General features: G+C 45.0%; 1 protein-coding gene across 1 annotated transcript; it reads left to right on the top strand.

Moving 5' to 3' along the window:
- Positions 1–35,606: 35,606 nt before the first annotated feature.
- LOC144755762 (twisted gastrulation protein homolog 1-like) lies at positions 35,607–94,074 on the top strand. Its single transcript, XM_078644979.1, has 5 exons — positions 35,607–35,979; positions 57,305–57,475; positions 58,712–58,811; positions 82,974–83,186; positions 90,875–94,074. The coding sequence occupies exons 2-5, from the start codon at positions 57,350–57,352 to the stop codon at positions 91,159–91,161; spliced, it is 726 nt and encodes a 241-aa protein (XP_078501105.1). The 5' UTR covers positions 35,607–35,979; positions 57,305–57,349; the 3' UTR covers positions 91,162–94,074.
- Positions 94,075–144,179: the final 50,105 nt, after the last annotated feature.

Below are 144,179 nucleotides of genomic sequence, written 5' to 3'. Positions count from 1 at the left end.
CAAAGCTATACCTCTCTGAAGAGCTCTAATTAGAGCGAAACACTGTGTCAGGGGTTGCTTTTACTCATTTCAGGTTGGCTTGAGTTGGTATTTCACTAATTCAAAGCTGTAATATTGTGCCTGGAGTGATAAATGGCTTTTGTAATTTTACAGCTGGGCAAGGACAGCACTGTACTAGTCATATGCTTAAAGACTTTGCTGTATAAATTGCAAAAGACTTTGTCATTTTCTATCTCGGCATGGATAGCACTGTGCTAATCCTATGCTTAAAAACTTTGATAGAAAAACAGACATTTGAGGTGAGCAGATCTAGAGTGTCGCTGGTGTTGAGAGTGCTGTAACAGGGGCTGCTTTCCACCTAAACTTGAGAACTACCCAGAGTTCTCTCCTTCTTTTTTGCATAATGTATGCGTCACTCTATGCCTGAAAGGGTTTTGTTTTGAGTTAATACTGGGTGCTCCCTTGTGTCTGGACAAAGCTATACCTCTCTGAAGAGCTCTAATTAGAGCGAAACACTGTGTCAGGGCTTGCTTTTACTCATTTCAGGTTGGTTTGAGTTGGTATTTCACTAATTCAAAGTTGTAATATTGTGCCTGGAGTGATAAATGGCTTTTGCAATTTTACAGCTCGGCAAGGACAGCACTGTACTAGTCCTATGCTTAAAGAATTTGCTGTATAAATTGCAAAAGACTTTGTCATTTTCTATCTCGGCGTGGATAGCACTGTGCTAATCCTATGCTTAAAAACTTTGATAGAAAAACAGACATTTGAGGTGAGCAGATCTAGAGTGTCGCTGGTGTTGAGGGTGCTTTAACAGGGGCTGCTTTCCACCTAAACTTGAGAACTACCCAGAGTTCTCTCCTTCTTTTTTGCATAATTTATGCGTCACTCTATGCCTGAAAGGGTTTTGTTTTGAGTTAATACTGGGTGCTCCCTTGTGTCTGGACAAAGCTATACCTCTCTGAAGAGCTCTAATTAGAGCGAAACACTGTGTCAGGGCTTGCTTTTACTCATTTCAGGTTGGTTTGAGTTGGTATTTCACTAATTCAAAGTTGTAATATTGTGCCTGGAGTGATAAATGGCTTTTGCAATTTTACAGCTCGGCAAGGACAGCACTGTACTAGTCCTATGCTTAAAGAATTTGCTGTATAAATTGCAAAAGACTTTGTCATTTTCTATCTCGGCGTGGATAGCACTGTGCTAATCCTATGCTTAAAAACTTTGATAGAAAAACAGACATTTGAGGTGAGCAGATCTAGAGTGTCGCTGGTGTTGAGAGTGCTCTAACAGGGGCTGCTTTCCACCTAAACTTGAGAACTACCCAGAGTTCTCTCCTTCTTTTTTGCATAATTTATGCGTCACTCTATGCCTGAAAGGTTTTTTTTTTGAGTTAATACTGGGTGCTCCCTTGTGTCTGGACAAAGCTATACCTCTCTGAAGAGCTCTAATTAGAGAGAAACACTGTGTCAGGGGTTGCTTTTACTCATTTCAGGTTGGCTTGAGTTGGTATTTCACTAATTCAAAGCTGTAATATTGTGCTTGGAGTGATAAATGGCTTTTGTAATTTTACAGCTCGGCAAGGACAGCACTATACTAGTCCTATGCTTAAAGACTTTGCTGTATAAATTGCAAGAGACTTTGTCATTTTCTATCTCGGCGTGGCTAGCACTGTGCTAATCCTATGCTTAAAAACTTTGATAGAAAAACAGACATTTGAGATGAGCAGATCTAGAGTGTCGCTGGTGTTGAGAGTGCTCTAACAGGGGCTGCTTTCCACCTAAACTTGAGAACTACCCAGAGTTCTCTCCTTCTTTTTTGAATCATTTATGCATCACCCTATGCCTGAAATGGTTTTGTTTTGAGATATATATATATATATATATATATATGTATATATATATATATATATATATACATATATATATATATATATATATATCCAAAGAAACTCCACAACACCTCCGGCAAGCTGTCCAGCAAAACCAGCGAGAGAGGAGACGGACCACAGGATCAGGTGCAAAGATTTTATTCAGCACAGCAAAAACAGCTACGCGTTTCAGGCTACACGAGCCCTTGTTCACGCTGTAAGTCATTAAAGTTTTTGTTGCTTTTTTATATGTGTGCATACAAGCGCTTGCCATAGATAGTGACATCATACATCACATGGTCATGGAAAGAGAAAACATACTGATGGCAGTATGTTTTCATATATATTTTTATCGTCAGTGATGATTGCAAAATTATAACAGCATAAATGCAAGATGCAATGCATGTACCTAAATTGACAATAGCACAATATTAATGGAGAAATCCAAATACACACTTATATATGATTCCAATATATTTGTATAGATGCAAGATGTTTCAACATAAATGCAGAGTCTAGTGCAAGTATTTGGATCGATGGTGACGTAATATTAATTATATATATATATATATATATATATATATATATATATATATATATATATATATATATATATATATATATATATATATATATATACTGATCTGTAAAGAAAAAAATTGTACCTTTTATTTAATAGAGGGGGAGATGTAGTGTCTTTCTAGTTTTTATGATGGATCACTTTTGGTTCCTACCAGACTCTGTGGAGCTCTGATGTAAGTGTTAGAGCGGAATGCAATGAACGCTTGGTTTAGAATGTTGAGTTTGCGGTTACACACAGAAGAATAAAGATGGGTACTACTAATCTATGTGTGTGGAGTAGTATTGGGCGGGTACCCAGGCTGGGGTGGATGCTACAAGGGTCAGGTAGGGCAATTTCAGGCACACTCCTTTGGCAATCTGCTCAGCCCCATAGCCAGGAGCATATGCTTGAAGGGGCATGACCCACAGTAATGAAACTCTATAAAAGATGATATCTGGATGTGGAATTTCCCCAGATATTTAGGCAGAAATTGTACAATACGATGAGGTATTAAAGCACGCTGACTACTAATGGTGTTAATCTACTCAAAGAATAAATAGAGCCTTTTTGATGCCTTCTAGAACACCACTTGTCTAGTAACTGTATGCCCAACACGATGATAACACGGGGGCTCACAGTTCGATCCCCAGCGGCAGGTTAGCCCAGCACCATGTGACTCTGGGCAATATCTCGCTTAACCTTTCCAACGGCCCCCAGCGCCTTGACACCCTTATGTTCACGCTTTACAAATACCGGATTATTAAGTTGAGTCTGGCCCTCAGAGCCCCTATCCCCCAAATAAGATACCATCCACTGTCTACAGTTCAGAAACCAGTTTGGGGTGGTTCCTTTTCATAACTTCATCTTCTTTCTGCAATGCCGACAATCCTTTGTGTAAAGTGATGGTTTGCACAGCAAGTAGTGATGATGATGGGTCCAAGCATGAGTTCCCATAACTTGAGCACAATAAGTGTGAAGCCCAGCACCTGGCTGTCATCAGCCTTCTTGGAAGTGTCACTCAAGGAAAGACAAAAGGCCCAGGTCCTGCTTAGAAACTTCCCTCCAGCAACTGAATCTGCTGACTCACACCCACACACCTACCATCACCCAAATAAAAGTGCTCAGGAAGAACTAATCAGCAATCCCCTGCTCAATAGGCCACATAGCATTTCGAAAGTGAGCCTTCTCCTTTACTTTCATGCTTCAGTGATTGGAGCTAAACCACTGCACACAGTACACTTCCACTGTCTGGGAAGGCTGTAGCAATACCTCCATCTAGTGTCATATCAACTTGGGGCAATTCAAAATCGATCTCACTAACTACTGCATACACAAACTCACAAACAACAGTTGGAGATGCAAGTGCAGGGTTTGATCATCAATTACATGGAAGCAGCATTTTACATGATCGGGCTAGTAGGAATATAGAAAAGGACTCCAACCCCTGTGAATCAAAAATGGAATGCTGCCACCACCTCTAATTGTGCATGTCCCAGGGACACACACCTCAGAAAGGTACTCTTTTTGCATTCCCCACTTGACTTCAAAGTCACAGGGGCATATTACCAACAACTAGCGATAATTATCGCTATGTTGGCTTAGCGGCAATATTATTATCGCCGAACTCCGCCGATTTTTATCGCAGATAAACCTTGCTATTATCAAGGTTTATCTCAAAAGCGATAAAAATCGGCCGAAATGCATGAATATCGCTGAAAAGTCAGCGATATTCATGCATTACCGAGCTAATGCTCTTAGCCATGTTATCCACCTACCATTGGGTAACATGGCTAAGAACTGCTCTGGGCAGGCGTCAGCTTTTGGCGATATTCGCGCTTAGCGCGAATATTTCCAAAAGTAGGTAATAGGAGATAGCGATGTTAGCGACTGTTTCCAGTCGCTAACATCTTGGCACGCCCACTTTGCATGTCATTAGCAATAAATATCGCTGACATGCAAAGCGGGACCCAAGATGATCGCTATCTCCTACTAGCTGTTGCTAACTGGTGTTTGCGACAGCTAGATAATAGGGCGATAAAATTATCGCCGCTTTAGCGGGAAAAATTCCCGCTAAAGCGGCGATATGGCCCTTGGTAATATGCCCCTCAATTCGTTCACCAAAAGGAGATCACAATTATGTGCAGCACATTTGGAATACAAAACGGATAAACATAGACTCCACCAGTCCACATATCCAACCCAGGTACACAACATACATCCGAGCATACTTCGTGGCATGTCAGACATGTTTGAGAGGAGAGTTACTAGATAGTCTCCCTAGAGGGGTACAGATAAAAAGGCTTGTGACCCTAGACTATAAACTTGATGCCTCCACTGAGAGTAACCCAATAACCTGGGTTTAGGAACAGTAGCTTCCTGGAACACCGCTTTTGATTATTATTATTTTTTTAAACTATAATCGGTATGAGGCACCTTCAGTAAATTTGCATGATTGTCAAGCTCATTGAGGAAAAATAAAAAGGTTTGCAGAAAATGTTCACGGGCAGGAAGCATAGTTTTTTCAAGTAATGTAGAAGAATTTCTTTCCAGCTGTAAGTGCTTGGCCAGATACTTCTCTTCACTTCCAGGAACACTTGAGTCAATAACTTGTTTTAGGTCGAACCTAGGCAGCACGCCTACGCTGTCTTCGACACACTGGACGGTATAATAGAAAGAAACAGTCCTTCTTAAAATGTGCCTGACAGTGAAGCAGTCAGATTTGCGCCATCCAAGCCAAGTGAGTCACAAGAAGTAAACCCGGATGCAGAAGACTGACCCAACCGGCAGATTTTGCTGGCTGAAGTGTGACTGACTGCAGGTAGGTATGACAGGGGACCTGGCAGTAATCAATCCCCCGAATGACTAACGTAGGTCGGCCTAAGTGTGCTGCATCGAATGTGGGGAGCAGGATTATCTGACTGAGTGTCACACACCGCTTGTGTGTGGCATAGAAAAACCAGAGTGACTCAGATGGGAGGCTGGTGATAGACCTTTGACTAATCACTGCCTGTGGGGAATGAAGGAGGGTGCGTGATGGGTGGGTAGGGAGGGGGCCTTCTTAATGCTGGTTAAGCCACAGCTTGCTCATGGAGCACTGAAGCAACAGGGAGAGAAGTGTGCAACCTGGGAAACCAGACCAGTGCCACCTTTTAGTGTAGCAACCCCTCACACCATCCACCCAGAGCAGGTATTACTGGAAATAAGCAGATGTTAGAAAATACATTAGTATTGCCAGCTCCATTCCAAACCACCAAATACCTTCTCCATAGGAGATCTACATAAAAAAGGTATGCTTACGAGAATTGGGTCAAGAAGATGGCTAAGTGAACTGAACGCTCACTGCCACCACATGCCTGGAATGACACCTGGTGGCCCCCCGCCCTCGGGAACCCAGTCCCACCCATGGACCACGCACGCTACCTCTGAATCATCCTGGACTCCGAACTCAAAATGGACCGCCAAATCAACGCCGTCACCTCATCGGGTTTCCACACCCTCCGTCTCCTACGAAAGACCTTCAACTGGATTCCCCTTGAACACAGGAAAAATGTCACCCATGCCCTTATCAGCAGCAGACTGGACTACGGCAACGCACTGTACGTCGGGTTCAACAAGAACCTCACTCTCAAACTCCAGAACATCCAGAACGCCTCTGCCAGACTAGTCCTCAACCTACTGCACCACTGACACATCTTCCAATACTTGCAGGCACTACACTGGCTCCCCATTGAGAAGAAAATCACCTACAAACTTCTTACCCACTCCCACAAAACTCTCCATAACACCGGCCCCACCTATATGAACCACCGCCTCTCATTCCACGCAGCCCAAAAATCCCTCCGCTCAGCCCAGCTCTCCCTTGCGACGGTGCAGCGAATCAAGAAGACCAGAACAGGAGGCTGCTCCTTCGCCTTCCTCGTGGCCAAGGTTTGGAATACCCTCCCTCTCCCCCTCCGCCAGACACCAACACTCTCCAAGTTCCTGAAGGACCTTAAGACCTGGCTCTTCGACGAACCACCTTGAATCATCCAGGAGCTGCGCCCCTCCAGCACCTTGAGACCCTTTCGGGTGAGTCGTTGCGCTCAACAAGCTCTTGATTGATTGATTGCAGTGTTTTGGAGCTCATGGATGCAAATCCCGACATGGTATATTCACCCCTTCTATGATTCGAAGGATAGTAAATTTAGAATCACAAATGAGGGAATAATATCAGTTACTAACAGTAAATGTGCGTTATTGTAGTACCTCATATAGTTAATTATAAATGCATCTACATATAATAAGCACTGATTAGATCACATCGATCTCTGTAATAGTCATGCATAGTTCATGCAGCTTCTCGCAACACTACTTGGTCTTCGTCCCCTACCATGTGCGATCACCAATGGGCCTCAAACTATCTGCGATAACTGTCGATCACTAAACACAAGATTTCTGACATTTTTTTCTGCTTCTGGAGATCTATCGTCTCCACAAATCATTGCTTTTCACCTTTTTGCCTCATTTGCCCCCTTACATTCCACCATCTTCACGCCAACCGCTGTATGCCAACTCCCTAGGTCACTCAGGCTGTACAAATGTGATAGCCTGAAATTCTTCAAACATCCTTCATCACTGGAGGAGTGAAATCTATTCCATCATTTTAGCGCTCATCAGTAACAGTACTGACAGACCAGAAACATTGACAGAAGCCTTTTCTCTGTTCAATGTACCTTAGTCCAACACAATACGTTAGGCTGTGCTATGGGGCGCTGCTATGGCTACACGTTTCCTACTTGAAGGGGCGGTGGAGTCTGGACCACGCAGCCCGAGAGATGTACATCTGCTGCCAGGAAGGCTGAGCTTCAGTGACTCATGTTATAGTAAAATCTGATTCTTACAAACCACCACGCTTCGAGATGGAAGTGTTTCCTAAAATTACATTGGTGTTAACAGTGACATTTACCCTCAAAACGTTTAATTGCTTGGTCAAATTACGGTGGTTTCCTCGATGCTTTGGTATTCCTCGCATGAACGCCTTTTTAAAAAAAAAAATTATTGGTATTTACCCAGCTTTGGGGCATATTACCAAGCAATAGCGATAATTATCGCTATTGCTTGGTTAAAGACAAAATGTTACCGCTGAGCTGCGGCGATTTTTATCGCACATAAACCTTAGTATTACCAAGGTTTATCGCAAATGCGATAAAAAACGGCCGTAATGCATGAATATCGCTGAAAAGTCCGCGATATTCATGCATTACCGAGCTAATGCTCTTAACCATGTTATCCACCTCCCATTGGATAACATGGTTAAGAACTGCTCAGGGCAGGTGTTAGCTTTTGGAGGTTGGTAATAGGAGATAGCGATGTTAGCGACTGTTTCCAGTCGCTAACATCTTGGCACGCCCACTTTGAATGTCATTAGTGATAAATATCACTGACATGCAAAGTGGGGCCCAAGATGGTCGCTATCTCCTACTAGCTGTCGCTAACTGGTGTTAGCGACAGCTAGGTAATAGGGAGATAATTTTATCTCCGCTTTCTTGGCTTTTAAAGCCAGAAAAGCGGAGATAAACCCCCTTGATAATATGCCCCTTTGTTTGTTAAAAAGGGTCGTTTTTTCAGCATGGTCTAAGGAGAAATTAAAAAAGTGGTCTGCATTTAATTGCTGTGTTTACAGTAGTTGCTCGTCTTATATTTATTGTATCTGCTGTAGATGTAGGAAACGACAAGAGGGTAACTTCTGCATTAAATGCAAATCAGGTGTTTTGAGGTTACTGTTTCATCTGCCCTCAGTCGCAATCTTTTAACAGATGAACGAACGGAGTGGGCTTTCTGCTGAAACCCTGATTGTATCATGTGAGAAATGCTTCTGTAGAAAGGTCAGGAATGAACACATCCATCGCACCTCTTGAGCCCCTGGTGCAGAACAGAGAAATTAATACACGTGTAGACTTTCACCACCTAATATACGGGCAGTTACCAGGGATCAGCTAAAAGTTATTTTCATGTTCTAGGCAGAGGTGAGCTAGATTGTTGTAAACCCGGGCAGATTTGAATTATGGCAATATTTCAGAATTATGCGTTTACAAGAAATGTGTGCGTTACTCTGAATTTTTATAGGACGATTTTTGCTGTGGGAGACTGGTCCACGCATACAAAGTCTCACCGATTCTTCGTGTGTTGTCATACGAGACACTTTAAACTATAAGGGTAGGATCTAGAGGTGAGCGAGTCAACAAATTAACTGTGAGTGCAAAAACAAAGCTGAACAAAGATCGGCTGTGGCTTTAAGACCCCATGCACGAGGCGAACCTTAAAAAAATATGCCATGTAAATCATGCAACAAAAATCATGCTAACAATATTATAAAGTAGCCTCAGAATTAAAAAAAGTGTATCCTTGGAAGCTTGCGAGTCAGTTGCTATGTGTACCTCACATGTGGCCTAAGGGCCTCAGTTACAACAAAATGACGCAGTGCTGCGCTGCAAGCCATTATGATGCGCTGAATTGGCTCACTTTAAAAGCACAGGATGCATCACATTTACAACACAACACATTTGTTTGCTTTCCCCAGCGCTGGCGTACAATTGGCTGCTGTGTGCCAGTGCAGGTTCCCTTGCACCATGGTATAAGGGTGCCTGCATTGCGGGGATGATTGTTATTGTGCAGGAAGGGAAATCTTCCTGCATAAAAACAATCAATAGAGTTGAAAGGGGACGAAACAAGGAGAAATTAAGGTATTTCTCCTCGTTGCACCACTCCTACAACTTCCCTGGGGAGGCATAGGAAACTGACGCATTACCAGGTTTATGAACCTTGTAAATCTGGGAATGCAGGAGACTCCATGGATGTTGCATGGGAACACCCACAGCACCACCCATGGAACGCCCCTTTCATGCAGATGTATGCGTGAAAGAGGAACATATTTCCATGGCCATGAAAAGCCAAGCATCGTGTCTTTGCGTGGCCTTGTAAATATGAGCCACCACTTTGCGCCGCTAGTGCATCAAAAAAAGTGACGCCCCGGCAGCTCAAGAGCATTGTAAATGTGTCCGACAGTAAACATCTTGAACTTTTCTATTTAAAGGTGCTCTCATATGTGATAATGCACAAAAGGAGGGTCAGTGAAATAAAGTAACCAAGGATCACACAGATTGGTCAAGCTTGGAAGCCGGGATTGATCCTGGTACAGCGGGACTCAAAAAAACATTTCTAATCAGCACTTACCATTTCCCTGAAATCTTTAAACACACAACCATTTGTCAGTGGGGCCCATAACACTGCACGTTTATTCTATTCACTTCCACTTGACTTCAGGGCTTTTGGTGAATCACACTGGAGAAATGCTGTAACATTTCGTGGAGTGTCTAAAAACCTATTTAAATCAGTTATTATTTACACCTACAGATTATTACACTTTACCATGGTTTTTTATTCAAACATTTAATTATTCAGACTCACCACCATAGCGGCAATGGATCTACTAGAAAGAAAATTAGGCGTAGGAAAATCACAAGACCAGCTTTTAAAATTCCATTTTCCCAATTTTATTAAAAGCAAAACTTTATTATGTCTGACACTTATGCATTGATTAATTCTTTATTCAGTAAAATCTTAAACTTTATTTCAAAATGATCATTTTATTTAGAGCTCAGGAGAAATCGCTTATTTTAGAAATCAGTTAAAGTTTAGCAAAGAACAGATAGTTCCAAATTCATTCTCTCCTAACATCCCTAACTAACACCCTCATCTTATCCTTCAGTCCTGTAAAGCAAACAAAATAAATTCAAAGAGTTCTTACATCCAGGAGTCAATCTTCAATCGGGCAGCACTACGAGTGGAAATCGAAAAAAGTGACACTTCTAAGTAAAATCAGGGGTTTTTATACACTAATTTCCTAACTTAATATATCTAAAAAGTTACTAACAATGCCAGCTCGGGTTCTGAGTGGACAAACTTGGGGTAGATGAGCGTCTCCTCATCATTACAGCATCGTATTCACAATGAATCAGCAGAAAAATAAAGGGCCTTTGTTTAAGGCAATCCATGGCCTAGTCACATCCCCAATTCGCAACGTGAAGACTTTTTCCCAGGATCATAACATTCGAGCGTCCATGTTTGGCACCCATCCTAGGTTCCGGGGCAAGGGACCCTTGAACCTCTTCGAGCACAGGCAGTTCACTCTCTCTTGCAGGCTTTGGGCGTGCATGCGCTGTCTAGCTCTTGCTCACAGTTTACTCAGGCAGCCATTTCTAAAGTAGGCCTCAGAGGCCTCTTTCGGAACTATCATAGAAACAAACACAAATTTATGTTAAATATAGAACTAAAGCCCTTCTGTTTACCTCCCACCATACTAATGTTTCCTTATTAGTTGTTACCTAGTAAATAAGCTACATAAATGCATTTTATACTAACATATCTGACCACTTTTCAGGCACAAAACGTGTACATTAAGCACATTTAACTGCGTTCGTTTATATTTAAGCTGTGCATTAATTCACAACACGATAACAATACATATTAGTTAATTTTATTGCAACATGCAGGCAAAATTAGTACTCCCGTGTGTAAAAAGTGAATGCATCTTATTCTATGGTTGATTAATTCACAATAACATTCCATTAGTAAATGTTAACGTTATGGAACATTGATTTTGAGCGGGGTACACAAAAATTTGTTTTTTTACCACCTCGCTCTATCAATTCCCTCATCTGGTGATTTTATCACCAACCATCTCTCAAAATTTTGGAAAATTTAGCAGAACATGTTTCGAATTCTTCCGTTTAATGTCATCTATACTTCTGTTTCTTTCTCCTTTGAGTCTTTGAAAATCTTTTCTCCTATTTTTTCCATTTCTATTTCATTCTTTTCTCTCATTCTTGCCTGCTGCTCTTCATTCCTTATTCTTATTGACTTTCTAAAATCTCTTCTACCTTTGTATATACAGCATAATCTTATTAGAAAAATTACTATCACTAAAATTGTTATCGGTATTAGTATTTTACCTATAATTGAACTACCTATTTCTTGGAACCAATGTTTAATTGCTGAGAAACTTCTACCCAGCCTTTCAAGGACACCTTCAACCTCCAGTGGTTCAATTTCTTTATGCAAATCTGTAATATTTATAATATACTTTTCAATATTCTGACTTTTATCAGGGATATAAGTACAAAAATGTTGCACTTTCACAATCACACAGACTCCTCCCTCTTTTGCTAAAATTATATCAAGGGCAAGTCGATTTTGCATAACCATAGCTCTCATAGCAACCATTTCAGTATTAACCATCAGGAATCCTGATGCTGTGTCTGTTGATAATCGATCAACTATTGTGGACAATTTTCTGATTCTATTTGCATTAAACGAAATTCCCACTGCTGGTATCAGTGCTCCAAATACATCACCTATTATTTCTAACACACTTTCTCTTCTTTTTCGACTTAGAACTTTACCCATCTCATGCTTTCCATTAGTGCTTCTGTCAACATGAAAATTTTTAGGAAAGACCAAACCCACATAACATGTCCCGTACCAATGGTCTGGTAACCTATAATAGGCTCTATTCCCACAAATAAAATAAATTCCAGGAAAAACAGTATCATCTCCTCCTTTAAATCCCCAACCCCCTATAATTCTATAGGTGTCTTGACATTGACTTGCACCCACAAAATAATTGTCATACATTTAATTGTCTCTTCTAATTCAAAATTTTCCTAACATTGGAGCATCTATATTATTAGCTACAATCACATTCTTATACTCAATATTCTCATCATCAAATGTAAAATATTTAGATTTTGCATGTTTCATTTTCTCATTTCGTTTGTAAGCAATTCTTCTTTCCTCAACCATGTTTAAAAATGCCTTCTCTTAAATTCTCATTTTACATGTCAAGTTTTATTAAAAGCATACTCATGTGTCAACTCATCTAATTCTAAGAAATATTCTCCCATTTCCTTAGCAGGTTTTCTTTTATTTAACATACCATCAATTCTTAATTTTGCAAAGATTTCATCTACATTGGAATAATGATATTCCAATTTCCATGTCTGATAAAACACACTTGCAATTACACTACAAGTTACTCCATATGTAAGAGGAAGGTGGTGGTAGGTCACCCCTTCTGACACTGATGCTGGCAATTTTACACAAACATAACAGTCATCAACATTCATAGTTTTAATGTACTCAAGTAACAACTTTGAAAAGGTGTTTTTAGTAAAATCACTGATTGACCTATCTTGATGCAACTCTGGTTTGTACACATGAGTCTCATGAACCTTTTCTTTCTCACTTGGCTTATTTAAACTCACATTCTGTTTTAATTTTGTTAAATTGCTTTGGAAAGGAATTACAATAGCTAAAATTACCCACAATACTATCAACAATCCCATACATATTTTCTAAAAATAGAACATTTCGTTTTATGGTTATTCATTGCCATTTTTCCCTAACACAGTTTCTTCGACCTCATGCCACTTACAAGTTGCACACCACTCAGTACACTAACAAGTTTTCTTCGACTTTGTGTCAATTCTATTCTAGATTATACTATAATTACATTTTTCTAACAAGTTTTCTTCGACCTTTTGTCAACTCTGACCTCTCCTATATTTACAATATCCGTCTCACAGGACTTCAGACTTTTTACTTTAATATCATATACTTTGAGCACCTATCTTTTATTTCTTAGTTGACTTCTTTACTCACTTTTTCCAATTGGCTTTGGGTTGTACAGATTTTCTTGACTGCTATTAACCTCAACAATTGGTGGTAGGACAATGTATGTCCACTCAGGTGATTTGTACCTCTGATTTGGACGTCTTACTCTTTTTGGCCTTTGAATAGTCTCTATTTTCGTTCCCAGTGTTTCTTTCTGGCTAGTGATCTCATTCACTTGCTCTTCTGGTTCTTTTGTTTTGTTCACTATTTTAAATCTCAATCCACCAGTTCCTTTAGGCCAATTGTCTCCTTTGCAGACTTTCTTAGTCTTTGCCTCTACTGTGTTATGCTCCACTCTCCAAGCTCTTTTTCTAGGGCTTTTTCTTAATGGAGTTTCGTCTGCACTGTCATCAGTTTCACTTTCAGTATCTTCAACTGTATCATTGATCATGATATTCACAATGTCTTTGTCTTCATCAGATTCAGCTTTCTCTTCTGTTACTCTGTTAGGAACACCTTCATAAGTGGTACTTGGAATCTCATCCTTATCGTGAGTTACTTCCTCTTCCCCAGTGTCAGGATTTCCGTTCCTGCTTTCTGAGTTTTCAGTTTGCTTTTCAGTTTTCTCTTTTTTAACAGCTTTCTCATCACTTTCTTTTGCGTCTTTACTGGTGTCTGTCTTTACAGATTCTCGATCTTCAGGTTGATCTTCTGAATCTGGTATTTCCACAATCTCCCTTCCACCTTCACCTTCAGACGCAGAACTGGCTTCTGATACTTCCAGATGTCGACGTTCCTGTCGATCTTCAGTATCTGGATTCTTTTCTGGTTCAGCTTCAGAATCAGAGTCAGTTGTACTTTCACAGTCGTATGGGTATTCAGGGTCAGGCACACGGATGGTGTGACTAGCATGAACCCACCTTTTCAGTCCAGCACACTTAACTGCAGTAGTACTGACCAAGATAACTTGACGTGGTCTTTGCCACCTTGGTACCAAACAATTCCTTCTGCAGTGGACTTTCACTCGTAACCAGTCCCCAGGGACTAGATCATGAGCTGGATTTTTCTCTTTGGAATTTGATTCAGTTCCCACCTGGTGGAGCACAGAAGTTACCACATCAGACAGATTTTTACAGTAATCCAGTATGATGCCATCATTAATTGTCAACAACTTATCAACTGGTACATAGGCCTGTCTTATCACTCTGCCCATTAAAATCTCATGTGGACTTAATCCAGTTTTCCTGTAAGGTATGCTTCTTAGTGTCATTAAGACAAGTGGCAAAGCATCAGGCCACTTTAGTCCTGTTGCTAAACACATCTTTGCAATTCTGTTCTTAATTGTTCCATTCACCTGTTCAACTACTCCTGAAGCCTCAGGTCTATAAGCATAATGCAGCTTCTGGCGAATGTCCAGAGCTTCACAGATCATCTGCATAAGTTCATTTTGAAAATGGGGGCCTCGGTCTGACTCAATCGTCACCGGAAACCCGAACTGTGGTATTATCTCACGCAAGAACAGTTTAGCAATCCACCGTTTCTTCGCGTGGGGAAAGCTTCCACCCATCGAGAGAACAAAACAGATTATCACAAGAACATATCTGAATCTGTTGCATTGAGGCAGCTCAACAAAATCCATCTGAACTCTTGTAAATGGACGACACTCCCGTCCTATGGTTCCCAAACTTACAACAGTTCTTCTGTTTGGATTAAATTGCTGGCAGACTAAGCATCTTTGATACAGGCTTTCAGCAATCATTCTGAATTTAGGATTATACCAAGTCTGTCTAAAGAGGCGAATCACAGCATCTCTACCAATGTGGGCCTGACCATGGTACATTCGGGCCATGTCTGAGATCATACTATCGGGCATTACTGGTCTTTCATCTTTGTAAACCCAAATTTCATCTTCCTCCCTTTGTCTACATCCTGATTATAGCCAGATATCATTTTCCTCTGCTTCTGCCTCTTCCTGCATCTGTTTCACTTCCTGCCAAGTCTCAACTACAGTGGTTAGCATTAAAGGACTCGGAATATGTTCTTCGATTTTTTCTCGATTGATTGAAATTTGGTTCTTTGCACAGTGTCTCGCAATTGCATCTGCATAACTGTTTCCACGAGTGATATAATCTTCACCCTTTTTATGAGCAGAACATTTCACTACAGCCAATGTTTCAGGCAATTGAATCACATCTATTAGAGTTTTCACAAATTCAGCATTCCGAATAGGTGTTCCTGCAGAGGTCAAATAGCCTCTTTGGGACCAAAGCTGTCCATAATCATGAACAACTCCATAACCATATTGACTATCAGTCACTATGGTTACTTTCACCTCTTTTCCATATTCACATGCTCGTATCAAAGCAACCAATTCCGCTATTTGAGCAGAATGAATTCCTTTCAGACAAGATGCTTCCAACACTTCTGCTACCGTACAGACAGCATATGCAGCACTTAGAACACCACTCTCCGTTCTCAGGCATGATCCATCCATGAACATTACAAAGTCTGATTCAAGTAAAGGTTCATCTCTAATGTCTGGACGAGGCTTTGTACAATACTCCAAAACATCCAAACACTTGTGATCAAGCTCACCTTTCACTTCTGCCTCAATGGTATCAGGTAACAATGTCGATGGGTTGACATTCACACATCTGGCAACGGTCACATTCTCAGCTCCCAAAATTATTTTCTCATAACGGGTCATTCTGCTGTTAGTCATGTACTGTGTCTTTGCTCTAGTGAGGAGAATCTCCACAGAATGAGGTACATACACCCTCACAGGAAATCCCATCACAATTCCTTCACTTTGCTCCAGACTTGCACTGGTTGCTGCTACTGCTTTCAGACAACCTGGCAAGGCTATTGCAACAGGGTCCAAAACAGCTGAGAAATACGCAATTGTTTTTCTCATTTTTCCATGTCTTTGAATCAACACTGACAAAGCACATCCTTCTCGCTCACTGCAATACAGTTCAAATTCTTTCTCATAATCAGGCATTCCCAAAGCTGGTGCTTCACACAGTTTAGTTTTCAGCTGTTCAACTGCTTCCATCTCTGTTTTGGTCATAACAATAGGGTCTCTGATATCTGCCTTTGTCAATCTCTGCAATGGTTTTGCAATCAATGAAAATCCACTTATCCACTGTCTGCAATACCCTACCATTCCTAGGAACATTCTTACCTGTCTTTGAGTTTTAGGTGGCTGCATTCCCTGTATCATTTTAATTCTCCCAATTGTGACCTGTCTTATTCCTTTAGCAATCTTGTGACCTAAGTATTGTACTTCATTTTGACAAAACTGCAATTTTGATGGAGACACTTTATGTCCTTCTTCAGCCAAATGATTTAACAATGCCACAGTATCAGTCATACATGCATCCTTTGTTTTTGATGCAACCAAAAGATCATCAATGTACTGTACTAACACAGACTCTCCAGGCATGCTCAAATTTTCTAATGATTTCTTTAGCTGCTGATTAAAAATTGATGGACTCTCAGTGTACCCTTGCGGAATTCTACACCATGCTAGGATACGATTCTGGAAACGGAACTTAAAAATTGGTTGGCTTTCTGGATGCAACGGAACAGTAAAGAACACATTGCACAGATCAATCACAGTGTACCATTCTGCATCATGAGGTATTTGGTGCAAAATCACTGCTGGATTCGGAACAATTGGACAACATGGGACTACAATTTTATTAACCGTTCTCAGGTCTTGCACAATTCTAAAAGTTCCATTTGGCTTTTTCAATCCCATAATTGGTGAATTGCAAGGACTGCTCTCTATTTCTCTTAACATTCCCTGCTCAATCATTTTATCAATCACTGGAGTTATTCCTTCAATTACTTCTGCAGTCATTTTATACTGAGGTATATTTGGGTAACTTGCACCTTCTTTTACTGTACCTTTCACAGGATCAACCCCTTTCATCAACCCTATATCTTTTCCGGTGAAATCCCGCACTTTTTCTTTCACTGCTTCTTTCAATTCAGCAGGATTTTTTTCTTTGTCAAAAACAGGAAACAGTTTATCCTGCTCTGCTTCAATCATGAGCATTGTCAATTTATACAAACTATCTTCATCTGGAGTGTGCAATTCTATGCCATCTGGTGAACAATATATGGCACAGTTCATCTTACACAGTATATCTCTGCCTAGCAAATTAACAGGACTGCTATCGCACACCACAAATCGATGCATATCTTTGTATGTCCCAATTTCTATTTCAACTGGCTTTGTCAAAGGAGTATTTACTTGCCTACTAGCTACACCTACAACCTGGATTGTCTCACCCGAGAGAGGAAGATTTTGAACTTCCACTGATCTAACAGTAGAACGGGTAGCACCAGTGTCCACTAGGAAAGTTATTTCCACATCATTCACTTTTCCGCTCACAAATGGACCTGACTGATCTACCTCAAGAGTGGCTCCAAGCATACACTCCTCTTCCTCCCTCGGGCACCGTCAGAAACTTTCATCCGGCTCACTGCCATTCTCCTCTTGCAACCAATATTGAAGACACGCATTTACTCTTTGCGGTCTTTTTACCTGCTCATCTCCGCTGAATCCTGTCTCTGCACTGTATCTCTGCTGATTCCCACTGTATGGCAGTGGGGGTTGCGGCACCTGCCTTTGCTGATTTGCTATCTGCTGTTGTTGCGGTTGCTGCTGATTTACCTCAAACTGCACCTGCAGATTCAATGACGAATGTTCCCCATTAAGTCTAGGTGAACATTTACACTCTCGTTTCCAATGCCCTAACTGGCCGCAATTGAAACATGGCAATTTCTTTTTCAATTTGTCAATATTCCCTACTAATTTAGGTTTGCCTTTAAAACTACTTTGATCCCCTACATTCTTACTCTCCATCTGTGCTACCTGTTGTTCTGCTACTTTTACTTGTGCCCACATGGCTTTTTCTTTCAACTTTTTCTGTGTTGCATCAATTTCTTCACTGCAATATTTTGCCTGTCTCAGTACCTTATCTACTGAGCTCGACTGCCAATCCATCATGCTGTGTCTAATCATGTCTGAAATTTCCGGTCTTAATCCATATACAAACCTTTACGCAAAATGGCTCATATCCTTTTCATTCAGTTCCTCATAACCACTATACTGTTTGAAAACTAACAACAATCTTTCATAAAATGAGTGTACAGTTTCTTTCGGCTCTTGTGTGGTCCTGTCTATCTTTACCCAATCAGATTCTTTTGGAGGTATTTTATTTTTCAACCACACTATCACCTGTTCATATTTTGTCATTACATCTGGTGATGGAGCTCCTGTTATCTTGTCCCGAGGATACTCCTCCCTGGGCCAATCCACAGATATTTTACATTCTGTCCATAAGTCTGTTGGCACCACTATGTCAAACCACCCATCCAAATCGATCCATAATACTTTTGACACCTTTATAAATCTGTCTACTTGTCGATACGACTCTACTGGTTTCTCTCTCAATCTGAGGATTTCATTTGTAAATGACAACTTATCTTGTCTACTCCAAGGAACATGTACATATCCTCCTCCAGGTATCTCTCTGATAGGGAATTCAGTTGCCACAGTTTCTTTTTCTCTAATCAGAAAAGCTAATATGGATTTATCACTAGTTTCTTCTATCTTCTTTGCCCACTTGACTCTCCATTTACCTACATCACCCCATTTTCGCAACAGCACAATCAAGTATTTTATCTGGACTAATCTTCCAGCAGTATTCATGTTCTCGATGTCTCTTTCTGCAAAATCTACTCGATAAGTCTTCTGCAATGATTTTATTTTTGAAAATTCTATCCCACATTCACTTGCCACCTCTTCTAGCTGATCATGCATTGTCTAAGCTCTCCATGTTATGCTCTTACATAAAAACATAAGCTCATCATCCTGATATGTTTTTAATCTATCTGTCCCAATCGTTCCAATTATTAATTCTTCCATATCTACTTTTAGTTTAGGCACATCCAACACTTTTGATTCCTGCTCTTTTAATTTTAAGGTTTTAATCCATTCACTCAATTCTTTATCTGATGGCCCTACAGGTGTTTGCGTTAGATCTATTTCATCTATACTTTTCTCAGGGGTTGCAGAGTCAGATTCTGCTCCTGTCGGGTATCTGCATGACAAACTTTGATTAAAAGTCAATTCTGGTGGGTTTATATTTATATTCCGCCTCATTTCTGACAAATCAGGATAAATATTTCCTTTTGCTTTCTGCAGACCTTGTTGTAATGGAATTGTTAAACTCGGCTCTTTTATTCTCTGATTTTCAAATACTGGTATCACAGGTCCTATCATTACTGGGACAGTTACAGCTTCCATATTTTTAGTAAGGTTTTGAATCAGTTCATGTGCAGAACGTTCATATTCAGACATATTTGGCTGCACATCATTCGTCTTTCAGCACTTAGCACAATTTTGTGTGAGTCATTACTTTGTACAGGAGTACCTGTAATTCTAGCTTCCCCTATCGGTGTACTCGGGACATATCTTGTCTCTACTCTCTCAGGGAAATCTCGGAAATTTGATGGTTGTCTTGGCGTTTCATTAAAGAACTTGGTTGATATGGTGGGGGTCTCCTATTTAATATTTCTTCTAATACAGCATCCTCTGATTCGCTTTCACCATAACCTTGATTCCTTGACTCAACATTCTTTTTCTTTTCTGTGCATTTCCGTCCCTCATATTTTTCCACCAATCTGACTGGATACATGCCATCACACATACTACCATTCCTCCATCTCCGCATTCTAGTTTCATGGGTTTCTCCCCATAAATCTCGACATTTACCTCTTGGTCTGATATGCCTGCTCAACCTCTCACTTTCCATTTCATGCATCTCATCTTCCCATTCAACTAGTGCTTCAAATTGAGTTGGTCTAGGTCTCGGTTCAAGTTTCATCATTTTGTCTCTCAAATTTCTTAGAATTGCCAAATCAAACAATCCTCCTTCTGGAAAAGCCAACACATCATCATCCTTGGTATACTGTACCCAATTCTCCAACCAAACACACGTATGGTAACCATATTTCGCTATCATATAAGAAGCAGGTGTCTTCGGTGAAGGAAGTATCTTCCCCTCTCTCGTAACTACCTCTTTGTCTTTTACAAACATGTTCTTCAGTTTTTTAAACCATGAAGGATTCTTCTTGTCTTCATCATAATAGTAGTATGACATTTTCTGTAAACTTTCCTGCTTTTCAAAAGATCGCGTATTATTCTATTGCTGTTTCCGTAACACCAACCTATCACAGCGCGGTTTGCACTAATGTACCAATTAGAACACGATACGTCACTATAGTGCTTAACCAATAGCTTTTGCTGCTTTTTTGTGTTGAAACAATCAGCTCCTACTCTGCCTTGGTCACGAGGACCAATCCTAGCGTAACACTTTTGACGTCACCAGCGCTCCGGCTTCTGCAGCGCTAGCTGACCCTTCCTTTACAGGGTTTTTCAAGAAGCCGTATTTACAAGGTAATCAGTTAGTAACTTACACAAAACAATACCATTTGTCTGTTTCGCTAATAAAGTGATAGATTTCTCAATCGCACAAGTATTCTGTACCCGGAGTAGACGACGCTTATCTCCCCAGAAATTTTAGACTCGTTGATAAAATAGCACTACCCTATTTTACCCTTCTATCAGGCAATAATAAATTCATTTCCCCTTGGAAAGCACATACAGAGATCCTTTTCACCTCCTTAGAGACAATCCCAGAGTTTCACCAGAACGGTTATTGCAATTACATTTACACACGTTCATACGGAAAACCCTATTGATATATACATGAACTCTGTTTTACCAGTAGGCAGCGCTTCCATCTAACCCACCACAGAATTCCTCTATCGTTAGTAAAGTAGAGGCCGCTCCTTCACCCTTCTTTCAAGCTCGGGTTAAGTCCTATTACTCTCCCAGCAGTAAGTTTTAATCAGGATACGCAATGATCCCTGTGCTTGAAGGCTAAGATTTCATAGACTGTCCTCACTATACATTTATCCTTTCACACCTAATGTCCCTAAACAGTGATATGCGACAATACCACCGCAGTATTCGACGGTACTCCTTTTTTTAAACAGACCAATGCACTGTGCGACTTTACTTGCCACACTTCCTCCTCCTGCAGAGAGAGGGACTAGCTTCACGCAACACTTGGAAGCCTTTTCAAAACTCCTTTTTTGAAACAGACCAATCCACTGTGCGACTTTACTTGCCACACTTCCTCTGCCTGCAGAGAGAGGCACTAGCTTCACGCAACACTTGAAAGCCTTTTCAAAACTAAATATAACGTAATACGAACTAAATAGATGTTAGTCGTAAATCTAAACATCAAATTGTATATAGTACTTTATACATAACCCTAGCTAATTTCCTTAGCAACCACTACTCTGCTACCAAGATATAACTGCTACAGCGGGACTCCAAATAAACATTTCTAATCAGCACTTACCATTTCCCTGAAATCTTTAAACACACAACCATTCGTCAGTGGAGCCCATAACACTGCACGATTATTCTATTCACTTACACTTGACTTCAGGGCTTTTGGCGAATCACACTGGAGAAATGCTGTACCATTTGGTGGAGTGTCTAAAAATCTATTTAAATCAGTTATTATTTACACCTACAGATTATTACACTTTACCATTGTTTTTTATTCAAACATTTAATTATTCAGACGCACCACCATAGTGGCAATGGATCTACTAGAAAGAAATCTAGGCGTAGGAAAATCACAAGACCAGCTTTTAAAATTAAATTTTCCCAATTTTATTAAAAGCAAAACTTTATTATGTCTGACATTTATGCATTGATTCATTCTTTATTCAGTAAAATCTTAAACTTTATTTCAAAATGATCATTTTATTTCGAGCTCAGAAGAAATCGCTTATTTTAGAAATCAGTTAAAGTTTAGCAAAGAACAGATAGTTCCAAATTCATTCTCTCCTAACATCCCTAACTAACACCCTCATCTTAGCCTTCAGTCCTGTAAAGCAAACAAAATAAATTCAAAGAGTTCTTACATCCAGGAGTCAATCTTCAATCAGGCAGCACTTCGAGTGGAAATCGAAAAAAGCGACACTTCTAAGTAAAATCAGGGGTTTTTATACACTAATCTCCTAACTTAATCTATCTAAAAAGTTACTAACAATGCCAGTTCGGGTTCTGATTGGACGAATTTGGGGTAGATGAGCGTCTCCTCATCATTACAGCATCGTATTCACAATGAATCAGCAGAAAAATAAAGGGGCTTTGTTTAAGACAGTCCGTGGCCTAGTCACATCCCCAATTCGCAACGTGAAGACTTTTTCCCAGGATCATAACATTCGAGCGTCCATGTTTGGCACCCATCCTAGGTTCCGGGGCAAGGGAGCCTTGAACCTCTTCGAACACAGGCAGTTCACTCTCTCTTGCAGGCTGTGGGCGCGCATGCACTGTCCAGCTCTTGCTCACAGTTTACTCAGGCAGCCATTTCTAAAGTAGGCCTCAGAGGCCTCTTTCGGAACTATCATAGAAACAAACACAAATTTATGTTAAATATAGAACTAAAGCCCTTCTGTTTACCTCCCACCATACTAATGTTTCCCTATTAGTTGTTACCTAGTAAATGAGCTACATAAATGCATTTTATACTTACATATTCGACCACTTTTCAGGCACAAAACGTGTACATTAAGCACATTTAACTGCGTTTGTTTATATTTAAGCTGTGCATTAATTCACAACACGATAACAATACATATTAGTTAATTTTATTGCAACATGCAGGCAAAATTAGTACTCCCGTGTGTAAAAAGTGTATGCATCTTATACTATGGGTGATTAATTCACAAAACCATTCCATTAGTAAATGTTAACGTTATGGAACATTGATTTTGAGAGGGGTACACAAAATTTTGTTTTTACCACCTCACTCCATCAATCCCAACCATATTTTCCAGTTTTAAACTGTGCAATCGTAGACGGGTACCTCTTTCTGACATTAAAGGTTAATACATTGTCCTCAATTCTTTTAGGATGAGTTTAGAGCATGGGTGAGCGAGCCTTTCCCAAAGACATTATGTAGGAGAATAGGGTCTGCTTCCTATGATTACCCCCACTTTTGCTGTGATTCACTGGTTTTTGGACTTTAGTCTGGCTGTGGCCCTGCTAATCAGGACCTCAGCCTAGCTGTTCTCTCTCTAAATTGATATCATGTACTTTAGGTACATACCAGATTGGTTACTGAGTTACCTTGTGAGCCCCTTGTATATGGTACTCTAGGTACCAAGGGCATAGGTACCCCAGAGGCCTACCAGGGGCTGAAGCATGTATTATGCCACCACTGGGAAGCCTTCCAAAATGACACCTGCACTTGCAGCCTGGGTAAGGTTGTGTAAGCACCCCTTACTTAGATATAGTATACCTATATCTGCCTATATATATAGACACATATCAACCTATAAGTCACTCCTATGGCAGGCCTTGATAATCCTGAAGGCAGAGTGCTTGGTTTTGTGTGAGAGGGTGCCCTAGCATGAGCTGAGCCCCTCTGCAGCTTTCGGAATCCATTACTTATAGCTGTTCAATGATATAGCCATACCATATACTCTTAAGTGCATTATAATCCTTGCGGTTAATGCTAACTTTGGTTGGCTTCAAAACATGTTGTGTTTGGTGTTAAACAATGTGGAATCCTACCCCCCCACCAGTTCTGGCGGTGGGGGTAGAATTCCACCTTTCTAGAGGGAGAAGACATGTACACACTGGTACACCCTGGTACACCCGGTAAATGTTTTAAAGAGCCTCAGCATCACATAATGGATGCTGCTGCCACAGACACAAGTCTGACCTCCTGCTGCTGGACGAAACCCCGGCAGGGAAGGCCTGAACAATAGATTTCCTGTCCAGGGAGGTGCCAGCACCTCCCAAGACTGGCTTTAGTGTATTGGGGCACGGTGGGTTGCATTCAGTGAATGCTTTTCAGACACTGCCTGGGACACACAAGGTGCTCCATGCATTTCCCAGTTCAAACCGGTTGCTGGGGCACTCAGCCCCAGCTCTGGCGTGAAACTGGACAAAGGGGAAGGGGTGTAACCACCCCCTCCCCAGGTCCTCCCATAGGTGGGGCCATAGAGTTAGTCCATCCCCTAAACTTAGTATAAGTATAGGAACCCAGACCGTAGGATTTTAGATTACCCTGGGTGAAACTCTGAAGATAAAATCTTGGACCTTCGACATTCCATATCGACTGGAAGACAGAAGAAAATCTCCCTTGGGGTCAAGCAGTGACCGATCCCCCTGTTCAAACAGGCACCAAAGAAGCATCTTGCCGGTCTGCATTTTTTAGGCTCCCGACGGATCCCGAAGAATCTGCGACACAGGACACAGACTTCCAGAAATCTCCGAAGCTGACACGAGTCCCCAGCAAAGCTGAGACCTGTAGCTATCATGAGAGACGTGGGACCGGAACTCCTGGACATCCTACAAGTTTGCAAGTGCACCTACTTCCCGAAGTTTCCCGTAGTTGTGCAGTGGGCTATTTGTTGCCCTTGCCCGAGCACCTTTTGCACCGAAGCTGAGAGGCCTACACTCCATGCCACCACAGCTCGAGGCTCCTCCGCGATCTCTAGTCCGTTGGCTAGTGGGTCCCCACGAAGGATAATCCTTTGTTCCTTGTTCCTTGAGCTTTCCTGGTTGCTCCAGACGTGCTCTGACTCCCCTCCAAAGGGTGAGTCCCTCAGACCTTGCTGGTCTGCACCGAAACAAATCATGTCATCTTGCGTGGATTGCTGTTGCCATGGCTTGTTGGGTCCAATCCGGATTCCGCGCAGCAGCACTCGACATCCTTTGTGGCACAGCTCGAATCCAGCTCCTGGTCGTCGACGACACCTTGTGGTCCTCGTGGCTGAAGAGTCAAGCTTCACCTACTTCTCCTTAAAGCACCCGACATCGGCTGGCATCTTCCTGTCGCCATCCTGGTCACTGGCTAGTGACCCAGACCCTGTCCCCTCTGCTTTCAGGTTCTTCATATCTCCAATCCACCCTTGGATCCACCCGGACACTTTTCCTCTCCATTGGGATCGATTACCAAACCCGACACGAAAAGACACCTATGCACTCAGGCTAGGTAACACGAGTACTCCAGCACTCCTAAGTGTCCTTAAACTCTAACATTCTAACTTAAACTTTCTCCATATAAGTCATTGGTGATTCATGGCTGTGTTTAGACACTGTACGCGTCCCCCGTGGGTCTCCTGCGTCCCTACCGTGGGTGGTTCCTGGTTGCCCCAACGGTTCTACAGGCTCTAGGCCTCACTTCTATCCCTCACGTGGTTCTTATACCAGTATTTTAGTATATGGCTTGTGAGGCCCCTAGGGCAAAACATATAGGGCCAGATGTAGGTAAAACGTATTTACCGATTCTTAATTACCGAATTTTACCGATTCGGTAATTAAGAATCGGTAAATAAGAAGGGGGGGTATGTAGGAACATCCAGATGTTCCATTTACCGAATCGGTAAGAATCGGTATTTACCGATTCGGTAAATACCGACCGGTAATGCTCCATTCATTCCTATGGGCTTTGAAGCCCATAGGAATGAATGGGGCATTACCGGTCGGTATTTACCGAATCGGTAAATACCGATTTGGACAAGGGTGCAGGGGGTGTCACTTTGACACCCTCTAGCACCCCCAAAAAAGGTTCGGGGGCCAAATGGCAGGCATACCTGCCCTAAGGGCAGGTCTGCCTGTCATATGGCACAGGTGTGCATGCACACATGTGCATGCACACCTGAATCGGTATTTTAACATCAAATACAATTTGATGGTAAAATACCGATTTTGTAGGCCTTGTGGGACTCTGAAGAGTCCCACCTACATATCAATTTTACCGATTCGGTAAATATACCGGTCGGTAAATTTACCGACCGGTATATTTACCGAATCGGTAAAATTACCGATTTGCCCCGTTCCAGTCCCCCTGCATCTCAATAGTCAAATACCGGTCGGTAACGGCCGAATTCGGCCGTTACCGACCGGTATTTGGCTACCTACATCTGGCCCAAACTGTGCTATTTACTGTGTGCTATCCAAAGTTCTTGTATTGTACTTTTTCCTCTATCCTCATAAAGAGACTAAAGGGGTTGTGTTTAGAATAAAAACATATATATTTGATATATACCTTGTGTGGTGTACTTTCATTTGATCTTTCAAGAAATTATAGACTGGTAAAACAAGCTGCTTTACATTCCTTCAAGACTTAGCCTGAAGGCTGCTCTCCACAGCTACCACTAGGATAGTTTTCTATAAAGGTTGTCTTAAACCTACCATCAATAAGGGTCATTTGGACTGGTGTAAGGTGCCCACTAGAATAGTGAACATCATATGCCAGTCCAACTTCTCACACATATGACCACTCCATAACCGACACAGACTACGTTAAAACCTTTTTAGATAGGAATATGGTGTTATGGTATTAACGCAGCATCACCTCAGCACAGCACTAACTCAGCATCACTCAGCACTACCTGAGCACTAGTGCAGTGCCACCACCTCAGCATGATTCAGCACCACTCAGCATCAGCACAGCACCATCTCAGCACAGCACCACCTCCTCATCAGTGCACCACCACCATTCCAGCACCACCTCAGCATCAGCACAGCACCAGCAAAGCACCACCTCAGCACCAGGGCAGCACCACCTCAACATCAACACAGCAACATCTCAATATCAGCACAGCACCATCTCAGCTTCAGCGTAGCACCACCTCCTCATCAGTGCACCACCACCAGCACAGCCCCATCTCAGCACCAGCAGAGCCCCACCTCAGCACTAGCGCAGCCCCACCTCAGCATCAATGCAGCATACCTTAGCACACTACAAGCTCAGCATCCTTCAGCGCCACCTCAGGAGCAGCTCAGCACCACCTGAGCACCAGTGCAGCACCACCCCCACAGCCTCACTCAGCACCACCACAGCATCACTCAGCATCACCTCGGTATTACTCAGCATCAGCTGAGCATCACCTCTGCACCAGAACACCACCAACTCAGCATCAATAAGCACCACCTGAGTGCGATTCAGCATCACCTGAGCGTCACTTCCGCACCACCACATTAGCTCCACCTCATCATCACCCAGCACCACCTCAGTCTGCATTCGGAATCTGGCATCTGTTGATTCTCCCCTAGTGTCCGTCCTCTGCTCGTGTTGTAATTCAGGTACTATTTCCCATCCTCCACTCTCCCTTTGTTTATGTCCTCCCTCTAGCCCCAAAACAATTTTTTTTATAACAGACAAGCATTAGAAAAGGAAAGAAGAAGTTGCCTGCATTGCAAGGACAAGTAGCTAGAATACATTGTTTTATGTTAATTATTTTAATATGGCCGTTCAGCTGCACATAATGACTTCTTGGTTATATATAAGGTAACAAAAATGCTTAGAACACTTTTAATATAATTTTTCAACATGCTGCACGGCAGCCATGCTACTCTACAACATAGCTTAAAGACATTGCCAAAGCCAATAGCTCTGACTAAGCATTTATAAGATTCCAAAGGTGAGACCTATTGGCTATGACAATGCTTGTAACATAGTACTTTCAACAATAGTTGTGTAACTTTATAACTGTATTACTATTACCAAACTCTGCATCCACCTTACCAGAATGGCTTACCCAGGGCCAGGGCCTCTATGCTGACTACAAAATCAGGTGTTTAACTCGCTCTGCTGTTAATAGCTCGAGTGTGGATCTGCAGAGGTTACAAACACAAACTCAACTTTTCTAGGACAGCTCTGATGGCGGAGTGTATGCTGCAGCTATCTGTGTTTCGCCTGGACCATAGACTAGACTCCCCACAAGCAAAGGAGTAGCCAGAAAATTAAAATGTCTCCTACTTTGAACTAAACTTCTAATGATACCAAATCAGCAACACAAGTACGCCCAGAATTCCTTTCATCCTTGCTTCCTTTCTTCCATCTTTTCACCATTCCATCCTTTCACACATCTATTCTTTCACCTTTCAGTTCATCAGTTCACCCATCCATTTTTCCACTTTCTATCCATCCATCCAGTTATCATTTAGTTCACAAGTCGATCATCCATCCTTTCGCTGTTCCATCCATTCATCCTTTCACCTTTCCATCCATCCTTTCACCTTTCCATCCCTTAATGCAATCATTCATCCATTGATCATTTCGTTCAGACGTTGATAATCCATCCTTTCAATGTTCTATTCATTCCTCCTTTCCCCTTTCTGTTAATCCTTCAATCCACCTATCAATTCTTCAACCCTTTTAACTGTTCCTTTCACACTTCAATCTATCCATTCTTTCATCATTCCTACCATCCAGCCTTGCACCCTTTCTTCCTTTGTTCTTTTCACCCTACATCCCTTTAACTTTTCCTTTTACATTTCTTCTTCCATATTTTCTACATTTCGCTTTTAACCCTTTTTTCCGTTGCACTTCTTTTCCATTTTCTTTCCTCACATTTTGTTTCTTTCCTTTCTCTTCCCTGTGGCTCTGTTTGCTACTGTCTGCCCTTTTTGGATGTTTTCTTAATTTCTGTCTCCTTCATTGAACTTGGCTTACTCAGACACCTTTAGCAGGCCCCAGATTGCAAACAGGGTCATGGGTTGCTGTGGCTACCCCCCTCTTAAGCTGCTAAAGCAGGGGGTCAAAACGCCACTGCCTACAAGGGTGACACTGCCATACATGCCAACATTTTAAAACTGGGATGTGGGAGATTTTCAAATCAGGGTATCATGTTTTCCCATTGACATATATTGGCTGAGTCAGATCTGTTGGCATGTATGCACTGCTGTTTATCATTAGAGTGTTAACAAGCAATGGTAAATTCTATCGGTCTGGCTTGCATTTTAAATACTGAACACAATATATATATATTTTTTTAATTGCTGCCTAGGCTAAAAATATATATATAATATTTGAATACATTGCATTTACGAGATAGGGAATGTAATTGGTCACGATTCAATATACACTTGAAATACAAAACAGTCTCACTTGTATTGCAAGGCAAGCACTCTAGGTGGCAGAATGATGCACCAAACAAGCATTTGCATGAGGCGAGAGAAATGTACTCCTCTTGGAGCAGCCAAAGTCCACACTGTGTACATTTCAAACAATTGCTAACAATAGGCCGCGCAGACAGCTACGCTATCAAGCCAGACCAAATAAAAATAAGGTAAAACAGTGTTTGGGTGGGTTAGCGGTAGCCCTGTGTCTTCACCGGTACATTCCGCACATACTTGGGCTTCAGTTTATTAGCTGTGTACCCACACGCAGCCGGTGTCATAACGCTGTTCGGAGTGACGCAACAAGACACTGAAGTCAAATCACGTACTGACAGTTGTAGCAGAACAGATTATAGCTAAGTACATTCATTGGTCAATGATAATTAGATGAACAGTAAAGGAGTTAATAAGAAATACATGTCACCGCCAGCATGGTTTACATCACTGTCAGCTTGGTGACGTCACTGCCAGCATGGTCTATGTAGTAACGGAGCCACCCGGCCCGTTTACGTACGCACACATGCACGCATGCACCTCAGGGGGCGGGGTAGCCCCTGGGTATAAATAAACGGCCCTAACTAGCAGAGAGTGTCCGTGTTGTTATTTCGGAGTATAGTTAGGCCCCACTACGAGGCATAGGCATTCCTTACCCCTGTGTCACAGACACTACACTGGCGACGAGGCGGGTCTTGCCCCACGCCTCGCCTGCACACCTGTCTTGCAGTTCAGCCCTGGCTGGAGGGCTCGCGCCCGTCGCGCTTGAGACCTCGGCAGCTCGGTGCTGTTCCGTGACGGCGCGTGCCTGGTTGTCGTCCTCCCGGCACGTGTGCCTGACCCAGTGCCCCGCATCTGCCCAGTGCCAGGCCGTGGCACCTCAGGTGAGCCTGCGCCTCCTCCCCGACGAGGCCTGCGGCCCGTTTCTCTGCCGGCCCTACCTGCACTGGTTCGCCCCGCAGCCACACCCTGGGCAGCTTGCTCACGCCCACGAGACGGGCGAGCACCACCTTTGGCAGTGCGGCGCTTCGGGGGGACTGTCTCGGCCCTCGCGCCCCGGGGAGTGTCTGGTGCACCGTTAGATTGGACGCGTGCACGTGCGCACCGAGCGCGGCGGCCTGGCCCTGCGTTTGCTCATGCATCGGGCGGACGGCGGCCTACCATCGGGGGTAGTGATCGGCCCTCGCGCTTGGCTCCTCACTGCCGGCCCAGACCTTAGGGGAGTGCCTACGCCCAGCGTTGCGCCCGCCTGGGGGGAAGCTGACATCGCACCACTTGTGACCCCGTTGGTGCATGTTCTCCATGGCCACACCACTGCCACAGCACTCGGGGTGACACTCTAAACCCCAAATTGCAAGGGACCACCGTTGCTGTGTGCCTCAAGTCCATCAATGGCGTGCAGACGCACGGAAGAGAAGCCCCGCCCACTCACTCCATAGCCAGGCCCGGTCTTGCCTCACAGGCCGCGACCACGTGCTGGCCTACTGCCCTGCACGAAGATGCAGCCCGCGAGCGACGGAACCGCGGCTGCCCTGTCTGCGCCACCTCCACAGGCACAACAACCAGCTGGACCTCCAGCCACGGTGCCGCCTCAAGCTGCTGCAAACGCGACAGGCACAGCGGTGGCCGCCCCACCTGCTTCTTCCGGACACGGTCTAGCAGCGTCCCTGCCCCCATTCAGCGAACTCTCGGACCCTTTCACGGCCGCAGCGAGATGGCGCCTGTGGATGGGGAGGCTGGAACACTAGTTCGTTGGTGTACGAGAGATCGATGGTAGAGTAAAACGCTCGTTACTGATGTGCTATGGGGGAGATGAACTCTACGAACTCTTCGAAACTTTGCCAGACCGAGGCGGAGACCATGACTATGACGCAGCTGTCAGGGCGTTGAATCAGTATTTCGACCCCAGAGTGAATCCTGACTACGAATGGTTCAAACTACGCCAAGCACGGCAAGGCGAAACAGAATCTATCGACACCTTCTACGCCAGGCTGCGGAAGCTGGCGCTAGCTTGCGAACTTCCAGACCAGCGTCAAGAGATACGCGCGCAGCTCATCCAGGGTTGCAGGTCGGTACAACTGAGACGCCTCATCCTCAGACAACCGCGGATCTCCCTGGATGAGATCCTTGTTCTTGCGAGATCGCATGAGCTCTCTAACGCCAGGGTCGATGAGATGCAGGCGACCCTCGACCGACCTGGAGTGGCGGCAAAAGTCCCACATATCAAGGAGGAGCACGTGGATGCAATTCGGCGGCGGCCACAACCTCAAAAGGGGTACACCCAAACGACGCGACGCTCCTCTTGCGGAAACTGCGGCATGGATCACCCCGCAGGGGGAAAGTGCTTTGCAAGAGGCAAAGTTTGCTCGAATTGCGGAAAAATGAACCACTTCACAAAGATGTGCAGCAGCAGCGGCAGCCGCCGTCCCGGAACGAGTGGGAAGGGTCCCGCACAGGCCGTGCGACAGCTATCTCTGGAAGACCCAGGACCATGCAGCGATGCATCGTGATCGGCGTTTCGCCTAGAAGACGATGACGATGATGTTTTCTTTGTCTCCTTCGTGGGGAGAGCGGGTTCGAGAAGAAGGCCACCCCCAATGTGCGAAATATCCATAGCTGGTTCCCCGGTACAAGCACTCATCGACACAGGGGCGTCGGTAAATGTAATGGATAGTACTCAATATGAACAATTGTCTCCACGCCCACCATTATCTCCGTCAAAAGCCAAAATCTATACCTACGACAGTGATGACCCACTTCTACTGCGTGGGGTGATCGAAGTAGTAGCCGCCTGTAATGACCAAGAGGTTAAGACGAGATTCCACGTAATAGGTGGACGACGTGGCACGCTCCTCAGCTGCCACACGGCTGAAGATCTTCAACTGGTGTTCTTTGCACGGCAGGTGCACGAGTTACACGCGGACGCAATGCTGAGAGACTTCCCGACTCTGTTTCGAGGACTCGGCTGCCTAAAAGGGAAGACATTCAAGCTACACGTGGACCCCACCATCAGACCGACAGCCCTAAGGCACAGAAGGGTACCGTTTCACCTGCAGCCGCAGGTGGAAGAAGAACTGCGAAAGCTTGAAGACTTGGGCGTCATAGAGAAGGTATCAGGCCCGACACCATGGGTGTCGCCCCTGGTGATAGCCCCAAAACCGAAACAGCCGGGCGCAATACGCCTGTGCGTAGATATGCGCCTACCCAACAAGGCAGTGAAAAGGGAGAGACACCTGACGCCCACGATGGACGACATCGTAGCTGACCTCAACGGTGCCCGCTGGTTCTCAAAGTTGGATCTTAATGCCGGGTACCACCAGCTCGAGCTACACCCGGACAGCCGCAACATAACTACCTTCTCCACCCATGTTGGACTTCGGAGATACAAGCGTTTGAGCTTTGGCATGTCGTCGGCGGCCGAAGTGTTTCAAAACGCCATTAGAGAGACACTCTCAGGGCTGTCCGGAGTCATAAATCTAAGTGACGACATACTCGTCTTCTCAAAGACCCTAGAAGAGCACCATACACACCTCCGGGCTACCTTACAACGCCTGGCTGATCACGGCCTCACCTTGCATCGAGACAAGTGCTCCTTCTATAAGGAATCCGTGGAATTTTTTGGATACATATTCTCCAGGGAAGGGCTTCAAGTGGATCCGAAAGAAGCCGAAGCCATCCGCGCGGCACCCAAGCCTACATCCGCCACCGAAGTCAGAAGCTTCCTAGGGATGGCCACTTATTGTGGCCGCTTCATCCCCGGCTTAGCATTCCTCTCGGAGCCGCTACGGGTCCTAACTAAGTCAGGCCAACCATGGGCATGGTCTACCAGAGAAGACGAGGCTTTCACAGCAATCAAGAATGCACTGATAGATGACAAAGTCATGGCCTATTTCAGACCCCATCGGCGCACCGAAGTGGTCGTTGATGCGAGCCCCATTGGTCTCGGGGCCGTCCTAATGCAGGAGACAGAAGCACACGAGTGGGTGCCTACAGCATATGCGAGTAGGGCGTTGACAGCAACCGAAATGAGGTACACCCAGATTGAACGGGAGGCACTGGCCATTAAGTGGGCATGCCAACACTTTCACCTCTACCTGTACGGCCATGAATTCAAGGTCGTGTCGGACCACAAGCCCCTGGTGCCCTTGTTCGCAGGAACGGCCAGGCTAACCCTCCCCGGATTGAGAGGTGGGCCGTCCAACTCCAGACCTACCGCTTTGAAGTCATATACCGTCCTGGAGCAGACAACCCCGCTGACTTTCTGTCACGTCAGCCGGGGACCACCGCCACAGACCAGGGGTCAGCAGATACGGAAGAGGTTGAAGAATTTGTAAAAATGGTGTCACAAGAGGCGTGCCCAACTGCCCTCACGCTGGAAGACATCGGGAAAGCCACCGAGGAGGACGAGTGCTTCAACAAGGTGAAGGCCACCTTAACGAATCGGAACTGAAAACACTTTCTGGACGGAGTCAGTGCCCTCACGGCCGCAGAACAGCAGTCAAGACAACAGTTGTGGAGAGCCCAGAGCGAGCTGAGTGTCGGACCCCACGGAATAGTTCTCCGGGGAACAGCAATCGTAATCCCCGCCAAGTTACAGAACAAGGTTGTACGCCTGGCCCATCAGGGTCACCAAGGCGTGTCGAAAATGAAGGCACGACTACGCAGCAAAGTGTGGTTCTCCGGCATGGACGCAGCGGTGGAAGAAGCAGTAAGCAACTGCCACTCGTGCACCATCACAGGCCAAGACCCGGCCCCCACCCAGTGATAACCGAGGATCCGTGTCGCGAGCCGTGGTCAAAGGTCAGCGTGGACTTTGGGTCCTTCCCGGATGGACGACATACCCTTGTGCTGATTGACTCCTACTCACGATTCCCTATCGTGGAAGTGGTGCCCTCCACTGCGTTCACGCATGTGAGGAAAGCCCTGGAAAAGGTGTTTGCCATGATGGGTCTGCCAGAAGAAATAAGATCGGACAACGGCCCACCCTTTCAAGGGAGAGACTTTCAGGCTTATCTCACTGCAAGAGGCATCCACCACAGGAAAATCACCACACAGTGGCCCCAGGCAAATGGGGAAGTTGAGAGGTTTATGTGAACTCTGAATCGCGCGCTACAGATCAGGGTAGAGAAAAGAGAAGATGCTGAAGAAGGCCTGTCCCAATTCCTAAGTGCGTACCGGCAAACTCCACATTCAACCACGCGGTGCGCCCCGGCGCATCTGCTGTTCAAGAAAGTGCCCAGAGACTGTATGCCAGCCGCACCCTCATGGTGTCCCCCTGAACTGAATCAAAGTGCCACCCAAGATTGACGAAGAAGCACAAATGATAAGGCCAGTCGGGCCTGGAAAGCCCAGACCAGATCCCTGGTGGTCGGTGACAAAGTAGTTCTCAAAAACAGACATCTGAGTTCGAAGTATGACCCTGCTTTTGAACCTGAAGTGTGGGAGATCGTAAACATCCAAGGCACCATGGTATCCGCGACCAGAGGCGCGAGGGCTGTGACACGGAACGTGTCTTGGTTCAAGCGCGTCTCGCGAGAGCATGGAAATACCAGTTCAACACCCGAAGGAGCTGAGGATGACGATCATGGACCGGTTAACAACGACTCAGCGACAAGCCAGCGAGAAGAAGAAGGAGAAACAACCCTGCAGAGACCTGAAACGGAAAAGACCATCAGCCCGGAGAACATCCCGAATGAAATCCGAAGTCCCCCTGAACGGCACGAGGAAGTCGAGGACATGGAGAGCCGTCAAAGCCAAAGATTTCACCTCAGGCCAAATCCAACTCCTATCCAGAGACTGAGGGACTATGCATGGAGAATGTGCTCGCCTAAGCGACTCCCATGACCGGGACTGTTGATCCGTGAGTTTGGAGGGATGTAGTAACGGAGCCACCCGACCCGTTTACGTACGCACACATGCACGCATGCACCTCAGGGGCGGGGTAGCCCCTGGGTATAAATAAACGGCCGGAAGACCGCTCGAGGTCTTTGGCCCTAACTAGCAGAGAGTGTCTGTGTTGTTATTTCGGAGTATAGTTAGGCCCCACTACGAGGCATAGGCATTCCTTACCCCTGTGTCCCAGACACTACAGTGTACTTCACTGACAGCATGGTGTACGTCACTGTTAGCTTGGTGTATGTCACTGTCAGCTTGGTGTAAGCCACTGTCAGCATGGTGTACTTCACTGACAGCATGGTGTACGCCACTGTCAGCTTGGTGTACGTCACTGCCAGCATGGTGTACTTCACTGCCAGCATGGTGTACTTCACTGACAGCATGGTGTACGTCACAGTCAGCATGGTGCAGAGGTTCATGATCAACACAACCGGTCTCAACAAAGCAGGTTGGGGTGGGAGGAGGGCACCTTGTGCGTCACTCAGACTCGGTTACTTTCACTTTTAAATGGACCTATCCTTGCTCTCGCTCTTTACTCTGCACTAAAAGATTGAGAGAACTATAAAATGATTACTTAGATAGTGGTTTCAGCTTTCCGAGAGTATATGGGCTCCGCCTCCTTCCTCTCCAGTGTGTGTGGGCCTTCAGTCTGGAGTGCAGAAACGTGAACTCAGTCTGTGCCTGGGGAAGACTGGCCCCCTGAGAGCGGCTCTGTCCCCCCTCCTCCCGCTCAGGCCTCCATCCAGATGTGCTGATCCTGTTTTTCCGACTCTGAAGAATTAAAGCTCTGTGTGTAGCACCGCTCGCCCCTCCCCCTACCTTACCGCCGCACAAGCTCCCCGAGAGAGGAAAGACACAAAGTGTGAGCGAGTCAAGTAAAAGAAAACACTGGGACTGGAGGCGAAAGTAAAGCTCCCGCCTTCCCCGTACCCCTCACTGGGAAGGACAGGAAGTTACACACACAGAGGCAGACGACGGGCATCTCTCCAGGTAAGAACCAACGCGAGTTCGAACTAAGAAACTGAATATGACAAAAATGTACGCAGGAGACTAAAAGTGTAAGCTAGAAAAAGAATCGGGGGAGAAAAATAGAACGAGTGTGTGGAGGATTACAAAAATGAAGAAGAGAGAAAGAAAAGGGAGGAGATGGAGAACTGGAAGGAAGAAAAAAAGGAGAAGACAGATGAGCAGAAAGCTGAGCGGGAAGCAAAGGGGAGGGAAGAACGACGGTGAAGAATGGAGAGAGAGGCAAGTTGTGGGGAAGACAGCAGACTCAAAGGTCGGAGAGAAAGGAAAGGAAAAGTGGGTGAGAGAAGAATGGAGAAGCAAGGAAAAGGGAAGAGTGCATGAGAGAAGGAAGGGGGATTCACTGAAGGAAGAGGAAACGGAAATGGAAGATGGAGATAGACCTAGATTTAAAGGGGAAACAAGGAACTCTCAAAGACAACGGGGACAGGGGAGGCAAGGTGAAGTGGGAGGGAGAGCTGGGAAGAAGGACATGGGGGGATAGGAGGAGGTGAGAGAGAATGGAAAAGAATGACTTGACTAAAGTTCCGTATGACTGTCAGTGTAGTCTTCTGTATCTCATTGTGCCACTGAGTATGTGTGTTAGTATTTTTTTTAATATTTGTTTTTATTGGCCTTTTTCCGATTACAATAAGAAGTATGACACACAGGGTTCTACAATGACTTGTGGAATTGTAGGATTACAATTATAGTAACACAAAGTTCAGTGCAGCATAACACAACAATTCGGGCAAACAGCGTCAGCTTAGTGCAGACCGAGCTAATAACATAACAGTCATTTGACCTTGTTGGTGGTGGGCACTGGTAGCTTTGATCTTTGCCCTGGGTGCTGTGTGTGTTGTCTGTTGGGCCTGGTGTGGTGGGTGTGGGTGGTCTGAGGATTGTTTCTTGCCTTTTAGGCGATCTGGACATTGACTGCTGGAAATGGGTGCGGGGTACTGGGTGTTGAATTCAGTGATGGGCACTGGGACATTTGGGCAATCTGGGCTTTGGTTTTATGTGCGCTGGTCTTTGGGTGGTGGAAGTGAATGCGGTGGGCAGTGGGCGAGTGTCTTATTGGGTGGGAAAAGTGGGTGCGTTGGGAACGGGCTGTTGGTTTTGGACATTAGTTGTAGTGTTTTGACGGTGATTTGGGGTGTTTGGGCTATTGAGGGTTGTGTGTGGGTGGCCTGGATGCTGTAGTCGAAGGTCTTCGTTAAGAGTGGCAGGATATCCCATACCTCCGGGTCTGGAATATACCAAGTGCGATAATTAGCTCTAATTCTACTTTTTCCCTCTAAAAATGAGGAATAACGTGCATTTCCCCCGTGATAAATGTCGGCAGGTTAAGCATGCCGACATTTACCAGAGGAAAAATACAGGGGATGTGGAAACTGATGCATAAAGCAGAAATCTGACCTCCGCAGACTGGTGGTTGTGCAGGGGCTGAAACCGGCACACTCATGATCAGGAGGAAAAATAATTTACCCAGAGTGCTGGACCTTGAGCGTAGGTTGTGTGTGCTGTGAGCACTTCATGTTAAACGTAGGTGTTCTGAGCAAATTGACGATTTTAACAAAAAAAGTGATTGTACTCAAACGGATCAAAAGTTACTAAAAAATGTTACCTGTGTTGCTGCGAAGGTTAACTGGTCACTTTTCTCACAGCTGCTTTTGTATGTTATACTGGTACTAATGGGGCAAAAACTTTGCAGCGACTGCTAGTATGTGTAAAAATGTCAAAATAATAAAGTTTCAGAAAATTTACCGCATTACGCTGCAGCCTTATTTTGCTTCATAAGTTAGTTAACACTACAACATAATTTTGTATTCCATTGCTGCATAATTCCTGTCGCCTCAAAGCAGGCAGCACACAATAGAAGTGCTTGTACATGAAGCAGAGAGACTGTGAAGTTTGAAAACTTGGTTTGGTGTGCGTGTAAATCCTGCATTGCCGATCCGTGGGGGGTTGTACCACTACAGCTGAAACAAGGCTAATAGAAGTACCAGTGGGTGAGGAGGACTGGCCTCCAGGGTCCTGTGACCTCAGTTACAGAGTCACTGTTTCTCTAGGGTGTGCTTCTTCGTAGGCCTGCCCGCAAGACTGGAGGTGACCTTCAGTATAGATTGTGGTGGACAGGCCTTCAAGGGTCAAGGGTCCACCTGCTGATGCTAAGACACCGGGGCCTTCTAAGGTCTAGCATTGGAATGTGCTCCCTCAGGAAGTGGTCTGGTCATGAGGCCTGAACTTGATTCCCCACTCGAAATTCAGCAGCTCTGGTTGTAGTGCAACATCCTCTCCCTTACTGAACACCATACTGCTCCACTGAGAAAAACTCGCACTGCCTTCAGTTAGAACCCAGTTGTGCCCTGCTATAAACACCTGGATGTGACTCAATTCAAATTATGCAAGAGTAATATGCTGCCTGGATAAAAATTAACAACATTTTGGAAAAAGCAAACACTCATAGGTTATTATTCAGAAATCAATGAGTTTTTTTGCCTGAAATGTTAAGGACATGACTACAGGGCCTGGACTGGAAGGGACCCATTTCAATGCCCATTGCTTATATCCTTACAAAAAGTAAGCAGTATGGTTTAAAAAGACCACATACCTGAACACAGAGCTGTAGTACACATTTTATAAACTAAAATAAGGAAAACAGCTATAAGCATCACATGAAACATTTTCCACTCCAAGCATTAACCAGGTATTGCAGTACCTCCAGGAAAGGTGCACTTGTCCACCTGACGAAAACAATGCTGACAAGAAAACTAAAGTAACGCTTCAGCTGGCAAACTCTGTTAAGTGGCTCTAATGTGTCTAAGTGGGAATAAAACCAATCTCGCCACTTTGCAACCACTCTTTTGTGCTTTATTTAGCTTTTTTTTCTTCGTATTTTGAACCTTTTTTTTCTTTCCGTCAGGAGGCTGCACTTTGGAATACAAAAATGCCAGAAAAAGACGATATTTCTAACAAAAGTGTTTCTTTCTTTTTTGGATCCATTTCACAGGGGATCGTTGGAAAGGACAGAAAAGAGAGTCTAAGAGCCATTTCTTGAATTCAAGGTTTTCAACAAGTGAGGAGGCCGAGACAGAAAGACAGAAGAGAAAAAGAAAGAAAGAAAAGGGAGCGGGTCAGCTGATAGCGGCAGAGCAGGATAAGTGGACATTGCCCTTGTCTTCTCTGGGCAAGAGGGAAAAGGCAGAGTCCTTTCCTTTTTCTGCCCACCCCTCTTGTCCCCCAACCGCCGAGCCTTATCTATAGGCTCGGCTATTTATGCCATTCTGAGATGCATTTTAAAAAATAAATAAGTAGAGGAACAATTATATTAAATAAAACAAACTAGAGGCACACCGTGCCCTGCCGATCCCGCCCACTTCTACCACTGATTAAGCATTTATTTTATTTACGCAGTCAAGACTGATACACACACTCAGAGACTAAATCCAGACCAATTGAGTATGTATAAAAAGGTATACTTGTATTTTATTTCTAGAACCAAGCAGGACTTTGTACAAGTAGGTAAAATATACTTTAAATTGTAAACCTTTACACAGAAATACATTTGAGGATGGATTTGCAATTGTTACAGGTTGGTATTTAAAAAGCAGTTTGAATGACACAGGAATTACATTTAGAATACTTTTTAGTTGCTCTTAGCTTTGAGTTAAAGTTTCTGTTTTACCATGCAAAACAACAGTTCAACACAGAACATTTTTGGCCCAAAATCTCATAACATGGGTTCCTATTGGAACAAATGGTTATCGGTTTTGCAGGTAAGTAAACGTCTTATGAGTGGAAGTTTTGGGGGATAGGATCAAGGTTCCCCAAGGTCTAGATAGGCATTCGAGTTATACCACCAGCGGCACTGGGGCGGCTGGGTGCAGAGTGCAGGGGCCAATTGTTAGGCAGTGGGGCTAAGGGGGCCTTCGGTTAGGGACTGCTTACGAGCAGGCCACTCGGATGTGGTAGCAAAGCTCCTGGGGTTAAGGTCAGCACTGCATGGGGCCAACAATTAGCACAGGAGCTGCACCACCAACAGATCTGGGGCAGCTGAGTGCAGGGTGCCAAGGAGACGTCAGGGGCCCTGTGCTTTTCAAAGGAGACCTTCAGTTCGGCAAAGTCGCTGCAGGCTCGGGCAGGGAGACTTCCTGAAGGTGACCACTGGCTGGAGAGGTAAGTTGGGTTCTTGGAAGATACCGTGACACAGTTGGTTGGGCCACTCAAGGCCGTGGGGTGTCGGGTGCAGTGGTATCTTCTGGTGTCGGGTTTTCTTACCAGCTCCGGTCGCGGTAGGGAAACCCTTCAGGTAGGGGCTGCAGACATCGTCTTGAGGCTTGACGGAGGTCAGGGATTACCAGATACCAGGTCAGGATCACTGGGGAGATTACCTCTAGGTGTTGGGCCACTCAAAGTCGGGCCGTGGGCGTTGGGTGTGGAGTGGTGCAGAATTGCGGAGTCGCCGGAATCCGGATTCTGGTCTTTGTTGAGCAAATTCGGTGCTCTCAGGAGACAGAGTCTGAAAGGTGAGTGCACAGCAGGTCCTACGGGCTCTGGGGTGCTGGACGCACTTGTTTCTTCTCTGTAGACAGGTCGGAGGCAGACAGGCCGTTAGGGCTGAGGCCAAAGAAGTAGTTGACCTCTTCTTCATGGGTCAGCATGGCGCTTCGGTCCTTCTTTTTTCTTCCTCGAATCTGAGGAGACAATGTTTGGGGTTGCCCCTAAATACTATATTTAGGGACGTTAAAGGGGTGTTCAGGTCGGGACAAATGGGTCTCTTCCTAGGTGTAGGTATACCCCTTATTATGCCACCCTCCACTCTCCCTAAGTGACTGATTTCCCCCATCTCCAAGATGGAGGGGACTGAGAAGTGTGCTTCACCTCGCTTCCTATACCGGAGGGGTATGGTTGGCAAAGGAGGGCCTACCTCTCGTCCTAACTTGGTTTTCCCACCGATTCCCCCAACCGAAGTGGGGGCCAGAACAGGTGACTGGCAGGAGCCCAGGGCACACTCAGTCAAAGTACATCAGCAGTTCGGCAAAACGTGGGGGCAACCATGCAGAAAGAGGACACTTTCTCAATCCTATCATCTAGACTCTCAAATTATCGCCCTCCTAGACTGCTTAGATCCAGTGACAAAGTGTTGCTGACAGACCCACTGGTCAGAAGGGCCTGTATAGGAGGCATGATTTGTTCCTATCTAGCCTTCTGTACTGAAATGGATCACCTTTGCACATTCACATGTGTACGGATCATCTCCAATTTAGAAAATGACTGAAGACAGTGGTCTTTTAGTGTAGTAATGTCTTGTTGGCTTGTGTTCTGACTCGGGTCAAGATACCCCTCTTAGGGTGATTTGCATGCCATATAAAATATATTTTAACATAACAGACAAAACCGTAAAACAAAACGGTTCCATCACCTAAAGGTGATTTACTCACAATGAGAGTTGTAATTGAAAAAATATAGGATTGGGATCTCTTCATCTCCAGTCAGACTCTAGAATTCCCCTCTTGGCTACATATAAACTTTGTCATAAGGTAGGATGCTTCAGTGAGTTGAACATTCGCTGCTGAAAATGCAGCCACCTGATGGTCATACAAGAGATGCAGACTCAGCCTTATATCTTTGTTGTGAGGAAAACGGTTTATTAAATGGTGTGGTTTTACAAACGTACCATGTAATATACTCACAAACCCATCTTGGGTCCAGTCCTGCTTGATTGCAAAACCTTAGATCAACACTAGGTAGCTATGGCTTCGAGCAGTCAGGCTTTATCAAAGAAACAAGTGTAAAGTATTTAGAAGTACCAAAACAGTTGAACAAGTAAAAAACATGGCACAAAGAAAATTCAACGCCAATTCATAAAAATAGCTCACATTTTATTGAATGTTTACATACCAAAATCCACCAGCGGGTTACAGAGATATAAATGATTAAGCACGTAATACATCACTGCTTTTCATTCAAATCGCAAATAAGCTTTTGCAAGTACCGCGGTCAGTGGTTACTTTGAAAAATGTGAAAACGTGTAAAGTTTTGTAAAGTTGAGTTCGGTTACTCTGGCGCACTTTGGGTGACCAACTACGACAGGGAGAAAATCACAGGGACCAGTGAGGCTTGGCAGGAAAGTTACTTTGTAGTTAGATCCAAGATACTCCAGTCCAGTTGCAGGCTCTTTGGGTGAGCCTCCATATGCATCAATGGAGTGGTCCTGAGCTAGGGATACAGGATGCTGAGGATGTAGATCCAGTCATGGGAGTTCTCCTGGGGCCACCTGTCGGTCAACAAACAGAGTGGGGCAACTTTGGCCCCAGGGGTCGATGCCACTCGAAGTCCCATTAAAGTCCAGCCAAAAACCCTTTGTTACTGATCCACTGGTTACATTGGAAACAGTACTTCACTTTAACTGAGGCTAGTATCCATCTTGGGTGATCAAATTGCTCTCTAACAACTCTCCTGGGTTCAGCAGACTTGGGTGCAACTTTAAGTATTGAGACTCGGTCCCCTAGCCCGCGCTTCAGCAGTCAGTGGAGATCAAGCGATTGTGACTACGAACTCCAAAACTTGCAAAACCAAGAGGGCCATTTTTATTGCAGGACAGAAACTGGAGGTTACCAAGCAATTTTCGTACCTAGGTATTTTATTCACCCAGAAGGATACCTGGGGCCAGGCAGTACTAGCTAAAAAACTTGCGATGGCTCGCTCGACTGCTGCCTTGAAAAGCTTCGCTAGAAAACTAGGTACTAGACTGCCTGTTGAGCTAATAAAGATTTATAAAGCCAAATGTGTTTCTGGTGCCACCTATGGGACTGGGGTATGGTGTTTCTCTGACCCTGCCCCTATCCAGGTAATTGAAAATTCTTTTCTGAAATGTATCCTTGCAGTCCCTAAGAGTACTTCTAATTATAATTGCCATGTAGAACTAGGACTTCCTTTTATATCTGATTTAATCAAGCTTCAGCCTGTGCTCTTGTGGCACAGGTTGTGGACTAAAGATGAAAACAAGCTGAACAGAGATATTTTGTCAGATATCTTGAAATTGGAAGGAGCAATGAGGATACCATGGCTGAGCTATGTGTGTAAGTTCTTTACGGATATTGGAAAGATTGAGTACTTCCTAAATCCTTGCACCATGTCAGCCATATCATGAAAAGACCTGAGGAAGGAGGGTTTGTCACTTTTGGACTCCCTAAGAATGACATCGGAGGTCTTAAAACCTACTGTCCTGCAACATCAATTGCTTTTAACGACTTTTAATATTCAACCCTATTTGGTATATGTTCCTGACAACTACGATAGATTTTTATTATCTCGTTTCAGATTTGGAATTTTCCATAGGCTGGTCAGCTTTCCAACTGTAAATGACTGGTCGCAAGATTTACAGCCCTGTCCCTGTGATAATTCCTCCCTTCAAACCACCATGCATGTCTTTTTATTCTGTACATTTTATGGATCTCTCAGATCTAGAATTTTACTACCTCTGTTGAGAGAGATGGGTTTACGTCAATGTCGTGTGGCCATGTTAAGTTCTCAATATTTAGACAATCATTGATCTTTTGCTACAATCACAGTATTTCTTAAAAAAGTGATCTTTTGTAGAAAATCAATGATTAAATAATGTATGTCTTTTAAGAGAAAGGATTTATAAATGAAATGTTGATATTAATGAATTATTGCGAAAATTATTTTTTTATCTTTTTCTCAAGACGCTGTAATATCATAATGACACTGTAAATGTATTGAAGCGTATTGAAATGTATTAATTATGTTAATTATGTATGCTTTTATGATTGCTTTTAACAATCGAATAAAGCGATATTGACTTGACTACGAACTCACCAAGGAAAGCTGCTTCAGCTTTTGTGGTCCTGGAGCTGTAACAAGAAGTCAGCCACCTGACTCTTGCAGTCACTTCTTCTGCCTGGGGCTCTGTATGACTTTTTCTCAAGCAGGGTACCACAGGCACAGACCTCTGTTTGCTAACCCAGGGATCAACAGGTGCTGTTGAGTCTTTGGCGCAGCCTCTTAATGCTGGGTCCAGGGAGCAGCAGGGCAGTCCTTTGGTCAGCTCTCCAGTGCAGAGGTGATCTGAGGTCTGGGCACCAGGGGTGCCACTTTTATGCCCTGAACGTGCACTCAGGGAATGCGGTTACTACTAGTCAATGGGCTACCAGGTCCCCTTTCATCTGATGATGACTTCCTGCATAGTGTGGCATCTAGCTTTCCCAGAGTGAAATATACTGCTGTCTCCCAAGATGGTAGAACCCCTCTCTCGGTGTGTGGAGCTTGGTAGCCCCCCTAGAGCTGTTGCTACCTGAGGGCTACACACTCGAAGGACAACTGGTTTTACATCGTGACCACCTCTCTGTTTCGGACGCCATCCTCTCTACCAAAACAAAAGAACAGCCCCTCTTGTGTGTGTCCAACATTTGCCCTTGAAGGTGGCTCACCTTTTGGGCTCACAGCCCTACTCTCTTCAGCGTTTACATGGCCCCATTAGCTAAGATCGTCCGACGCTACGGGTTTGAGGTCGTCTCATACGCAGACGATACTCAACTGGTCTTTCCCATTGGGTCAAATTTAGAAGAGGAGAAAGTGCGCTTCTTGGCGGGAATGTTGGCTATCTCAAATTGGATGGCAGAATCCTGCCTCCAACTTAATCCAGAGAAAACAGAGCTGATGTTTCTGGGGAAAGCGCAGGATCTGACTCTGGCTGACTGGTGGCCTGCCCAGTTAGGGATGGCTCCCATCCCTTCAACATTATTAAAAAGCCTAGGAATACAATTGGATGACAAACTGACTATGAAGGATAATGTCAGAAACATTATGAGTTCATGCTACCATAGTCTCCGACTACTTCGTAGAATTATTCCATATTTAACAGTGAAATATTGTAGGACTGTGGTCCAGGCGATGGTGGTGAGTCGTTTGGATTACGGAAACGCCCTACTGGCAGAAGTAGGTGAGACCTTGATAGCAAAACTCCAAGTCATCCAAAATACGGCAGCTCGGATGGTTTTAAACCATCCTCCGGGCTCGCCATCACTTCCTCTACTGAGAGAGCTTCACTGGCTCCCAGTGAAAAAGAGGTTTTTTTAAAGATTTGCTGCCTCACCTTCAACGCTACTAATGGAATAGGTCCTGAATACCTGCAAAACAAACTCTGTAAGCAGACTTCCTGTCGCAACTTAAGATCGAATGAAAAGGCTCTGCTGATGACTCCACGTATTTGGCGGACACATTTTGGGGGCAAAGCTTTTTCTTATATTGCCCCCAAATATTGGAATTCCCTGTCAGAAGCCTTGCGTAAGTCCACATCTTACCTCGATTTTAGGAAACTATTGAAGGCATTCTTATTCTAATATTTCTTTGTAGCTCTGGTATCTTATCTTTCTTTCCTTTAGGTTTCTGTCTAGCTAGCGCTGAGATGCCCCTGGGTGAGTCATGCGCGTTATAGGAGACCTTTAAGATAACATAACATAACACCTTGTTTGGCTTTCTTGCCAGGGAGAAATAACATCTCTTCCATTAGCAAGCTTCTTTTGTTCCTTCTTGAGAGTCGTTCACACCTTCCACCAAGAGGGAAGAAGGCTATCTTGTGGCCAGCAACTATAAACAGTCACTAGAAAATATGGGCAACAGACTTGCAACTTTCTAAAGTAGCCATTTGGTTAAGAGTTACATTAAATTCAATTTGGGCATCACGTCATGTTTAATGTGACTATTCTTTTGATACCTTGTAGTACCAACTTTAGTAGTCCCATTCAGAAGTTAGCACAGCTGAGTTGTCAGCCTGTATCAATGGGACTACTAGTCTTTCTACGGCAAACACGATAATTTAGGGTTTTTACTGTTAGGACATATAAAACACATGTCCTACTTTTTAATACACAGCACTCTGCTTTAGGGCTCACTAGGCCTACCTTAGGGGTGACGTATTCATTAAAATGGAAGGTCTGCACTTTGTCAGTAGTTTAAATGACAATGATGAGTTAAAAGTTCGAAAACTGCTCTGCCAAACAGCAATGGAAGGGCGGAAGTCTTGTTTTGCTTTGTCATACTTATGATGGCATAATAAATGCTGCAGTCTATGAGGGGCTCTATAATTTACAAGCCCTTGGTACCCATGGTACCATATACTAGGGACTTATAAGCAAGTTAACTTATGGCAATTTTGGGTGAGGCAATCAGACATACATGTTTTAATGGTCAGAGCACTGACACCGAGTTCTGGTTGGCAGCCCTGAGTGCACCTTCAGAGTTGAAAACCCAGCAGCATCAGTCCAAAACTTTGGGGTTGATCATGCAAAAAGAGTCATTTTCTCACACTTCTGATGTATGTAAAGTTCCGAGGTCGGTAAATGTAGTACTGTAAATTTGATAATAGCAAAAAAATTTATTTACAGCATTTAGAAACCACATAAGCATGGTGTGAAGTGCTATATAAAAAGCAAGTTATTATTACCTTAACCATAGCATTAAGAAGTGACCATTTTATGATATGCAGCACGCTACAAAACAACCTTTTTTATAGATACATTTCTACGGCAGAGAAAGAATATTGAGGAAGAAATATTGTATTGCATAAATATCAAGGTAAAAAAATCGTGGGTCAGGAATATCGACAGAAAAATTCTCTTGGTCAAGATTTTAGGTAAGTAATATCCATTTAAAAAATATCGACGTGTATAATATCGTTGGCAAAAATATAGGGCCAGATCTAGGTAAATCTGTAATACCGATTACTTAATAGCGAATTTTATTAAGAAATCGGTATTTCCTATGTAGGTAACGATTCGGTAAAAAATACCGAATCCTTAATATTCCTTCTTACCGAATCGGTAATTGAGATTCGGTAATAAGGAATACTTACCCATTCATTTCTATGGGCATAGGAATGAATGTGAAGACATTCAGTATTAGCGATTCGGTATTACCGAATCGGTAATACCGAGAGGTATTTCAAGGGTGCCAGGGTGTCCAAAGGACACCCTGTTGCACCCCTGAAATGTGCATGTGTGCACATGTGGCGCACATACATGCCCTAAGGGCATGGATGTGTGCATCATGGTACTTTAAAAAAAGCAAAAAAGTTTTTTTTAAAGGAAATCGGTAATTACCACCAACTTGAAGTTGGTGGTAATTACAGATTTCTTAAGGCTCAAAAGCACTCTTTAATGTGCTTCTTACGTTGCATTTAAGTAATCGGTATTACCGATTCCTTAAATGCAAGAGTAATAAGGAATCGGTATTAAGGAATCAGTATTTACTGATTCCTTATTTACCAATTCCTTACCTACATTAGGAGTGGCTAAAAACCGGTCGGTAACGCTGAAATTTACAGAATTTCGGCATTACTAACCGGTATTTAGCCACCTACATCTGGCTCTATATATGTTAAAATGTTAGTAGTTATTAATAAAATATTTTTTAAATGTAATTTTGTGTTTTTAGTTCCATAGCGGGTTGTGGGTTTATAGGGGAATAGGGTGGGAAGTAATTCAATTATATAACATTTATTGATTATTTGTAGTAGTTATTAGTTATTTTTGTATTTGAAATATGCGTTTTTAGTTCCGTAGTAGACTGTGGGTTTATATGGGAATAGGTTGGGAAGTAATTTTTTTACATACAATTTATTGAATAATTTATATGTATTAATATTTGTTTAATTGTGATGTGATAGTGTTAAATGTGTAAATTAATGTATTAATTGTTTAATAATTAGTTTAATTAGTAATTAAATTATGGTAATTGTGTAATTAATTTTAGGTGTGTGTTGTGGTTTTTATAGGTGTAAATGGTGTGAAGGGTGGAAAGTAATTTATTTTTTATTGATGAATTATTATTTAATTGGTAATTCATTTAAATTAATTAATTAGCAATTAATTATGGTAATTGTGGAATTAATTTATTTTAGGTGTGTGTTGTAGTGTTTATAGGTATAAATGGTGTGAATGGTGGGAAGTAATTTATTTTTTAAACATTAATTATTTGTGAATTAGTTTACATTAATTAATTAGTAATTAATGATGGTAATTGTGTAATTAATTTTAGGTATATGTTGTGGTGTGTATAGGAATAAATGGTGTGAAGTAATTTATTTTTTAAAGATGAATTATTAATTATTTATTAATTCATTTAAATTAATGAATTAGTAATTATGGTAATTGTGTAATTAATTTTAGGTGTATGTTGTGGATATTATAGTGTTAAAGAATGTATACTCAACGAATGTTTATGTTTAAAAGAACACAGCCGGCTTCTTCAGGGCTGCAAATTTAACAAACATATATATACACATACATAAATATATATGACATATAAACACTACATAATACAAAGATCATGATACAACATATCACATCCTAAGTTTTGCATATAGCAGTCCTATCTCAATGGCTTTATATGTTGTATCATTATCTTTGTATTATGTAGTGTTTATATGTCATATATATATGTGTATATTTATGTTTGTTACATTTTCATCCCTGAAGAAGTCCTTTACTGGACGAAACACTTCAGCTGTGTTCTTTTGAACAAGATTTTTTGTGAATAAAAGAATATACTAAAGAAAAGTTTAATAGATATAGACCTATTATTTCTCTTCTTATTTGTTTAGTGGTGCACCTTTGCTTTTTCTGTTATTATCCAGTATTGGGTTGCACCGTGGCAGTGGGTGTATTAACAGTGTGCACACATGGACCTAGGGGGAACTCCCATTTAACATATATTAACCAGGGATAACAGATCAGGTGCTAGGTCATAACAGGGTACTCTGTCAACCGGTCTTCTTATTCATGAATGTTTATCTTTTTTTAATATTATATTTTTTATTCATGGTTAATTATGTTAATCATGGAATTAAATGTAAATAAAAATGTTGATATCTTTTTATATTTGTGTGGTGTTATAGGGTAGGTGTTATCTTGCAGTCCTCAGGATTGGTGTGATGCTAAGAGGGGTCCACCTCTTGATCTAACCAAGCCTAGTATGCCGTTATAGCATAGGTCAGTGGAAGGATCAAGTGAGGGAAGGTAAGGGAGGGAACAGCAGGGGGGAGATCTGAAACGACAAACACAGACCATGAACTACAACTCCACTATATATCATAAGCAAGACAATACTCGATATTCACTGCTATACCTGTAAAGTAATTAAATGTAAGAACACTATATGAAGATAATTCTTATCTGGCAATCAGGGGTCTTCTAGGTATCATGAGCTACATCCAACTGTATGAAAAAGGAAAATTAGTAACATATCAAAAACTCCCTTGTTACTGGTAAAGGTGTGTTAGGCTTCTGTACAATGTAATATAGGGAACATACCCTGCTGTGAATAATACTGCTTTAAATCCAGACAGGTTGCTTCTATGTAGCATACACATTCTTTGTAGTTTGTAGGGAAAAGAAACACACAGGGTTACGTCACCCCTAAGATTCCCCGAACACACAGTACCTCTGTTGCTTTCCTTGTTCTCCGAAACTGGAGTATTTCAGCCTCTTCAACAAACGTCCTCTGCACAAGCATGACTTCAGCTCATCAAAAGAGGACTGGACGCGGCCGACAAAGCTGTGCGATTAGGCTTCCACTTTGATCCCAAAACAACGTCCTCCGCATGAGCCACAAGACGCGAGCTCGCCAACAGAGGACAATACGGCCTATATTGCTATTTGCTAAGTAGATATAAACAGAAACCGTCCTCCGCATAAGCCACCGACGCGCGCTCGCCAACGGAGGACAATACAGCTGAAATTGCCGTTTGCTAAGTAGACGCGGCAAAACCACTCTCCTTCACAAGAGCCGCCAACTGCACTCACCAACGAAGGAGAAATCCAGATCAGGACGGGAGACGTTAGGCACAACGAACTTCTCCTCCAAGGAATTACAGCAAACTTGAATTTCCGACACGGTTTCCTGTCACGGGGGGCGCTATGTAGGAAGCCGCAAACGTCACAACGTGCTCCTCAAGGCATGATGAGAGTTGTAGTTTCTCCGATGAGCAGGACGTGTATCGAGCTGTTGCGCTCAATTCCGGACTCATAACAGTAGGAAATACAATAAATACATTTATGTTTTAAATAATTTGTTTGTTTGTTAATAATTGCTCCTTTTAAGTAACTTTTGTTTATAAATTCATTTATTAATTTATTTTATATAATATGTGTACCTTTTTGTATATGTAATTAACATTATAATATGTGTTCTTTTTATAAGTTTCATATATTTGATTGTATATTTTTAAAATATTGTTTATTTTTAAGAATTTTTCTTTTTTTAATTGTTTAAATGTTATTAGTCATTTTTATTTCTCTGCTATCCAACACTTTCTGTACTGTTGCACTCATTGGAGTGGAAATAGTATTTTTTACCCCTTCCGCTATCCAATACTTTCCCTACTGTTGCACTCACTGGAGTGAGAATATTAATTGTTACTCCTCCGCTATCCAAAACTTTCCCTACTGTTGCACTCATTGGAGTGGAAATAGTAATTTTTACCCCTCCGCTATCCAATACTGGAGAGGGAACACAAATTTTTAGCCCGCGACTATCAACTACTTTCCTTACTGTTGCACTCACTGGAGTGGGAAAAGTAATTTTTCCCCTCCACTATCCAACACTTTCCCTACTGTTGCATTCACTGGAGTGGGAATAGTAATTTTTACCCCTCCGCTATCCAACATTTTCACTACTGTTGCACTCATTGCAGTTGGAATAGTACATGTAATTATTTAGCTGTCCAACATTTTCCCTACTGTTGTATTTAATGTTTTCGGAAATATGCGTTTTAATTTTGTTTTATCAGTTTAGTGTTTTATTAAATATTAGAAGGGTTTTTATTTAAGATTATTGATATATGTATATATTTTATTTTTCTATAATTTAAAGGTTTAAAAATGTAATAAAGATTATAGTTAATACATTATTTAAAAGTAAATATATGTATATGTATACATTATAATATTTGTGTGTTTATATTTTTTTAATTAAGTTTAATTTATATATTTAGTTAAAATGTATATTAAATTAATTTTGTTAAAGGTAATATTAATATTTTATATATTTACTATATATTATTTTATTTTATTTATATTTCTAAATCGATATTTTTTACATCTATATTTTTAACTTTGATATTTTTGATTCAATATTTTTGTACTTACCTGTTTAATTATAGGGAGTTGATATTTTTACAATCTATATATTTTTCTCAATATTTTTACCCTCAGTGTTTTACCATCGCTATTCTATCAGTGAACCCATTTCTACACATTGGCTGTTGGAAGAGGGTGTTGCACATGGATGCTCTTGATAGCTGATATTAAATAGGGAGTAATCAACATTTGAAGCTGAGTGTTGGTACTAAACTTTTGTTGATTTGGGTGGTAAGCTCAGGATGCAAGGATTAGGGTTCTGGTTTCTTGTTTTTGAGTTTAGTTGCTTGGCAGCAGGTTGATTGGCAGTAGCCCTACTGCCAATCCCTACTTGGAGGACCTGGAATCTGAACATTGGTTCTGTGTTTTTTGGACTTTGACAGACACCTGGGTCTTTTGGGGAGTTGGTGTTACATTTGAATGCTGGGCATTGATAGTTGGGATTTTGAGATAAGAGGCAGCAGAGGGTCTGGGGCTATCAATGCAATGGGTGCCTGAGGGTGGCTTTGCTTATCACAATGATAAAAGGCTTGGGCCCACACACCAGCATTAATTTTTGGGAATTGGAATTAATTTCATCCTCAGAGTTTGACCCAGAACTAGAGCGAATCAGGTAGCATGGATAAAAGGATAAGGAGGAGAAAGAAAGAAAAACAGTGACAAATAGAGAATGCAGGAATGAAAACGAACCTGCAAAAGTCAGATAAATGGCCAGGGAGGTTGTGGTGATAGATGAAAGAAGCATGAGGTGAAATCAGGACTATAACAACCATTACATTACGAAAAGTTGTCATTTGGCAGCAATAGCAGCAGACTTCTGCAAAAAAGGTTTGGCCCCTGCGCTTACTTGTTCACAATTTAAACTCTGCTCTGGTCTGTATTCAGAGTTCAGAGATGAAGGGCAGTTCTTGCGCAGGGTTTGGAATTCGGAGTTGTCAAATAACTATCACCTCCCTGCTGTATTCTTCCGACAGAATTCTCGAGGTAAATCCGGGTGGATTTTGGAGGGTAAAATGGCAATAAAAATACAAAACTTGCGGATTTCAGTGTGATAAACGTGTAAACGGCAGGTTATGCCCCATTGAGATGTGGGTAAACTTCGAATAAGAGATATTCCATGCACTTAGTAAATACCTCAGCATATGGTGTAGGCGTTTACCAAGTGCAGCAAACACTTGCTCCCATTTTGTGTTACTTTGACTCTGATCCTTGTCTTGTCACTGAGGTGCTAGCACAACCTGTCGACATGTAGTATGTAGTATGAAAACATGTAAACTAGTAGTAGTGTATGGCCCTTGCTGATAGTAGTGCATGGCCCTTGCTTTCTTTCCTTGATCATCACCTTATAATCAATAAAGGTATTACCAAATATTTATATGTAGGAATTTGTGTTGATGCTGGGTTTCGAGCGTTGAGATTTAGTGCGTTGTTTCTAGTTTTGATCGATGTTTTTAGGCATGTGTTAAGTTTGGTTACACTGGATATTTGGTGTATGAGTGCTCTGCACATTGGGTGTTGGGTGTGGTTTGACGTTGGCACTGTAGTTTGATTTGGGTGCTGGCCATTAATTGTTAGATTCCGGTTTTTATGGAGGTTACTTATTAGATTTGAGTGTTCTAAACATGTACGGTCGACTCTAACTCACACAAAAAAGTAAATGTGCACCCGGAAAGATTTTCGTACAAATGGCTGTAAACGTGCTACTTTTTTTAGAATTCTCAAACATTGCCAGTAGTAGTCTTGAAAGCTAAACTAGTTGCAGGTTTCTGGTTTACTACTGTCAAAGACATGTGACATCAGGCGCGCAACGCCCATTGTGCTCAACGGGCTTCAGTCCCCCCACCCACCCCCGTCGTGTGTGACAGCCCGGACTGAGACAGCTTCCCGGGCTGACACACAGGCACTTTTTGAGCAGCCAGCCGCATTTGAGTACTTCACAGGTCACAATCAGCTCCCCCCCCCCCCGAAACTTCTATCAGTCCCACCCGAAATTTGTCTCTAGTTGTGCCTCTGTGTGACATTATTACGTGTTGCTATTTCTTCAATGTGTAATTGTCTACAGCATACATATTTACACAATTGGCAAAGGCAGACCCTTAGATAATTGCACTCTTTTTCCTTTTTTTTCTCTCAGGGAAAACATTTTTCTTATGGCAAATATCTTACATCTGCGCACTCACCAACTTTGGAGATGTTTCTGTTCCCCATCACAATCTGGAAGTGAATCTACTATAGCTTTGTGTCAGGGCAAATCTCCAACCATTTCCAAGTTGGGAAAGGGTCGAAGAGGACTTTGTAAATATCTGCAATCTCTCACGACCAGCCACGCCTTGATCCACCCACTCCTGAAATCCAGCATTGGATTTACAACTGTATAATTGTATGAAGTCGTGGCATACATTTACACAGAAGTAAATGCATTTATGCCTGCTACAAATGTATCTTTGTGATAGGACTAGCACCAGAATGGCTTTGTAATTTTGGCATCTAGGTCCATATGTAGGTGGCCAAATACCGGTCAGTAAAGCTGAATTCAGTAAATTTCGTCTTTACCGACCGGTATTTAACCCTGTGCGATGTACGTATTACCGAATGCCATCGGTAATAACGAATCGGTAAATCATTACCGATTCCTTATTTACTGATCGGTGAACACTGAAACAAACAATACCGAATCGGTAATAATCCCAAAATGCGATGTAGCAAAAATCGGTAATACCGAATTTGACCAAATTCGATATTAACGATTTGGTATTTACCACTGATCCTGAACAGGTGGTAATCAGGTGTAGTGCTTAAAAACAGCCCCAAAATGCAACAGTGTGAACACAATGGCGGGCCTCTACCTCATAGCCAGGCGGCTACGTTTGAGAGAAGCAAGATGAGGATTTGGATACGGGAAGAGCGGGTGTACAGACTGCGCATCACATTGTTCCAGTTGACTGAACCAAAAATCCATGAGAGGTACAGGCTGCACCCACACACCATCCTTGACCTCATACGGGACCTGCAACCATATCTTGAGCATCAGACACCAAGGGCGCACGCAATACCCACCCATGTACAGGTGCTCTGTTGCCTACACCTCCTGGCATCAGGAAGTTACCAGCGTGGCTCAATGGTTAGAGCGGCAGACCCTGATGCAGATGTCTGGCCCGGGACCAGGGTTCAATTCCCGCCTCGGTGGCTCTTGGACTCAATCTCCCCGGACCTGATCATTCTCGCCTCGGTGCCTAGTCTAATCATGAGTCCCACTCTGTGACTCTGGGCAATAGCTTGCTTAATCTCCACAACGGCCCCAGCCGCGCTTGGATGCCTGGCTTCACCTTGGGGGTGCCCGGGAGTGGACGTTTCACATGGAAAAGCCAGGAAGGGTTCCACAGCGGTATGAGTGCAGCGCCGGGACGCCCCGTCGCGTGAGCAGCCGTGCGCTTTACAAATACAACACATTTACATTTACATAGCCGCAGTGGGTGTTGTGTCACAGAGCAGTCTATCCCGTTTTTTCAACACCTTCCTGGATGCCATGATGGACCGAATGCATCATTACATAACCTTCCCCAGTACACAGGCGGAGCTGCAGAAGACCAAGCTGGATTTCTACCAACTGGCACAGTTCCCACACGTCATTGGCTGCGTCAATGGGACCCACATACCAATCTGCTCACCGGCAGCAACAGAATACATTTACCGCAATCGCAAATCCACCCACTCCATAAATGTGCAGGTGATATGTGATGCTAAGTTCATCATAACTGACATTGTGGCCAAATTCCCAGCGAGTACCCACGACTCGTACATATTCAGTAACAGTGGTATCCATACACGTCTGGCTGCTGGTGAATTCGGAGAAGGATACCTACTAGGTAAATCAATGTGACACACCCTGATGTATACCTGGGCTCAACCTATTGGTGACACAAATTAATGGCACTTTCCTTTGCATTTAGGTGACAGCGCATATGCCCTCTGGTCTTATCTACTCACACCATATCTCAACCCATCCACCCCAAGAGAGAGGAGATACAATGTGGCACATAAGAGCACACGCAACGTGGTGGAGCGCACCTGTTTAAAAGCATATTCCGTTGCCTCCACAAAAGTGGAGGTGCACGTCAGTACAGCCCCATCAAATGTTGCAAAATAATTGCAAAATAATTGCAACATGTGCAATGATACATAATCTAGCCACAAAAAAAGGAACAGCAGTGGAACTAACTGGGAGCCCCTATGCCACTATGGGGATTGGGGTTGGGGAGGGGGTAGCACAGCATGCTGGGCATGCATCTTACCTTGTTTCCTTGCAGCTCTGGCAGAGCTGTCTTCGTCTCCCACACCACTCACACTCTCCGGCTGGAGGGTGGACTCTACCATCAGTTCCAGTGGTGTTGGTGCAGGTACTGTGTTCTTCCGTCTGCCAGTTTTGCCAGCCTGCCTCTGCCTCTCAGCCATCCTTGCCTTCGCCGTCTTCCTGAGGTTGTACCACCTCTTCTTGATGTCCTCAATGGAACGCTGGGTGACACCAATTGCATTTATTTTACTCTGGATCCCACTCCAGATCTGTCTCTTCTGAGACTCGGGCACATGGAGGAACTGCTTCCCAAAAAGCTTGTCATGGTCCTGACTCACATCCTGAATTAGTACCTCCAGCTCCTTCTTGCTGAACTTCAGCTTCCTTTTCCTTTCAGTTGCCTCCTTCTCTCTCTGCTGGCTTGCCATTTCCAAATGTTCTTTTTTTTTTTGGTTTCTAGCTGTGAGGCTCTGTTGCTCCTGGATCCTCAGCTCACCTGCCTGCCTCACAGTCAGCTCCAGGTTCAGTGCAGCTGCCTGGGTGTGGCCACTTCCTGTTTGGGAGGTAATTGGATGACACAGGATTGGCTGATTCATCAAATTACAAATTTTTGAATTACCGATTCGGTATTTACCGATTCGGTAATGGATTCGGTAATTCCGATTCGGTATTGGTGTTTCGTTTTTTTTTTTACCGATTCCTTCCGAATCGGTATTTTTTATCGAATTTTAGCGAATTAGTAAATTTTACCAATTTTTTACGTACATCGTATTTTCCGATTCCTTAATACCGAATCGGTAATATTCGGTATTAAGGAATTGGTATTCATAGTTTACCTACATATGGCCCCTAGTGTTGTAGTCCAGTGGGTTATCTGGGTGCTGAATTTGGGTTTTGTAGACATTAAGGGCCAGATGTAGGTAATTCTATTTTACCACTTCTTAAATACCGAATCATACCGATTCGGTATTTAAGAAGTGGTAAAACAGAGGGGGGGAATGTAGGTAATACAGACTCGGTAAATACCGAATCGTTAAGATTCGGTATTTACCGAGTCTGTAAATACCGATTCGGTAATGCCCATTGATTCCTATGGGCATTGAAGCCCATAGGAATCAATGGGCATTACCGAATCGGTATTTACAGAATCGGTAAATACCGATTTCAGCAAGGGTGCAGGGGGTGTCACTTTGACACCCTCTAGCACCCCAAATACAGGCATGCGTGCCATGTGGCACACAGACATGCCCTAAGGGCATGTCTGTCTGTCACATGGCATAGGTGTGCATGCACACATGTGCATGCACACCTGGATTCGGTATTTTACCACCCAATTGGATTGGGTGGTAAAATACCGATTCTGAAAGGCCTTTGGGACTCAGAAGAGTCCCACCTACATCTGGAAATTACCGAATCGGTAAAAATACCGATTCGGTATTTTACAGATTCGGTAAATTTACAGATTCTGTAAATTTACCGATTCTGTAAATTTACCGATTCTGTAAATTTACCGATTCTGTAAAATGATGCCCCTACATCTCAATCACCAACTACCGGTCGGTAACGGCCGAATTCGGCCGTTACCGACCGGTGTTTGGGCTCCTACATCTGGCCCTAAGTCTTATATTTAGGCGATCTAGGCATTTAGACTCTGGAGTATTATAGTTGTTAAATGTGTGCCCAGAGCATAATGGTATTAGGTTTGGATGCTCTAGAAATTGGATTTTAGAAGCGTGAGCTCTTGGCATTGGATGCTGGTAATCAGGTGTTGATCTTAGTTGGTCAATCCCTGTCCCACTACCTCACATTTCTCACTTCTACACTTATTTCTTTTCTCTATCTCTTCTCCTTTCAGAATACCTGGAAATTCTATTTCAGCACTTCCATAAATGCACAGGGAATGAAGATGTGCTGGCCCAATGGCTGTGCGCTGATCCTGGCGGTCATGTGCTATTCTCTCATCTACCCTGCGAATGGCTGTAATAAAGCACTGTGCGCCAGTGACGTCAGCAAGTGCCTCCTGCAGGTAAACAACAGGACACACCTAACCATTTCTTCACATAAACATACTTGCTAGTAAGTAGATTGGGATAGTCAAGTGTCATGTCAACGCTAACCCACACTAACGTCATAACGCTGAGTGGGAAAATAAATTAAATTGATATGTTGACATTTCACATGAAGGATGGGCTATGTTGCTGTGGGAAGCACAACGATGTCTACCTAAAAAGAGAGGCTAAGAACTCGACAAGTAGCTAAAGACACATATCTTAACGGAGCACCACATCTGTCACTGTTGTGAACCTCCCTGCTCCAGTGGGCTTTGGAGTCTACAACCAAGCGACTTTCCCACATGTCACACCTTCAACAGCTGCTGAACGGCTATTGAATCATTCCAGGCCTCCCACTTAAAAGTACAGCACTCTTTTACTCCCTATCTAACATTGTGCTTTTGAAGGAAAATCACCAACAAAGCAGTTTTCTTGGATTGGTTATGCTCGTTTGATTATTCTGTAAAAATAAAGTGATAGTCTCACATGCCGAGGTTAGGAGGGAACTATGAAACACTGGGTGCCTGTGACTTATTTTCCTTCTTGCTGTCTGATGGTGGGGAGATTTTTTGGTTAGTTCCAAAGAAGCTCTCGCCGCAATCAGGCTTTAACAGTTCACCTTCAAAGTAAGCACTGGCATTTTAAAGGTGATTAGCTTGTTACAGGGTTGTAGGTGCTCCCAGTGGCTTTTTGGGGCTGGGGAAGTCAAAATAACTGGCTGTGGCGTGCACGGAGTTTTCTCCCTTAGCATTGTGGGCATTGTTTGTTTTCTCTTCCTGGGTGTATCATTCTTGCATGGCAGACATGGGCAGGGAAAATTAGTGTTGGCTGTGGCGACATAAATAGGGTGCAACCGCCGCCACTGCAACCCAGGGGTCCCATGGCTGCCCAGTCAATGGAAAATGAGGCAGGGTAAACAATGTGGAGCTACCCTTCAGACACAATCTAAATGAGGCCCACAGTCTTCTATCACACCACAACCTCCAGTTTGCAATGACTTGTGTTTTCGGGGCTTTGGGGCTAAGTCAGGGAAAAACACAGGGGGTTATTCACAAGCCCTTTGTGCCGCCAGTGCGTCTCTTTTTTGCAATAGAAACTTTGCCTAGTTTGTATTTTGCCTAGTCTTTGCTAGAAAACCCCGTTAGTTTTTCAGTGGCTGTATTTGGTACTCCTCCAGGGCAGGCTGTGACATGTTCTGGTGCTCTCCACAGGAGTTGTGCCAGTGCCAACCCAAAGAGGCAGGCTGTCCGTGCTGCAGGGAGTGTGCCCTCTGCCTAGGGACACTGTGGGAGCCGTGCTGTGGCTGTGTAGGTAAGTATAAGGACACACTTCACATCTGGTATGATGTCTCCAACATGGCGTGAAAATGAAATATGCTGTTACAGATGACAGGGACTGAGTGACCTCCTAGGGGTTCCTGGTGAGGTTGATGTGCACCGATGAGTAATGTTTCTAGCAGAGGATGTTGTAGCATACATGACTAATATTTCTAATGGGAAGGATGTAAATGGCTGTATGTGTGTGTCCTATACTCCTCTGCTTATATGTGGATGATTTTCCCATTTGGGGTGCTGCTATCCCTGGGTAGTGGGTCAAGGTGGGATTCATATTTTAACTGGGTTTTTTTTCTGGAACTCAGTGTAGACTGTCCATGACCAGCAGATGATAGTGTTTAAAATGGGGATGATATGACCACATGTGGTGATATCTCCAGATGGAGGTGAAATGTCTAACTAAGAGGACCTGTCTTCAGCTGCAGGTCGTTTATATAGAAAATGATGATGTACTCAGCTTGGGTGGTGCATCCAGATGGTAATTCTGCATTCAGCTGTGTGGTGCTTAATTGGGGGTTAGGTGTTCGTTGGTGGTATGCTAGCCAGGAGCAATATGCATGCTTTAAGCGCAGTATATTATGCTGTGGGTGAGGTGCCAAAGGGGGGGAAGGATTGTTTTAACCAGAAGACGCTGTATCCATCAGGACTGAAATGGTGTAATGTGTGCCACCTGCATTATGGTACTTTTAAAAGGATGTGTCTAGCATTGTCTATCTAAAGGTGTTGTGTCCTTCTAGAACTGATGATGCATTGACCTTAGAGTTACCTTTTTGATGGAGGGAGAAGGGGTGATATGTCCAACTGAGTGATATATATTCAACTTCTTTTTGAAATTCACAAACATTATCAGTAGTAATCCTAGAAAGGTATGCAAGTTGCAGGATTTCAGTCTTACTACTGCCCCAATGGCATGTAACAATTTTATGAGTTGATACTTCTCTAGGTGTAATTGTAAGCACGGTACATTTACACATTGGGTAATGCCAGCCTGCTGTGTAACGAACAATTACTTACCTGTGGTAGAGACTCTTTCTAGCTGCAGATTCCTTATGTTAGAATTTTACCTAGGCGTCAGAGTGGACCCGAAAGATTTTCAAGTACCGTGTACGCCGGTGGCATAATTCGGCTCTGCGTCGGCATTGTGCGCGCCGGAAGCAAACAAGAGAACCTTAGATAAAGGTGCAGAAAGAGCTTTTAATGTTGTGGAAACCACACCGTGACACAAACTTATCTCTATGGCAGGCGTATACCGACTTGATGGAGGGATGCCTGGCTGCCAGAATGATTCAAAAAGTGGGGTGGTGATGGACAGAGTATCTGAATTAAGCAGAACACTCCTACCCAGTCAAAAGATCAGAGCTTGATCCATCACCATTTTTTAGCTCACTGCACCATCCCAGTTCAGTAAAAAACGGTGTTAGATCAAGCCCTGATCTGTTGACTGGGTAGGAGTGTTCTGATTAACTCAGATACTCTGTCCATCACCACCCCCTTTTTGAAATTATTTTGGCCACCATGAGTGTGGAAGGGTATGCTCAGACATGAGTCCCTTGCTCATTGCACCATCAGGATTCAAGCAAGCCGGGCCGAAGACGGCTGTAATGCCAGAAACCGGTCCCCGGAAGCTTGTTTCCTTTCCAGTGAAGAATTGGCTTGGTAGTTTGGTCTGCCCTGTTCCCATGATGCACTGGCCAGGGACAGACTAATTTGCATATAGCCAGGTTCTGAACTGGGATGGTGCAGTGAGCTAAAAAACGGTGTTGGATCAAGCCCTGATCTGTTGACTGGGTAGGAGTGTTCTGATTAACTCAGATACTCTGTCCATCACCACCCCCTTTTTGAAATTATTTTGGCCACCATGAGTGTGGAAGGGTATGCTCAGACATGAGTCCCTTGCTCATTGCACCATCAGGATTCAAGCAAGCAGGGCCGAAGACGGCTGTAATGCCAGAAACCGGTCCCCGGAAGCTTGTTTCCTTTCCAGTGAAGAATTGGCTTGGTAGTTTGGTCTGCCCTGTTCCCATGATGCACTGGGCCAGGGACAGACTAATTTGCATATAGCCAGGTTCTGAACTGGGATGGTGCAGTGAGCTAAAAAACGGTGTTGGATCAAGCCCTGATCTGTTGACTGGGTAGGAGTGTTCTGATTAACTCAGATACTCTGTCCATCACCACCCCCTTTTTGAAATTATTTTGGCTGCCAGAATAACATCACAGAGTTTGGGAGGAAGGTCAAAAGCTGTCAACCTATGCTACTCAATCTCCACACATGAGGGGGTGTGCTGGTTGGTGTGCAGGACCCTCCCCAATTGCTGCAACAGAAGATCCTCTTGAGGAGAAAGCCTGACTGGAGACTGCTGGTCATGCTCAACAAAGTTGGAAACCAGCCCTCCATGCCCAATCTGGAGCCACAAGGATGACTTGGTCCCAGTCGTTCCTGATTTTCTTGAGAACTCTAGGCAGGAGTTGCATTGGCGTAAAGGCGTAGGAGGCCGAAGCTCCACTCGAGAAGAAAAGCATCGCCGAGAGAGAGTCGCCTTGGAAACTCCAGGATGTAAAACTGCAGACATTGAATGTTTTTGGAGGTGGCAAACAGATCTAACCAAGGCTCTCCCCACTAAAGAAAGAGACCTTGCACCACCTCTAGAAGAGGCACATTTCATTATCCGCTAGGCATCTTCAGCTGAGTTTGTCCACTTAGGTGTTCCGAGAGCCCGCCAGGTGTTGAACCATCAGGGAAATGCCCTGATATTCTAGCCATGTCCAGAAATGCAGGGCCTCTTGACAGAGGGTCCACAACAGCACTCCACCCTGTTTGTTGCAATACCATGTGGCGTTGTTCTTGAACACCTGCACCAGCCTTCCCCTGATCGAAGGAAGAAAGGCTTTCAGTAGCAAGCTATTCACTTGAAGCTCCAACAGGCTGATGTGGAACTTGGACTCCGCCAGAGGCCAGAGTCCTCTGATCTCCACCTCTCCCAGATTGATGCTCAGCTCAGGAGTGATGCATCTGTCACTACAGTCAAATTTGGTTGGGGAAGACAGAGGGGTCTGTCACTGACCCAATTGTGGTTCGTTAGCCACCACTGCAGATCTCTTGCAGTTTTATCCCAAGATCGGAACCGTGTCGTTGGGATTCCCCTGATACTGTGACCACTAGGCCTTCAAGTCACACTGCAGAGCCTGTGTATACAACGGGCATGATTGACAAGCTGGATGGATGAGGCCCAAAAGCCACAGTGTCAGTCTCACCAAAATGCAAGATAGATGCTGCTCAACCCATCTTCCATCTGTCACCACTCATCCACACAGGCACCACCAAAGCATTCCAAGCATCACAGTCACACCAACATTCCACTGCCAACACTCATACTGGCTGAGCAGCAGGGAGCAGGGGTAACAAGTGATAGATATGATAACATAAGCAGGATAAACCACACCTGCTTAAGGTGCACCGTGGCCCAAACAGGAAAAGTTCCCCCTATCTGTAATAGGGCCCCAGATGCCATGCGGTCTAGCGTCGTAGAACTGGTCCACATTGCTTCCACTCCATCCATCGATCTGTCACGCAGAGACCTTTCATCATGCCTCTCCCTGCCAGAGACCCACTATCGCAGTTAGTTGACCTTCTGCCTGAGCTGCCACGCTCAATCAATCAATCAGGGAATTGTAAGCGCGCTACTCATCCGTGAGGGTTTCAAGGCACCTAGGGGGTCGGGGGTCAGCAGGGCTGTTTAGCCGAAGAGCCAGGTCTTGGGAGTCTTCAGGTCTTGCCCGCGATGTAGGAGAAGGATCTTCCGTCTGCTTTGGCTCTGTGGATGTGAGGGGTTTTGGCTAGTGCGAGGTTGGCTGATCGAAAGATTCTTTTGGGTACGTGGAGGGTGATTCTGTCATTGAGGTATTTCGGTCCAGTGTTGTGTATGCATTTGTAGGCGTGGGTGAGAATTTTGAAAATTACTCTTTTCTCCACGGGGAGCCAGTGGAGGTTTGGCTGATGTTGGCTGATGTGCTCGTGTCGAGGGATGGCGAGAACGAGTCTGGCAGCGGTGTTCTTCATCTTCTGGAGTTTGCAGAGTAGGGACTTATTTATGCCGTCATAGAGTGCGTTTCCATAGTCATAGTGGTTTGAGCTAGAGGGTCCCTGGCGCTGGTCGCGGATCCTTGCCTTTGGTGCGGCTTTGGCGTGCCCGCTGCGAGCATCCGTTGCGCAACCGCGAAGCAGCTTCCATTAAGTAGGGGAGAGATGAGAGGCTGGGAGCGGGGGCTGTCCTGGGGGAGGGGCCATAGGGGCAGCAGTGGCAGAGCGGAGGCAAGCACCAAAAGAAAACTGGGGAAAAACAAAATGAAACACACAGGTGACACAACAGTTAAAATTTACATAAGTGAATGAGCGGATGAAAATAGTTACGGTGGTGGCTGATGGTAGGCCAGTTCCTGGGTGGAGAGGGAAGCAGGCGCGGGCAGCAGCCTCAAACCTCCCGGAAGGAGGTCGGGGTCTTGAGAGAATGAGACGGCACCCCGGAGCTGTGGGGAGAGAGTGGACCTAGACCGAGGGTGCTAGCCACTGAATCAGTCCACAGGCAGTTAGCATTTGATATTTACTTGTATTCTGTATTGATCTTTACTTTAACATCCAACATTTCTAACAGAGTTTAGAAAAACGTGGAGGTTCTGGTGATTCTCCATATATTCTTGGGGATTCATTGTAAGTGGATGCCCATTTAAGAGCTTACATTGTTTTTGTGGAAGTAGCTTTCATGTTTAGCTTTACCTCCATGAAAGTTTTCTGTTTATAGAAATACAATTATGCTTCTTACCCAGGATTTTGACAAATCATTTGGTGATTTTCAAGCAATTTAATTTTTTTCATCAGCTTTTCATTTTGCCAAGTAGTCCTTGCACGCCTGCAGTGTACATTGTGCCCTTTGCTACTATCTTTATATAACAAAATACTTAGGTACGTCTTCTGGAATGAGTTCTCGGGGAAGGTGGCGGTCCTTTGTCAGAGATCGCAGTAGGGCTGTTTGTACAAGAGGTACAGATGCACCATCCTGCCAGGTCAGTGTCTGGGTCAGCTTTTGGCTGTTGGGAGACCTGTTTTATGGTCTGGTGAGCAGGTTAGGTCTTGCCTTCGCAGCGCGCATGCACTGCAAAGGAAAACAACCTTTTCCGAATGCTTAGGCTTTTCAGCCAAGCACGTGCACGCGTTGCCATTGCCTTCAATGGCAACGCGTGCACGTCAAGAGATTCACTCACGGGAGTGCGTGGCCAAATTGGTGGCAATTATCGCTCCCACGAGTGAATCCCTCCCCCATGCTGCCGCGCGAGCGCTTTTTTTCTTGTTTGTGTGGTCATCACATGTTATTTATGTTTAGCCTGGGTTTCTCTTTCACTTTCTTTTTGATTACACACTCACGATATCTGCACAGGAGATATCCCTGTCACCCTACCAATATTAAGTTGTGCAAGCAAAAACTGAATTTTCACCTTTATCAACAGCGTGCAGAAATAATTATTGTGGTATTCGTGGGGACCTCGGGATAAGGTGTTAAATGCATCCATGTTCTGATTAACAGTGGGAAAAGACACAGCGACACTATCTGTGAGCTTCGTGGCTGCCCAGCCCTGCCCCTTGGTCGAACAGGAGAGCCTTTTTATTAAATGTAATATTTACGAGGCTATTCACTTACACTAGACCTCCAAGATGGCCGACCGCTATGCCAAGTCCCACTGGAGCAAAAATACACAACTTCTATTTCCTGTCCTCGTTCTATGTAATTGTAGGGCGTGGTCTGTGTCGGTGGGAGGTTAAGTCTGAATCGGAGAGGAACCTTGCTTGCAGCGTCCCAGAATACCTAGAGTAGTTCTGTATGTAACTCATTCTCTGCACCTCCCCTTCTTAAGGAAACATGTTTCTTCACCCTGGGTACGTGATAATATTTAAGGGGTTTCTATGTATTGTTATATGCGTGCTAGGGTAGTCGCAGAGTGCTGCGCGACTCACCCGCAAGGATGACACCTTGTTCCAATACAGATGGGCGAACCCACATTCTAATTCTCTTCTAATATTCTGCGTGGTTTCTGTTACGGTTTTCCTAAACTCCGTTTTTTGGACTAATGCAGGTAGATGTAACCGATATGTAAAGGTATGCACATTTCATTAACGTTTTGCAAAAGTTCAAATAATTCTGCCTATTTATAGGTAATTTGTGTTGTCACTAGTAAAAACAAACATTAACAAAGCCATTATGTATTGCTTTCAAATAGCGTACTGACGTAGGTTCAGGTCACGTATCATTTGGTGCACATCGAGCATACACACCTACAGACCTCCATTTGAAAAATAGATACAGCGCGATCATTCAGGTAACCGTCAGCGCAGACCAGCAAACATACTGGTGCTCTGTTACCATTGTTCTGCAACACCTCGTGCTTAGAAATGTACGAAGAATCTGTTTGAAGCACTTCTTTCAACCTGTCCAATCTTATACTCTGAAAGGGGACCGGCAGTGCACAGAAAATAAGAGCTCTATACTGGCCATTCAAAGTGGGCTGCACTGTAAAAATGCTGCAGTTTGTTACAGTAGCGGTGTTGATGCACACAGTCCAACAAAAGTCAGACATTACCTTATGCAACAAGCAGTACAGGTGAGAGTGCAATAACTACACACTGGGTTATGTTGTCTGATTCAGGAATGCATGTTTGACTTAGGAAGCAGAATTAAATCTTGTTTGGTGCAGTGGAGAATATTGACGCGTGTAGTTTTAGTGGTACGAGGTCAGAGCCTGTATGAGTATATGAGTTACTTATTTTTGCATCACAAACTTTATATATAATATAGACTGCTGCAAAAAGCACAAACATTTTTAGGATAAAATGGTGCTTCCAAAATATAGAATGTATTAATACCCAGACTGTACATGTGTTTAAGTGTATGTGTCTTTACGAGTCAGTCTGTGTATCGGCCTCTATGTATGAATCAGATTGTATATTTCTGTGTGTGGGTGTATTCAACTGTACTGTAGCCTTTGTATAACAGTTGCCTCTTTGTGTACTGCACGTATTCAATTATGTTCCTGTATCTGTGTTCGTGTGTTTGTCTGTATATAGGTGTATGCCTGTGTCTGTATCCATCTGTATGTGTTGGTGTGTGTGTGTGTGTGTCTTTGAGCATGTATGTCTATTTTGAGTTGGATCTGTATGTGTGTCTATCCATGTGTGCGGTGCGTGCAACCATGTGGCTGTTTTGATGGGTTTTGTGTATTCCTGTGCCTGCATATCTCTGTGTATGTTTGTGTGTGCCTCTGTGCATTTCTGCAAATCTCTGTATGGTTGTGTCTATATATATCTGTCGGTCTGTGCACCACCATGTTTATCTGTGTGTGTAAAGGAGCCATGTACCTGTATATGTCCATCTGTCTCTTAGTGTGTATATGTAAATGTCTGCGTCATTCTGTGTCCTGTATATAAAGTTCAGGGGGTTAAAGCACCTGCTGCAGCTAAATATGAAATCGGTGATGGAGGTTCCAATGTCCGCAGGCATTATTGTTCAGCCAGCTACACAGATTGGTAAAATGCAGAGTCTGTGCTAAAATTTCTGCCACCTTAAGTGAAGCAACATTTTACTAGCCCTCTCCTAATTTCGCCCACGTTCCAGATTCAGCAGATTATCTGGCGCTTCTGTAGTTGACGGCTTCTTATTCAGCTGCTTTGATGTTGCACAGCTCTGGGGAAAGACCTGACGGAAAAACGAAAACTGTAATATCTAAGACAATAAGATAACCAGGAGATTGGGATCCTCCTATTCAAATCTGTGTGTTGACGATCACAAGGATTGAAATGCAGTGGCTGCAATAACATCAGTTGAACTGAATAACTTTAAAACCTGCTATTAGCATCTAGATACAATTTTGTGAGTACCTGTGCTATAATATTATTTTTTGTTATTCTACCGCACTGAGAAAAACAATTAAAGCGCTAGTTGTTGGCTTGATGAAATCTAGCACACACTAGACTTGATCTCCCGAAGGTGCATACCTAGTATTTGTTACCACTCGGTCCTTGTGTGCAACACTCATCATTTGCCAAGCACTTAAATGTTTGAGAAATACAACACTTTAAACTGTCCACTTGCTATAAAGTTGAATTTTACATTTGTCTACTACAAACTGCACGCAAGCTCATTTTCTGTGCAGCGGCATAGGACTGTATTTATTCTAGGTGCTTCAGTAGAGATGTGGATGTAAGCATGTAATTTAGGAATCTGTTGAATTAACAACTCAGTTAAATGCCTACAGGTGCCAGTGTACATACACTGTAGTGGAATTTAAACAAATTGTCCTTCGAACTGCTTCAAAAGAGACGTGAGAGTGGCTGCTGTTTTGTGGCTAGTAAAACAAACACCAAGATTCCGGACACTTTGGAATAAATACAAGCATCCAACAAGGGGCTGCTGTCACCCAGGCCTGGTTCCAGGAATTTTTATTTGGGTGGGCCAAGGGTGCATTTGGGTGGGCCACTGCGGGCTCGATTTGTCGCATATATGTCTAGGCAGGCCTGCTTCAGGGCCCTCCTTTATCTCTTCTTAGTCTTACAAGGCCCAGTAAAATGCATTCTTTCCCAAATCTCTTTCTAAATGTGATCACTCTCAAAAAGTGTTTTTTCCATGTAATGTGCCTTTGATGGGGAGAGGAGGTTTCTGAGGTGACAGTATCAGGCAAGTGACACTTCTCTGGCTCCCTCTGTGCGAGCCTTCAGGGAGAATCTCTCTTCATTACTACCTCCACCTGACCATGGACTCTGCAGCGCACTCCCTTACAGGCTTGATTATCCACGACTCCTCTCCAGTGCACCTTATCTCACAGATGGCCTTGGGCCCCAGCCCCATATCAGGCACCATCGGGCTCCACTTTAATTTTTCCCCGGTAAAAACATTATTAAAATCACCTTCTAACTTAAAACATTGAATATCGTAGTAAATATAATTAGCACGCACTTTAAAGTATGTTCCACAGTAGCCCTTATGACCCGACTGCTAATTAAATAAACAAAAACAGAAAGGCCGGCTTCAGCGCTGATGCGAAAGTCTATGTTGGCGCTGCATCAGTAACCTCTTTCTCCGTAAATACCTTTACTCCCACCTTCCAACAGTGCCCCTCATCTCCCAATGGCCCCCTCTATTGACCTCCTCCTCGGATTCCCTCAAAGCCACACGCCACAAGTGCCCCTCATCTCCCTATAGCCCCTCCCCCTATTGACCTCCTCCTCGGATTCCCTCACTGCCACCCTCCACCAGTGCCCCATATCTCTCCTTAACTCCCCCCTCCACGGCATGACCTCTTTCTCGGATTCCCTCACTACCACCCTCCACCAGTGCCCCTCATCGCTCCATTGCCCCTCCCACAATCTCCTCCTCGGATTCCCTCACTGCCACCCTCCAACAGTGCCCCTCATCTCTCTGTGTAGGCCTGCTCACTACCTCCTCCTCGGATTCCCTCACTGCCACCCTCCAATAGTTCCCCTTATCTTTACGTAGCCCCTCTCTCATATGGATTCCATTTGTTGTATAGCGCTACTCATATCCGTGTAGTGTGTGTCAGTACTTTACACAACGCACACATTATACAATGAATCATACAAGCATGTAAATCAGTCTATAGGGAATGTCATATAAGCCAATGAGGATTACAAGGTGTATGAATCACATGTCATCCATACTGGTGGGCAGGCTATTTAAAGAGGGTTTGGTCTGGGGAAACACGACCTTAGGATTTAAAGAGTATTCCATGGGGTCAGCTTTACTGATAAAAATGTATATCTGCCCAAACATACTAATTTTAGCAACATTAGAATAATGGAAGACTGGGTAAGTTCTAACTATATCACAAAACAAAAAAAGTGACGTTCTAACTATACCATTCATGTTTGTATGCAGCTCTTTGATGACAGTTCATTGGTTACTGTCCTATGTTAGGATTGTAACTTCTGAACTGCAAGTAACACAAAGATCTTTGTGACAAAGGCAGTAACCCACTGAGCTATCCAGGGCTTTAAGTGGGCCGGGTCTCACTCGGTCTGAGCACCGGCAGTTTTTTTAAGGGGTCTCAAAACGGGTCTCTATCGGGCTCATTTTGTGCGCTGGTCACAGGAAGTCCGTTTTTTTCCAAACTGCAGTGACAGCAGTCTGCTGTCACTGCATTCAGGACAAAAGTACCAGGGCACAAAACGGAGCCCGATACAGACCCGTTTCGAGACAGCAGGCACATTGGTGTACCCTGTTCACACTACTCACAAGTGGAAAGTTACATCATGAAGTCATGCCAGGTGAGGGTTGAAGGAGGAAGGGAAATCCTTTAAAGAAAGTCATTTTCTCTCTGGATTTCCCTTCTCTTTTTGAAACTCAGGAGCAGCAACATTGTTGTGATGTCACCGGTGCTTTAAGTGGAAGCTTTTGCAATATTATATACAAGCCATAGTTGCTGTTTTTATCTTATGCAACTAACAACCATTGACAAAGTCAATAGTCCTGACTTCTTGTAGGTATGATGTTACTTGTTGTATCATATACCTGGATGCAATGACAGAAACAGCAAAATACAAGTCGGGCCGCACACTGCTAAACACAGATTTATAACGCACTGTTTTTAAGCCACGTCCTCAATTACATTGGCCACGCCCCTTTGAGAGACGCCCCAGTTTATTCATCCCACTTAAAGCCCTGGAGCTATCCACATAAAATACAGTTCATCAAAATTAAAAAACTACTAACAGACAAATGATTGCTCTCCAGCAGGATCATTAATCACCAGCGTTATCTGGTCATTCTGTAGTATTATTGTTGTCATGCATTGGCCAAGATGATGATAAAAACTGTTTAAAAGAAACACACACACAAAAGGTTAAGAGGTAATACTTTCAACAACATTTAACAACCAAACAAGTACAGTAAAACTAGCATATGCACTATTTGTGGTAGGCAGGGACAATACTTCTGATACCCAACTAAAAGAGATCCTTCATTTACATAGTAAATACATTTTAAGAATATCAAACATATTGCCCAAAACAGAAACGCCCTTAGCAATAATTGGCAAACTATTATTTGCTAAGGCACCAAAATATTTAGTTTCTTTCCTTGCTTGCCTTGCATGATAAAGTACAGCAGCATAACTAGGTTAGTGCCTCTTTCGACTTAGAGAGAGGGTCAGTGTGTTAGCTCAGTGTTTTTACACGCTTAGCACGTGATCAAAACAAAACAAACAGAAACGAAGGAAAGAAAAGTTAGAGGTTGTGACAGTGCAAGTGAGACCTGCCTTTCTTTGCCCCAATGGGTAATGCCAGGGTGATGGCCAATCCTTCCACAAACAAGTGCGCAGATAAGGCATTACAATTACCAAAAAATGTTATGTTACCAGTCAGAATACTGACCTTTTGAAAATGGGACAGCTTTAGATTTCCACTGTACACCTATAAAGTGAATAAATCCAGCGCAAATTTAAAGCATTTAGAAATCTCAAATTGCCTAAATGATTCTGTCGAGATTCGTTTTGAGTGGAAAGACGGGGAACCACAGTCCCTGTGTTCATCATACTGACCTTCTTCTTAGTTTACGCACCAATATGGATGAACAAATGTTAATTTGTAGAAGTACAATTCCCAAACCCTACTCAAGCTTTTAGTGTTAGATTCCCAACGACAGTCTACAAGTGTCATGGCAGCACCAACCGACACTGGTCCGGCTTTGAAGTTAGAGTATCAATGCACAATACAGAGCTAGCACTTTTTCATTGTGCAGATTTTAAAAAGCAAAAAATGTTGTAACACATTCTCTTGCCTGCTCCATTAGTCAAACTTGGTGTCACAGCCACTGCAGGGGTCAGGAAAGGTGAATAGAAATAAACAAGCTTCTTTTCTCCCGCACTGCATAGAAAAATAAATATCAATGCAGCAGGACTGTAGGCAAAGGTTACCGAAGGTTACCGTTGTCAAAGGATTTGTCACCTTTCAACATGCAGAGATGAAGGGGTGAAAAAAAAAACAAAGCCTCGTTTACATGCTAATGGTCTTTAAAGACCTGTGAAGTACTCGGGTGCGGCTGCCATCATCTCTAAAACTGTCTGTGAATGTGCGCCCCTCGGCCCGGGCTGACACACGCGACGGGGGAGGGTTGAAGCACTTTGATCTCAAAGGCGCTGCGCGCCTGCTCAAGACCGCACTGCGAGGGCCAAGGATCCTGTTTGGGTGGGCCAGGCTCATGTTTGGGTGGGCCTGGCCCACCCCGCCCACCCGCTAGAACCGGGCCAGCTGTCACCAGGACCATTTACGATTTCTTTCGGAGCATGCCATGTTTTTTTGTTGTCGCAGATTATTGACTCCATGCATGCTTGTTCGGAGGAATGGAGGATTTTCCGCTTTTACACATGCCAGCACAACACAATCCCCCTGTAAGTCTCATTGAGACTAGAAATAACAGGACACAATCATACCTACGAGCGGCAAGCAAGGAGCATGATGTTTTTTAATCATAAAAGTCTTTCATGTTTTTCACATCATGTGCTTGTGTAATTATCATCCTAAATATTAGTCGAGCTCGTCTCTAGGCCTGGGTGGAGTTTGCGGAGTTCTGATATGTGGAACTTCGCGAAGGTTTTCTCTGACAAAGTGAGGCCCGGACTGGCCGTTACGGGCACCGGCCGGGCAATTCCCCGGTCGGCCGCAAGGGTGGGGGCCGTTTTTGGGCCTCTGGGGGCCGTTTTTGTGACAGGGCCGTTTTTGCAGCAAAGCTGCAAAATCGGCCCTGTAACAAATTCGGCGGAAAAGCGGCCCTGGTAAAGAGCTTGGTGGCATCCCCCCCCTCCCCCAGGGGGAGGAGGGGGGGCCGGCCGAGCACTTTGCCAGGGCCGGTTTTGGTTCCCAGTCCGGCCCTGGTGAGAAGAGGATTACTGTACTTCAAAATGCGGGCTAGGGCAAGTCTCTGCACTTTAAAAAGTGTATTGAGACACAGGCCTGTCAGCATCTACAGCGTAGAAGGGACCTATTCAACTGAATGCACTACTTTTCACACGCTCAACCTCTAGGCCCTTGAAAAAACCCTCATTGATCCCACCTTCCCCTGTTGCAAAGCCAGTGCTTAATTTGAGCCGGTGATGCTTTGCGTGAGCACCAGTTGGGGACACATTCATGGTAGGCACTGGGAGATTAAGTGATTTGCCCAGAATCACAGCCGACACCCAGACTCAAACTTGGTTCCTCAGCTCTAAAGTCGGTAGCTCCGGCTATTAAACCACATCCTCTCATAGCTTTCATGGTTAGTAGTTGGTTCTGTTTTTGGCGGCACTAACAGGAGAAATGGGCTGGTGCAAGCTGCCTCCTGACGAGAGCCCTGCGCTTATTTTTTTTTTACAAATGAACTACTGCTATGGCCAAGCTTCGCATACACATGGACAAGCCACGGATAATTAAAATTTAGCAGTGCAGAATTGGCAGGCGTCCTGCTGCCTTCGAGGAGGGAATAATAAACTCTCCTCCTGTCGTAAGTGGATCCCCAGTGTGCTGGGTGTGTGATACCAACTCTGCTCTTTGATTACCGATAGGACTGACATCGATACTACAGTATTGTGTGCGGAGCCCTGGGAAAGGATACTGTAAGACAACTACTTGGCTTGGCAGGAAGAGACTGATAGGTCCACAGGAACACACTAAGCACGTGCCTTGAGAAGTCTCAGTTGGCCCGCAACAGAATCACTTCAAAAGATTGGGGCAATCATTGTTGAGAAGTTTGGGGTGGGGAACAGTTAGGGTGACCAGTGTTAGCTAAAAAAAATTGTTGCGGGAAATAGTGGTGGTGCTCCCTTTTCAGAATAACTTTGAATTTTATTACCCATTTTCTTCTCATTCAAGCCAACAAGATTACAAAATATATTGAATGATGTCAATATCAATTTTGGATGGGGTAACAAAATCCTTAGGATGATACTCAGTAGAGAAAGCGAGAGAGAGACAGAATCTGAGGTAGAGGTTGGTCTACAAAGGAGGATGAAGTTGCTCATCCACTACACACCAGTATCTCAACCGGACAAAGAATTCAACTGTTGAGAGTTGGCAGTCTTGTGGATTTGCTCTGACAGGACGGTAGGGAGCCATATGCAAGGAGTACTAGTAATTGGGGCTGGATGAGCTATAAGATAAGAAAAAGAGTTTGAGTGGGATGTAAGGCAGAACAGAGGTTTAAAAACATGGTGAACTATTTAAGATATTTATACAAGAATGTTATGCCAGGTGGCAGATTGTGCCCACCTCCGCAATGTCTCCAGTATATTTCATATTTGTCCACAGCCCACATTCTACACCAGCAAGCAAAGGGGCATTCCACAGTGCCTGTTAATTATTGTTGCAGATGCATGATTTTGTGAAGATTAATGTATTTCTTCTTATTGGAATTCTCCTTAAAAAGGGTCGTGTTACCTGAATAACGTGATAACCATGATCTTTTTCATCATAAATCTGATCTAGACTTAGTTAGATTGCAATCCAAACTACCACATATACCACTTTTAGGTACAATTTCTTTTTTACAGAAAACACATCAGCTACAATACTCTACAACATAGCACAAACTTCTAAATAAACACTTAAGGTCCCAAAAGCAAGACCTATTGGCTCTGCCAATGCTTGTTTTTTACTGCTGCTTTCCCAGGTATTGTGTCAAACATTGCCTGCAGCAAGTACAAATGCATGCATTCTCCCATACTTTGCAAAGCACTATAGAGCGTGTCTTTACAAGTTTAAAACACCCAGATTTAGAAATGCGGCCTCTATCTGATTCACTTATGGGGACCCCTTTTAGTTTGGTGCCCGAAGCTGTTTTCTGACTGAGCCCGACCTTGACCATTTGGTGCAGTAGATCTGTAGGGTTGTCACATAGACATAATATATAGCTAATATGTCTCAGACCCTAGTCTGCCTTGTGTCATGCGGTTCAGGCTTCTGTCAGAAATTGTGTAATAAGTCAGTTTCTCCCTGTCACCCTATCCCACCAGTTCTTTCTTTCTTTGTTTTTTATTCTATAATGTAATTAATCTGAGGAAGAACCCTTACTGGACAGGAAACACCAGTAACTCTAGTTCACTAATATCTTGTTTAATATGTCAAACTTTTTGATGTTTACCACCCTAGATGGTGTACATAATATTAGTTAAATACAATGCATATAGATCATAAGATTACTGGTATGGGTGTCTTCCCTTGGTTACTTAACAATGTATGGATTCCTCCCGATCGATATTTTTTCTCACAAATGGCGATCAGTCTTTGACACGTGCAGAACAAAGGAGCAGTGGGGGAGCAAGTTTTTTTTTCTTTTTCTGGTGAGCATAATTAAAAGATTTTTTTTAAAGTTTTGATTTAAAATGTAAAACTGTTCTGTTGCTCTCGGAGCGATGAAGAATTGTTCTAGTCTTTTAACGATATGCTCAGAATTGTAAGCAAGTCCATTTTTAGTCTGTTCTAGTGAAAGTTTAAGCTGTCTCACCAACCTATTTTAACCTTGAAAATGAGTACATCATATTCTTAGTAACTCTAAATACGGAGTTTGTGTCAGCCTCCTTCAGCCATTGCTCTGTTGGAATGACATTCACACGTCAGTTAAGGTCATAGGAAAGCATACGTGGAGGGTGGAGACTGAGTCACCCTCCTTCAGCTATGGGCTTGTAAGCAATGCAATTCACAGTTTCTGTCAGCCCACCATTAAGCAGTTTCACGCCAGGTGTGTCAGGCAGTATGAGTGATTGCACTTTTCCTGCTTACTGTCTGGTTCCACAGCCAGAAGAACAAACACTGGCAGGCAAAAGAGTTTATCGCAATCTACAAACGTCTGCTTTACCCCTGCTCCTCACTATGACAAGAACAATGCACAGTAATGTTTTTAAAATGGTAATACAGTACCACAGCACCAATTCACAAACATTTGGGATCTTGACACTGTAGTGCCTTTGTACTAAGGTCACACTACTATTAGTATGGCTATTACCACTGACATTACTACCACCATTACACCACCAACACCACTTTATTAAACACCACCATTATCAGCACTATTACCACAACCACCCTTCCCATCACCCCCACTATCTCCTCCATGACCATTACCACCTCTAATACCGCACAAACATTACCACTTCTATCACCATACGACAACCCATTTTGCCACAATCACCACCTCTCTTACCACCACTACCACTGCCATTACTATTATGACTACACCAACACTACCACCACCATGATTCCTATCATCATTACCACTGTCTTAACCCTATCATTACCACTGTCTTCACCATTATTTTCACCATCACCAATACCACCATTACTATTAATACTATCATTACCATTTCCACCTCTAACACATCTCCATTACCACCACCACTATTACCTCTGCCATCACCACCATTACCACTGGCATTACCACCAACATCACCATTGCTACCCCTTCTACTACTACCATTACTGCAACCATTACCACCACCATTACAATTACCACCATTGTCACAAATGCAATTACTGCTACAATTACACCATAATCACCAAAATTACCACAGGTATAACTGCTATTGGCATGATTACTAGTACCACCATTGACAGCACCTTTATTACTACTGTTACCAATATTACACCCACAACCATTACCTGTACCACCACCATCACTACCACCACCATTACGACAACCCCAATAGTTATTACTACCACCAACATCACCACCACTGTTATGATGGGGACTATAACCATCACCACCATTACCACCACTGCCAAATCACCACAAACATGATCCCAACCATTAACACTACCATCACCATTACCACTAGCACAACCACCGCCATTACCACCTCCACTGCCCTCACAACTTAAAAATCCACCATCATTCCCACCACACTCCCACCATCACTATTACCAGGACCACCACTTTCAATATTGCTGCCAACACCACCACTGCCACCACCATTACCATCATTGCCACCATTACTACCATTACTACCATCATTACCACGACCATAGCCACCAGAACAACTATTACCACCATTAATGCCACTATCAATATTATTATAACCCCCATCATCCCGAGCAGTATCACCATTACCACCAAGGCCTCCACACAAATTACAACCACCAACATCATTACTACTGCTACCACCATTACCAATACCACCAGCACAAACACCACCATTACCGCTGCCATCAGTACCATTACTACTGCCATTGTCACCACCGTCACCATTACAACCACCTCCGGTACTACCATTACCACTACCACCACCATTACAGCCATATAAATAACCACCACCTACACCAGCACCACCAGAATCACTGCCACTATTATAACTGGTAGTGTACAAAGAGTTATCCTCACTGGCCTCTATTGAAGAACGAGTGGTGGCCTCTGTGCAATCCTGCAATCAGATAGCTGACTTTTTCCACAATAAGGTACAGGACATTTACTCTACTTTTCCCACTGCGGCTAGGGCTTCTTCCCGTGGCAAAGAGCCGTTGGGGGAGGGACCGCTGGAAATAGACAGTCTGTGTGCTTTTATGGCCCCGGACGTGGACCAATTGTTCAAAGTTGCTGGAGGTGTGAAATCTGGTTCTCCTAGAGATCCGGCCCCAGCCAAAATTTTAAGAGGTAACATGGAGACGCTAGCGCCATACATCAGGCCTCTTCTTACACTGTCTTTTGATTTTGGTAGGGTACCGGCAGTTTGGAATCAAGCTGTGGTACTTCCACTTAAGAAGAAACCTCAGATTAGCATAACCCAATAGAGCAACCTACGGCCTATTTCATTCCTTCCCTATTTTTCTAAAATAGCGGAAAAATTGGTTAATCAACAACTCTCGGCTCATATTGAAACTCACCGACTGTAACATCCTACTCAGGCAGGTTTCCACGCCCTCCATTCTACGGAGTCGGCGTTACTCTACTCCACGGAGATGCTGCGGAAACATGTGGATGAGGGTCAGACAGCGGCACTGATTCTTCTTGATCTCAGTGCCGCGTTTGACACTGTGGCACACCACAATTTGCTACAGCGTCTGAGGAAAGGCGGAGTCGTTGGGAAGGCGTGGCAATGGCTGAAATCCTTCCTCCACGATCGTAGCTTTTGTGTTGAGCAGGGGCCTCACAGGTCAAAGGCTATTGCCCTGAATCAAGGAGTCCCGCAGGGTTCTAGTTTGAGCCCCACCCTATTCAACCTTTATGTTGCTCCTGTGGCATTGATCATGGAGAAACATGGGGTGGATGACACTCAGCTGGTTGTGGCTCTGTCACAGCCAGCTAAGCATGCAGCCAGCCGATTTGCGTCTTGTCTTCAGGACCTGGCCGGCTGGATGTCGAATAACTGTCTCAGATTAAACGGGGACAAGACAGAGGTGCTAATTGTAGGCAAATCTCCGTCTGTTTGGACATCTGCATGGTGGCCTCAGACCTTGGGCCCTCTACCTGTACCTAAAGATCAGGTTAAGAATCTCGGCATTTGGATGGACTCGAAAATATCTTTCGAGTATCATACTAGACGTGTGGCCGGAACTTGCTTTGCAATTCTCCGCAGTCTGAGGAAGACGCTCGATTTGCTCCTGCTGTCAGCTAGGAGGGCCCTGATACATGCCCTGGTTACTTCCAGGCTGGACTACGGGAATGCCCTATACATGGGAGCCAATGCGAGATGTCTCCAGCGACTGCAGCATATTCAAAATGCTGCTGTACGTCTGGTATTGATGCTGCCTAGAAGATCTCCCTCCAAAAAGGCCTTGGAGATGCTGCACTGGCTGCCGATCAGGGAGCCCATCCAGTTTAAAGTCCTTTGTATTAGTCATCGGATCGCTCATGGGAATGGTCCTAGCTTCCTGCGGAACTTGCTCACTCCGTACAAGCCCACTCGGCTTCTGCGGTCTGAGGGTGCTGGCCTAATGTGCATCCCGAGGACCAATAGGGCCAGGATAGGTGGCAGATCTTTCCGCCTTCTGGCGGCCCGTAGATGGAATACTCTCCCTCTCAGACTCCGCACGGAGCCCTCGGAGGCTGTCTTTCGCAGGGAACTCAAAACATACTTGTTCCCAAGGTGTTGGATGCATTAGGTTTGGGAGCTGTATTGGGGGGTTGCTGAGGCTACTGAATAGCGCGGTAGTGTAACCAGGCGCTGTATAAACTCAGAATTATTATTATTATTATTATAACTAACAGCACCATATCCACCACAGCAATGACCACAATCATCACCACCACTATCACCAGCTTCCATCACAATTACGACACACAGCTTCCAGGGTTTATTTTTAGCTGTTAGTTGTAGGGAGGGCCACCAGCACCCATTTTTGAGGACGGCCACTTATTTTTACTCATCATACTTTGACCCAAAGCAAGAGAGAGAAGCACACTAAACTGGGGGCAGAGGAGGGAGAGACAGCTGGGAAAACAACGACATAGGAAGAAAGTAGGGATTAAAAATAACCTGAAAGATTGAGCTATAGGGGCAGGATGTGTCTGGTGGTGGAGGATAGAGGCATGAGTTGGAGCTGAAACAAAGCAGCCTTGGTATTTGGCACTCTAACATTTGATAGAGCTGGGCACAGAATTCTGAGCAAAACCTTGATCTTTGACACTCATTTTTTTACAAATTAGCCACCACATTGCCACACCAACATTACCATCAACACCACAACTAATATTACAATATTACTACCAATAGCAACACAACAACCTTCATTACCACAGCATCACCATCACAAACTTTGCCCGGTACCACCAACACATTATCATCATCACCGTAACCAGCCCCACCAATATTATCACCACCACCACCACAATACAGGTACCCCACCACTATTACTATTACAACTACCATTAAAACCACCATTACCAGAACCACACTGATTACCAAAATTACATCACCATTAGCACCATTACCTTCCCCATTACCACCACCATCATTAACTCCGCCATTACCACAGACACCCATATTACGCCCACCACTGTCATTACCAACTAGCACAAGCCTTGCTTCATCACTAATTATAGACTACCTTGAATTGCATTTACCATGATACACAGGGGAAACTGGAACAGATGTGCAACCAGTGTGTGACTCAGTGTCAGTAATGTGTATACAAGCTCTTGTCCCCTTGGGGCAGGTGGTGAAAGGTTTCCAGAGCAAAATGGCCGCACCTGGGAGCTGCTTGGCAATTATCCCCAGAATCTAAACAGCAGGTCATAGTCGACCAATAGACTGTTTGCCCTTCAGAAGAGTTCAGAAGAATGGAACACTGGTGTCAAGGTCTAGAAGCACAGACTGTGGATCAACAGTCCAGCGACCACAAGAAACAACTGTAAGTTGTGGACTACCTTGATTCCATTTACCATGATGGCCTGGGGAGAACTAAGATAAACCTGTGACCAGTATGTGACTCTACTCCCTGGCAATGTATACAAGCTCCTGTCCCTTAGGAAGGTTGGTGATCGGTTTCCAAAGTCTGCATCTGGGAGCTGCATGGCACTTGTCCACAAACAGAAAGCAGGGAGTCATGTTCCCCTCAAGAGACACTTTGCCCTTCTGAAGAGTTCAAAAGAATAAAATACTGGTGACAGGAGCTAACATCACTGGCTGTGCCTCAACACTCGAGCGACCACAAGAGAAACTGTAATTAACAACTACATTGTTCTTAATTTATCATGATGTCCTGGAAAGGACTGAGACATACCTGTGACCAGTGTGCGACTGCACAGTCACCACAATTTTAGCCACCAACATTACCATTAACCATTACCACTTTGAATATAATCACCACCATTACCACCTCTACCACTGCCATTATGACCACCATCATTTCCACCATTACCACCCCTAGTACCACCACCCCCAATATTACAACCATTAATACCAATACCGCCACCATTACTACCATCACTATTACACTACCATCATTAACACTGCTACCAATATTACCATCATTACCACTACCATTACTACCACACCACTACCATTACCCCCACAAGCATTGCCACCGCCACCATTACTACAACTATTACCACCACAACAATTACTACTACTACCACCATTACCACCACCAGAACATAACTATCACTACCATTACAACTACCACCAATATCACCACCAGTACAACCTCCCCACCACAATTCCCACTAGCGCCATTACCACAACCACCACAAATGCCACCATTTCTACACCACAATTATTACCACCAACACCATCTGCTCAGTGTGGAGAAGTGTGGCTCAATGGTTAGAGCAGGCAGACCTCGATTTAGAGCTCTGGCCAGGGACCAGGGTTCAATTCCCGCCTCGGCGGGTCTCGGGCTCATTAATTCCCCTGACCGGATATTCTGGCCTCAGTACCTGTTCTGATCATGGGTCCCACGCTGCAACTCTGGGCAATAGCTTGCTTAGTCTCCACAACGGTCCCCACAACGCAAGGGATGCCTGGTCTGCACCGTGGGGGTGCCCAGGAGTGGACACTTCACAGGGAAAGCCAGGAAGGGTTCCCTTGCGGTATTCGTACAAGCGCCGGGAAACCCACTGCGGGTAGCTGTGCGCTATACAAGTACAAAAACATTTACATTACCACTTGCCACCACCTCCACTACCTCCACTATTACCAGGGTCACTGGAATTATGTCATTGTACGGCCGCGGCGATTTTCGCATAATTATAGATTTACTGCATTTGTCACATAATCTGTCATTTGCCGCTCCATCTGCAGATTTTAACAAAACATGTTTTTGTTTTTGGCTCACATGGTTCAAAAGTACTAAATATGGAGCGACAAGTCTTGCTGCACACTGGAAGGGCGTTGGCAAAACTGGACGGGTCACCTTTTTGTTGCTTATTGCTAAATGTGGGTGTTAAACTGGTGCTAGCAAGGTGCAACCAATGCTCAACCAGTGTTACCAAGTTTAACAATGACTAAATGATGAAGTAATACTATCATAAAATGTGCTGCATTTTTCCGCATAATTTGCCTTTTCTTGCTGTATAATGACTAAAACCTGCCCCATCATTTGGCCTTCTCCTGACGCATAATTCCATTGGCCCTGACTATTACAACCACCATTACCACCATAATCATTGACTCAACCATTACCACACCATTACAACCACTACCATTACCTCCATCATTACTCCTGTTCTGATTAGAACCACCGTCATTTTTGTTACATTATTTATACTCAACATTATCACCACTACCACAAACATCATCATTGCTGTTATAAAAATTACCACAACTGCCATTACTACCACCATGACAACCATTATATCCATCACCAATATTAGAACCACTATTACCTAAATAAATAAATTCCCACCTAAAGTAAACAAAATGCATTTTTTAGTCTGTATTAGTAATTATTAAAAGTAATATAAAGAAGTACTCAAAAGTAATGTAATTATTTTTTAATTAAAAAGCGTTAACAAAATTCTGAATGCAAAGGTTGTTGAAATATTTTTTAATTAAAAAATAAATATGATGTTGTTTTAGATGATTTTTAAGTTAAAATACATGTATTTATATTATTAATTATTTAAAACAATTTAATTCAATTTAACGTTGTTTCCCATGAGTTTTAATTTATGTTGCAGTACCAATGGTTGGCCATGTGTGGTACTGGACTTACTCCAGCTCTGAGATGGAGTAATTTACTACTAGATTGGGTCTTATTTTGACTGTAGTAGCTTTAGAAGTGCAGATTGTGAATAGCAATGGGTTTACTCTTTTGTAGGTGTGTGCATTTTCCCCACTAAACCTCTACCAAACTGTCCCTAAATCCCTTCTTTATCCCCCTAAACCATTACTACCATCATAACCACAACATATACTTGCAGCACCTCCACCACAACTTCCACCAGAACTATTCACACTACCATTATCACCACCACCGTTACTAGTGCCACCACTACTACCACCATTGCCACTTTCATTACCAGCAGCACCATTACCACCACCATTACCTGTGCCACCAGATCCATTACCACCACTACCATTACAACCATCACCATTAACACCATCACCACACTCATTGGCACTGCCAATGCCACACCATTTCTTCCACCATTTCCAGCACGCCCAGTATTACTTCTGTTACCACTAGCAACAGCACAGTTACCATCACTACAAATGTTAACACCACTATTGCCTCCACCAGCAACCCCAACATTATCACAAGAACAAATACCTCCATTACGACTACCATCAGTATCACCACAGCGACTACAACCACCACCTTTACTACAGCCAACCATAACTTTCATCATTACCATGACTGCCATTTCCACCTTTACTGCCACCAACACAAGTACCACCTCCACAACAACTACCCCCACCATTGCCAGTGCCAGTACAATCACCATCATTATCATGCCAGAGTTACCTCTACCACTCCACCTCCATTGCTACAACCACTATTAGCATATTACTATTAACACCACCATCATGCCCACCACGACTACCACCACAATTATCTGCACCACCACTACCACAGCACCATCACCATTATTGCTGCCACAATTTCTACATCATTACTCAACCGTTACTATCATTGTCACTGTAAACATTATTACCAATGCCATCATTGGAACCAATATCACCAACATCACTTTCACTATCGCCACCACTGCCATCACTATCATCACTTCCACCACGTCTATGACCGCTATTATCATAACCACCATTTTCACAAACATTATTGGTACCACTATCACCACTACACCAGCACCACTACCAGTTTCCCCAGCACCACTAACACTATCACCAACATCTCAACGACTGACACTTTAGGCATCACCACTACTACTGCTACCACCACCACTTCAACTACCACAATCATCACTTCTATTACAGGCACTATCACCACTACTACAACCACATCATAGCCATCACAACTATTACCACCACCATGATTTACTCAAGTGTTTACATGTTTAAGGGTATATATTTGTGTTCTCCAGTGGTGTGTCCATGTGTTAAAGGAAAGCTGGCCTTACAGGTGTGTGACTGATGTTGGGTGTTTGCTAGCAGTAATAAAACAAAAAGGCAATCGCTTTGCCAATGTCTATTCTTGTTTTTTCTTTTCCCCCACACTGGCCAGGCCTCTGTAAGGAGAGGGGTAGAGTGGACACCCATCCGGCCTCACGCAGCTCTGTTGAAGATCTTCCATCCCCCATCCCATCACTATTTCGTGCACTCTCCACTGTCTCTGACAACGACCCCCCACTGGGCTGGAGCAGCTTCTCCTTGCCTGTGTCTGAAGAGGTTCAACAACAGCATCATGAGCACCACCTGGTTCTAGGGACTCACAGAGGTGAGTGCTAAATGCACAGCAGTGAGTACTGAATGTAAAGAGATGAGTATTGAGCTCACTGAGCTGAGTACTCAGTGTGTGGTATTGCACCCTGAGTTTTGATAGAGTGCTGATCAAATAGAGGGGCACTCTGAGAGCAAACATGTGACATCTGCTTACACAGATGTGAATGCTGAAAGCACAGAGTTAACTGCTCATGCAAGAGTCAATGGGAGAGATGCTATTAAGCATCCAGTGCTTAACAGACCTAACGTGAGAACTAAGGTCCTAGTTACAACTACTGGGCGTATTCAGTTTCTAGTATAGTTGAAAACTGTTTGAGGCTGACTTGAGGTTCTAAGTCAAGTGATATTTTTCCATGTGCAAATTGTTGTTCGAATTACGTTTTCGGGAGGTACAAGCTGGTGAGGATGTTATTGACAAATTGTGTAAAATTCGAATTTGCACACCATGGAACTTGTTCAAGTGTGCGCAAATCAGAATTTCACATGCACAGTTAGCACCACGGAAAACACCACTCTGCTTGGAATCCTTTTTCAGGCACGCATTTTGCCAAATATACAGTGATACGTGATCAGTCAGAGGTTTCAGTACTGCTTGCACAAAGGAGAAAACTGAGTGCTCACAGGTCAGTACTTAGAGTAAATGCTGAGTACACAAAGATGAATATTGACCACACATACAGATAGGTATACTTAGGCTGCAGAGGTACATAATGTGCACTAAGGTGAGTGCTGACCACCCTTAACTCTGTCAACACACTGCACACCCATTCTTCAGTACTTCCAGGCACTCGAACTCTGTGACCAAATGGTTGGTAGAAATAACAGATCGGCTAGACGAGATTGGATATTTTTAGATTGCAAGGGGAATGATTTCAAAGGAGGAGAGGTTGTGATCTATGAAATGAGGTGTAGGTATGTTACAATGATAGAGATTAAGGCAGACAGGCTTCAGACTTAGAATAGGCTGTACTTCGAGAGAGGAGGCATGCAGAAGATAGAGAGTAAAGAGAGGGTAATTCGAAAGAAAACAAGGAGGGTTGACAATTGGAAGTTAAGGTCAGTTTTTCATGCATGGTTTTATGAATACAGGGGAAGATTTTTGACATAGCATGCAAATGAAGGATGCCAAACTGTAGAAGGAAATGACATAATTGCATGTGAGATAGTGCTATATTAGGTGTTTGTGAAAGCCACTATACACAAGTCAACTGTTTGTCCACTGCTAGGAGCCCTGTAGACCACGGCTTCTGCAAGGACATCTGATCAGCTCAAGGTTTGCAAGTGTAAAGAAATGACTGTACAAATAGACAAGGAAATATTGAGGGGCTTATTTATAAGCCCATTGCTCCACTGGTGCGTCACTGTTTTTGACGCATCGCCAGCGCAATAGGCTTGCCCAGATTTACAAGGTGACGTAAAGTCACCTGCGTGAACTTTCATGGCTATGTAAATATGGGCACCTTTCAAGCATTACTCTCCATGAAAGATGCATTCCATGGGTGTCACTGTGGGTGGTCCCACACAACATCCATGGAACTTGATGCATTCCCTAATTTACAACATTTTGTAAAATTGGGAATGTGTCAGAATCCGAAATACTTTTATTTCTCCTAATTTTTTCCTCCTTCTATGCATGCTAAATTCTACAGCACACAAAGAAAAAAAAGAAAATGCCATTAATTATAGGTTTTGTGCAGGAAGGTGTCCCTTCCTGCACGAACCCAATTATTCCCGCGGCGCAGGCCCAATTGCAAAACTACGCAAGGGTGCCTGTGCTGGCGCATGGTGGCCAATTGTACACCAGCACAGAGGAAAGCAAAGGGATGCGTCGTATTATAGTTAATACGATGCATCCCTGTGCTTTGAAGATGATGCAGCACGTCACAGCTAAATGGCTTGCAGCGCCGCGCTGCATCATTTTCTTGTAGATGAGGCCCTGAGAGCTTTTGGCTGCATCCAAAAGAAATAGCAACTTTGTGGTGATAATAATGTTAGAGGGCACAGCTGTTAAGGCCACCAGTCATTCACCTGAGTTTACATAGCCCCAACTACTCTAAAACATCTAACCCCTGTTCATCTAATCTGCCCCAAAGAAACTGCAGCAAATGCATGAAAAGATTTTCTTGAGAGCACAAAACTAATCCCAATAATCAACAACAATGTATAATCACGGGATTAACCACTGAACAATGTGCTACTCAGCATAAAGCACTTCAATGCTTCGTCAGGGGTAGTAAGTGCGATATAAATGCACTTATAATACAATACACAGCTCTGCCAGTGCATCTCGTTCATGTGGTGCAACACCCACTCCTATCTCAATGGTGATATTGAACACAAGCCAGTGCCTTAATCCCAGAAGTGGGACCCACCCAGATTTACCAAGGCACTCTAATGTTTGGCCTCCAGTACATCTGCTGTTCCATTCCTGAGACCCCATACACAGTGATGTGAGACCCCATACACAGTGATGCCAATGCGTGGCACTGGGGCTTTGAAGCAGTTTAGTACAGAAAACTCAGAGAGCTCTAATAATGCACCTCAGTCCAATGACGTGTAATTACAGCTGATCTGTAGTCCAGTGGAGAACTTCAGAACCACATTTAGTGCCCTTTAAGAGACTCGCCTCCTGGAAGCCAGTAGAGCCCACTTGCCTTTATGAGGAAAAATGAAAGTATATATGAGGCTACTACCCAGCCTCTTGCGTCGCAGGTTATTTTTGATGACTATGTATAAGCAGGAGCATTGTAAAAGTGAAAGCAATGCACTGCAAAAACAGCAAAGGCCGAATTAGATACCAGATGTTTCTATGAGAGGATATTTCGTAGTTTTCATATTTAGGAACCAACGATCCCTGCAAAATACTTAACAGACTGTACACTGAAGCGGTCTAGGGGCTAAGCATGGGAAGGAACTATGGAACAATTAGCAATTTCAAAAGCAAACAAAAATATTTTTACGCTAATATTAATATTAATGTAAATTAGTTTTATATTTTCCTATGAACTTAATTTGGAATTAAAGTCTTAATTAGTTTAAATATATTACGATAAAAACATGTTTTTCTGAAGTTTATATTAAAAACCAAATTCCCACCAAAAATAAACAAAAAATGTATTCTGTATTAATAATTATTAAAAGTGATGTAAAGAAGTACTTAAATGTAGTTTAATTATATTTAAATGAAAAAGTTACATGTTTTTTTCTGAATGCAAAGGTTGTTCAAATATTCTATAATTAAAAAATAAATAGTTTTAGAGTTTTTAAAGTGAAAATATATTTTTTATATTGCTAATTATTTCCCATGGGTTTTATTTTATGTTCCTTCCTCCATTATTCTCTTTGAGATGGTGTTGCAGTACCAGTGGTTGGACATGTGTGGTACTGGACTTACTCCAGCTCTGAGATGGATTAATGTACTGCTAGTTTGGGACTCCTTTTGACTACAATAACTTTAGAAGAGCAGTTTGTGAATAGCAATGGGTTTACTCTTTTGTAGGTGGGTGCATTTTTCTCACTAAACCCCTATGTTAATTTCCCTAAACCCCTGCTTTATATTCCCTAGACCCATCCGGTTTAGTAGTAAGCTTGCCTCTTTTTTCCAGGCTCTACCCTGCACCTTACCACATTTACTACTAAGTAATAAATCTACTTGTCTGTGGATCTGCCCATCGAAAAGATAAGAGAGATCCACACTGATAGGTTTGGGAATTGCTTTTTGTAGTAGTTTACTAGTTCTAGTGCAATATTGCCAAACGTACTACAAAATGAAGTTTGTGAATAGGCCCCAGGAAATCTAAGTACAATTTTCCAGGACCCTGTCCCAGAGTTACCCATTGGAACAGATGCCTCCCTAAGTTGGTGGGGACACAAATGCAGGGACCGAGAAGAGCCAATGAACGATAAAGCCTCAGAGAGCCAAGCTAAATGTAGACCTCACTCCTGGGCATGATGATAGTTGTGCTAGCATGCAATTATCCCACATTTATATTCAACAAACACTGCAAACATTACAAGGACCTGAATGTGTTTCTTCCTATCACACTTCCAATATAACCCCTAACACACATTCAATGTATGTGTCTCTTAACACACACTGGCGTGTGACTTCCTTGAGGTAGTGGGAAGGCAACACTGCTGGCACTATAGAAACCTCCTTGAATAAATAATAAACTCTCAAGTCGTCTGATGGACAGGACTACTAAAATGTATAAATCCTGAAACAAGGGGGAACTCCAGGCAGTCCTCAGCAAGTTATAACAGCTATGGCAGAACTGCACAAAGAGAAGCAAAATAATAATAGAAGAGACAATTCAACCACAAAATGACTTTGCTAACATGGTTAACTAGATGATCGAAGCTGTTTAAATGTATAATTCAACATTTGGACCCAATGGGAAGCACCAGCCATTTATTTTGAACCCAGATATCCTCGAAATCACTTTTCAAATGGAGGTCAAAAATATTTGCTTACACTTTTTCTTCAATACCAGTGGTTACATGGGATGGCTGAATACAGAGCAGAGCGCAGCATCTTTATTTCTCAATAGCCATAGAAATGTTTATGCAGCGAAATATATAAAACCCTCTATTCAAGGATCAGTTTCTTACTGTGAAGGATTGGAAGATATGACCACTTAAGCCCAGTGTCACTGCAGCGTGGCTACTGAGGTCTCCTAATTTTGTCACCTTCAGTTGACACCAATTTCATGTAAATTCTCATTGAAGCCAGAAAGTTTGTCACTGGGAAATGCTATCCCTTTACACAAAAACAAAAACAGAAACTGTGTCTACTGAACAAGACAGCACATCAATACAAAGCAGGGTGTGAGCGGACCATAGTAGGCACGTGGACATGAGGGACCCTTGAAGATGGTTTGACTACAGGGCCAACAATTCTCTGCCCCCGGAGGGGTCTGAAAATGCCCACTCCTAGGGTACCATTTGGACCGGCAAGTCTTAACTGACTTTGCATGCTTATAATTTAGTGTGCATGCTACAATAAGAACCTTTTGAGTACAGAAGCATCACTGGAAGAGCATTAGTAAAGCAAGCCCAACTTGACGAATGCCCAGGACCTTGTACAGCCATCACTGTAGGGCAGAAACACTATAAGGGTCATGGGACCATTGCATTCTTGTTGCCCTTTTATAGTTTATTTTAGTAATTTCTCATTCACCCCCGCTAATAAAGGGATACCTTGGGAGTGGAGGAGGAATTTTTATTTACACTAACTTCCCCCCACATAGTAATATACAAAGAGCTCCCACCCTGACTTTTAGGGTTAGAGGGTGAACCCGATGATAAAGCATGCCACTACTAGAGTGGGTGGAGGTTGTATATATAAGGAATTATTTTACCTTTTTCACACTTCTCATTGAGGTGGTGTCTAGTCATGGAACGCACCCTTTTCTCTCATAAGGTAGAGGGATACTCTGACGTTTGTTGCATTAACACAAATCAATATTTTGCAGTGCCATCCTGGGAAAAACCTACAACAAAAACTTACATACCATGCTGATCAAGTGCTGATTAATAATGAGAAAATAGACCAGCCTATCCTTCCTTGTGGCACATTTCCTAACCAGCTGGCGTACAGAAAAACATCAGTGACTGCACTTTTCCAGATCTGAGTAGTGCACACAGGTCTTGACAGTTTCAAGTACAAAGTTCCTTTAGTGAAAATACATTTTCTAGCTAAGGGAATCTAACATAGGGTATAACACCACCAGTTAGTTAAGCACAGTCGTGAACAGCAAGCTAAAACATCTGCCATGGAATTATGCTTTTACGTAGCTATTGTGTCAGCCTGTAGAGTCAGTGAAATACACACACTGTTAGAGGATAAATATCCCAAATAACACCTCAGTTTACTACCTAAAGCTGTATCAGAGTACTACATGAACCAACCTATATAGTTGCAGTGTTCAGAACTGGTAGGAAGGATCTTGCACACAATAAACTGTAGGATGGTGCTACAATATTGAGATGACAGAGAAGGTACTATCATGAGCACACAATCCCTACTTGTGGGTTTTGGATTCTTGCTAAAGGGTACAGATGCATTTATATTCATTGTTCCACACTAAAAAGTGGGCAGCCTACACGAATGCTGTCAGCTTGCAAGGAAATAAGTGAGGGGTACATCTAAATAACACTCCAAGTAGGAAAGTGGCTACTGTGATGCTCTTTGGAAACTTACGATTACATGACATCTTTAGAGCTACTACAAAGCATTAATTTTACACATTTACAAAACAATACTGTCTGTTCTTAAAGATCAGACAATATGCATAGGGCGGACAAGCAGCATTAAGAGTTGGATTGCCACCTGCCGCCACCACTAACCTACCTCCCTTAAGGGCATTACTTGCTCCCTCATGCACATTACATGCATCAAGAATACGTTCATGATGCAAAAGTCAGAGGTATTGCACTATAACAATACTTTTCAGCTTTATGTCTGTTTTGGATAAAACTAGGGAATAGCCTATAATCTACAGGTGTCAAGCAAAAGTGTGGAATTGCACTCATGTTAACACTAATCAGTTGATCTTTTGAAGCAATCACATTGTCCCGCTACATTCAGCGTCAAGTGGATCTCATGAATATATTTGTGGGAAAGCTTAAAGAAGTTAGTGGAACCATTTTCTAAATGGTAAAATTATACACATTATGTCAATCCGTACAAAAGATTAAGGCGCAATACGGTTACAGGTAAATTCATTTAATTCAAGCTAAGCTTAGTCGCCTAGGCCCAATGCATTGGTGAATAACTAGCTTTATTTCCAGGCATCTTTACTTGGAAGTAAATCTTATACCGCAAGCAAGTACAGAAACAAAAACCTGCAGAGATAATTATAGTTGTATTTGTAATTTTGATTCTTTTACCTAATAACCAGCTTAGTGTATTGCACCATGGCTATTCCAAGTTTCTGACTTTTTACAAATCAGGTTACTGTCTGTGCTGCTGAACTCTCATTTTGAAGGGAGCCACATATTTCCTGACCGCCCTTTGATACTTGACTTCTGTAAGGCTAATGCCTGCCCAGTATGCCTCTCTCTGTGCAGCTACCTCTTCATCAGCTGACTGCTGTCTCCATTTTGCTTCTGTATATCAATATTATCTGCTGCATATTCCCACCTCTCTGGTTTATCTCTATGTCCCTGTCTACTCATCATTGGATATACAACATGCCACATTATATGCAGGGTTCCTCAGTGGCTATTTCACACCCTTTTCTGAGTGACTGACTCCTATTTTCTTAACTCTCTTGGTATAAACATTTAAACAGTTGATGATCCTGTCCAAAAATTGTTTTCCTCTGTCGCCTCGCCTCACTTTCTCTGTAAATGTCTCATCAGTGTCTGACCCTTCCCCTTTATAACTCATCTTATACCATTCTTAGTTGTCTGGAGGTTATTTACAGCTTTGCAGATGCAGAATGTCCAGCAAAAAGCAGCAGATGTCTGACCCACCCTATTAGAGTGTATCTAAATAGGAGGGGTAGAAGACCTGCTTTTTGCCGAATGTCTCACATCCTCAATGGTGACTGACCCTTGTTCCTCAAGTCCTTAGCTGTATACCAATCTCTTTAACTGTTGAGTCCTGGCCCTTATGTCTCTCTGTGTATAAAGTTGGCTTCTCTTTGTCTGACCTCTGTACCTCTCTTCCTACTCTAGCGCTGGAAGATACCCCTGGCAATGGCTCAGCTCTCTGCACTGTCCTGTACTTCGGTTCCTGCATGTCTATGAAGCGATGCCGCCAATCCTGCGAGTCTGTAGGAGCTTCACGGTACCGGTGGTTCCACAATGCCTGCTGCGAGTGTGTAGGGCCAGACTGCTGGGCCTATGGAAGCAAAGATGCCAGCTGTCAGTTCTGCCCCCTGCAACGAGTATCAGAAAGAGACAGTCAAGATGGGTCTAGGGAGAGTCATCCAGGTGATTCCAAAAATCCCAGCACCCCTTAATGCAAACATGCCTCAATCACAGTATCTTGTGGTTTGCCTGTTCCTACTTCTTCATCCCTATTTACCTAAAGTTCAATCACTCACACAGACCAGGCAGCAGTATACACCAGCTTTGTAAGGAACATATTTAAGCAATATTTTTATATCCAGTAGACCATCACTTCCTCCTGCCTCTTGCACTTTTACTCAAACATATCCCAAATAATCCCTTCTCCCAAAACCCAACACTTTACTATCCCACTTTTTTGTACCTCTAAAACATCAACAAATATACTAAGGTGTCCACAGACATAACCTGGCTAAAATTCATTCTCCTGATTCCTGCCCCCTCTAAGTGCCTCAAATACCAAAACACTACCAAAGACCAAATCCGTTTACGTCTTATCCTTTAGATTACTGCACTTCCATCACCAACTACATTTTTTATAGTCTACCCTCTCTGCCATGCGCCCTACTGATTCCTGCACCCCATGCAACTCAAATATTGCCCACCTGTCCACCCCAAAATACAGGAACCACCTCTTATTTTAAATAATATTTTATTGAAAACATTTCAGCTGGTGCAGTGACTCAAAAACGTAACAAGTACAAGACCGTTCAATAGTCTGAACATACTGGAATTTTAAACCCCCTTCCCCTATACTTTCTCCATATACCTAGTCTCAACTAACACCGACCTAAACATTACTCTCTGTGAAACAGAAGAAATAAAATTAAACAATAATAAATAAAACAAATCAATATGTTCAATAATATAGGAACATGAACAGTTTAGGTCCAATCAATTCACTCATCTGAAGCAGCCCCAGCTCTATCTCACTTCATATTTACTAGCAGGACTGCCTTTATAGACGCTACTTGGTGCATCCGATTGGTCCACTCTCTAATGAGTTGCGTAGCTCCTGTTTTCCAGTGCCTCAATATAATCCAGAAGGCATTCATCAGAGAAATCAGCCTGCACTCCATGTTGACCTGGCATTGTCTGGTGAATCAATGGGACTCCTAGTATTGATGCCATCATGGATGCATTCCTTGCAAGTTCCAGTGTTACATCTATTTTGTGCAAGACATATTGCCAAACTCATTATATCCTGGGATATTCCCACAAGTCAACCTTGGTTCCAAGACCCCTTCAGCACATCTCAGAACATGACCTGTCTTTCTTATGTACTTTGACTGGCAGCCTGTATGGTTGATGAAACACAACAATCCATTTCATGTTGTCATCTATGGAGCCCTTCCCCCTTTGGCAACACGATATCTATATCTGCCCATGTGTCAAAGGGGGCCCCATTTTATCCAATTCTATTGATTCTTGCACTGCCTTTATTCAAGTTCCCCAATCTACTCATGACTACAGTATTATCCAATTGACATATTCATAATCTTCAGTCACCTGACACTGTTAACAATACAGTATTATTGCATGCATCTTCTAGATTGATTTTCTTGTATCTCATCAAAAAACATAACTTTCCTGTAATGTCTTTGCTTTAGAATGAGTAGTCTCTCTAGAGTTATCAGATGCATGCAGAACACAATCCTCTGACTGTCTCCTTCCCCATTCAAAACCCATAATCTTAAAATGCAGGGTAGACTACAAAGATGCTTTACAGGTCTGAACCATTCGTCTCCTTACCTCTCTTCCCAAGCTATGAAATTAACCATGCGATACCTGTACCTTAATATGATTTCAACCTCCAGTCCCTATCTTGAAATAGTTTTATAAAGAGAAATGTGACCCTATGTGTGGATGACCTAACAAATTAACAAGGACCAATTGTAATTAAGAAAAATAACTCCCTAAACCTGGTTTGATGAGTTGAGGACAACTAATCAACTACTTAGGACAGATTCATTTTACAAGTAATAGCAAGGGATATTACAAGAGCTGGCCTAGTGGAAAAGGGAACTGTAGAATGACAATTATGAAAATCTGGATCAACACAAGAAAAGCTCTTCAAAATCAACTCCAGAGTTTATCAGAGCTTTATAGTCTCCTGAGCAAATAACTTCTTTTAATAGCTAAATATCCAATGTTCACAATTTACTAAGATGTTACTTGCCCTAACTAAATGAAATGAAAATATAATTGCTTTGTTTCAACACCTCAAAGACTCATTACTTTTGCTTACATAAGACTAAGCATTGCTACTTTAACACATTCAGAGTATATCGCCTACCTCCATTGACATTAAACCATCCTTTGACAGCTAATGAATGAATGTCAATCCATCTAACATGAAGAATGTTTGAAATCACAATAATGATTGCATTCTTTCATTGGACCATCATACTCTGATGTAACTGAAAGCCTGAGAATGAAGAACGAAGATTGTAAATCCTATTGTATGTTCTAATAAGATTATTTATAGAGTGCATGACTGAAACTGAAATCACCTCTTGTGGGCTTAAGTTATTGCCTGGATCCATTCTCTCATTTGTGACAAAAATCCTGAGGATTCAGATTTCCAGCATTAATCCACCATAGAGTTATTTGCAAAGCATTATGATTCGATCTCATGTTGATTTACAAATTGGCTTGCAGAGTTTTCTGGAAAAAAAATGTTTATTGGGTAGTGTCTGAAGGGCACGACCTTGGATGGGAATAGTTGTTCTAGTAGCTTTGGTGTTTTCCTTGTACATGAAGACCTGGGTTCTAATTGTGCCTTTCGTCAATTGAAAAAGAATCATGCTATTCCGGGTAGTTTAGTCTGTCTCAGTTTGTAAATAAGTGTAATGCAATTTGTGATGTGAAAAATAAATAACTACTGTATGGTACTGTCCCAATTACATATTCTCATATATTCTGTTTTCTGGTTTCGACTGCACACAAAAAAACAATTATTTTGTGTGCATTACCAAGTGTTGTAAATGCTCTGATATAATAAAGCACTCGATGTAAAGTGGTTACCTGCTCAGTGGATGTAGCTCTGTAATAAATTAAGGGAATGTGTATCTCTTCCATGATGTCAGCCATCTTCATATTGCCTATGCCTATAGACCTAAATTTGAGCAACTCCAAAGGGCATTGTCAACAAAACTCGAATGGAGCGGGGATGTAAATGATAGTGGTTTGAGAGCTCTGATTATGTTTATTAGATCATATAGAGAATTCAATTGCCAAAATGTTTTTTATGAGTCAGTACAAGTTTCATTACCAAGAGGTTATATTCTTTCAAGTGTGAGGACTTCTTTCCAGATTCCATAAGACGACAGGGAGTAATGGGATCATAAGGCTCAATATACAAAGACGTTCTTGGTGAGTGGATGTGGTTTTTACTTAATTTCAAGAAGTCTGTCACACCTATTCATGGAAATGAAGACTTGAGAATCAGACCCATAATGTATAACTTTAATCTTCCTTAGGGAACATGACCAGGTGCCCTATTCAATCAGCTAGATGTTTAATACCAAGACATGGGTGCCAATCTGAAGGGAAGATGCTGGTCCTTCATAGTAGCATTGCATTAAACGTAAGACTCGATAATGATATTCTCTGAGAGAATTGAGACCAACCAACATTGCCCGATAGAATGTATGAAGGCTCGGAACCCAATGAGAAACATGGAGTTGTGCCATTCTATATTGAAAACAAAGCATCAACGTGGAATATCATCTTCCTTGAATTTATATTAATATATATTCAAGGATTTGAACTTCAAAACAATACACAAAATTATTAGGTCCTGGGGTTGGCCACACAAATTTGAAAAAGTGTGGGGCTCTTGGGGAAATGAGGAAGAGGAATTGGAGTGAGTTAGGGTGGTGGCAGGGTTATGTAGTCACCACTCTGGTTACTAGGGTGATCATGACCGAGCTTAAAGCTGAGGTTGACGAACAGGGGCAGTAAGCCAGATGGAACCAATTTTGTAGCACAAGGCAATGGAGGTGAATAAGTGGATGTGGATGGACATTGTGATATGATTGTGGACCTCGATTCAACAGTTAATAGATTATGTACAGAGTTTTTGGTTGTGAATCAAGTATTCATTAAACAAATATAAAAATGATGAACTATTTTATGTAATTCACAAACCGATATACATTTTTTTAAATTTTACTAGGAAAGTTGGAGCTTTTCTAAATTCAATTGAGGCCACTCATTGTCCAAACTATACTTTGCTTGATGCACTTGCTCTGCTATCACGAACCAATCTAAGGATACTAACTTAATGTTCGAGGCATATGAGCTGCAGATTGTACACTTAGCAATGGATCGCCACCTGGTATTGGGCTCGGATGATTGCAGGTTGTTGTCTTCTTGGAAGAAGTCTTTGTAGTCACGAAATAGGTGACTCCTCCCTTGGACAATACTGCGCATGGTCATCTACTCCATCCTCAGATTGGTTTTTTCCGCCACTGGGTTCGGATGAAAGTTTTCCGCTCCGGCTAGAAAAGACTCTTTTCGGCATTTCCGAAGCCTGAAACTTTAGACAAACAACTTTCGAAATCGAATAAACTTTTCGACTTCACCAGCTACATCCCGGTGCATCGACGCGGGCCGTTGGGCCTATCGGTGCCTTACGGCCTACGCCTCATGGACAGAACTCCATTCAAGAGATGCCCGGTATGTCGAGCAAAATTCCCTCATAGCGACCATCACGAGGTTTGCAACCTCTGTCTATCGCCGGAACACGACGAGTCGACCTGCACAGCCTGTGCCTCCTTCCAATCGAAAAAGACCATTCGTGATCGGAGGGCCCGTCGACACGAGATGAGGAGATCAGCACCAGCACCAGAGGCCATCTTTGCGGAGGAGATCGTCGAAGAATACGTCTCCGAGGACGAGAACCCACTCGAAGATATCTCCAAGGACGAGGCTCCACTCGTCGCCAAGGAAGACTCGCCTGATCTCAAGATCATATCGGGAGCAGAGGACTCGGACGATTCGATTCCATCTCGACAACCCGTGAGTACCTCTGCCCCTGCACCACAGACATTGCCCAAACCAAAGGCAACGGTCAGCACTCCGCCCATGGGGCCCAGTCGAGACCGAAATTTACCCTCCGACGCCCCGCCTTCGGGCTAGGCTCCAGAGGAAAAAGACTACGCCTTCCGGTGCCTCGGCACCGAAAAAAACACATGTGCCAATTCCACCTCTTCCGTTGGCACCGAAACATCCTTCGACACCGAAGGACTCTTCGGCACCGAAGCTAACACGCCCTTCGGCGCCCAAAGACTCTTCGGCACCCAAACCAAAACAGGCATCGGTGCCGAAACCAAGAACCGTAACGGACCCGAAAGCTTCGACTCCGAAACCATCCGGTTCCAAAAATAAAGAAGGGAAGCTAGATTCGGGCGCTGCAGGCCCAACAAAACCTGTCTCCACGCCAAAATCTTCGATAGCGATACCATAGACTCCAAGGCCTGATACAGACAAGCCTAAACCACCTTCGGCACCAAAGAAATTGCCACAGGACTCAATCACTCCTCCTAAGGCAAAAGACACTAAACAACCACTATCGGCACCGGAGAAATCGACGCTGAGGAAGATTATAGAAGAGGAAGATCTGTTTAGACCAGATCCTAAATAGAAAAAAGTCTATATTAATCCAAAAACTGGACATGTGGAAGCAATTCCTCATAAGAAAAGACCAGCAGACACACCACTTCCAACTGTGGTTCCTGCCAAAAAGGATTGTGCAACTTTTCCAATGCACCCTTCCTCTCCTTCACCTTCTTCCTCTCCTATCACTCCTTATATTGAGCCTATAACTTCTCCTGCTCAATCTCCTGCATCATCACACCACACTGACGAAGAGTATGACTTAGGTGGGGGGATGATGTACCAGAGCCACATACATACCCTTTAGATGAGGATGAAGATGTCAACCCAGAATATCCCAAAGAGGATGATGCATATAATTTTCCACCAAATAATGCACCAGACATCCCTGATCCTCAGTACTACCCAACAAAACCTTCCCCTCCGGAGGATAGTATTGGGTTCAATCATCTATTAAACAGAGCTGCACTTTACCACGGGGTTCCAATGCACTCTGATGCCATTGAGGAGGATTTCTTATTAGACACTTTTGAGCAGTCACAAAGGTATACTCAAATACTACCTATGATCAAAGGGGTCATTAAACATGCTCCAGAGATTTTTGAAAATCCAGTAAGGTGTAGGGTACTAAATCCCAGAATAGAGAAAAAGTATAGACCAGCACCAGCTGATCCAGTCTACATTAAGGGACATCTGCCATTAGACTCTTTGGTAGTGTCAAATGCACGTAAAAGAGCCAATTCCCAGACTTCTGGTGACACACCCCCGCCTGACAAAGAATCAAAGATTATTGATGCGTCAGGGAAACGGATTGCTGCGCAAGCAACAAACATATGGCGCATAGCAAACACACAAGCCTTACTCTCACGCTACAACAGGGCTCACTACGACCAACTAGAAAAATTAATGTAACACCTACCAGATCAATACAAAGATCAGGCAGCAGAGCTTTTACAAGAAGGCAAATTAATATCTAATGCCTCAATTAAATGCGCACTGGATGTAGCTGACACAGCATCCAGAGCAGTTAACACTAGTGTTATCCTCAGACGTCATGCATGGTTACGCATTTCAGGTTTCAAAACAGAAGTACAAACTACCATCCTGAATCAGCCCTTCAATCAGAACCAGTTGTTCGGGCCAGAAGTAGATAACACACTAGAGAAGATGAAGAAGGACACCGACACTGATAAGTCTATGGGGGCATTACAATCCACCCAGACTAGAAGTTCTTTTCGTCGCTCCTCTTATAGAGGAGGCTCCAAGCAGACCAAATGGAAAAAGAAAGATCATTCATTAAATTCAACACCACTAAAGAAGAGATGTCTGCCCTAACCACCTTAAAAAATGACTCGTCTGTGGTGATAAAGCAAGCCGATAAGGGCGGATCAATTGTAATTTGGGACAGTCACGATTACATAAATGAAATACGAAGACAATTAGAGGATCCCTCCTGTTATCGGAAAATTGATAAGGATCCCACTAAGGACCTTCAAAATCAACTCTTTGCCATCATCCAAGAGGGCCTTGAACAAGGATTTGTTGGCAAGAAAGAAGGGGAATATTTACAGATCAAGCACCCCAAAATCCCCATGTTTTACGCACTGCCTAAGGTGCATAAAGACCAGAGTAGACCGCCAGGGAGACCCCTCGTGGCAGGATGCGGTTCTCTCTTGGAACCCATAGCAAAATACGTGGACTGTTTTTTAAAACAATTCATGAACCAAGTGGTCTCATACCTACAGGACACTACCGACTTTATTACCAAGTTGGAGAACATAACCTTCTGCGAAGGGACAGATTTGCTAGTCACTCTTGACGTGACATCTTTATACACACAGATCCCTCAGGATGAGGCGGTGGCTGTCCTCACCTTTTTTCTAAATTCACGCTCTAGACCAATGCGTGTTCCCACACAGTTTCTGATAGACCTGGCATCCTTTGCGCTCAAAAAGAACTATTTCTGTTTCAACAACGAGTTTTACTTCCAAGTAAAAGGGGTGGCGATGGGATGTCCTTTTGCCCCCGAATTAGCGGTGCTATTTATGTCAATGTACGAAGATACGTACATACATAATAACAATCCCTTTGGACAGTTTATTGGGAAATGGTATCGTTTTATAGACGATGTGTTCATGATATGGACGGGTGGCCTCGACAATCTAACGAAGTTTCATCTATGGTTGAACAACAGAACAACTGATATAAAATTCAGCCTCAGCCATTCCGAAACAAAGATTCCATTCTTGGATGTGGAGGTTTTCTCAAAATCTGGCAAATTAGCGACAACTTTATTTGTAAAATCTACAGATCGCAATAAGGCTCTTCTATTCCAGAGCAATCACCCTAGAAGTTTAAAGGAGAACTTGCCGCATGGGCAGTTTTTGCGAGTACGCAGAAACTGCACATATGAAAGGGATTACACATACCATGCTGAAAAACTAGTCTCTAAACTATGTGATAGAGGGTACCCCAAAAAACTGGTCAAAGATTGTATGAAAAGAGCGAGATGGACACCCCGTGAGACACTACTGGAACGAAAACAGAAAACAGAACAGAAACGCCAAGTTTGCGTAACCACCTTCTGCCCTAATGCCAATAAGTTAAAACAAATCATTGGTCAGAATTGGCACTTGGTGAAGAATTTAGATGAAAGCCTTAAAGAGCCTCCGCTCTTTGCTTTTAAAAAAGAGAACAGCATCGCGAACCATGTGGTTAGAGCAGCAATGCCACTCCAAGCCCAACCTTCCCTTCGCCAAATGTTGGGTTTAGCACCCGTGCTTGGCCATCATAAATGTGGAACGTGTCTCTGTTGCGACAACACGATACAAGGTACAGTCTTCCAGCACAAGGGTGTCTCATGGAAACATGAGGCATTCAGTAATTGTAAATCGAAACTTGTAGTGTACGGCATCATATGCCCGTGTGATTGCCTGTACATAGGAAAGACTGAGCAGGAAGTGCGACAGCGCATTTCACAACACAAGTCCAGATTGAAAAGAAACGTGGAGAACGCTCCTTTGATAAATCATTGGACCAGGATGCATCATGGTCCCAATGAATTTAAATGGACTGTCATATCACGGATAGAAAGAGACCCCCGAGGTGGTGATCTAAGCCTCAAATTGTCTAAAAGGGAGGCAATGCTAATTGTCAAATTTGATACTGCGGTGTCAGGTCTGAACGAGCTTTCAGAAATTTTTAAACTGTGACTACAGAAAACCCTTAAACTTTGACTACAATATGCACTAATGTCTTCCCTTGCGTGCCTTGAAGTTATTCACACAATGGCCACCCTTGAAGCTCTTCATGTGGGCACCCGGATACACACCCTGACAATACTATAAAAGTGTCCTACCGTTTCTTTATTTAGAAACAACGGCGAAGTAACCTTTTGTTACCTCAGTATATCGCCCTATATAAATGTAGCAACTTCAGGTGTCTAAATAGCGCCTGCGCGAGAGATGAGCGCACCGCTACACCACGGCCCGCTTTTTTCATTACATAGCGATCGATTGGCTACAGCAGCGCCTTGACCGGCATAAAAGTAGCATTCGCAGGGTCAAACATGCGCATGCGTGAGAGACTAGCGCTTCGCTACACGCCGACAGACTGCAGAGGGACGTTACGAGATTGAGTTCATGAGGTAAATTGTCCGTCTCCCTCCTATTTAGTTAAAACCTTAGCTATGTGCCTAGGTTAATAATTTTGTGGAGCACGTTCGTAACAGGATGTATTTACTCCTTTTCAGCACACTTCTACGCTATGGGAAGTGCTGACGCCACCCTGTGTTAGCCAACGTGCCTGCGGTTCAAATCAGCTCCGGCCGTCCATCCAGAGATTTAAAAGTACTCAGGCTGGAGATTTATTCCAAGGTAACTCACCAGCCCGCAGATATTTTTGAATAAAATCAGGCTTGATTGCCCTTTAAGTCATGGTAGGATGGAAATATTGAATTTTGGGTTTATTCGACTTTTTAGCACACGTCGACTAAACCCACATGTGCTGACGCTGCCCCCGGCAAAACTATCGGAGACGAAGGAACCAACGAAGCGTCCTTTTCCCCTCCACGTTCAAGTGTTCTTCTCGGCGGCTGCCTACAATCTTCAAGGTATCAGGCCCCTATTGAATTTTATCACAGTAGGGTTTTAGCTAGTAGCCAAGTAAAACTCACAGTGTATGATAGACTAGATTTAGAGCTAGATGCTGTCAAAAAGGTAGTCTGAGTTTACTGATGTTACGCCTTTTAGAAGCACCCGGTTGTCCACAACCTTTTTTGCTTCCTGTCACAATAGATTGGTACAGAAAACTGAGAGAGGTTTCTTTTGGTTTTTCCAGGTATTCCACTAGAGAGAAGCCTTCAGTCTACGACCCCCGTAGACTTCACCACTAGACAATTGCGTAGTAAGTATATACTGGCAAAACTACCAGTCCCCCCGTGCAACATTAGAGGTCCCCCCTGTCTCTGAAAATCCTTTATAAAATCTTTAATAATGACTGTCCATTAGGTGGATGCCTATATATGTAGACTGCTCATGTACAATTTTAGCAAAATTGCTCACTCACTATTTTTATCAAGTAGTCACTGTCATGTTTTTCTCTTCTATATTTACAGTGTCTGAGGCCCTGATGAGAATCCCTGACGAGTAACAGTGGATTCGAAACGCGTAGGCCATTGTCTAACTGGTCTGCTTGTGGATTCGGGGGGCAGTAATATCCCCTTACCCCGTATCCCTCCTTGTACATTTCCTTTAACTGTACTAAGCTCTAATGAATGATTCTAAATTCATTAACAAATAGGAATGTATTTTCTTTAAATTGTACCAAATGATTGTATAATTTGTGCAGATCCAGTACACTTTTTACTTTTACTATAGTGGTAGTATGTGATATGTATGTTAGAGATACGAATAGGTCGAATGTTTTGCTGTCTGTGATATGATTGATGAGATAGAATGTATGAAGTCATTATGTGTCCCAAATTTCTTATGTGCTTCTCTTTTTTTAAAAAAAATTAAAAACATTTTGTAATAATTGTGAATCTTGATGAATAAAGTTGCGAATAATAAGCAAATACCCCATTTTGAATTAGTTTTCTTAGTGTGGATGTCAAGTATAAAAATTGAATAAGTATCTTCAGTATTGGCATTTATTTTGTTATTTGCCAAGCAGACCGGGGCAGATAACACATCATCTTTTAAAACACATACACAAACCCCCTCTAATAAAGGCTACTTTAGAGGAGGGTACAGAGGCAACAACAATAGGGGAAGAGGTAGAGGTAATAACAACAACCGCTCCACTTCCACTCCCAAACAGTGACTTCCCTCTGCCTCCCCTACAGCATTCCACTCCTGTGGGGGGCAGACTATCACAGTTCCTACCTGTCTGGAATTCCATCACAACAGACAAGTGGGTAAGACAAATTATCCAACATGGTTACTGCCTAGAACTCACAGCAACCCCCCCAAACATACTGCCCAGGCAGCGTCCAATGTCCACAGAACACATAACCCTGTTTCAACAGGAAGTTCTAGCACTTCTACAAAAAGATGCTATTCAAGTGGTCCCCTTACAGGAACAAGGAACAGGAGTCTACTCCCTGTATTTCCTAATACACAAAAAGGAAGGGACATTAAGGCCGATTCTCGACCTCAGGCCCCTAAATCACTACATACAATCGGATCATTTTCACATGATCACTTTACAACAAGTACTCCCATTACTAGAACAGGGAGACTTTCTAACAACACTAGACCTAAAGGACGCCTATTTTCATGTTCCTATAAATCCTGCACACAGGAAGTATCTAAGATTTGTCATACAAGGACAACATTATCAGTTCAAAGTCCTTCCATTCGGGGTCACAACAGCACCACAAGTGTTTACAAAGTGCTTAGCAGTAGTAGCAGCACATCTCAGAAGACAACAAATACATGTCTTCCCTTACCTCAACGACTGGCTCATAAAAGCGAGATCGTTCAACCAGTGTGTACAACACACAAAACAAACAATACACACATTACACGACTTGGGGTTTACAATAAACTACACCAAGTCGCACCTAGAGCCATCGCACGTTCACCAATATCTAGGAGCTACCATAGACACATCAGCAGCTCGAGCGTATCCCGGTCAAGCCAGGATTCAAAGCATTCAGAGCTTAGTCTCCCTTTTTCAATGCCAGCACTCTCTTCAAGCCAGAGTGTTCATGAAACTAATAGGCATGATGGCGTCTTGCATCTTCATAGTTCCTCACGCAAGACTGCAAATGCGACCACTACAAGAATGTCTAGCACAACAGTGGAATCAGGCTCAATGTCAGCTCACAGACCTGGTGTTGGTAGACAACCGTACATATCGCTCTCTGCAATGGTGGAACACCAAAAACTTGACAAAGGGACGGCCGTTCCTAGACCCTGTTCCACAAATAGTGCTCACAACAGATGCATCCCTCACAGGATGGGGAGCCCATCTCCTGCACTATACCACTCAAGGCCAATGGAACAGCCAACAAAAACTGTTCCACATCAATCATTTAGAGTTGCTAGCGATTTTCCTAGCACTCAAGACTTTTCAATTACAAGTACAAAACAAAGCTGTTTTAATCCAGACGGACAATATGACAGCTATGTATTATATACAAAAACAGGGGGGGGGACACTCTCTGCAACTGTCCCAGCTTGCACAGAACATTTGGAGATGGGCCATCCCTCAAAACATACACCTGACTGTAGAACACCTTCCAGGAATTCACAATCAGATAGCAGATCTGTTGAGTCGTCAGTCACAACAGATTCACGAATGGGAGTTGCACCCACAGGTTCTCCAAGCATTTTTCCAAAGGTGGGGGCTGCCACAAATAGATCTGTTTGCCACCCACGAAAACGCAAAATGCCCAACCTCTGCCGCCAGGTTTCCACACCCACGGTCGGAGGGGAATGCAATATGGATGAACTGGTCAGGCAGATTTGCGTACGCTTTTCCGCCTCTCCCACTCATTCCACGAGTAGTATTCAAGCTCAGACAACAGTCTCTAAAACTAATACTAGTGGCCCCCACATGGTCACGTCAGCCGTGGTTCACCACGCTACTAGATCTCTCACTGGTTCCACATCAGAAATTACGCTCACGCCATCCCTGTTAACACAGAACCATGGAGAAATAAGGCACCCAGAACAAAGCCAACTGAATTTGGCGATCTGGCTCCTGAGGTCTTAGAGTTTGGCTACTTAAACTTACCACCAGACTGTATGTATATAATTAAAGAAGCTAGAAGACCCACCACTAGAGCATGTTATGCTGCTAAGTGGAAAAGATTTGCAATATACTGTAACAACAATCACATTGATCCATTGGATGTTTCCATCCAAAATACTATTTGCTACCTTCTACATCGACAAAGGTCCAACTTGGCTTATTCTTCCATACGACTGCACCTAGCAGCAATTGGAGCCTATTTACAAAATAGACAGCATCTATCTCTCTTTAGAGTACCTGTGATAAAAGCATTTATGGAAGGATTAAAACTAATAATCCCACCTAGGTTACCACCTGCACCAGTATGGAACCTAAACGTGGACCTTACAAGACTTATGGGTCCCCCTTTTGAACCTTTACACAAGTGTGAACTGCAATTCCTAACATGGAAGACTGCCTTCCCTGTTGCCATCACCTCTCTCAGAAGAGTTAGTGAAATACAAGCATTCACAATAGAAGAACCATTTTTCCAGATACACCCTAACAAAGCGGTCTTAGACCCAATCCAAAATTCCTGCCAAAAGTGATTACTCCTTTTCACCTTAACCAAACAGTAAAGTTACCAGTGTTTTTTCAAAAAACAGACTCTGTTGTGGAAAGGGCTTTACACACCTTAGATGTTAGAAGAGCTCTTTTATACTACACAGACAGGACTAAATCCTTCAGGAAGACAAAACAACTATTTGTATCTTTTTCTTCCCCACACAAGGGCAATCCCATCTCTAAAGGAGGAATTGCCAGATGGTTTGTAAAATGTATTCAAATATGCTATCAAAAAGCTAAACGTACACTAACAGTTCCTCCTAGAGAGCACTCCACTCGCAAACTAGGAGCCTCTATGGCTATCTTAGGAAACATACCACTAGAGGACATATGTAAGGCAGCAACATGGTCTACCATACACACCTTCACTAAACACTATTGTGTTGACGTGCAAGCCAAGCAGCAAGCTGCAGCAGGCCAAGCTGTCCTTAAAACATTATTTCAGTATGCTGCCAAGGATACAAGCGACCACCGCTAGGGGAGACACTGCTGCACAATCGTTGCTAAGTGTAAAATCTGCAGCTCATATGCCTCGAACGGAATATGCTACTTACCAGTATGCATCTGTTCTTGGCATGTAGAGCCGCAGAGTTGTACACGCCATTCCCGCCTCCCCGGGACTTGTATCCGTTCCAGTACTCATCTTACTTAGATGCACACGCATGGACATCCTTTCTCTTTACTTCTACTAACTCAATCATTTCCCATCATGGCGAAAAACAATCTGAGGATGGAGTCGATGACCATGCGCAGTATTGTCCAAGGGAGGAGTCACCTATCTCGTGACTACAAAGACTTCTTCCAAGAAGACAACAACCTGCAATCATTCGAGCCCAACACCTTGTGGCGATCTATTGCTAAGTGTACAACTCTGCAGCTCTACATGCCAAGAACAGATGCATACTGGTAAGTAGCATATTCCTTTTAGCCTCTAATTTCGAATTCCTTCACATTTACAAAATGTTTTAAGATCTTCAAATTTCAATTTTGCTTCATTATTTGTGTACACTTGATTATGTTATTAATGATGTTTATTTTCTATGCAGTCACGGACCCCATGAGTAGGCTTTGTGACCAGGGGCCGCTGACCACAGGTTAAGAAACACTGTATTGGAGTAATTCTGTACAACTGAACAAACCCCAGGTATAGTGGCGCAATTTACATAGAACTAAGCATCAAGTGTTAAAAAGGTACAGTAACACAGAAGGGCATTTAAATAAGGTGCACATAGGGATGACATAGTGTTGGATTTTTTATAGGAGGAACTTTATAAGTAAAGTTTTGTTAATAGTTTACTGAATTTACAAAACATACAAGCTTGCAGCATACAGGGAATTACTTAGCTACAGTATGGCATAAGCAAATATAGTGTCATTATAAGTAAGTGATATTTCAGCGAGGCAGGGTGTCGATGAATGTGTGATTGAGAAATTAGAAAGTGAAGAGAAGGATTCTTTCTTGACCATCTAAAATCAGTTGGTTGCAGCTAGGTGTGGTACATGTATAAATGTCAAAGGAGAGTTTCCTAGTAAAGTAGCCATGTTTTATTGTAGATGTATGATTGTGCTTACTTTTTCTGGTGATCTGAAGAGAAGATACATGGATACCTGCTTGAAGTGGGAGGAGTGTGGTGTCTGAAAGGCCAATAAGAAATGTGTTCAGTCTACCAATGTGGACAAGGCTGAGAGTTCTTACAGTTGTTTGGATAGTGTTGGACTTCTGAAATGGTGATCTTGCACAGAAGGCAGACTTGGTTTCAGGCTCTTTGAGGTTTTTGTTGGTGTGACCTTTGACATGGCGGAGAAGAGGAGAGGGAAATGGGGATGTTGCATTGGTCATAGCCCAGTAAGGTCTGAGCATGTACTTTTTTTTTTTACTGTTGATAAGAACAATTTCTGTTATAATAGTGATAAGTTTGTAGTACATATCAGACATCCATGAATGAATGGAATGTAGCCAACCTTTCAGTAGTGGGATGCATATCGTTCACGTATTGGTGGAGGATAATATCATATTAGACTACTGGTACTTGAAGAGGATTGATCTAGAGGCCCGTGCCTTGGAGTGCTCCATATTCTGAATTCACATGCTGTACATTATTCTGCTATCTAGTGAGCGGGTCTGGAATTGTCTCTTTTAGTCACTTTTCTCTCTTTTTATTTTGTTGTGGGTCACATTCCTACCTGTGTGATTTCAGATGTATGCCCAGAGTCTCTTTGCCCTGGTAGCCATATTCGGATTCTTTTTTTCACAGTTGGGTTGGAAGCAGAGGCAAGAGCCCCGAATAAAGAAAATGTTTTCATCAAATGATCTATGGGTCACCAAAAACTGGAGGATTTTAACCAAACTGCAGACAAATGACAAGGAATTCAACAAGGCATTGAAGAAATCTGAAATTCGTCAAAGAGTTTCTGAAGGAAGCACCAACCATTTAGGTCAAAGAAAGAGCAAGAGGTATGGGTCACATCCCATTTAGATTTTGAAACAACTGCCATCCCAAGTTTGCACAGAAGAACAGCCAGATGTGTGCAACCTTTGTTTCATGAAAGACCACAAATCAGAGGAAAGGCCGATTTTCAGGCCAAGACCCTGAAGGCGACAGAAGTGGGCACATCACGCTATGGTGGTCTACCAGCAAAAACAGGTTGCTTAAAGATCTGGTCTTGTCAAGCAATGAGGAAAACCCCAAAGAAAATGTATTGGCACAAGGGGTAGGGCTCTGACACAGAAGAAATAGTTTAGGTTGAGCAAGAAAAGATGCAGAAAAGAATGGTGATAGCCAGAAACGCCAGGTACCACCTCCAGGGCATAGGACAGCTGAACCGAAATATTCAGCCTTGAGGCACACAAAGGCAACCTTGATGCTGAAAACACTGGCGATTGAAGAGAGACATAGGCAATAAGACGTCCAAGAGTTGAGACCAAAAAACACCGTCTGAGGCAAGTCCTCAGAACTGTACTCGACTCCAAAGTGTGAGCAAGATCACAGGAGGGATATGCTCAAAAGTCAAAAGGAAGAAACAGAGCTTCGCGATGGAGGCCATACTGAGGAGGAAGAACAAGTTTAATGATTGCTTGAAAATCTTCAGAATCCCTCATAAGTCATCGACAGAAAAGACCAATGTAGGAGAACCCATTGAGCTGCATCCTCCATCCACACCAGAGCCCCACCAAGAGGCAGAAGAGGAATTATTTGAATATGAAGAGGAGCCAGAGGAGGGGAAACTCAAGAATAAATCTTTCCAAGGAGGAGACACTACAGATGAGTGGCTGGATCTCTACACATATTCAATGTATACTTTGAGTGGAATGGTGCACCACGAGGATATGTCTCTTTCCAATAAAATTCAAGATGATGTATCTTTGTAGAAATACATTCAATCCTTTATTATCTTCTGTAAAACAGGCATTTTCGCATGAAAAGATCATCCAGCCAACGCGTTTCGTTCAGAAAAAAAAAAATTCTGGACTTCTTCAGGGCTTATCAATGTCTTGGTATCAGTGCCAGAAATAAGCTACAAAGAATTTCCCAATACATGTATTGTCCATGGGGAATGTGCTCCCATCAAGTATACCCGCAATATTAAATCACCTGACACACAAATCCAAAAGTCTAAAATGATTTAATTTATTTCTACAAAGACATATCTTGAATTTTATTGGAAAGAGACACATCCTCCTGGTGCACCATTTAGCTCAAAGTATCAGTTTCTATCCGCGATGCATTGTTACCAATCAACGGCGGGTACAGGATCGCAGTGCACAGGACCACACTTTATTTAACACGGAAAGAGGTGCAGGATCTGAGGTCCGCCGTTGGTGCTTTGGACATATTCAATGTATTAAGGAGTCAATTCCTACCCATCCATACTATTGCACCAGATGACAGCAATGTATACAGCTTGACGATGAACAGACTGGTTCTTGTTTTCACCAGGAAACACTTCTACCCTTACAGGAAAAGAACCACTTTGTGTCCAGACTGTACAGCATCCTAGCATCCTGGACAGGAGGCCTTTTGCTGTCGCACTAAAGGTAGAAAAGAAGTGAAGGCGCTCTACCTGGGAACAGAGTTACATCAGGAGCAAAGTGGCTGAGGCTGCACTCACAATGGCACATAAAAGAGCAAATGCACCAGCCACTATAAGACCCAGTCCTGATAAGCAGAGAAGACAAGTGAACATGGTGGGCCCCAAAATTGAAAGATCAGCAGCAGCACAGTGGTGCATCGCCTTCTCCAGTGCACTGCTAAACATATATGCCTATTAACAATGGGACAAAACTGAGGACCTAATGAAGTATGTAATGCAATATCTCATGAGCAATACAGGAGTGACGACTGTACTTCAGGAACACAAACAAAATAGCCAACACTTGTTAAACATCCTCACTTAAAGCTGCAGACGTGGTCAGCAGACAGCTTTGCAAGGCTCTCACTTTCAGAAGCAAAGCTAACAGTTTAAAAGGAGATGCAAGCCTCTCCCATAAGCATGCCTCTCACAGGGAACAGCCTCTTTAGCACCACAGTGGATGATGCATTACAGCACCTGAAAAAGTACAACACGACCGCTTAGGTAATCTCTGCTCACTCGTCAGAGATGCCTCTTTAGGGCAAATGGAGGTGAGGATGCACCAAAGGAAGGCCAAAGGCAAGTCCTTCTGCACCAGTCCACGCCTTAATGTCGCCAGGTACCCGGAACTTCACTGCTTTAACTAGAAAATCTAATTCCATAACAAAGCTATACTACTCCTCCACAAAGCTTCAACCCTACAATTCTACCCCCGGTACTCTGGCATCCTCCTCTAGCACTGCCCTGGCCATTTCCCTTCTAACCAAGAAGGGCCTGTCACTTGTTTAACATGCAGGTTCCCCCGTTCCTCTATTCCCTCTCCACTCATGCTGTTCTAGCTGCTAGGTCTGTATCAGTTAACTCCAAGTGCCCATCCCCTATAAAGAGTCAGAAGTCAGATCGACTGTTCCCCACTCCAAGCCACATGTCCCTTTCTACACATGTGCTTTAAATAGCTCATATTGTACTATCAGACCAATGTCAAAGCATGCAACAGAACTTTGCGGCTTGTTGATCCCCCTATCTTCAGACGTGTGTTTTTTAACTGAAACTTGGCGGAGTGCAGCCGTGGTACCATGTATTCCGCTAGCTCTCCCAGAGTCATATCAATTGCTAAATCTGGAAAGAGACTCTAGACCTGGGGAGGCGTGGCTATCGCTTTCAGAAACACAGTCAATATAGTAGTAAATCGAGACCTTGCTGGCAGAGTGGGTAGAAATTATTTTTTTTTAAATTTAACTCTCAGCTACTTATTTTTGGAAGGGCACTTTAATTTACCACCCGGTGGGAGCAAAGAGTGTCCACTTCAAGCAGAACACATTGCTCCATATATTCTGGCTTCCAAGCACTTTGTACTCTTGGAGGATTTTAATTTCCATGTTGAAAACACTTAAAATGATGAGGTGGCACAGCTTCTAGCTGATATGGAGATGTTGGGCATAACTCAGATCATGGTGGGTCCCACCCACTCAGCAGGTCATACCTTAAACCTGATCTTTGCCAATTGTGTGTAGGTTTGAATCCCCCTATACCACTTCTTTGGACGGATCATTACCTGATGGTTTTCCATATCTCTAAGTCAGGTGAATCTGTGTTACCCAAGAAAGAGACTAGGCTGACTTAGAGACAATAGAAATCAGTATCACTTTTGCTACGAAATGTTCTCCCCCTGTGCTTTTGCGTGATTCAAACATGGACATTGCTCTGGGCAGTTTTCATGACTCTCTCACTCAGGGCTTTGACCAAGTCGCCCCCCTCAAAAAGCTTGAAAGGTGATGGCACAAGACTAAATCCCTTTCAGATAAAGAAGCAATAAAATTGCTGCTTAAAAGCTACCATCATAATATTTAAACTGCCCAGAGAGATGTTTTTACAATGAAAATTGGGCAAGCAGGAAATTGTACAAAAGCTCTTTTTAAAACACTCAACGACTTTATTGAACTGGGTGCCTGTGCGCAAGATATCCCAGCTTTTCAAGAATTATGCGTCACACTGGCCAATTTCTTTTAGGGAAAAATACAAAATCCATGCAAACTTTCTAGGGCCTGAAGCTAGTCTAAAAACACCTGATTCCAATCTGCCTTCTCCTACGACCACTTTTCATCTGGAGAGCTTCTTACCATGCACATTAGAGCAGACTGCTCTAATCTGCCAAATCTAGATCTCCACTAGACCTGTGTCTACCTAGCATTACGGAGAGCATCACCAGCGTAATTGCTCATCCCGTCATGTCCCTCTTTAACCTCACCACATGGAAAACTGTTCTAGGCTTCCCCATTTAAAAAAGCCAAAAACTGGCCTAAGCAGTCCATCTGATTACCATCCCATATAACTATTCCCTCTCCTTGGCAAATGAATGGAGGACATCATAAACAAGCATCTCTCTACTTTCCGGGAAAAACACAGGCTCCTTGAATCCCAGTCTGGCTTTACAGCATGCCACAGAACAGATGCAGCGCTGATCACTGTCACTGACACTATTAGACTGTCCCTGGATATGGGCACCTCAGCAATGCTAGTACTTCTAGATCTAACAGTGGCCTTAGATATGATCTCACATAGGATCTTCATTTGTAGGCTGCATGATGTTGAGGTTTATGGAAAAGCGCTCAAATGGTTAAACAACTTTCTAAAAGATCATACCCAATCCATTTCTCAGAACATCTTTAAATCTCACAACATGCCCATTGACAAAGGGGTACAACAGGGAGCCACACTTAGCCCTATGTTAATTAACATTTATGTTGTCCCTCTTGCACTGATTATCAAGGCAACTGGTTTCGGGACATCTCATACATCGATGACACACAATTGGCCAGCTCTTTTGACCTAGAAGGGGTCAAATTCCGCTTTTCTGACTGTACTAGAAAGATATCCTCCTGGATGATGCTGTCTTGCACATAGTTCACTATATGGGAATACTCCATAATACCTGCAAAGCAAGCTCTGGTAGCATAAGCCTACTAGACTATTTAGATGTAAAGACAACCCTTATTGCAAAGTCTGCAAATTCTGCAAATTTGCATGCCCAGATATGGTGGGAGATTGTTCTCCTATCTCGCTCCAAGCCACTGGAACAAACTACCTTTGCATATTCAATTATGCTCCTAATTTGGAAAGTTACAAAAACATTTAAAAACATTGCTATTTTAGTCACTTGCTCTAGCTTAATTGGTGTTGCTTGTCTGTATTAGCCTAGCACCAAGCTACTTCTTCGGCGATGATTCGTTACGCGCTATATCAAATGTGGTTAATATAACATAACATAAGGAGGGATTACACCCAACAAGAGAAGCCCACAAAGGGAGATTTACAGCTTTTCACATCCAAATCACAAAGTGCCGCACCAAGCGCACCATCACAGTTGTAGTACTCTTCACCATTGAGAGGCAGCTTTTGGGGAAGACCCAGAGGAAGAGGAACAACTCCACCAGGGTCAGACCCTCCAGTAAAAGACTTACCAACAGGGGTACTTCTACATAAAGCACTTGTACATGTCCAGGATCATATGTTCCACCCAGGAGGTGAAGGAAATCGCCTCTGACACATGGATACTGAACATAATTCAACAAGCTTCCTGCATAACATTGTGAAGGGGACCTCCAACAATCAAACCAAAGACAGAGACATGCAACAAAGAACAGCGTCATCTGTGTTGAGAGGTCACAGCTCTCTTCCTCATGAAAGCAATAGAAAGGGTTCCACTATCAAAGGAAAAGAACTAAGGAGTCTATTCCTTTTACTTTCTTGTACTATAAATGGACAAGACACTCAGGCCCATCTTAGATTTAAGCGTGCTGAACAATTTATAAAGACACAAAGATTTAAGATGACAACACTGCAGGAGGTTATCCCATGCCTTAAAAGAGGGGCCTTTATGACAGCTATAGACATTAGGGATCGCTACCTACACATACCAGTGGACGCAAGATGTTCCTCCTTCTCGTAAACAAGGTACCTTATCAGTTCAAGGTTTTATCCTTTGGGATAAAGTTTGCTCCAAGGGTTTTCACAAAGTGCCTCGCTATAGTAGCAACAACCTGCAGAGACAGCGAATTTATGTTTACATGTGCTCCTTTTGACAGGGCAATATGCTGCACTCACAATGAGGTTAGCCAGTGGCTAAAGCAGGTAGACTTATTGCCCTATGCTGTATGTTGTAGAGACCAGAAGAAAAATGTGAATGACACTGTAGGCCAATGGATGAAGGCAGCTGTCTGAAACCCCCTTAAAGTAATTATATTACATTTATAATTTTGTAAAAACAAAAGGTCTTTCCTAACGTCAAACCTAAAAAGAGAGAAGGGACTAAAATAAACAATTCCAGAATGCAACCACTTGATGTTGGAATAATGCAAAACGTGAATCCAGAAATGCAGGGTTTACCTTTGTCAGTGATCTAAGGAGCATTGTCAACAACTGTCAGATTTGCAATTTTGATGCTGCAGCCATGGCAGAAGTGTATGATTACTAGGCTTGCATAGGCAGTGGCGGCTCCCCAATGAGGGTGAAGGAGCATTGCCCCACTGGGGTGTGCCCAGGCAGCAAAAGCCAAGTCAATCATGAAAAATAAAATGGTAATAAAAAAAGTTATTATAATTCTTTTTTCAGCCTGTAGGCTGACTGCCAAGCCTCAGCAGGGCGGGGCTTCCTTGACATCAGCTGCAACTGGGCGGAGGAGTGGTGGGCAATGTAAGTGTGCATGGCAGTTTGTCTGGCTGTCTTACAATGGCCAGCCAGACATGCGCACTCAGGCTCATGGCACCTGGATACCCTATTGGCTCATTAGCCGCGCTTTATAAATCCTGATTGATTGATTGATTGAGATCTCTCCAATCTCTGCACAGCCAGGTGGAGAACAGGCACAGGCTCCCAGGGCCTGACTGAGCACCAAAGCAGCCCGCTGCGACCAATCCTGGTGCTTCTCTCATGCTAGTTATTAGTATTACCAGCATGAGAGCTGCGTCTTGATTGGTGTAGGGATTTCACAAGGGTCTGGGATCCTCTGCACCAGCCCATGGACTGACGGGATAGGACTGAAGCACAGCAGCGAGGCGGCGGCCGGCGGATAAGTAACTTTTTTCATTTTTTTTATTCTCCCCCACGCTACCCACCACTTTCCTTAGACAGCAGCTGCCACTGGAAATAGGTTCTATGAAACTGACAGTGCTGTTGTTTCTTCTAGGACCATGTCCAGGCAGAAGAGATGAGGAATGTGCAGTAGTTTGACTTTATTCTGTAAACGGAGGATATAACTTGTGTTTTTAGGATGGAGAGGAAAGTTGCTGACTAAATCCAGGGAGGGAGTAGCAGCTGCCAGTGAGAGAGACACTATCATGGATGACCAGAGTCATTTGTAAGTTTGCAGGACTCACTTTTGAGCAACGAGGAGCTGGCCAATATGCTGTGAATGTGTGAATGAGAGCAATAGGAAGGAGTGGTGGTGGTGTGTGAAAGGGCTGCATTGTGGAAGTTGGCGACAACAGTGTCAATGCTTTTGCCAATAATGTGAATTCTATTGATGAAAAGGTTTATATTATTGGTTATTTTCTCAGTGGAATGAGATATGCTGAGAGGTGAAAGCAGGTTTGCGCAGGGCTTGATAGCCTTGAATTGGTTAAACAATGTTAGAAATGTGCCACCCTGATGATGGAATAATTGTGAAGGAAAAGCTTTATTAACAAAACAAACAAAAAAGAAGAAAAAAGAAACTGCTCAGAAAAAACCTTAAGATGTCAAGGGACTCTAACGCTAATGGGGGTATTGTTACACTCATGCTCTCAAATAAATCATCCCTACGTTACTTTTTTAAGACTTGGAGACAATTCTGGAGCCACCTGCAAAATAGTAGAATAATGCAGGGCATGTGCATCTACAACTCATCTAAAATTTCAAAAATGTTATTGATGGTACTATATTGATCAGGGCAGCGCATCTCAGGTTCTGCCTGGTCACCACAGTATTGCTGATCTTTTCAACAGATATATTCTTTTATTTATTTATTTATTTATTTGTTTATTGAGAGTTCATAAATAGACAAGCATTTACATGGCGTTTTTAGCAGCAAAATTAATAAAGTACAGAATACATTATATGTAAAAATAGGCAGGCTGACAAAATATCATTTAAATAGAAATTCATATTCAAATTCATAGAGAATAAAAGTGCTAGTAAAGTGCAATGTGCAATGTGCTTAGTGCAATATATTGACAATAACACAGACTAACAATACCTTTCGAAAAAAGAAAAAATATTTAAAAAGGGGAAGAAATTGGAATCAATGCCCAGCATACAAAGTCTAGCATTCAAACACACTCCAGTATTTATCGTATTTTCTAAGGGCCCCTGACCTCATTGCATATTTTTTTTTCCCTTCCCTGAATCCTAGATATTTTTGCCTTCCATGCATTTAGGGTTGGTATTTTATCAGTTTTCCAACATTGCAGAATAAGTGATTTTGTTACCAATGATGCTATGAACAAGGACACGTCATAGGGAGTGGAACTAGGGGAACAACCAAAGACTGAAATTCATTCATTAAATGTGATTTTGACTTTGATTATATTACTAAGGTATTTTTCTATGTCCTTCCAGAAATCCTGTATTTTAGTACATTCCCAAATTATATGTTTCCAGGTACCCTTTTCTTTGCAATGGAAACACTTATCCTCCACTTGGGAATATATATTGTGGAGAAATGAGGGGGTTCTATATAGTAACCATTTACTGAAAAATTGCATTCGCTTAAAATTAGCACCTCGAAAAATAAATTTGTTAAATGTATTAACTTTATCCCATGTTAATTTATTAATCTCAATTTCTTGCCTCTTTTTCCACCTGTCTCTAACCTTATTATACAATTCAATTGAGTTATCTTCATTGAGATTTTTTTATCCAGGTGCTTATTTTCCTTTGCGTCGCACTATTTAACGCATCAGTTATATGTGTTTTATCAAATAAGTTACCTATGTCTAACTCTCTTAGTTCGGCGTGGAGACTGATAAAAGACCATTTCAAGATTGTGTTTGAATACTGGATCTCCCTCTCAATTTCCTCCCAAGATTTCCATCTATTCCCTAGTAAAAAATCCTCAATTTTCTCAAAGCCGTTTTCCTTCCAAAGTCTCACAGTGTTTTTATCCAGGGTACCCCTCACTCCTATATTTAAATTCATTAAACTAGTTGAACTACTTGTTCTAAAAATATCATAGTATTTCAGGAGCTGGGTTTTCTGCTTAAATAGCCACTGTATAGACTTATAGCGTACCTTCTTTGAGTATTTCGTAATTTTTACTGGATCATTGATTTTGAGTTCAAACAACATCTTCCTCATAAAAAAAATATCTGCTTCATGATCTTCTGTGAAATAAAACCTGAAACTATGATGTGCAAAAGTAGCAAAATAATATTCTCTAATGTTTGGAAGCGACAACCTGCCTTGTATGGTCGAGAGGTACAAAGTGCTGAGTGCTAATCTCGGAGTCTTATTTGCCCCTAAAAAAGAAGAAAACATAGCATCCACTTTTTAAAAAAATGAAAACTGAATTGCGCAAGGAGCTGCACTGAAGAGAAAATTAAAAAGTGGTAGAATGGACATATGAATTAGGGCAGCATGACCCATTATTGATAACGGTAATTGGTTCCAGCGATCTAATTGTGAACCGACCCTTTTTAATAGAGGTATATAATTTAGTGGATAAAGATCTTCCAAATTTTCTGAGATAAATATTCCCAAATATCTCTTAGCAAGGGTATTATATATCTGCTTAAGTTCCATTAAGAAAGTGTCTACCGTGCAATTACATAAAATGATGTCCGTTTCTTTTACATTTATCTTATAGCCTCCTAGCTTTTGGAAATCAGAAAAGATTTTAAAAATTTCCACTTGACTTGTAGGCTTTGAATTTAGAAAAAGAACAATGTCATCAGCATAGAGTTTTATATTTGTCATTCCGACTACGGGTACCATGCCGGCCATTTTCCCCCTGATTGCGATCACCAAGGGTTCAATAAATAAGGCTAATAAAATTGGCGATAGGGGACAACCTTGACGCATTCCTCTGTTGATTTGACATATCCCAACATTTATATTATTAATAATAATCTGTGCCCTAGAGTTCTCGTATAGTTGTTTCAGAAGGGAGATAAAATTAATCGGGAAATCAAAACTGTGCAAAATCGCAAAAAGGCAGTCCCATGACACTAGGTCAAAAGCCTTTTCGGCATCTAAAAGCCAAATCTGTGCTTCCACTTTATTAATTTTAAAATAATCCACTGCCTCTAATAAAAAATTTGTGTTAGTGTGGAGGTGTCTTCCTGCTATAAAACCGCACTAATCTGGACCGATAAGTGATCCTACTATTTTATTCAACAGGTTCGCCAAGAGTTTCGTAAAGATTTTGTAGTCTGTGTTTAAAAGACTTATAGGCCTGTATGAGTTTGTGTTTTCCTTGTCTTTTCCTTTTTTTAAAATACTGGCTACCACTGCAGTGCGAAAAGCGCCCGGCAGGGACCCTCCTTGTAACAAATAATTTGCTAGCAGCAGAAACTCTTTACGAAGGGTACCATCGAATTGTTTAAAAAATTCCACGGGAAGACCATCCTCCCCAGTGGCTTAGCCGCTAGGGAGGGAACCAATTACCGCATCTAGTTCTGCCTTTGTAAACTCCTCAACTAAAAAATGTTTATACTCGTTGCCTAATTTGGGAATTTGAAGCGCCCCTAAAAATTCACAGATAATTTCTCTTTCAGCCCCTTCACTAGTCTGGTATACTCCCTTGTAGTGTTTTAAAAACATCTCACCTATAGATGCTGTGATATTCACATGCACTTTAGTAACAGGATCAAAGAGGTGCTCTATCCTATTGCGAACTTGATTTTCTTTGGCTTGCCCTGCTAGGAGTCTGCCTGTATATTCACTCTCTTCATAGAGCTTCTGGGCGTAAAGATTACTATTTGTGTCACCTACATCGTAATAGAATTCCCTCATTTTGTTTTTTTGCTTCTGCTACCTTTTGCCCAGAAACTTGAGATCTCACTCTGTAGTGTTCTTGGTTCGCATACACATGGTTTGTCTGTAAATTAATCTTCTCCTCCCTTTTTGCCCTTTGTTTCGGTATTTCTTTGGAGGTAATTATTCCCCTCAATGTGGCCTTGAATGCGTCCCAGATCACATTGATTGGAGCAGACCCTCTATTCGACTTAAAAAATTCCTCCATCTGCCCCTCCATCTCTGAACACCATAGTGTTTCTGCAAGGTTCAATTTGTTGAAATACCATCTTCTAGGGGCCTCTATTTCTTGATTTCCTATAGTTAACGCCATTTTAAGTAATGCATGGTCTGAAAATGCATTAGGGAGATGATCATATTTGCGAACTTCTAAACCATAAGATGTTAAAAAGAAGTACAACCTTGATGCTGAATTGTATTTTGCAGAGTGGCAAGAGTATTCACGTTTAGATGGATTATGGGAGCGACAGTGATCAATGACATCCAGGTCTGTTTTACAACTTTGTAAGGCAATGGCTACCTGGGGTTTATTCTGGCGTTGGTCTCTTTTGGATGAGTCAATTAAAGGATTCTGTAAACAATTAAAATCACCCCCCATATTATTTGCCCAGGTAACCCCGTCAGTGCTTGTTTCAGTTGCAAAATTGGGAGTGGGTCATCTATGACCGGTGCGTATATTGTAACTAGTATTGTATTTACCTGATTTAATTTACCATACACAAATGCCCATCTACCACTATGGTCTGTAAGCGACCCTTCCGGAAGAAAACCTACATGTCTTCCTACTAGGATGCTTATCCCTCTCTGCGCCAGCCCGGCTACCGATGAGATTCTATAACCTGCCCGACCCTTTAAGATTTTATCGGAATCGGGCAGGGCTCTATGATGGGTTTCTTGTAGGAAAATAACATCTGGGCAAAGACTTTTTAACCAACATTCAATAGCGTTGTGCAAAGTAAGCAACCTCTGAGGCAAAAAAAAAAAATGAACACGAAGAATATGTGCAAAGTTAATGCATAAAGTGCAGAGCTCATAGGGTTTAAACAACCTTGTTCTGTGCAAAATACGCAAACCAAAATAAGTAACATGAAAGGGAGGTTCCCAACAATCAATCGGATCAATAGGTTTCAACGTTAAAAATTGCCCACAGAGAAGCTGATAATCTTTTATATTATTTTATTGACATATTTTCATTAAAAAAATTTTTTTTTTCTATATAAACATTATTTCAGGAAATCACATAGCATACATAAATCTTGTTGTGTTGGCCCAGAACTCAAAAAGACATTAAAAACATTTCTGTAGATTCATTCATCCAAGCAGGCAATCACAAAACATGCATCTAATTACAAACCACTAAGCAAAAAACACACAGACTCTCATCAGTCGGGCAGAAAGAAGCGCCGACGCGCATTTCGGAAATGCCACAGTGGGGAACTCCTTCATCAGGGCGTCAGTCATTTAGTATATAGTGGCCATCGAGGTCCTTTAGGAATTATAGAGTGGATAGAAGTATCCCAATTTCAAAACTTTCTGGGCAAACAGCATCCTAATACAGCATATCGATACCGAAGGATTCACCGGAGTCCAGCCAGGTGGTCACAGTGGAAAAGGTAATAGGCACAATGCAGAGGATCTCTGCAAATATATGGACAGTAATGTGGTAAGACGGGAAAAACCAGCGGTCTCGGTCCTGGTAGATCAATTTCAGAGCAGGTAAGAACGTATGTAGCGATATCCTATAGTTTCCCGGATTTCAATATAGGGTGTCGCATGCAGGAGGCTGCTTCAATTCCTTTATATAACACACCGACGCGTAGGCTTATTTAAGAGAACATTCCTATAGTATCTAGATGTCAATAAAATAATTTAAAAGATTATCAGCTTCTCTTTGGGCAATTATTAACATTGTAACCTATTGGTTCGATTGATTGTTGGGAACCTCCCTTTCATGTTACTTATTTTGACTTCCCTGGTGGGTTGTTCCCCTCCCGTATCCTTTCCCTAGGTTCCGGTTCAGGGTCCCTCTTTTGTCTTTGATCAAAATACGCAAACCACCTCTGCAAGAAATAGTAAAAAGTTGTGCAAAATCGGCATTTAAAGTGCAAGTAAAGTGCAGCATATGCAAACCCGAGGGCAAAAACATCATTAATATCAATACATTTTTGGGAAATATGACTTTCTTTGCCCGGAGATGCGTACTTGTGCAAACTCAGGATCCATATACAAATTACAACAGCTTCCAATATCTGACGAAGGTAAACTACCATAAAGTGCGTAAAGTGCAAAATATTTCTGATTAGGACCTGTAATGAGACCCCTAACTTGAATTGCAAAGTGCCTTTAAGTGCAGAGAGAAGTGCCTTAGCGAAGAGCAAGCTACTACAGCTAACCTTTCCCATAACGTAACTGTACAGCCAACTGACCATATAACTTTCTAAAATATGAACTCTCTTTTTTCCCCCTGCTACACCCCCTTTACCTACCCCCCTCCCAGATCCCCCTAGAGGGGACGGCAACCCCCAGTGTCCCACTTCCGTCCCCCTCTGTATCCTTTTCTTCTTTATGGATGCCATTTTATTGCATCCTTGTGCGCTTCCTGAAACGCCTCGCGACCGCCCTTTTCATTCTCACATATTCATAAAAATCCTCAAAAATATATACCTGGGATCTACAGTCTTCCAAAAATTTTCTTCTGAATTTTATTTATCTTACGCCTGGCTATGCGGAGAGACCCTCCATGAATGACTGGGCTTCTTGTATATCTGTAAAAATAAAAAAATGTCCCTTTAACTAACACCTTCAGCTTGAACTGCTGAACAATCATAGCTTGAGCGCCCTTCGCCTTGAAGGAGTCGATCATCTTAACAAAGTCCCTCCGTCTGTGGGTGGATGCCGCTGACATGTCTGAGAAAATCCGAACGTTTTTTACTTCATCGGCATTAAAAGTTCTTCTTGAGAAGGCCGTATTCAGGATTTTCTCTTTCACCCTATAATCCGAGAAATTCAATAATAGTACGTGGATATTTAAGATTATTAGGCTTATGGGCCGGGACTCTGTGCGCTCTTGTGATTGTTAGGTCACCTTGCAGCTCCGGTATGGCTTTTTTTAAAAGGGACTCTGACCATTTTACCACATCAGTACCTTCCGAGCCTTTGGAAATGACCACTAGGCGTAGGTTGGACCATCTATTATAATTTTCTAAGTCCTGCAGTTTTGCCTCCATTTGAGATTTATCTTTATTTGCTGCTTTGAGGTCTTTCTGCATAGTGGTTAAGGTATCATCCAGGGTTGAGACCCGAACTTCAGCCTCGGAGACCCTTCTGGGGAGATTTCCGAAGTCCTCCTCCATTTTTGTAAGCCTAGTATGAAGTTGTGATATCTCATGAGCTTGGGAGGATTTAAGATCCCTTATTTCCCGAAGGATAGTTAACAACATCTCCTCCATCGAGTTCACTTTTAGTGTATTAGGAAGTGTACTTACAACATCTTCTTGTGTCTTTTGTATGCTTAAACCTGAACCTGAAGCTGCCAGGTCTAATAGAGGTGGAATAGTTAACGAGGAGATAGTGTTCCCGAGTGGTGCTTCTTCTGCATAATGAGCTGCCTTTATGATCTTATCAGGACTGTGCTGAGGATGAGATTGCGGTTGGGGTTGAGGATGGGGCCGGGGTGTAGCCTGAGTCGAGAGAGTTGAAAGAGCCTGGGGTTGTGGTAGCTGTGATAAGGTAGCGGGGGGAGCAAAGTGGCATTTGGCACTGCCACTGCCTCTGTCATTTCTGCCTCTGCCTCTGGCAGTGCTGCTTTTATCACACCCCCTTCTTCTCTGCGATATTCTCGTTCTCTAACCCCCTTCGACTCCTCCTGGTTTGATTCCTCCCGATTTGGTGTGCTCGTAAATCGCCCCTGCTGGACCACCGGTTTGGAGAAAAGGGGATACTGCTTAGGACTCAATGGGCTCTCAGTCCCTCTGGTTATGCTCTTACCAATTTTGCCTGTTTTATCCCCCGTTTTGTCCCCCTTGCTCTCCCCGTTATCCTCACTTTTGTCTTCAACCGCCAACAGACTCAACTCTGCCGATAGTTCGGATAGTGTCTCTGCATCCTCATCTTCTTCCCCCAAGTCTTCGTCCTTCTCCTCAACAGATTTAATTGAGGTGTTGTATTTGCTTTGTCTATTCTTCTCCGCCGCTTCCATAGCTTTAAGTTTTAGGGCATTTCTTTGTTGCGCCTTTCTTCTGCCTTTTTTTTCCGTCCCTTTAGACACAAGTGCGGGTAAAGCCATCGTCGGTGATTTTAGAAGCTCTCTTACTGTGTCCATTTTAGCCTGTTTACCCCTAACTCTCGCTGCCATGCTTGTAACTCGAATACTGTTGAACCGTGTGTTAGACCTGGCACCTTGGCGTGAGTTTCCCTTCCACTTTTTGCCGATGTGCCTCTGATGTTTTTGCTGTTGTCCGCCGCTCAGGGCACTGCGCCACGGCCAATCCGCGCCGCAGTGCAAGTGCTCCCTATATAAAGTATAACTGTGATTGATATTCCTGATTGGTTCATTGGATTCACTGTCAGTCCCCAGTAAAGTGCACCAGGAGTGCCAGGGCTTGTGAATGCCAATGCTGCTAGTGGGCCTGCAGCGCTGGTTGCGCCACCCACAGAAGCAGCCTTAAAATGTGTCTAGGGTCTGCCATTGCAGAACCTGCGTGCAGTCTGGTACTGTCATGCTGGCTGGGGCACACACTTGCCAGCCCCTAAAACCTTCCCTTAACTTCATATTAGTCACCCCTATGGTAGGCCCAAGGGCAGGGTGCATTGTAAGTGTAAGGTAGGACATGCTCTGATGAGTGTGGCATGTTGCGCTACTCCTGAGGCGGAAAGCCGGGAGTTTGTTATTGCAGCCTGGTATTTTAACTTGTGTATTTGTGTTTTTAAAAACTGTAGATTTGCACATTGCTCATTCTGGCACTCACCCTTATCTCGCCGAGCAGCTGACCACTAGCTGTCTGACCCCCAAAACGCTGGTTTCTGGGCGCCATTAGACGCCGAGGGAGACTTCAGCCACGCCCTTCCATTGCTGGCCACGCCCCCTCCACTGAATCACTTAAAGCGCGCTGAACACTAGCGTCGCTTCACTGTTGCGCTACTCCTGAGGCGGAAAGCCGGGAGTTTGTTATTGCAGCCTGGTATTTTAACTTGTGTATTTGTGTTTTTAAAAACTGTAGATTTGCACATTGCTCATTCTGGCACTCACCCTTATCTCGCCGAGCAGCTGACCACTAGCTGTCTGACCCCCAAAACGCTGGTTTCTGGGCGCCATTAGACGCCGAGGGAGACTTCAGCCACGCCCTTCCATTGCTGGCCACGCCCCCTCCACTGAATCACTTAAAGCGCGCTGAACACTAGCGTCGCTTCACTGTTGCGCTACTCCTGAGGCGGAAAGCCGGGAGTTTGTTATTGCAGCCTGGTATTTTAACTTGTGTATTTGTGTTTTTAAAAACTGTAGATTTGCACATTGCTCATTCTGGCACTCACCCTTATCTCGCCGAGCAGCTGACCACTAGCTGTCTGACCCCCAAAACGCTGGTTTCTGGACGCCATTAGACGCCGAGGGAGACTTCAGCCACGCCCTTCCATTGCTGGCCACGCCCCCTCCACTGAATCACTTAAAGCGCGCTGAACACTAGCGTCGCTTCACTGTTGCGCTACTCCTGAGGTGGAAAGCCGGGAGTTTGTTATTGCAGCCTGGTATTTTAACTTGTGTATTTGTGTTTTTAAAAACTGTAGATTTGCACATTGCTCATTCTGGCACTCACCCTTATCTCGCCGAGCAGCTGACCACTAGCTGTCTGACCCCCAAAACGCTGGTTTCTGGGCGCCATTAGACGCCGAGGGAGACTTCAGCCACGCCTTTCCATTGCTGGCCACGCCCCCTCCACTGAATCACTTAAAGCGCGCTGAACACTAGCGTCGCTTCACTGTTGCGCTACTCCTGAGCCGAAAGCCGGGAGTTTGTTATTGCAGCCTGGTATTTTAACTTGTGTATTTGTGTTTTTAAAAACTGTAGATTTGCACATTGCTCATTCTGGCACTCACCCTTATCTCGCCGAGCAGCTGACCACTAGCTGTCTGACCCCCAAAACGCTGGTTTCTGGGCGCCATTAGACGCCGAGGGAGACTTCAGCCACGCCCTTCCATTGCTGGCCACGCCCCCTCCTACGCATCAGCTGCCACTATAACTCATGTGTCAATACCGGCAGCGCAGCAGACGAGCGCAGCGGGCGCGCTAAAGGCAAGCTCGTCTGCGCTCGTCCGCGACGAGGACGCGACCAGCGCCGCCACCTCTGCCCAAATTGCCCCGGAACCCTCACGTTATACCCGTGACACATTGCTATATTTACAAGGATCCGCACCCGAAGGTAAGCTCACCTTTGAGGACACTGCGTTTCCCCTAGCTGACTTCACCCATAGGGGCTTGATTTCAGGAGGCCTACTGAACGTCAGATCATTACCTAAGCACGCCACTGAAATCAACCTCCTCATAGAAACACACCATCTCGATGTCCTGTTCCTAACCGAGACCTGGACACAGGCCGACTGTGATATTGATCTAGCATCCGCATGCCCACTCAACTTCAATATCCTGCACCTCCCCAGACCAAAAGGCCGCGGCGGCGGAGTTGGTATTATCTTCCGAGCCTCCTGGATTATAAATACTATAGACATAGACCCAGTGCCTGGGGTCGAGCTCTTCGGTCTGGCCATTAATCGCCACCTAGGAGATATCTTCACGGTGATTATTTGCTACCGGCCCCCAGGAGCTTTCTCCATTCCGCAACAACAAGCACTTCTCACTACTTTCACAAATATGGCAACTTCCCATAATAAATTAGTTATTTTGGGAGATTTTAATCTTTGGCCAAATGGCAGCCTCGATACTGCACTAGACAACCTCCTGCTTTCCTGTGATAGTGTGGGGCTTCACCAACTGATTAGGCAACCCACCCATTCTGCAGGCAATCGACTCGACCTTATTTTCTCGAGCCCAGACCTTACACAAGTTGGCGACATTCTGCCTATGAGCTGGACGGACCATTCACTCATCAAACTTTATATCACCAGTACCACCACAAACAAGCCCAAAAATAGTCGTCCAGCAGAATTTACGTACCGGAACTGGAAAGCTCTAGAAAAGCTCAGCTCTGTCACCACAGTCTTCGACACGGAAGATAGTTTTTCTCCCACTAGCTCGGTGGAAAACAACTACAGAACCTTCAGTAGCAGGATAACATCCATCACGGATTCCATTGTCCCTCTAAAACACGGTAATCCTAAAGGGAGAGTGTCTGCTCCCTGGTTTACCGACTCCCTGAAAACCCTCAAGTCAGCTTGTAAGCAGGCTGAGAGGAAGTGGAGACATGGCTATTCTGACATCAATAAAACCCTCTGGAAAAATAAGCTTCTTGAATACAAAGCGGCTATTAGAGAGAGCAAATCGGCCTACTATTGCTCCACAATAGTTAATGCAGCTAATAGCTCTAAAAGCATATTCCAGGTTCTAGAGAATCTCATACACCCTGACTGTGCTAAGAAAACTATCCCCCCATCTCAGACCCTCTGTGACAATCTCGCACAGTTCTTTTTGGATAAAATCATGACCATCATCAATAACCTGGCAATCTCATCATCCCAATACACGCCTACCTCCCCGGCAGCCTGTCCCACCAATCTGTATCCCAGTTCAGTCTGTTCGCCCAGGGAAAGTCTTCTGGCTTTCCCCCAGATTCCCGAAGCAGAATTTGAAAGATTGGCACTGGGCATCACCTCCAGGTCCCCTCTTGACCCATTGCCCCCAAAAATCTGGAAAGCATGCGGGCACGAGCTATTCCATACCCTTCGGAGGATTTGCAATCAATCTCTCCGCAGTGGATTGGTTCCCAACCCCTGGAAGCAAGCTCTAATCACCCCGCTTCTGAAAAAACCATCCCTGAATCCAGAATGCCTTTCCAATTTCCGTCCCATATCACTTCTGCCCTTTCCGGCGAAAGTGGTGGAGCGATGGGTCAGCACCTGCCTGTCAACCCACCTCGAGCAGAATCACGTTCTGGACGACTTCCAATTCGGATTTCGTCCAGTCCATGGCACCGAAACAGCAGTACTTACGGTCATGGAAGAACTTCGAGTGCGGGCAGACAGGGGCCAAGCGGTGGCCTTGATCCTATTGGACCTGTCTGCCGCATTCGATACTGTCAACCACGTGATCCTGCTTGAGAGGTTGAGAGAGGCTGGGGTTGATGGTACAGCCCTGCTCTGGTTCCACTCCTTTCTCAGAGATAGGAAACAGGCTGTATCCCTCCCCCCTTTTCAATCTGCCTTCTACCCAGTCCCCCACGGTGTACCCCAGGGTTCTTCTATCAGTCCGATTCTCTTTAATGTTTACTTATTACCACTGGTCACTCTCATCAAATCCCATAATATGACTACAGTAAACTATGCGGACGATACCCAGCTAATTTTTTCCTGGGAGGGGGAAGACTCTATTACCTTAGAAGCCTTCCACGACTGCCTGAGAGATACTGCTGGCTGGTTACACCACAACTCCCTCCAATTCAACTCCTCTAAAACCGAGGTCCTGTTCTGTCCGGCGAGCCGCATACCTCGCCTTCTGCCTGCTGAGTTCTGGCCCCCGGAAAACCCAGATAATCCGCTACCTGTGACCAGTGTCCGCAACCTGGGCGTCATGCTGAATAACAAACTGAGCATGGAAACACAGGTATCAAGAACAGTCGCCACCTGCTCGGCCCTTATGCGCTCATTGCGTAAAATCCTGCCACTACTACCACCTCCCGCCAGAGCACAGATAGTCAGGTGCACTATTCTTAGTCGCCTTGACTATTGCAATGCCCTCCTGCTCGACTCCCCCATGGTACTGCTGGACAGACTCCAACGTGTCCAGTCAGCAGCAGCCAAATTGGCCCTCGGATGGACCAGGAGATCCTCGATCACTGCTGCCTTAGCCGAGCTACACTGGCTTCCCTTGAAGCAACGAATTGCCTTCAAGTCTCTCTGCCTGGTCTTCAAGGCATTACACGGATTGGGACCTAGACCTCTACAACTAATGTTTACCTGGTACACACCAACCAGAGCTTTGCGATCCGCGACCGCCCGCCTTGTAATAGTACCCAGATTTAAGAGAGCCAGGATCGGGGGAAGATCGTTCAGAGTGGCGGCTGCAAAGCTCTGGAACAGTCTGCCTGCCGACATTCGTCAAACTTCACAGCTTCTGCCTTTTCGGAAACTAATAAAGACTTGGCTTTTCCCCTAGACCCCCCTCCACCACCACTCCCCTAATCAACTCCCACCGCTTCTAATTCAGGAGTAAGCTTCCTAGCGCCAGGATACCTGCCAGGTGACAGCTGCGCTTTACAAGTGTTTTAAATAAATAAAATAAATAAATGTCCTAATAGTGAATTACTGCCAAATTCGTTTTTCACTATTGTAAGGCTACCTGTCCCCTTTAGGCCAGATGGGCTGCTGGAATTATTACACTCTATAATCCCAGCAGGCTCAGGGAACATGTTAGAAATTAATGTTTAGTATGCCTGAACTCAGAATAATAAAATACTTCTTTTAGTAAAGTTTATTTTAATATCCTGTGTTTGCAAATGCTACTTTTAGAAAGTTAGCATTTGCTTGCCTAACCATTTCAGCCCGCCTCTGCTGGTATGTGCATCTGGCTGTCTGGGATGTGTGAGTGACAGGGCTGGGGGATGACAGGTGGTGAATGCAAGGATTACACCTTAGTGGAAGGTAGGAGTGCCCCTGGACTCTTAATCAGGCTGTGCTCTGCAACCACAATGCTGTCTCCGCCCCCCTGGGGAGCGACTGATGACTCAGCCTGCACCTGGCCCAGGAAGGGCGAAGCACTGTCATCAAGGTACTCCTGGCTGCCCCTGTTCACACAATGCTGGCTCCACCTCACTGTGGAGTGTCTGATGTGCCTGCCCCTCACACTGAAAGAAGAAGCCAGGACACACCAACAAAGTACTCAGAGACTGAATAAGGTTATGCAGAGGCCCCCCTGCCTGCAAGAACAAAGGAAATGTGGTATAAAAGTAGGTGCCCTGCTCCTTGTAAATTAGATCCTGCTTGTGAACCAAGACGCCCCCTCTGCCTGAGGAGAAGGAACCAAGGAAGCTGAAGGAGAGAGCCTGTCCCTATCCTGGGGGACTGACCAACAGTGGGAACCTTGCTGCCAAAGGAGAGGAAGAAACTCTGCAGAAAGACTTTGCTTTTATTAACTTTCTACAAACTCTTGTGCTTGCTTGCTGATCTCCAAGGGCCTGGAAGTGAGCTGGCCCCCTGACCTGAGCCCCAGGACCATTGGGCTCTTCCCCCTCCTTCGACCCAAGCTGCTGGGCTTGCTGAGCTCGTGCCCCGCCGAAAGGCCGTCATTTGTGTGCACCCCGAGGATTGTCCGCTTTGCAGTGCGTGGAGCCGTGCCGTGGCCGCCCTGACCCATGTGCCGCCGCTGATCGCAGCCGCCGCCACTCCGTGTCCCCAGGGGCCGCCCTGCACCCTGCCTCCACCCATCTCCGAGGACGAAGTGCACCGCCCGCCTATCAGCCGCCCGGAACCCCCGGTACCCGAGTGACTCAATTGTACGGTGCGTGCCCTTGAGCGATTGCTCCGCACCGTACTCTGCTACTGAGGCCGTGCCGCACCAGCTGACCTGCCGGTACAAGTCGTACCCGCTGCTGGTTGCTGCCGCGCTGCCTCCCCTCTTGCCTGCTCACTCCGGTACCCGGCCAGTGCCATAGCGCCGGTACCCTGCGTTGACCCGCACCACACACGAAAAGAACAAGTACGGCTCGTACTTGAAACAGACGTGCCGTTCGCCACTTGGGACACCCAAAGGTACGCCTCTCACGCTGGAAGCGTGAACAATTGGATTGTGCCCTGTACGCAGCGAACATACGCCTGAAGCGTACGCCGGCGCCCGCAGCTAGAGCCTGGAAGTTACGGCTCGTACGCCACCTGGTGATCTGCACATCGTCCCCCTTGAGGCTGCGCCGCACCACAGAGCCGCCCTGTACACTTGACACGTACAGGCCGCTCGGTGCCGCATTGCCGCCTCAGGGGTCTCTGGCCCACCACCAAGTATTGCCTACAGCCCGGACCTGCCCAGAGCCCCTCCGAGGTCCCGCCTGGACGCCCCGCCCTGCGGCGCTTCTCCCCAGCCGGACCCCTGCCCTGGAAAGGAACGTCTACGCTGCTGCTGAAACCCAAACAGGTACATTGTGCACAACGCCCCGGGGGCCCGCAGTGTACCAGAAGGTCTATTTTTGCTCCTAAACCTCCTGCAGGCCTGGTAGGGAGCCCCCGTGAGGCAGATCCAGAGCGCTATTCACAAGCGCAGGCGCATTTAAAAGTATTGGGGGCATTTTTGTTAAACCACGTGCTTAAGGAAGTAAAGACGCTTTGCCGAACGAACATTGTTTTAAGAAACACCTTAACAGAACTATTGCCATCCAAGAAAAATATCCATTCCAACCCCAACAAAAGTATTGTGTGCCTCCTAATTTAATGTTATTTAAGGTCTTGTGATAAGTCTACAAAACTGCTATCTTTTACATAAAGTCTACGTATTTTTATATAAATACAGCCTGGTGTCCATTTGTGGGGGGATCAGTGTTATTTATTGAATGTGATTGTGAATGCTTAACTAATGCGCCCTGAGGATTAGCCTTGACTGCTCGCGCCACGCAACCTAGAGGGTGAGCAGGGGTTATTCTTAAAGGGTAGTTCCCTTGCCCTGACTAGAGGAGAGGGTCCCTGTTTGTCACAAGTGCATACTTGCGCCAACCAGAGACCCCCAATTCTAACATTGGTGGCAGCGGTGGGATTTCGAATTTGCATTCATAATTTATATACAGTAAATTATTGATCACCACATAGTGAGAGCAGACCTATAACATAGCCACATACTGTTGAGTTTGTTTGTCTATTTTTGGGATTGCTGAGGAATCTCCATTTTTTTTGTGAATCATGCCTGGCCCAAAATCTGCAGGGAAAGCAGCATCCATCGCCTCTAGTGTGAGTGACATGGAGGAAATAGAGTGGGAAGATGAACAACTTGAGAACTACAAGTGGGAGCAACTGAGAGGCTTCTGCAGGAAGTTTGGAATCTCCCAGTCAGGATGTAGAACCAAGGCTCACTACCAAAAGGCGCTGAGGGCCTGGATGGAGTCAAGGGCACCTGGGAATGGGGGGGAAATGGTACCCCCAGAAAACGACCATGGAGTTGGCGCAGTCCTGTCGTCAGAGGAGCTGGCGGACAGGGCAGCAACCAGGGCACATGAAGTGGAGATGGCAAAACTTAATGGACAGATGGAGCAACAAAGGTTGGCAATAGAGGAGAGAAAAATCCTGTTGGAACATGAAGTGAAATTTAAGGAGTTGGAGCTGAAAGCGAAAAGTTTGGACACCGCTCCTTCTGGTGGCAGCACAACGCCGGTGCAGGTAGAGTCCAGGGTGTACATACCCAAGGATGTAGTTAAGGAGTTCTTTAAGGGGGATGACATAGGACAGTGGTTTAGGGCATATGAGGTAGCCATGTCCTCCCACCGGGTCCCTGACAAGGATTGGAGAGCGGGGTTGTGGGGGAGGTTCCTTAGCGAAGGGCGGGACACCCTGCTAGATTTGCCCACTGAAGAACAGAAGTCCTATCCCCGCATGAAAGATGCCTTAATGATCAGGTATGGGCTTACCCCTGAAATGTACAGACAGAAGTTCAGGGGGTATGGAAAGCATCCTGGGAACACGTATGTGGAGTATGTGACTGGTTTTTGCAGAGCACTGGATGGTTGGGTAACGGGTAGCAAAGTGAATGATTTTCAGGGGCTTCTTGATTTAATTGCATGGGAGCACTTGTCTTAAAACTGTTTTCCTGAGCTACGCCAGCACTTGATTGATAGCAAGCTGCCCAACCCGAGGAAGCTGGCTGAGGAGGCGGACCGCTGGCTCAGCACCAGGGTCCACAAGGGTCCAATGGGAGACTCCGCCAGGGGTGGGCAGGGTACCAAGCAGAAGAGTGGGGGGGGACAGGGGTAAACAAAGAGGGTTCCAGCGAGGTCCCCAAAGTAATCCCCAAGGGAAACAGCAGCGAGGTTCTCAGCCACCCCCACCCCCGAAGCAGACGGGGGCCCCGACAGGTAGGCCTGTTCCAAAGGGGCCCTTCAATTGTTACAAGTGTGGTGACCCGGGGCACATTGCCAGTGACCCCAAGTGTCGCCTGTTTGGTAAACCAGCACCCACTGGTGCTCCACCCCGGCAAGTAACTAGCGTTAATTTGGGAGAAGAAGTAGTGGTCCCAGGGGGTGGAGATCCGGTTCAGATGACCCTAGTCTCGCTAGGAGACAGTGAGATGGTCCCTGAGAACTACCTGCCCTCTAACACTAAAAAATATGGGCAGGTGGTGACCATCAATGGTAAGAAAGCTGAGGCTCTTAGAGATACAGGAGCCAGTGTGACTGCAGTGAGGCAGCACCTGGTGTCTCAAGAGCAGGTTGTACCCCATGCCTACTGTAGGGTTATCAATGCTGATAATTCAGAGAGTCAGTGTCCGATGGCTCAAGTTCCCTTCGAGTGGGGGGGGTCTCTGGTACTCTGCAGGTCTATGTGAGGAAAGCCATGCCTGTAGACTGTTTGCTGGGGAATGACTTGGAAGACTCCCCTTGGGAAAAGGTGGAGAAGACGACTCACCTGAGGATGGTGGGTCTGCCTGACTGGGCGTGCGTGACCACCCGGTCAATGGCAGCCAGTAAGGGTGCTCAAGAGATCCTGGGGCCTGAAGGAGAGGCCCAGGAACCGGCCTTAGGGAGAAGGCGCAGGGGGCGCGGGAAACCGGCCCCTGAAGTTCCCACGGCCCAGGAGGAAGCCGACCTTGAGGGGGATGCCCTGGAGCCTACAGGGGAATAGATAGCTGAACTGGGGGACCTGCCTGAGCTGACCCATTGGCAGCAAGAAGGAGGCCCCTCCAGGGAGGAATTCTGCAGGGAGCAGAAAGAATGCCCTTCTCTCGTGGGTATGCGGCAGCAGGCTGCAGACCAGGCCAATGGTGTTCAGGCCAAGACACATTATGTGTACTGGGAGAATGACCTCCTGTATTCAGAGCCTAAGGCTGCTGAACCTGGGTCAACCCGTGTGCTGGTGGTACCCCAGAAGTTCAGAGCCTTCCTACTGGGGCTGGCTCATGATGTGCCGTTAGCAGGATATTTGGGGATGGACAAGACCTATGACAGGCTTGTCACCCACTTTTACTGGCCCCAAATGCACAAGAACTCAGATGCTCATTGTAGATCCTGTCAGACTTGCCAGGCAAGTGGTAAGAGCGGAGGGAGGCACAAGGTCCCTCTGCAACCCTTCCCAGTGGTCGGTACGCCACTCCAGCGAGTGGGTATTGACATTGTTGGGCCACTGGACCCCAAGACAGCCATGGGCAACAGGTTCATCCTGGTCTTGGTGGACTATGCCACCTGGTACCCTGAAGCCATCCCTCTGAGGACAGTGACGGCCCCCGTGGTGGGACGAGCACTGATGGGAATTTTCTCACAAGTTCGATTCCCTCTAGAGGTGGTGAGTGACAGGGGGACCAATTTCATATCCAAGTATATGAAATCCCTTTGGCAAGAGTGTGGTGTAACCTACAAGTTCACCACCCCTTACCATCCCCAAGGAAATGGGTTGGTTGAGAGATTCAACCGAACCCTAAAAGGCATGATCATGGGCCTGGAAGGTCCAATGAGGCGTGAGTGGGACGTCCTCTTGCCATGCCTTCTCTTTGCATACCGTGAGGTGCCACAGAAGTCCCTAGGGTTCAGCCCCTTTGAACTGCTGTATGGTCACCCAGTGAGAGGACCTCTGAGTTTGGTAAAGAAAGGCTGGGAGCAATCTCCCAGGAAACCTCCCCAGAATGTATACAGTTACATGCTGGCCTTCAGAAACCAGACCAGGCGATTCAGGCAACTTGCTGAGGCAAATCTGGAAGCCAGCCAGGAGGAGATGAAGTGGTGGTACGACCAGAATGCCACTCTGGTAGAGCTTCAACCTGGACAAAAGGTGTGGGTCTTGGCCCCAGTGGAGCCTTGTGCACTTCAGGATAAGTGGACAGGTCCATTTGAGGTTGTGGAGCGCAAGAGTCCTGTGACCTATTTGGTGGACATGCAGTCTCCCAGGAACCCTTTGAGGGTCCTACATGTTAACCGCCATAAGCCCCACTTGGAGAGGTCCGAAGTGGGCATGTTGTTGGCAACTGATGATGGAATGGAGGAGGAGTCCAAGCCTCTTCCTGACCTCTTGGTAGCCTCTGAGAAAGATGGGTCAGTGGATGGAGTTAACCTCTCACCCACCCTGACGCCTGAGCAACAGGAACACTGCCGCCAATTGCTGGGGCAGTTTCCAGATCTGTTCTCCCTGGTTCCTGGTGTCACAGATTGGTGCGTCCATGGTGTGGACACAGGAGACAGCTTACCTGTGAGGCATAAGGCCTACAGAGTAACTGACAGGGTCAGAGCCTGCATCAAGGAGGTGGTCTCCAAAATGCTTGCTCTTAGGGTGGTTGAGTCCTCCAGCAGTCCTTGGTCCAGCCCCGTGGTCTTGGTCCCAAAGGCTGCTGCGCCGGGAGCCACACCTGAACTCCGGTTCTGTGTGGACTACAGAGGACTCAATTCAGTCACCAAGACTGACGCGCACCCTATCCCCAGAGCTGATGAGCTCATTGATCGGCTAGGGGCTGCCCGGTTCCTCAGCACGTTTAATTTAACGTCTGGGTACTGGCAGATCGCCTTGACCGATGGGGCAAAAGAGAGGTCAGCATTCTCAACACCAGATGGGCATTTCCAGTTCCGGGTTATGCCATTTGGAATGAAGAATGCCCCTGCCACCTTTCAGAGGTTGGTCAACCAGGTGTTGGTTGGGCTGGATGAGTTCAGTGCCGCCTACCTGGATGACATCGCAGTGTTCAGTGGTACCTGGCCAGAACACCTGCGACACCTCTGGGAAGTGTTGATGGCGCTGCGCAAAGCAGGCCTCACAATCAAGGCAAGCAAGTGCCACATTGGGCAGGGTTCAGTGGTGTACTTGGGACACCAAGTGGGGAGGGGCAAGGTGGCCCCCTTGCAACCCAAAATTTAGACCATCCTGGCTTGGGAACCCCCCAAGACCCAGACTGCAGTGAGAGCCTTCCTGGTGCTCACTGGGTACTACAGGAGGTTTGTCAAGGGCTATGGCACTATTGTGACCCCCTTGACAGAGCTGTCTTCTAAGAAGCAGCCCAGGAATGTGATTTGGACTGACACCTGTCAGAAGGCTTTTGACACCCTGAAAACTGCCATGTGCACGGCACCCGTGCTCGTGGCTCCTGATTTCTCCAAGGAATTTCTAGTGCAAACAGACGCTTCAGAGCATGGTGTAGGGGCTGTTCTCTCACAGATGACTGAGGAGGGCTGGGACCAACCTGTAGCCTTCATCAGTAGGAGGTTACTTCCACGGGAACGTAGGTGGAGTGCAATAGAACGAGAAGCTTTTGCTGTGGTCCGGGCACTGAAGAAGCTAAGACCCTACTTGTTTGGGTCTCAATTCCGGGTTCAGACAGACCACAGGCCCCTCAGATGGTTGATGCAGATGAGGGGTGAGAACTCAAAACTGTTGAGGTGGTCCATCTCCCTACAGGGTATGGACTTCACATCGCCCTGGCACAGATCACGCCAATGCTGACGGTCTGTCCAGGTTTTTCTGCCTTAGTGATGAGGAACTCCCTGGGGAAGGGTAGTTCTCCCCACATTTCGGCTGGAGGGGACACGTGTTAGACCTGGCACCTTGGCGTGAGTTTCCCTTCCACTTTTTGCCGATGTGCCTCAGATGTTTTTGCTGGTGTCCGCCGCTCAGGGCACTGCACCACGGCCAATCCGTGCCGCAGTGCAAGTGCTCCCTATGTAAAGTATAACTGTGATTGATATTCCTGATTGGTTCATTGGATTCACTGTCAGTCCCCAGTAAAGTGCACCAGGAGTGCCAGGGCTTGTGAATGCCAATGCTGCTAGTGGGCCTGCACCGCTGGTTGCGCCACCCACAGAAGCAGCCTTAAAATGTGTCTAGGGTCTGCCATTGCAGAACCTGCGTGCAGTCTGGTACTGTCATGCTGGCTGGGCAAGTGCACACACTTGCCAGCCCCTAAAACCTTCCCTTAACTTCATATTAGTCACCCCTATGGTAGGCCCAAGGGCAGGGTGCATTGTAAGTGTAAGGTAGGACATGCTCTGATGAGTGTGGCATGTCCTAATAGTGAATTACTGCCAAATTAATTTTTCACTATTGTAAGGCTACCTGTCCCCTTTAGGCCAGATGGGCTGCTGGAATTATTACACTCTATAATCCCAGCAGGCTCAGGGAACATGGTAGAAATTAATGTTTAGTATGCCTGAACTCAGAATAATAAAATACTTCTTTTAGTAAAGTTTATTTTAATATCCTGTGTTTGCAAATGCTACTTTTAGAAAGTTAGCATTTGCTTGCCTAACCATTTCAGCCCGCCTCTGCTGGTATGTGTATCTGGCTGTCTGGGATGTGTGAGTGACAGGGCTGGGGGATGACAGGTGGTGAATGCAAGGATTACACATTAGTGGGAGGTAGGAGTGCCCCTGGACTCTTAATCAGGCTGTGCTCTGCCACCACAATGCTGTCTCCGCCCCCCTGGGGAGCGACTGATGACTCAGCCTGCACCTGGCCCAGGAAGGGCGAAGCACTGTCATCAAGGTACTCCTGGCTGCCCCTGTTCACACAATGCTGGCTCCACCTCCCTGTGGAGCGTCTGATGTGCCTGCCCCTCACACTGAAAGAAGAAGCCAGGACACACCAACAAAGTACTCAGAGACTGAATAAGGTTATGCAGAGGCCCCCCTGGCCTGCAAGAACAAAGGAAATGTGGTATAAAAGTAGGAGCCCTGCTCCTTGTAAATTAGATCTTGCTTGTGAACCAAGACGCCCCCTCTGCCTGAGGAGAAGGAACCAAGGAAGCTGAAGGAGAGAGCCTGTCCCTATCCTGGGGGACTGACCAACAGTGGGAACCTTGCTGCCAAAGGAAAGGAAGAAACTCTGCAGAAAGACTTTGCTTTTATTAACTTTCTACAAACTCTTGTGCTTACTCGCTGATCTCCAAGGGCCTGGAAGTGAGCTGGCCCCCTGACCTGAGCCCCAGGACCATTGGGCTCTTCCCCCTCCTTCGACCCAAGCTGCTGGGCTTGCTGAGTTCGTGCCCCGCTGAAAGGCCGTCATTTGTGTGCACCCCGAGGATTGTCCGCTTTGCAGTGCGTGGAGCCGTGCCGTGGCCGCCCTGACCCATGTGCCGCCGCTGATCGCAGCCGCCGCCACTCCGTGTCCCCAGGGGCCGCCCCGCACCCTGCCTCCACCCATTTCCGAGGACGAAGTGCACCGCCCACCTATCAGCCGCCCCGAACCCCCGGTACCCGAGTGACTCAATTGTACGGTGCGTGCCCTTGTGCGTTTGCTCCGCACCGTACTCTGCTACTGAGGCCGCGCCGCACCAGCTGACCTGCCGGTACAAGTCATACCCGCTGCTGGTTGCCGCCGCGCCGCCTCCCCTCTTGCCTGCTCACTCCGGTACCCGGCCAGTGCCATAGCGCCGGTACCCTGCGTTGACCCGCACCACACACGAAAAGAACAAATACGGCTCGTACTTGAAACAGACGTGCCGTTCGCCGCTTGGGACACCCGAAGGTACGCCTCTCACGCTGGAAGCGTGAACAATTGGATTGTGCCCTGTACGCAGCGAACATACGCCTGAAGCGTACGCCGGCGCCCGCAGCTAGAGCCTGGAAGTTACGGCTCGTACGCCGCCTGGTGATCTGCACATCGTCCCCCTTGAGGTTGCGCCGCACCACAGAGCCGCCCTGTACACTTGACACGTACAGGCCGCTCGGTGCCGCATTGCCGCCTCAGGGGTCTCTGGCCCACCACCAAGTATTGCCTACAGCCCGGACCTGCCCAGAGCCCCTCCGAGGTCCCGCCTGGACGCCCCGCCCTGCGGCGCTTCTCCCCAGCCGGACCCCTGCCCTGGAAAGGAACGTCTACGCTGCTGCTGAAACCCAAACAGGTACATTGTGCACAACGCCCCCGGGGGCCCGCAGTGGACCAGAAGGTCCATTTTTGCTCCTAAGCCTCCTGCAGGCCTGGTAGGGAGCCCCCGTGAGGCAGATCCAAAGCGCTATTTACAAGCGCAGGCGCATTTAAAAGTATTGGGGGCATTTTTGTTAAACCACGTGCTTAAGGAAGTAAAGACGCTTTGCTGAACGAACATTGTTTTAAGAAACACCTTAACAGAACTATTGCCATCCAAGAAAAGTATCCATTCCAACCCCAACAAAAGTATTGTGTGCATCCTAATTTAATGTTATTTAAGGTCTTGTGATAAGTCTACAAAACTGCTATCTTTTACATAAAGTCTACGTATTTTTATATAAATACAGCCTGGTGTCCATTTTTGGGGGGATCAGTGTTATTTATTGTATGTGATTGTGAATGCTTAACTAACGCGCCCTGAGGATTAGCCTTGACTGCTCGCGCCACGCAACCTAGAGGGTGAGCAGGGGTTATTCTTAAAGGGTAGTTCCCTTGCCCTGACTAGAGGAGAGGGTCCCTGTTTGTCACAAGTACATACTTGCGCCAACCAGAGACCCCCAATTCTAAAACCGTGGAGCAGGGGGGGCAACGCGGCAACGCAGCAGGGGGGGATGGGAACGAGCTATATGAGTCCGCTCAGTTGTACTTCACCAAGAACGAAAGAAAGGCTGAAAGGCTGTGTTAATTTGTTTGCTTCAACCCTCTGTGTGGAAGGGAAACCTTGGTTGACTAAGGCCGTTACCCCCAAAAAGCGCCAAAGAGCCGTTGGAAGCAGTAACAAGATAGTTAGTTTAGTTATTCAGCTTATTAACAGGTAAGAGAGCACTGTGCCTTTTTTCCCCCTTTTAGCTCTCCGCCGCTCCAGAACCGCTAGGCATGCTGGAACTGGTAGTCCCACTGTAGAACGATAATAACTGCCAAGCCGGCACTTTCCTGGGTATCCGCAATTTATGCGTATTTGTTCTTGTTCTTGTTCTTGTATCTGTGGAGATGAAGCTGTTCCCAGTACTGCGCAAGCTACAAGCTTCTATGTGGCAGTTAAGATTAGGGCTTGTAAAACCCCTGGTAGTCAGAAATCCATTTTCAGCAGCTGCCTCCGCTCGAACGGGCTACTTGACCTTCAGCCCTGTTAGAAGGGGCAGTCTCCAAGGGCCAGGTTATGCTCACCCGGTCACCCCAAGACCCACCTCTCCTACAGATCTTGCCGAGTCTTATTGTGAGGTCCTCACCTGGGGGGGGGACTTCGAGCCTAGGATCGTACACACGGAGCACACACCACACTTACGAACAGACACCACGCCGTTGGATTCTAGTAATAAGTTCTTTATATAAGGGACAAAAGAAGGAAGCACTCTTATTTACACAGTGATCGAAGGACCAGAAGGTCTTGGAAGGTTTGGAAAGGGGGAAGCGGGACAGTCTTTTAGTCTCAGGGCCGGTACGAGGCGTATCCAGAGCACAGCTCTCAATCCTCGGGCTGGGGGATACGGAAGATGGTGGTCGTACTGGCTGCTTCCCTTACGTCGAGTTGGCTCGGTCGTGATGGTGGTCTCGATGGTCCAGCCGGACCAGAGTACTCCTCGAGCCGTGACGAGGTCAGCAGGGCTTCATCTGGAGAAGTTCGGGAGGAGCCGCGACAGCGTCAGCAGGGCTCCGATGGTTATGGTTCAGCTGGAGCCGCGACAGCGTCAGCAGGGCTCCGATGGTTATAGTTCAGCTTGAGCCGCGACAGCGTCAGCAGGGCTCCGATGGTTACAGTTCAGCTTGAGCCGCGACAGCAGGGCTCCGATGGTTACAGTTCAGCTTGAGCCGCGACAGCGTCAGCAGGGCTCCGATGGTTACAGTTCAGCTTGAGCCGCGACAGCGTCAGCAGGGCTCCGATGTTCCAGATGAATTCTTCTTAGGGTCAGCCGCGATCAGATCAGCAGGCTTCAGGTCCAAGATACAACTGCCCGCTAGTTGTCGGGCGGGCCCAGATATAATCCAGGGGCTCTTTGAAGCCCGGCTCCGATGGTTACAAGATCAGCTTGAGCCGCGACAGCGTCAGCAGGGCTCCGATGGTTATAGTTCAGCTTGAGCCGCGACAGCGTCAGCAGGGCTCCGATGGTTACAGTTCAGCTTGAGCCGCGACAGCAGGGCTCCGATGGTTACAGTTCAGCTTGATCCGCGACAGCGTCAGCAGGGCTCCGATGGTTACAGTTCAGCTTGAGCCGCGACAGCGTCAGCAGGGCTCCGATGTTCCAGATGAATTCTTCTTAGGGTCAGCCGCGATCAGATCAGCAGGCTTCAGGTCCAAGATACAACTGCCCGCTAGTTGTCGGGCGGGCCCAGATATAATCCAGGGGCTCTTTGAAGCCCGGACCCTCGCAGGCGGAGGTCTCAAGCCCTGGGGGTTGGTCGTCGGCGAGGTCCGGCGGTTGGCTCTTTGATCCTTTGAGAAATGGTTCCGGGAATTCTCAGACGCCCAGCAGGTCTGGAGCCAGCACTCAGGGAGGCCAAAGGTGCAATCGAAAATGGCCCACAGGGGAGGGCCAAAGGTGTGACAGATACCAGTCTCTCAGGGGAGGCCGGAGGTGCCATCGAAACTGCCTGGCTTATCACACTCGGGGAGCCCTTTACCCCCAGCCGGGACTGGCGCGCCTTTGGAGTCTGGGTTTCACTGGGGCCGGGGTCACGCTAGGCCCAGGGAGACAGGGATCTCGGGAAGGGAAAATGGCTGTCGGGCCTTGTGGGGCATGCAAGGTTAGGTGCTCGGAGCCGGGAGCGGGACGGGGACAGGCAGACCTGGTCGTGGGTTACGGGGGGCTCGGGCTTATCGGGGGAGAGACGACCAGGCTTCAGGGTGCAGGCAACTCTTACGGGGATGCTGCGCAGGGGGCCCAGGGTGCAGGCCTAAGCTCGCAGGGTGTGGTGGGACAGGCGCGAACCACGCCACGAGGCCGGGTCCAACACGCGTCCCCCCAGCTGAAGGCGGGGAGAACTACCCATCCTCTTGGGGGTTCTCTTCGCTGAGGCGGAAGAATCGGGACAGGCCGTCTGCGTTGGCGTGGTCAACACCAGGCCGGTGCTCAACAGTGAAGTCCATCCCCTGGAGGGAGATGGACCAGCGCAGCAATTTGGGATTCTCCCCTCTCATCTGCATTAGCCACCGGAGAGGTCGGTGGTCGGTTTGAAACCGGAAGTGAGTACCGAACAGGTAGGGCCTCAGCTTCTTCAGGGCCCAAACCACTGCGAAGGCTTCCCGCTCGATGGTGCTCCACCTTTGTTCTCGAGGGTGCAGCCTCCGGCTAATGAACGCCACTGGCTGATCCAGGCCATTCTCGTTCACCTGGGACAGAACTGCTCCGATGCCATGCTCGGACGCGTCCGTCTGGACTACAAACTCTCGGGAGTAGTCGGGGGCTTGTAAGACTGGGGCCGTACACATGGCATCTTTCAAGGCTTCGAACGCCTCTTGGCAGGCGGGGGTCCAGCTGACCTTTTTCGGCTGATTTTTGGAGGTTAACTCCGTGAGGGGGGTGCCAATGCTGCCATACCCCTTGATAAATCTCCGGTAGTACCCCGTGAGTACTAGAAACGCCCGCACTTCCGTCTGGGTCGTGGGGGCCTCCCAGGCCACGATTGCATCGATCTTGGGCTGGAGGGGGGCTACGAGGCCGCTTCCGACCTGGTGCCCGAGGTAGATTACGGACCCTTGTCCGATCTGGCACTTGCTTGCCTTAATGGTGAGACCAGCCCTTCTCAGGGCGGTCAGCACCGCCCAGAGGTGCTGGAGGTGCTCGGGCCAGTGGGAACTGTAGACTGCGATATCGTCCAGATATGCCGCGCTGAACTCTTCCAACCCAGCCAGTACCTGGTTCACCAGCCTCTGGAAGGTGGCAGGGGCGTTCTTCATTCCGAAAGGCATCACTCGGAAATGGTAGTGACCATCCGGGGTGGAAAAGGCGGACCTCTCTCGGGCCCCTTCGGTGAGGGCGATCTGCCAGTATCCGCTGGTCAGGTCGAAGGTACTGAGGAAGCGAGCCGCCCCGAGGCGATCAATAAGTTCGTCTGCTCGGGGGATGGGATGAGCATCGGTTCTGGTGACTGCGTTGAGCCCGCGGTAGTCGACGCAGAACCTCAGCTCGGGAACAGCACCGGGGGCGGCTGCCTTCGGAACCAGGACCACGGGGCTAGCCCATGGGCTGTCAGAGGCTTCGACCACCCCGAGAGCTAGCATCTTTGATACCTCGGCCGTGATGCAGGCCCGGACCCGGTCGGGGACGCGGTAGGCTCGGTGCCGTACCGGGGGACTGTCCCCGGTGTCCACGTCGTGGACGCACCAGCTGGTGACGCTGGGGCTGAGGGAGAAGAGGTCCGAGAACTGTCCCAGTAACTGCCGACAATCCTCGCGCTGCTCGGGAGAGAGGGAGGAGGAGAGACTCACTCCCTCTACGGAGCCGTCTTTCTCTCTGGTACACAGGAGATCGGGGAGAGGCTCAGTTTCTTCCTCTTCCCCGTCGTCCGTGGCGAGGAGCAAGCTCAACTCGGACCGGGCGAAGTGGGGCTTGAGGCGGTTCACGTGAAGGACCCGCAAGGGTTTCCTGGGGGACTCTACATCGATGAGGTAGGTCACCTGACTCTTGCGCTCTACCACCTTGAAGGGCCCTGTCCACTTGTCTTGCAGGGCACAGGGCTCCACGGGGGCCATCACCCAGACCTGCTGTCCGGGTTGAAACTCGACCAGAGTGGCATTCTGGTCGTACCACCGTTTCATCTCTTCCTGACTGGCCTCGAGGTTGGCCTCGGCCAGTTCTCGGAACTTACTAGTCTGGTTCCGGAGGGCCAGGATGTATCGAAACACATCCGGAGGGGGCTCTGGGGCCGCCATCTCCCAACCTTCCTTGAGCAGGCTAAGGGGTCCCCTGACGGGGTGCCCGTAGAGGAGCTCGAAGGGGCTGAACCCCAGGGACTTCTGGGGGACTTCAGGGTATGCGAAGAGGAGACAGGGAAGGAGGACGTCCCACTTACGCCTCAGGGGCTCTTCGAGACCCATGATCATTCCCTTGAGGGTCCGGTAGAATCGTTCCACCAGACCGTTACTTTGGGGGTGATATGGGGTGGTGAATTTGTACGTCACCCCACATTGTTGCCAGAGGGACTTCATGTATTTCGAGATGAAGTTGGTCCCTCGGTCGCTGACGACTTCTCGGGGGAATCCCACCTGAGAGAAGATCCCCATGAGGGCCCGCCCCACTACGGGGGCAGTCACCGTTCGGAGGGGAATGGCTTCGGGGTAGCGGGACAAGGATATAGCGGTGGCCCAAGGAGGTCCGGAGGTCGAGGGGGCCCACGATGTCGATTCCCACCCTTTCAAAGGGGGTACTGACCACGGGGAAGGGTTGGAGGGGGGCCTTGCGCCTCCCGGCGCTCTTTCCACTAGACTGACACGTGGGGCAGGACTTGCAGTGGGCCTCCACATCAGAGCGCATGCCCGGCCAGTAGAAGTGTGTGACTAGGCGGTGATACGTTTTGTCTTGACCCAAGTGTCCTGCCAGGGGCACATCATGGGCCAGGTTCAGGAGGAAGCCGCGGAAGCGTAGGGGTACTACCAGCACTCGGGCCGACCCTAGCTCTGCCGATTTTTGTTCGCTGTACAAGAGGCCGTTTTCCCAATAGACAAAGTGGGAGCCGGACTGGTCACCGGCGGCCTGGGCGGCGGACTGCTGCCGCGGCCCGACCAAGGACGGACAGGAGGTCTGTTCTAGGTAGAAGTCTTCTCGGGACGGTCCTCCTTCCTGGCGCCACTGGGCCAGCTCAGGAAGGTCATCCAAGCTCGGGGTCGGTTCGACGCCAGGACCGAGGGGACCTGCGTCGGGGGGGAAGCTCTCCCCAGAGAACAGCTCAGGGGTCTCAGAGGATTCAGGGACCTTGGGGTCCTCGGGGGTAGCCGGTGCTGCCTCGGGCGTTGCCCCTCGGGCGGTCATCGACCGGGTGTTCACACAGGCCCATTCGGGCAGGCCCACCATCTCCAGGTGGGTCCTCTTCTCAACCCGCTGCCATGGGGAGCTCTCTAGGTCGTTGCCGAGCAGGCAGTCTACGGGCATGTCTGAGCGGACCGCCACTCGTAACTCTCCGGAGACGCCCCCCCATTCGAACGGGACTTGAGCTATCCGGCAGGTGCGGACGGAGTTATCCGCTGCGATCACCCTGCAGGAGATGTGGGGAACAATCTGGGCTTCGGTGACTAGGTGGCGTTTGACTGCGGTGATACTGGCCCCGGTGTCCCGGAGCGCCCCTATGTGGTGGCCATTGACAGTCACCTGCTGTCGGTATTTCTCGGTGTTGTCGGGTAGGGGGGCTCCTGGGACCATCTCCCTATCACCCAGGGAGACTAACATCATAGCTGCGGGGTCAGCTCCCTCGAACTCCTCTTCTCCCTCTTCTTCTAGGGCTACTGAGGTGATGTGGCGCACTGGGGGCCCTGCAGCGGCAGGCTTCTTAAATAAAGGGCAGCGGGGGTCATTGGCATAGTGCCCTGGTTGCTGGCAATGGAAGCAGGCTTGGCTGACTCGGGGCCCTGGCTTGGCTGGGGGGAACCCTGCGCGCGCTGTGGGAGGTGAGGTGCCGGGCTGGTTTCTGGGGGGACTGCATGGGGACCCTATCTGGGAACCCCTCTGTCTATTTTGACCCCCCCCCTCCCCTCGGGTGGGGTGGTCCTTGTTTGTTTCGGCCAGTGTCTCCCCCGGGCCCCCGGGGTACTCTGGTGCTCACCCAGCGATCGGCCTCGACGGCCAGTTTCCGGGGGTCAGCCAACTTGCTGTCCAGGAGGTGCTGTCGGAGTTCCACAAAGCAGTTCAGAGACAAATGTTCGTAGGCAATAAGGTCAATGAGCCCCTCGAAGGTGGACACCTTGCTGCCCTTGATCCACCCTTCCAGGGCCCGACTGTAGAAGTTGACATATTCTACCCATGTGGTGCCGGGGATCTTCTTGCATTCCCTGAAGCGTTGGCGGTACATTTCAGGGGTGGGACCGTACCTTGTGAGGAGGGCTTCTTTCATGTGGCTGTAGGAGGTCTGTTCGGCAGATGGCAGGTCGAGTAGGGTGTCTCTCCCTTCACTCAAGAAGCGACCCCACAGCCCGGCTCCCCAATCTTTCTGCGGAACTCGGTGAGAGGTCATGGCGACCTCGTAGGCCTTGAACCATTGCTGGATATCATCGTTCTTATAATATTCTTTGACCACATCCTTGGGAATATGGACCTTGGGTTCCACCGGGGAAACGGACTCTCGGGTTGCCGATGTTCTGTTGTCTACGGTCCGGGCCTTTAGTTCGATCTCCTTCATGCTGCGCTTGTGCTCCAGCTGGAGTCTTTTCCCTTCGTGTTCTCTCTGGAGTTTCTTCTCCTCCAGTTCTCTCTGGAGCTTCTTCTCCTCCAGTTCTCCCTGCAGCCGC

Source organism: Lissotriton helveticus, chromosome 5_1 (genome assembly GCF_964261635.1).
Source record: "Lissotriton helveticus chromosome 5_1, aLisHel1.1, whole genome shotgun sequence".
Classification (NCBI taxonomy): domain Eukaryota; kingdom Metazoa; phylum Chordata; class Amphibia; order Caudata; family Salamandridae; genus Lissotriton; species Lissotriton helveticus.
Note: the sequence above shows the minus strand (reverse complement) of the source record. Positions and strands in the feature narration are given on the sequence as shown.

Excerpts from the sequence above, each read along its gene's own strand:
- LOC144755762 (XM_078644979.1), top strand. The coding sequence starts at position 57,350 with ATGAAGATGTGCTGGCCCAATGGCTGTGCGCTGATCCTGGCGGTCATG. Across the intron at positions 58,812-82,973 it reads GCCGTGCTGTGGCTGTGTAG|GCCTCTGTAAGGAGAGGGGT; the intron begins GTAAGTATAAGG and ends CACACTGGCCAG. Across the intron at positions 83,187-90,874 it reads GGTTCTAGGGACTCACAGAG|CGCTGGAAGATACCCCTGGC; the intron begins GTGAGTGCTAAA and ends TTCCTACTCTAG.